The sequence below is a fragment of the Zea mays genome, chromosome 8, assembly GCF_902167145.1.
Source record: "Zea mays cultivar B73 chromosome 8, Zm-B73-REFERENCE-NAM-5.0, whole genome shotgun sequence".
Classification (NCBI taxonomy): Eukaryota; Viridiplantae; Streptophyta; class Magnoliopsida; order Poales; family Poaceae; genus Zea; species Zea mays.
In genome coordinates, this window is record NC_050103.1 from 60684669 (window position 1) to 60828847 (window position 144179).

The 144179-nt window shown below is 45.6% G+C and overlaps 1 protein-coding gene across 1 annotated transcript; it reads left to right on the top strand.

The window, feature by feature from the left end:
* Positions 1-66731: 66731 nt before the first annotated feature.
* LOC109941775 (uncharacterized) lies at positions 66732-67700 on the top strand. The gene is made up of 5 exons (XM_020542990.1): positions 66732-66990; positions 67077-67161; positions 67238-67362; positions 67454-67525; positions 67624-67700. Exons 1-5 carry the CDS (start codon positions 66732-66734, stop codon positions 67698-67700), a joined length of 618 nt encoding a protein of 205 aa, XP_020398579.1.
* Positions 67701-144179: the final 76479 nt, after the last annotated feature.

Below are 144179 nucleotides of genomic sequence, written 5' to 3' on the forward strand. Positions count from 1 at the left end.
CGGGGTGGGTGCCACCACCTCTGGGGTGGCCAGCACAACAGTACTCGTGGATGCATGCACAGCCTCCTCCTCACCATGGATCACAGGTGACGTTCCATGTTTAGTTTTATGCAAATATTGACCAAACACAGCAATGTATAGGTATAGGGATAGCAAAATACAACCTTATTTGAATGATTGATGAATTGCAGGGTTCAGCGTCACATGCTCATGGATCGGAGGGTGGTGTCAACGTCCAAGACTTCCTCGTCCATGGTGCTAGAGGGAGTGGCCACCTTCCTGGTGGCGGAGGAGAGAGTGGCCAAAACTCCCACAACCCGCCGGAGTGAGGAGTGACTAGTGAGTAGTGAGTAGTGAGTGTGTTTTGTGAATTGTGTATTTGAATGGACAATGGACTTATTTGAATGGACTATGGACTATTTATGTATATGTGAATGTGTTTTGTGAATTATGTATTTTGCTTGTGAATCTGTATATGTGAATTGTGATATTGTGTATTTTGCTGTCAATTATTAATAGGTGCAGAAAAATCTGTTTTGGGGGGGGGAACCATCAATTTTCGTCGGCCTCGGTGGTGGCCGACGAAAATATGTTCCCAGGCTATTTTCGTCGGCCTCGGTGGTGGCCGACGAAAATATGTTCCCAGGATATTTTCGTCGGCCACCACCCAGGCCGACGAAAATAGCCTGGGCACGTATTTTCGTCGGCCACCACCGGGCCCACGAAAATAGTCAGTCGACCATTTACTTTCGTCGGCTTGGGAAAGCCGATGAAAATAGGTATTTTTCGTCGGTACCGACGAAAATAGGTGCCTATTTCGTCGAACTTATTTTCGGCGGCTATTTTCGTCGGCCTGCCGAAGAAAATATTCTATTTTCGTCGGTTTAGGCTTATTTTTGTGGGTTTTTGGCCCACGAAAATTTAGGCGTTTCCTGTAGTGTGTCCCTCTTCTTCTCGTCCGTGTCTGCATGATATCCGGCATACTGGCATATGTCATTAAAGGCCTGAGCATACTGTAACACTATCCGGTTTCCCTGAGTGAGTGCCAGAAACTCGTTGAGCTTTCGGTCCATAATGTCTGCTGGTATATGGTGCCCCCTGAAAGCTGCCTTGAACTCTCTCCGTTCCACCTCTCGGTCCTCTGGCTGCATAGCAAGAAAATGGTCCAACCATGTCCGCGCGGGTCCGTGAAGCTGCTGGGTGGCGAACCTGACCTTAGTGACCTCTGAACAAACTCCATGGAGTAGCGGAAATTTGGATTCCACTACTCTCAACCATACATCCACATCAAGTGGGTCCTCTGCCCTGGTGAACAATGGTGGCTGGGTACTGAGGAACTCCTGGTAGGTGGCTGCCGCGGGGTGATGCTGATGATCACCACCACCATAGTGCTAAGGTGGTTGATGACGCTGAGCTAGCTATCTCAAGATCTCATTCTGCTGAGCCATCAGCTCCTGCAGAGTAGGAGGCGGTGGCGGTGGTGGAGGAACGCGCTCATTTTGACCACGACGCGCTCTCCCGGCCATCTGAAAAATCATGTATATTCTCAATATCACATTTTTGAGGTTCAAGGTTCAATCGTGGTGAAAGAATCAAAAGGCGAACCCAATACATATATCGCATAATTATAAAAGATTCCACATTATCCAAACTTTTCCTTTAAATTAAAACTGACAGCATTCACCAACCATGCCTCCAAAAGAGTTTACCACGATTACATTAATAGCCCAAAAGACTCAACTCTATCTAGCCTAGTACCCCAAGGGTGCAAAAGCTAAGCTAGCTTCGAGGAGTTCTACCATCACAAACTTCTAACTCTATCCCTGCGAACTAGTGAGCAAACGAGGCAACACTCGACTCGGGGGAAGGGGGTCTCCCTGAGCCAGCAGTGTCCAAACTGGAGGCAGGCTCCTCTCCTCCCTCGATGTCAACATCCTCGTTGGCCTCCATGTCCTGGATCTCCTGGTGATGCATATCCAGGTGCTGGTTAGCCTCTGCAAGTTGCTGCTGGGTGTTGATCAACTGATCCTCGAGAACCTCGATGGTGTTCTCCCTCGTTCCCACTAGTTCCTCAAGCTCTTGGATCTCATTTGACATTTGCTCCACCTGCAAGTCCTTTTCCACCATCTCAGTGGACAAGTCAACCACAAGCTCCTCTCTGTTATCCAAAGTGATCATTGTCGCCTCCAACAATGCCATCAGATGGGACATTGCCTCTCCACGCATCACTTGCAGACGATACAGGGCATTCATGCAACGCACCGTCAAGTGAGCAGTCTGACCTGGGTAGATAGCCCAGATGTCCTTGGCATGCTCCACTCGGTCCTTCCACATTGGGTCGTCCTCCTTCTCAATGGGGAACAAGCCAATGGGGTGAGTGGACAGCTCCAAGGGGTGGAATCCGCAGAAAGTGGTGAGTCCGTGAAGAGCAATCGCCTCGATCGTATCCTCAGCCCATTATCCGAAGGACTCAGAGTCTAGCGAACGCCAGCCTGGCTGCAGGGGATGAGGCTCCAGGGTCATCCTCACCCTACAACGGGGCACTCGGTGCTTCTCGAACTGCTGCACCGCGTACTAGGGAGGCGTCGTGTAACCAGCTCCCTGAAGCACTTCCCACAAAATACGGTGGAAACCCTCTCGTGCAAGCCCGTCAGTGTGGGACTATGCATTCCCTTCGTCCGAGGATCCGTGAGAAGTCATTTGTGTACGGTTAAGCGTAAGTAAAAGAAAAAATATAAAATAAAAGGGGATCAACTCAGCCTCTTATAACTTATGACAATGGTACGGGGGTACTTAGTTTGTCATCATTGTGTATTAAAGTTCATACTCAATTATTAGATAGTTTAATTAAGGATGCATGCATGCTTGTCCTAAACGACCTCACATCAACTTAGAGAGAATAGGAAGGAACTCCCATCCCTTGTAGTAGCCTGTAGGGCTTACTTAATTTGCCACCTAGCTACCCCTCTATCATCCTAAGGCTTCACGTCCTAGGTCTATCCTGATCGTCCTATGATCTATCCAACATTTGTTTCTACCAAGTTTTATTTTGGAAAAAGATGGTATTTATAGTTTATTGATTTCTCTGTGGTGGTACGAGCTCCGATACCAACTGTGGCGGAACTGACCGAATTATTCCAACTTAAGTGCCTAAGTCCCGCCTGAGAGGCTAGACCACACTTAAATGGGAATAACCCGTCAATCCCTCGGATCTAGTCCGACGAGGCCACTGTGAGGATCAAGTACCACAATCTCACTCGATGGTGAGTCACAGAGCAAATACAATAAAGCATAAAACCATACATTAAGGAGTATTAAATTCATTACATCATCATCGGAGTTGTTGCAAAAGTAGTCATCATTGTTCGAATTGTAGGGGAATAAAACTAACGGTAAATAAACAGAGAGATGGGGAAGCATGTCCCATCACTCATCATGATCCTCCTCAGCCGAGGTAGGATCCCACTCGACTGTCCAACCTGGTGGCAAGATGGACGGCCAAGTCACTCCAGCAACCATGTCCTCCAGAGAACCTGTAAAAATTATGCCACAAGCAAGGCTGAGTATACTAATACTCAGCTAGACTTACCCGGTGTGAGGAGTCTACTCCTCTACCTCTAGACATGCAGTTGTTTGGCTGGGGGTTTGGTTGCCAAAAGCACTAGCTGAGTTTATAAATCAAGTTTTAGCTTTGTCAAGTTTAAGTGTGACTCTCTTAAGACTAAATGTGTACTATCTACTCATTCATGGTATCAAACATATTTAGCAACCAACATTTTGTGTCAACTCATCACATTTCCAGTTGTTACTCAATGCAGTACAATGGATCAAGCAGTCTCATTAGCTGCGAGAAGCAGACGATTCGAATCGAGTTTTTTTATCCTTGCAAGGTAAACCTAAACACACGACGTGGCGAGGCACTCTGTCCCCACACACATCAACCGTCCCCATCGATTCCCCGTCAGCAGAGAGGGGCTCACCGCCTTGGCGTACAATGCCTCACTGACCCCGACTGCCGTCGTGCAGCGACCACACTTGTACCCACCATAACCGGAACGGGAGACCACGTCTCAGGTCGCGTGAGGAGGGCAATCTACTGCCAGGTTCAATCAAGTACTAGGCTTACCGATTTACCATATTTCTCGGCATATGTTTAGTACGTTCAAATGCTTGACACAGGTATCCGCACGTTAATCCTTATTCCAATTTCATCTCGTAGACATCGCAACCCCCATGGGTCCGAGTCCACAGACCCTTATCATTCTGTTATCAAGGTGGATACAAAAATTTTTCCTGACCTCGCGCGAGTGCTAGAAAAATCACTCGACTTCTACCGAGATCCCTATTTAGCAAAGCAGCTACTCGACCTAGCATACTAGTATCCATCTCAACAAGGATTCCTGAGTTCATGCAACTAGGGTTTCAACCAACTCCTACACTTAAGTGCACAATACAAGCCTACAAATATTAAGTGTAGTAAAATATCATATAGAACAGGTTATGCATAAAACCGGGGCTTGCCTTCCAAAGCTGGGGCAGGCAGATCCTCTGGTGCAGGCTCTGGTGCTGGATCCGGGGCTACCTACTGAGCAGCTCCTTGCTCCGGCACGAGGACGTACTCTTCGTCAGCGAGGTTGCAATCTATCGAATGCAATGAATAAGAATATGTATGCCATGATTATGCAGGATTTAGTAAACATTATTCTAAGTGAAAGAAAAACTAAGTTAGTTAGTAACTTAGGGTTTCTTGGTCATACGTGGCTCTTAGTGGTGTATGCTTATCTATTTTAGGTTTGGGTTTTGCCCAGGGATAAGCATAGTGAAATGAACTTGGATTTCCCTTAGATGTTTTAGTAGACAATTGAGGGATTTGGCTGGTTGGGTTAAAATGACATTACTCTCCATTATTAATTTCCTTTTTCATTTTCTATTTATGAATTCTAGGGTGGGGTTGAACTACAACAGTGGTTCAACCTATTCCAAAAATCCTGAAAATTTTACAGTGGGTTACTGTTGGTCATTGTGGTTTGTCCTATAAATTTGAGGTGAAAACCAATTCAGATACTACTTGTGCAAAATTAACAAGAATAAGTCCTTAAAGAGCATTTTACACTATAGCTGTGATTTAATTGAGGTTTCTGTACCAAATTGTATTTTTGCCCAATTACATAGGTGATATTAGGCCTCTGTGTTAAAAATCATAGAAAAAGGCCTACTGGATATTTAGTTGTGGATTTCTAAAGTTTTATGTCAAAAAGGCACTTACTATTATCTTGTTATTTGAAAAATGTCAAACAACAGATTTCATAGTTTTCCAATGTTCTGAATAACAAAACATTAGTTATCCCAAGGGTTGGGGTGTTTTCTCCTTGGGGTTATTTTCTAGGGTTTTTTCTAAGTTTTCCTTGTTTTCCTAAAATAAAAGGTATCCCATTTATTTTGTACTAAACAAGGGTATAATAAATTTTTCTAGTGAATTCTACTGAATACGCAAACTAACAAAAATGTGGGTGCTCCCTAGTTCTTTATTTAAACCTCCATTAATATTTTCTCTAACTTTAGGCTAAAAAGAATTTAAATGGGAAACTCTACCTTAACTTGGTGTACAGAGGGGTTTATTATTTTTAAACAGGTTAGGAAGTGCTTAAGTACTTCTCTAAATTTTCTTAACCTCAGCCTAACAGTGTAACTATTTTTCCTTCTATTATTTAGCTTTTGGCCAAATCAATATTTAAATCATAACTTTAAGGTTTTCAGTAGCACTTAGGGGTTTTATATTTTTCCTAAGTGGTTTACATTATTTAGGATCTGGCAAAATTGGTTTGACTCGATTTGGTTGAATAAAACTGAAGTTATGAATTTTACAAGTTCTATTTGCATTTAAATTAGAAATATTAAAAGGTTTCCTGGAAAAAACAGTTTACACCGAGGACCCTAGGTTTAATCCAAATCAGCCCACTCAAATCTACCCCTGCGCCACTATTCCCCTAAGTCACTGAAAGTTCAAAAATCCCTCCGACCTTTCCTTCTTCTTCCCCGAGGTCCTTCCCCTAATGCAAACAGTACCCGCGGGAAAGAAAAGGGCGGCGCGGCTTACCAGTGGTGAGAGAGGGCCGGCGAGGGGCGGGGTTGGCTTCTGGAGGTCCTGGCGGTCACAGCGGTGTACGGCTCGACGACGATGGTGGCCGGAATCGGCCGGTCCACGTGCTCTGGCGGGTGATCTCGTCGGCGGCGGGTGTTCCGGCTGAACCACGGCGATCTAGTTCAATCAAATGGCACGATGAGCTCCACGGGGTGACGTAGAGGCGATGTGCACAAGGAATCGAAGAATGGGGCAGAGATTTACCCGGTCTACGTTCACCAGTGATCGGGTGAAGTCCGGCGACCGTGGACTGGCTTCTCTGGCGAAGCAAAGTCCGATTCCTTGCTCGGGGAGCTTCAACGAGGCATGCACGGTCTCTTCCAAGGGTCGGGCGTGGCTGGGAAATGCTCTGTTGGCCGGTCTACGGTGGCAGGAGCTCGGGTGGCCGCGGGCACGCCGTGCGCGGGGCAAACGCCGGTGGTTTCGGGCTCCGGTGAGCTCGAGCGTGCGCAGAGGAGTACGGTCGACGCTTGAGGGTTATTTATAGGCGCGGGCGCGAGCAGGGGACACGAGCGCCGCTCAGCGCGGCGCGGGGCACGCGGGGTCGGGCATGGGCGTGCTCTGGCGCGCTCAGAGTGCGTCGAACACGTGGAAGTGTTCATCTGCCCGTGTTCAACAGCTCGCAGAGATCGCTTGCGTGCGAATCTTGGCAAAAATCTGGCGCAGGTCTCTTCCTGGCACATAGGGCTACCTCTTATGTGTGAGTCCCCATGGCAGATATGCCCTAGGTAGAGAGATATGCGGACGCCAAAACTGGCTTGTCCCTCTGCCCACCTCGCGACAAAAGCCATGCCAACTCATGTCAAATGTCTAGGGCTCGGTCTCAGCTTTTTCTAGTGGGTGCCCTAGGTGGTATGCCACATTTTTGGTATACAACTTAGGTGGTTTTGGTGCCATCCAATAAGTGAACACGATGGATCTTTAGATTAGATGTAGAATTTGACTTAGAGGGAATTAGAGAGCTCTAGCTCTCTCTCTCTACTTAAGGAATGGATTTGGGGTTCCTTAAGGGGTCTTTTTGCAATGTTTCCTCTCTATATATGTAGATTTATATGTTGCTTAAACTTTGGCCCAAGGTTAAATCATGATTTGCACATTTGCTTAACCTCCCCCCCCCTCCAACCAAGGTTTTAGGAGTTAGGGGCTTAAGAGGGGTCTAGGGTTTAATCCTCTTTTGCCCAAGGTGATATTTGCACAAGGCTTGGGTAATGCTTTTGGTCATTAACATTCTTGGCTAATACATGGTCCCTAGGGTTTTATGCTCTTCTTCTCAAGTTTCTTCCACATGTGATCACAGTCATTAGTGCATGGAGGTGCCATGGCCATGGTAACACCTGGGGTGTTACAGAGTCGAGCGACTGACTGCGTAGTTGTGCCATGGAGGTAGGGAGCAAGTGCGTGCTAGTCGCCACATCGCTACGTTGTTAGGAGAAGTAGAACGTCTGCAGCGGGAGTTGGTAGAGCGTGAGCAGGCTATCGACTAGGCTATGAGTTCGCGATCCATAGCCTAGGACTGTGAGGCGACTGCCCGAGCCCGGGTGGAAGAGCTGAGTCTAGCCTTGGAAAACCTGCAAGTGTATAACAACATCCTACACGAGGAAGTGCATGTGTTATATGATTAGTTACATCCAAATGTACTACCCAAAGTTGCCGAGATGAATGCTGGCGCAGTGGGAGCAGGTGAACGAGGACCCTATGGAGAGCTAGACATTTTTGGAGCCCCTCCTTCTATGAATATCACGGATGATCGCCCTCCGTAAGCTAGTAGCAGGCCTGGAACGACAAAGGACGATGATGACTAGAGTAGTATAGTAGTGGGTTGTTTCTTTTGCTTAGACTTAATAAGGAAAGTGTGTTTGTATGGACTAAGTATGTGTAATAAGTAAGAGCTTGGAATAATGTAACAAAGGATGTGTAACCTTATTGTATAATAATAAAGTATGTTTTCTTCTAGACATGCCATCAAGGACGCATGGGCATGATGGGGCAGGGACTTCTTGGGGTAGTGGAGAGGAGACCCCAATCCCACCACCAATGCCTCCAACTCTGGCAGAGGCCATTGCTACCCTGCTAAATGCTACTGCTGACAATACCCGGTTTCTCGGGGAGATGGCACAGGAAATCAGATCCACCAACAAGGAGGCCGAGGCTAGAATTAGGCTCCTAGAGATGCTACTTATATGGAGTTCTCGAAAACTCGTCCCCCTGTTTTCATTAAAGCGGAGGAACCTCTGAAGGCAGATGAGTTGATCCGTGTGATGGAACAAAAATTTGGACTGATCCGTTGCACACATACTCAGAAGCCCTTGTTTGCTGCCCAACAACTGCGAGGCCCCACTAGTACATGGTGGGCAAACTTCGTAGCAATTCATCTAGAAGGTCATCTCGTCACTTGGGCAGAGTTTAAACAAGCATTCCGGGAGCATTACATTCCAGATGGTATTCTGCAAATGAAGCTCAGAGATTTTGTTTGTCTAAAGCAAGGAATTGACTCTGTAATGCAATACCTTGCCAAGTTTAATCATCTGTCTCAATATGCCATAGAACAAGTCGACATAGACTTAATGAAGAAAAACTGCTTCATGAGGGACTTGAGCGACAGGCTGTAGCGAAAGATGGCTACCTATTTGGATCTTACCTTCAACATGGTCGTAAGCACGACGATATCAGTGGAGGTGAAGAATTTAGGCCAAGGAAAGATAAAAAGGTTTGGACATGAAGCAGGTGAGGGATCCTCCCAGGGATCCGAGAAGCGGTCAAGGCTAGTGATCTATTCCTTCAGCCCAAATACTGCTTTTCCTTGCACACCCTTCTACCCTTTTAAGCAGTCGGTTTTCATTTGTCCGGCTGCTGCACTTCCTCAAACCACTCAGTCGGGTGCCTCTGGCACTCATTTTCTAGCTTTACCTGGCTCGTCTATTACCTGTTTGAACTGTGAAAGCCAGGCCATTTCATCAAGGATTGCCCTTATCCTAAGGAGAACAAGCAGAACTTCCAAAAGAATTATGGAAATACTTCTCAAGGCAAGGGTAATATGGCAAACAACTAGGCAGGCAAAACTGAGAAGAGGTCTGGATAGGTTTACTATACCCAGCTGGCCACTACACCAGAAGGAGAACCCGTGTTGATGGGTACGTTTTCTATCGTCAATCATCCCGCAGTTATTCTTTTTGATTCAGGTGCATCGCACACTTTCATAAGCAAGACTTTTGTTGAGAAACATAGCATCTTCACTGAAGAATCAAAGAAGGGTATAGTGATACAGTCACCCGGGGGTCGACTGTTGTAACACCCTAAATTTGGGGGTATAAAATTTCTTCTCTAATATCCATCAAATTCAGGTGTTACCTTCTTGTTCCTCTTTCTTTTCGCTTCTTTATTCATTTCCTTCCAAACAATAGGGAATTTTACTTCAAAATATAGTTGTTAATAAATCCCTAAGGGAAATAATGATTGGTGCCTCATATTGGAATATATTTGTTTTAGTATGATGTTATGCTTTGGAGTGTATCCATTTAATATGTGGTTTTTTTGTATATAAATTTGATATGTATAATAAAGAAAAAACAGGGAGAAGGAAGCCCAATACCCCCTAGACGGCCCAGACCTCCTTCTCCCCTCCCCCTCCCGCAGCCCATTCCAGTGCGCCCCTTCCGCGCGGCCTGCCCAGCCCAACTCCCTCTCGGCGGCCCAGGCGCCCCCGCCACCATGCCCTGCGCTCGTGGCCCACCTCCAACCCCCACAGGCAGCCCGGCCCAGCTCTCCCATTCGCGCGGCCCACCTGGCGCCCCACCTTCCGGCCCGCTCCCCTTGGCCCGCTCGGCCAGGCAAGCACCGCGGCCGCAGTCACCCGCTCCCAGCGCGCGTGTGGACAGGGGCGCAATTCTGTCCAGCCACCACCACTGCCCCGGGCCCACCGGTCAATGCCACATCTGCCCACTATTCCTCTTCCCCAACCACCCATCCATTCCTATCGGCGCCCACGACGCAAAAATCCACCCAAGAGCTTGAAACTCCCCCATTCTTCTCTCCCCACCTCGCCACACGCCCGCCCACGTCTCGTACCACTCCCCCTCTTTCCCTCACTGAGTACCCGCCTTGCCTTCGTGTCCTTGCCGTGTTCCCCAGCCTGGCTAGCCACCTTGTGGTCGCGGCTGCGGCCTTCCCCCTACGCGCACCAAAGCCAAGCGCGGCCGGCGCGCTGTCGCGGTCGAGCCCGAGCCGCTCGCCCCTGCGCTGGATGGCGCGTCCAGTCGCTCCCTCCCCTCGCCACTGGTGCAGCCCGCCTTCGCTATGCGCTGCTCTAGCAAGCGCCCACCGCGCCCCTGTGGCCTTTCCCCCTGTAGGAGCCCGCGGTCGAGCCCTGCCCCACCGCGCCACCCATCTACGTCGAGCTCACGTCGGTGCTTCGTGACTCTTGTACTACAACCCGCCTCGGCCCTGCGTCGCGGCATGCTGCTGCCGTTCAGCCAGCCTGTGGTCGAGCTCCCCTACGCGCGTCGTCCATTTGCCGGCCAGCCGCGTGCGCAACAGCAGTGTCGCCGTCGTGTTCTGCGTCAGCACTTCGTCGTGTTCTGCGTCCATGCCTCAACGTCGTGCGTCTGCGCCCCACCGTTCGCTGTTGTCTGAGGTGAGCCCATCGAGGTGAAGCTCATCTACCCCTAGCTGTCTACCCCCTCTCTCGTCTACCCTGCGCGTGCACGTTCGCGAAGCCCCTCGCCCCACCGGCTCGTCGCGCAGCCACCACCATGCCACCCTCGCCGTGCGTGAGTGTTGGTGTTGCACGTCTAGCACATTCCCTATTTGCCATGTTGGCGCGTGTCGTCACCATTCGCGTGTGGTCGCGCGTGTCATCGCACGTCGTTTACACGTGTGGCACACGCTGCCTCACGCGTTGTCGTGCACGTTATTAATTGTTTCTTGTTAACTGCTCGTGTTAATTAAGTAATTCTTGTTCAATTATCGACTAATAAAATAACTGTTCAATCAAAAATAAATTTGTAATCTTAGTTATTATGCTCTGAAAATATCTGTTAATGTAATTGTGCTAATTCAATGTATTTTAGTTTATGTTTGGCGGGATGTCGATTAGTGCTTCTGCATATCACGGTCGTTCTAAAATAATTATTTAGTCGCCATGGATTCTATGTAACAACTTATAGATGTCGAGTTTATAATGTGTTTTTTGTTCGAGTTACGATTTGGGTTAAAACTGAACGAGATATTTCTCTGAAAAACTTCCCGTAAACTATTTATGCTAATTAAAATTAACTTAGAAATATAGTTTTACGTGTTTGATCATAATTCAGTAGTATTCGTGTGTCGCGCACTGTTGTGCGCGTTGTTTCGCTTACGTGCAGCGTGTCGTCGGGGTCCCGACGACATCCAGTCTACCCCTAGACGACGTTCGTCTACCCGTAGACGACGCCCGTCTACCCCCCTCCAGAACCCATTCGTCTACCCCGCGTGTTAGTAGCATTATTTTGTCGCGACACAGGCTGTCGTTAATTATTTAGTTAGTTGATAATTATTAAAATAGAAATCTAGTTAAGCCTAACTTACACTTTTAATTGGCGCTTTGAAAATACCGATTAACATGATTAATGCCATCTCAAATGTTTTGTGAAATAATATTTATTTAGTATAAACGCGATGATTATTAGTAATTCTCGCGTGCCGTAGGTGCTGTCTGCGTGCTGTTCATGCGTGATGGGCTCGTAGTCGTGTGCTGATTCGTGCATCATTCGCGTTGTTCGCACGCGCTGTTTTGTGTGTCGTCAGCGCGTTATGTCGTGCGTGTCTGCGCGCCATTCTACACCCTGTCGGGTTGTTTCGTGTATCGTAAGTTCGCCTCACGTAGAATCTCTCGTGTAAATTAAGTTACTTATTTAACTGATAGTTGTTAGTGTAGTAGATTAATCAAAACTAAATAATAGAAATAATTTATATTTGATATTGTCGAATTAAATGTTATAGTTAATACTTGTTTAACGTTAATGCGCTAACTTCTCAACCGTAGCTTCGAGTTCGACGTTTCTTTCCCTCGTGTGACCGTAGAATCGTGCTCTATTTTATGCTGCATGTTTTTATAACATTTTATCTTGTATGGTGTAATGTTCTTATGCATATTTATATGTTTGTTTGCTTGTGCCTGTTCTTCTTCGTTTCGCGTTGCGATTAGATCGTCATTCGTTTCCAAGCTTCGAGGAATCGAAGATCAAGCGTTGGCGACCAAGTGATCTAGCTCTTCGAGTTCTACGAGAATGAAGACTCTGAGCATCTGTTTGGTGAAGGCAAGTATCCTCTGACCCATTATATCCTATCTACTTATAATTTACAGTCCCGCATTACTTAATTGAAATATAAGGATTTACTAGCTTTGTATGTACCTTGTCCTTGATTACCTTTTAGGTTACTATGGTTAGCTTCATGCTATTGCTTTACTTTAATCAATGAACATGATGTGAACACATATGATACGATGTTGTCATTATGATTATGATGTTGGGCTGGTGACACTTTAGGGGGCTCGAGCGGTTTATCGAGTACCTCTCTATAAGGACTGATTCGTTGGATGACCGCCCGGGAAAATAGTACAACCATGAGGGTGGTATGGGATGCCCTTGGCCAAGTATTTAGTGAAGTCTTATGTTGGGTGCTGGTTTTGGTCATTGGGGAACGGAGGCATCTATTATGGCTCCTATAATCTCGCTCAGGGATTTTGGTACGGGCATCGTCCCATGGCTTTCCCGGAGGGCAGAGGTGTAGGTTTGGTAAGCCAGATGGTCTCTATGGAAATGGTGGCATATGTTATGGCTCCTATAATCTCGCTCAGGGATTTTGGTACGAGCATCGTCCCATGGCTTTCCCTGAGGGCGGAGGTGTAGGTTTGGTACGTCGGATGGTCACTATGCAATGGTCATTTCCAACATTCACATAGTGAGGACCCTAGGGAAAAGCCACATAGTGAGACCCTGCTAGGTCACCTTGGTAGTGATCAATGGAGAGTCATGATCTCCGGGCAGAACGGGAATCATGGCTCATGGGTAAAGTGTGCAACCTCTGCAGAGTGTTATGAAGCTGATATATCAGCCGTGCTCGTGGTTATGAGCGGCCAAGGGAGCTCCATTGATTAGAGACACATTGATTAGAGATACTTTGATCAGAGATGGTTGGTTTACAGGTGGTGATGAGGAGGATGGTTTTGAATATGATTATGGTAATGGTAAGTGGTATTCTTTCCGTTTAGAAAGGGTACTTTTGGGTTAACAACTTGGGTTAATGTTAAAACCCGGCTCTCTACTAGTAATAATAACCTGACCAACTAAAAGCAACTGCTTGACTTAACCCCACATAAAGCTAGTCCACTACAGCCAAACGAGACATTTGTTGAGTACGTTGATGTGTACTCACCCTTGCTTTCACAAAACACTAGGTTGCCTTTGGTGCAATCTATGCTCAGGTAAAGAAGAATGTGTCGAGGTGGATCTCCAGGAATTCCAGGACGTCGACGAGATTGAGGATTAGGCTAGCGACCTCCCCAGTCAGCTGCCTTTGGTGGGTTTCTTTACATTGGCTATGTTTTGATTCTGTGTACTTTGATTTATATTATGTAAATGGCTCTGGTCTGTAATATTATTACTTACTCTTAATTGTAATTCGAAGCATTGTGCTATGATGAGTCATTTATGTAATCGCTGTGTACGTGAATTACTGATCCTGGCACGTACATGGTTCACATTCGGTTTACCTTCAAAACCGGGTGTGACAACTGTACACCAAAGAGATAGTGTCTCAAATAGTGGTAGAAATGGTTGGACATAAGTTTCCCACCGATATGATAGTTATGAAGGGATAGTGTATAGATGTAATTTTGGGCATGAATTGGTTAGCCAAATATGAAGCACTCATCAACACTAGTCAACAACTGTTCAGTTGAATCGTGGTCCATGAGAAGCTAGATTGCTAATTCCTCTATTTGCTCCGGTCAAAGCAACTAGAAGAGCTTTTGAAGCTATAGTACAAGAAGTACACAATATTCTAGTAGTGTGTAAATTTTCAGACGTATTTTCTGAAGATTTGCCTGGATTATCTCCCGAGAGGGATGTAGAGTTTTTCATTGAGTTAAAACCTAGTACGACTCCTATATAAAGAAGGTCATACCGCATGCCTCCTAATGAATTGGTAGAATTGAAGACACAACTGCAAGACCTGTTGGAGAAAGGGTTTATTAGGCCAAGTTCCTCGCCATGGGGTTGTTTGGCCATTTTTGTGAAGAAGAAAGACCAAACTCTACGAATGTGTGTGGACTATCGGCCCCTTAATGAAGTCACAATCAAGAACACGTACCCCCTTCCTTGGATCGATCTTTTGTTCAATCAGCTCATTGGAGCCCAGGTATTCTCTAAGATTGACCTTAGATCAGGTTATCATCAAATAAGGATTTGCCCGGAGGATATATCTAAGACTACTTTTACTACTTTGTATGGGCTATTTGAGTACCTAGTTATGTCCTTTGGATTGACCAATGCTCTAGCTCATTTCACATATCTTATGAATTCGGTGTTTATGCCAAAATAGGACAAGTTCGTAGTGGTTTTCATTGATAATATCTTGATCTACTCCAAGAATAGAGAGGAGTATGCAGAGCATCTGTGGATTATGTTAACGCGCTTAAGGGAACATCAACTTTATGTTATGTTCAGTAAATGCACGTTTTGGCTGGAGGAAATCCAATTCTTGGGGCATGTCTTATCAGCTAAAGGAATTGCGGTTGACCCCCATAAGGTCAAGGATATTTTGGAATGGAAATCTCCTACTAGAGTCCATCAACTTAGAATCTTTCTTGGACTAGCTGGTTATTACTGTAGGTTTATTCCAAATTTTTTTAAGATAGTAAAGAAAATTACTGAGCTACTAAAGAGTGATGTTAAGTTTAATTGGTCTTCCAAGTGTAATGAGGATTTTGAGCAGCTGAAGAAGCTATTGACTACTGCACCGATGTTGGTTCAACCAGACATTGAGAAGTCGTTTGACGTATACTGTGATGCATCGGACATTGGCCTTGGATGTGTTTTGATGCAAGAAGGTCGAGTTATAGCTTATGCCTCCGACAGCTACGCCGACATGATGAGCATTACCCGACGCATGATTTGGAATTAACAACCGTAGTTCATGCCTTAAAATCTAGCGTCATTATCTTCTAGGGAATGTATGTCATTTATAGACTGATCATAAGAGTCTGAAATATATTTTTACCGAGTTAGAATTGAATATGTGACAAAGAAGGTGACTCGAGCTAATAAAGCATTATGATTTAGAGATTCACTACCACCCTGGAAAGGCTAATGAAGTGCCGATGCTTTAAGTCGCAAGGCATCTTGTCACTGCCTTACTGCACGGTTGTGTGACACTACCTTATGCTAGGAAATGAAAAGATAAAATTTGGGGATAGTTCAACAAGGAACTTTGACGCATCTAAAGCTTGAGACTGTTCTTCAATAGAAGATTGTTGATGCTCAAAGAATTGATAGGGGCATGAAGCATATTCAAGAGAAAATGGAAGCCAATAAAGCCACTTGTTTTAGGAAGGATGACCAAGGAGTGTTATTGTTTAAAGACCGTATAATGGTGCCTAACGATGCTGAGCTCGGCCAACAGATCTTGGATGAAGCCCATCTTAGCCGGTATTCTATCCACCCCGGAAGTACTAAGATGTACCAGGATTTGAAACAACATTATTGGTGGACTAAAATGAAGATAAAAATTGCTCTCTAAGTGGCAAAGTGTGACACCTGTCAGCGAGTAAAAGCTTTGCACATGAAGACTGCTGGACCCCTATAGTCGTTACCTGTCCCAACTTGGAAGTGGGATGGCATAAGTATGGATTTTATTGTTGGATTACACAGAACATCCAAGGGATATGATTCTATTTGGGTTATAGTGGATCAACTTACAAAGGCATCTCATTTTCTTCTAGTCAAAACTTATTACCCAATCCTTACCTATGCTCAACTATATGTTGCTCGTATTTTGAGTTTGCATGGGGTACCAAAAACGATAGTGCCAGGCCGAGGACCGCAATTTGTATCCAAGTTTTGGGAAGAGCTACACAAGTATTTGGGTACTAAGTTGCTCCATAGTTCAGCCTATCATCCCCAGACAAGCGGATAAAAAGAGAGGGTAAATCAAATACTGGAAGATACATTACGAGCTTATGTTCTAGAATTTCCACATAAATGGGATGACAGCTTACCTCTGGCAGAATTCTCCTACCATAACAGATATCAAGAGAGTATCAAGATGGCACCATTTGAAGCTCTATATGGTCGACGGTGTAGAACACCTTTAAAAACTAGTCAGAACCAGGAGAGCGGTGGTTCTTTAGACCTGATTTGGTCAAGGAAATGGAAGAAAAGGTTCAATGTATATAGCACAATTTGAGAGAAGTTCAAGCATGACAGAAGAATTATGGTGATAAATGGCGCCGACCATTGATCTTTCAAGTTCGAGATCATGTATACTTGAAAGTATCGCCAATGAAGGGAGTTAATCATTTTGGATTCAAAGGAAAGTTGGCACTTCGACACATTGGTCCATTTCCTATTCTTGAATGATGTGAACATGTTGCATATAGACTTCAACTACTAGACTCTTTATCTGCAATACACAATGTGTTCCACGTATCACAACTAAAGAAGTGCCTTGGAGTACCCGACCAAACCATGAATATATCAGAAGTTAACTTAGAACCAGACCTAACTTATTCGGAATATCCCATCCGAGTTTCGGATCAAAAGGATCGAGTCACTCGAAAAAGGACACTCAAGTTCTATAAAGTGCAATAGAACCAACATACAGAAGAAGAGGCCACTTGGGAATCTGAATATTTCTTAGAAAAGCATTTTCCTAAGTTTCTAACTTCTTGTAACCCTTGAAGTTTTGTACACTTTATTATAAAGTTAGATAAGACCCACCCACCCACCCACCCCCCTTGTAAGAGAAAATAGGAAATAAAGTTGTGACACATTTCCTTTTCCATTACTTACCCATGAGCTTTAAATCTCGAGACGAGATTCTTTTACGGGGGAGAGGATGTAACACCTCTGGTGCTACGAGAACTAAAACTTTGGCATGGCATCATATGCACTGACATTACATTGTTTGTGATAGACCTAGAATGCATTCACTAGGTTATAATTACAATGAAACATGTGATGTGATGCTTGTTGAGTGTATGATCTGGTAAGGGTGTTCCTTAAGTTAGGTAGGGATGAATCTCTCCAAGGGCTAGTAACATGTGACCTCTTGTTGTAAGAATAAAGGAGTGGTCTTGCTAAGTTTGGTAGACATGTTTTAAGAAATAATGATTTGGAGAGGTTAAGCAATTGAAAGTACATTAGGACACCCAAAACCCTAGTTTGGAATCTAGAACCCTAATTAGTGCCTTATAGGGTGATTTCAAATTCTAATCACTTTTCCAAAAGTGTATATACCTAAGTGATAAAGTAATAAAAACTAAGAAACTTTTATATTGGGAAATTTCCAAGTTTTGTGAAGAAACTTGGAGTAAATTGCAAAATTTCACAAGCTCCTCAATTCTTGAACCCTGAAAAATAGTATTGTTGGGGCCCGCTTCTTCGCCGAAGGTCCTCTAAGAAGAAACACCTTCGAAAGATTAGAGTATAAGCAAACACAGCGCGAAGGTACACGCTGAAGCTACTATCCAGGGGGCTTCGGCATAGTGACACGCCTTGAGACGAAGGGCTGCACCGACTTAAAGAGGAAAAGACCGATCAGTCCATGATAGTTTGTGTCATGATTGTAACTAGTTATCAAGGACATAAATGTAATTTTGACCGGGCTACGTCCCGTGCATATAAATAGGTGAACAGTACCCTGTACTGTTCATGCTGAGTTATATTCGCTCGTGTGTCACGCTTGGATTATTGCCTTCCGTCAAACCGAAGGTATAAATGTAATTCAATATTGTTCACGTTCATTCATGATGATATAATTAAGAGATATTAATGATGTCATATGATTATTCATGTTATCTTTCATGTTTCATAAGCTTCTTCTTTCATTAATATATATATAACGATGATGAAGGTACGTCCTTCATGACCTTCGTCTAAAGATCATTATATCCTAAGGGAGATAATGCTTCGAAGGACGAAGGGCATTAACCATTAACATTTTGTGTTGCCTTGTTCTTAACTCATAGCAGTTGAGAACGAGTCCCCAACATTGGCGCCCACCTCCGGTGAACTCACTTCCACAATTGAGTTGATGGCTTCGTTCAGCAACCATGTTGTAGCACCTTCGGCTACAAAGCTGGTGCTCCCAATCACGGGTGGTTCAAGTGCAGAACCAGCAAACAAGAAACAGAAGAAGGAAGCGCAGAGAAGAGTGCAGCATGTTGGGGTGCAAGGACCCTTCGTCAGGTCCAAGTGGTCTCACATCCTAATTACCTTCTCCTAGGAGGACCTTCAGCTAAAGGACTATCCTCACAATGATGCTATGGTCATATCCTGTGTCATCAAGGGATTTCTGGTCCATAATGTTCTGGTTGATACAGGCAGTGCAGCGGACATTATATTTGCAAAGGCCTTCAAGCAAATGCAAGAACCAGAGGACAAGATTCATGATTCTACACACCCTCTCTATGGCTTGGAGGAAGGTAGATTGTCGCACTTGGTAAAATCACAATGTCAGTTCCCTTCGGCTACGTCTACAACACAAGGACTGAACATGTTATCTTTGACATTGTCGACATGGAGTACCCCTATAATGCAATCATTGGTCGAGGGACACTTAATGCCTTCGAAGCAATACTTCATCCAGCATATTTATGCATGAAGATACCTTCGGAACAAGGGCCCATTGCTGTCCATGGGAGTTAAGAAGCTGTCAGAAGGGCTGAAGGGAACTGGACAGATTCAAAGGCAATCCATAACATAGATGGAGTTGAAGTCTGTCAGCAGTATAAATACAAAAGAGAGAAGGCTGCTTCGGCGGATCAGCCGAAGCCTATGCTTCTATGTGAAGATATAGCAGAACAAAGGGTACTGCTGGGGTCTCAGTTATCTGATTAGCAAGAGAAGGTTTTGCTAAGATTTTTATTCAACAACAAAGATGTCTTTGCTTGGTCAGCCAATGATCTCTATGGTGTCAACAGAGATGTTATTGAACATTCACTCAATGTGGATCCATCCATCAGGCCAAGAAAACAAAGGCTTCAGAAGATGTCTGAAGATAAAGCTAAAGGTGCTCGGAATGAAGTGAAGAGAATTCTTAGTGCCGGTGTCATCAGAGAGGTGAAATACCAAGAATGGCTAGCCAACACTGTTATGGTGAAGAAGGCCAATGGTAAATGGAGAATGTGTATTGATTTCACAGATCTCAATAAGGCATGCCCAAAGGACGAATTCCCATTGCCAAGGATAGACTCCCTTGTGGATGCAGCAGCTTCTTTGGAACTTGTGAGTTTATTGGATTGTTATTCAGGCTAACATCAAATTTGGATGAAGAAGGAAGATGAGCCAAAGACCAGCTTCATAACTCCTAGTGGCGCCTATTGCTACCTCCGGATGCCTGAGGGGCTCAAGAATGCAGGAGGAAGCTTCAGCAAAATGACAGCCAAGGTCCTTTATTCTCAAATAGGCAGGAATGTGCTGACATATGTTGATGATATCATAGTAAAGAGCACGAAGCAAGAGAATCACATTGCTGACCTACAAGAAACATTTGCCAATTTCAGACAAGCTGGTTTGAAATTAAATCCAGAAAAGTGTGTTTTTGGAGTGAAGAAGGGCAAGTTCCTTGGCTGCCTGGTATCAACGAAGGGAATCGAAGCCAATCCAAATAAGATCGAAGCAATTCTTCGGATGGAGCCGCCAAGTACAAAGAAGGGGGCCCAACGGCTGATAGGTAGACTGGCATCATTAAACAGATTCATATCCAAATCAGTAGAAAGAAATCTGCCATTCTTTGAAATACTGATGTCAGCCGAAGTTTTTCAATGGGTCCGGCTGAGCAAAAAGCTTTCGAAGAGTTGAAGCAATACTTGATCGATCTAACAACACTAACTCTACCTTCGCCAGGGGCTCCATTGCTTTTATATGTGGCAACTTCGCACTCTGCAGTTAGTGTGGCACTGGTACAGCTGAAGCTAGATGGCCAAATCAAAAAGCAGGCTCCAGTGTATTTCGTCTTTGAAGTTTTAAGTTTATCAAAGAAAAACTATACAGAATTGGAGAAGGTGTTGCATGTTGTGTTAATGGCCTCCAGGAAGCTTCGGCATTATTTTCAAGCATATCACACAATTGTTCCTTCATCACAGCCTCTAAAGAACATAATGAGGAACAGAGAAGCTACTGGAAGAATTGGAAAATGGGTTGCGGAGCTTAATGAATTCAGTATTGACTATGTACATAGATCATCAATTCAGTCCCAGGCGTTAGCAGACTTCATTGTTGATTGGACGCTAGAGGCTCAGGAAGAAGAAACAAATAAAGACGCCGAAGCTTGGACAGTGTTCAGCGATGGTTCCTGGGGAACCTTCGACGCAGGAGCGGCTGCTGTCCTAGTTGCGCCTTCTAAAGTCAGAACATGTTATGCAGCAAGGATTGACTTCAGTTGTACAAATAATATTGCTGAATACAAAGCATTTCTGTTGGGCCTTCGAAAGTTAAAGGCAATGGGAATAAGAAGGGACATCCTTAAAACTGGCTCTCAAGTCATTTCTGCTCATGTAGACAAAAGTAGTAAGGCGAGAAATCCGAAGCTCGAAAAATATCTGGATACAGTTCGAAGGCTAGAGGCTTCTTTCGAAGGTTTTTTCGTCAAGAATATTCCAAGAGGAGAAAATGAGCATGTAGATCTGTTAGCCAAATCAGCGGCACAGGGGCTCCCTCTACCTTTGGAAGTATTCTTCAAGACAATAAAAGCACCTTCGGTTGAACTTATGGAGAGAGCATTGCTTACAATTTCCCCTGTACATAGTGAAGATTGGAGGACTGAAATTATATCTTTCCTCCAAGGTAATTGTCTTTCGGATGATGAAGCTTATAATAAGAGAATGGAAGCAAGGACAAGACCATATGTGATGATAGAAGGGGAATTATACAAACATGGAGTATGTTCTCCACTCCTCAAGTGTTTATCTAGAACCAAAGGTATAGAATTAATGAAGGAGATACATGCAGGCTTCTGTGGATCTCATATTGGGTCTAGGCACTTGCTGGGATAACTGTTTAGACAAGGATTTTATTGGCCGATGGTAGCTTCGGATGCAGCAGAGTTAGTTCAAAAGTGCGAGAATTGTCAAAAATGTGCAAGAGATCAGAAGCAACCTTCATCTCTCACGCAGCTGATACAGCCCACTTAGCCATTACAAAGATGGGGTCTGGATTTGTTAGGTCCACTTCCACCGACATAAGGTAATTTGAAGTATGTTGTGGTGGCTATAGAATATTTTTCTAAGTGGATTGAAGCAAAGACTTTGGCTACAATAACTTCGGCCACAGTCCAAAAATTCTTCTGGCAGAATATTGTTTGTCGCTTCGGCGTGCCAAAGGCCATAACTGTGGACAATGGAACACAGTTTGATGCTGAAACGTTCAAAGATTTATGTGACCAAATTGGCACGATGATCCATTTTGCATCAGTGAGGCACCTAGAATCAAACGGATTGGTAGAAAGAGCAAATGGCATTATAATGACAGGAATAATGAAGCTAATCTTCAATCAGCCCAGAGGAAAGTGGCCATATGAGTTGATTAAAGTGGTCTGGAGTCACAATACAACCACGTCAAGATCAACAGGATTTACACCTTTTAAACTATTGTTTGGTAACGAAGCTATAACTCCAGAAGAAGCTAAAGCAGGATCAATAAGAATAGTAGCTTCGGCAGAAGACGAAACTGATTATGACGTAGCAAAAGATACTATAGAGGGGACCAGACTTCAGGCTGTAGAGAACATCAATAAATATCAAGCCGAAACAATAAAATGGCATGACAGAAAAGTTCGATCAAAAAATATCAAGCCAGAGCATTTGGTGCTTCGGAGAGTAGCCAATCCAGACACAGTAGGCAAGTTGCAGCTGATGTGGGAAGGACCTTTTCTGGTGGTATCTTCGTCGAGGCCCGGTTCTTACAGATTGAAGGATATGGACGGCAACGACATACCCAGGTCTTGGAATGCGGGTGAGCTTTGGCGATATTATGTGTAATTTGATGTAATCTTTTTCATTTTTTTTATGGCACCTTTTTCCTTTCCAAAGGGGGAGAAAGGTTTTTAATGGGGTCATAACTTGTAATTTTTCCTTTCTTATTTAGCTCCACGAGAGCCAAATCCCCCAAAAGGATGTAAAATGTAAAATCTGAGCATGAACCATTGAGTGCAGAGAGAAAAAAAAGAGGAAAAACAGGGAGAAGCTCAAAAGTCGTCCCCAAGGGGATGCAGAGCATGACGAAGCTACAAAAAGTCGTTCCAAAGGGAGCGCAACGTAAGTTTTCTGCTCAAAAGTCGTTCCTAAGGGAATGCAGAGCCAAATACCGCCAAAATATAAGGCGAAGAAGTTCAAAAGTCGTTCCTAAGGGGATGCAGAACTTATACCACCGAAATAGAAGGTGAAGAAGCTCAAAAGACGTTCCTAAGGGGATGCAGAGCTTAAGACTCAAAAGACGTTCCTAAGGGGATGTAGAGTTTGGGTGTGGCTTCGTGTGCGTGTGTTTGGACATTCATTTGCATATTACATTACATCATTCATTGCGTTCATACACATTCATGTAGACATTCGTAGGATCATCATCATCATAACATAGAGTACAAACAGATGCTTCGGCTTTGATGACAATGCTTCGATGAGCATAAAGAACCAAAGATACGCTTCGTTGTGTACGAAAAGAAGGGAAGGTGTTTTTCGCCTTCGGCTCAAAAGATACAAGTTTCGTCCATATCAAAGCAATTCACAGATAGATGAAAAGGTAAAAATATATTACAAGGTATGGACAAAGTTACAGAGTAATGTTTGATTCTTAAATTACAATATCTTTTACAAAGATAATTCAAATGTCTCTAAAGCTTTGTGCAGCAGCTTCATCAATCTTCGTTGAGCTTCAGATTATTTATCTTCGGCATCGTCATCCTGTGCACAACAAAGCAGTATAAGGTAAAAAATAATTACAAGAGAAGGTAAGCAACAGGTACAAGTTTTATACCGGCTTAAGATGACTTCGTGCTTCGTCACCATCTAAGTCCCGCCCACCCTTCGTCCAAATTTGTGTTATAAATCTATTCCCAATACTTTGGGCTAGGCTAGGGATATCAGCTAGGTCTGCTGGTGATAGACTGAAGTTCGGTCTGTTTACAGTCTTTCCGTGCGTGCAACCAGCCTTCATAAAAGCTACAGCTGTGCCGCGAGAAGCCAGTAGGGCACAGAAGTCGCCATAAGAGCCTCAACTTCGCTTTGAATATGCTCGAAGGTGCTAGGCAAGTCTTCAACCGAAGGTTCAAATTTTTCAGAGCTGGCTCCCACTGAGTTGAAGACCTGTCGTAGCCGTTGCACGCAGCGGTTGCCGAAGTTTAAGCAAACATTCCGAAGCTCTTTTAGGCCCCGTTTGTTTGGTTGGATTTCAATTCCATTTTGATAATTATAATTCAGACAAAACTAATTAAGTTCATATATTTATATATATAATATATTTGTATATTGTACTAAATCATATGAGAGAGATAGTTATATAATACATTTATGTTATAGCTAATCAAATAGATGATTATGCTATATGTTGTACATCGGAAAAATAGCATGTAAATCAATAGAATCAATTTCCATCTCTCACCCCATGAATTTGAGATAGGCTTATATGGTAACTTTGAAAAGTGGTGGAATGTCACATTCTAAAAAAATAGCCTATTCTATTAGTAAGATTCCAATTCCTCAAAATGAAAGGAAACAAATGGGACCTTAGGGATTTTTGCAGATTTGAGTTTTTTTCGACTTCGGCTTCAAGCCTTGCATCAAAATTTTTCTTTTCTTGTTCGAACTTTTCTGATCTTTGGAGGATTTCATCGTTTAATCTAGCAACTTTGGCTTGGGCTTCTGTCAACGAACCCTCCATTGTCTGAAGAAGGAAGTCTTTTTTTTCTAGAGAAGCTTCATGATCTTTGATTTTCTTTTCCAAACCCTCGATTATAATCTCATTCTTTTTATCTTCGAAGTCTTGTTGCATTCTCAAGGCTTTGCTTAGCAGCATACTCTGTGCAAAATAACCTTCATCAGAAATCTTTGCTTTATCACAAAGATTAAAAAGCTGAGGAAAAAACTTTACCTTAAAATTGGAATAGAATCAACTACCGATGATATGTTGTCGTCGGTAGCTGCTAATGTCAGCTTCAAGCTTCGGAAAACCAACACACTTTGACAGAGTGCTGATAATCATCGCCCCAGTACGGTCTCGAATGCATCCTAAGGCTTCTTCATTGATTCCTCCAAAGAGCATGGCTCCTGGTTGGTAGCCACAGGATATAGCATACTCCTGCAGCTCCTCCTTCTCTGCCTTGGACAATTCTTGACCAATTAGATTCTAAAAGCTGAAGCCTTGTTCTTCCGAAGTGTCTTCTGCAATTTCTTTCGCTTTCTTAGGCACTGCGGCCAGGACTTCTTCTGTAGCCGCAGCAGTCTCCTCTGCGGCCATATCTAGGAGCACTTTATCAATATCAGATAACGTACTCCCCAGATTGGTAGCTTTGGCGGTCGCAGCTTCGGTGGCCGCAGCTTCAGCAGAAGTATCTGCATCGGCAGCTGGTGTCATCTTTGATGCTGAGGTCGGCGGTGGCGTTCCCTCAATAGCTTGCATAACAGTAAAAATTCTTCGCTTTTTAGGCCCAACCGCCTTTTTCGTTGCCGAAGGCTCCTCCTTCTTCTGTAAAAGATTCGTCAGTTGCGGCCCCAGAGGACTTAGCATCTTGATAGGTAAGGATTCAGTCATTACCTTTAAAATTTCTTCTGCTTCGGCAGCAGAAGGCGTTGAAGGAGTTTCCTCTTCCATCTCAGCCACCTTCGGCTCTAGAGTTGCAGTTTTCCTCTTCTTCGAAGTCGCCACCTTCGGCTCGGGACTGGTTTTTCTCTTCTTTAGAGATTTTTCGTCTTCTTTCACCATTCTAACAGCCTGCCTGCTCAGAACACTGACAACTCTTTTTCTCTTTGTCCCTTCGGCACCCTTGCTGAGTCGTTCATAATCAGGGTATTCAAAATTTAAAGCATCCATTACCCGATTCAACCTTCGTTTTGGTCGGGTGCCGAAGGCTGCAGTCATTAATTGATCTTTTTTTGGTATAATTGCCCAAAATTTCATTGCACATAGTCTCAATCATCTTCAGCCATTCTTGGCAAGGCTCTTTGAACTGTTTCTCAAATTTGAAGCGATAGGGCAATCGAACAAGTTCATTCTTCTTCTTTGTTCCTTTTAGCTTCGGCATACTCCATTCACTCAACGTTGGAGATACCCTGTTGGCCAGGTATTTTTGCACTAGATCCCTGGTGCTGATATGTTCAGCCACCACTCTGAATTCTTATATGGCCAGCTGGCATGGTGACCCTGGCTTCATGTTGCACAAGGGTCTGGTCATCCTGAAGCTTAAAGACAGTGGGCTCATGACCATCGTCTTCAGTTTCTCCCTCTTATTCTCATCGGCCTTGATATAAAACCACTCACTCTTCCAGTCGGTTGGCCACTTGGTGCGATAGCTGAGGACCGGAGCCTTCGTATCCTTGCGACACACGAAGTAATAACAACCAAAATTTTCATGTAGTCCGTCTTCTCTGGCCTTCGTTTAGTAATACAACTCATGCACTCGGCAGAAAGCTTCAGCATTTGGGTCCATCCCTTAGCTTTGAAGGGCCTAGATGAAGATGCTGAGTCTAACGATAACGTTAGAGGTCGGCTGATGAAGATAGATTTCATAATTATCCAAAACTTCTCCAATCATTTCATTCAGCGGAAACTGTAATCCTGCTCTGAAAAAGCTTTTGAAAACTACTACTTCGTCATCCTTCGGTGTTGGAGTGGTTTCTTCTCCTGCAAAGCGAATGAGCTTCTTTTTAGCATCTCCAAAGTAGCCCAGTTTCATCATCATGGGCACGTCGGCTTCAAACACAGTAGATTTCTCAAAATCCAAGTGGCTGGGTTTTGATGGATCAGAATGCTAAAATCTTCCTCTTCTTCATCAGCATTCTCTTCTTCAATATCAACCTGCTCAGCTTCGGTGGCAGAAGTACCTTCGTCAAGAATCCCCTCTGTCACGACTAAGCCCGATTGTCTCATGACTTCGGAAATTGGGGCTATCTCGGTAGCTTCAGTCTCCTCTCCTTCACGAGTCACCCTCGCAGTCGAGCGTACTCTGGCCATCTGATGGACCTTTAGTGGTTTTTACGAAGCTGATGTTTTTTATAGTTTTTGATGAAGCTATCTCTTTTGACGAAGCTAATTCAAAGTGACGGTTCGCTCGAGAATGCAGTGGAAAAGCTTCGGCTATGGTTAAATTTTTCAACAACACAACAGTGCAATGGCAATGAATGATGTGGTAACTTCACACCTACACGTCTGTTTATATAGTGCTGCAGGTGGGAAGGTGAATCGCCAAGTCGCCTGCACCCGCCGAACAGTCACTCGCACCCGCTGATCGGTGGACCACTACCCGCTGCGTGGTGGGCCACCTCGCGCCCGAAATATTTTAATCGTTTCTCGGCAATGAGCTCAGGGAAGGTGTTTTTCGGACCTTCGGCATTCTGAAGCCTTGAAGATTTTTCACGGATCAAGCTTGTTATGAAAAACGATCTAGCACCACGAAGGGCTACTGTTGGGGGCCTGCTTCTTCGCTCAAGGTCCTCTAAGAAGAAACACCTTCGAAAGATCAGCGCATAAGCAAACACATTGTGAAGGTACACGCCGAAGCTACTATCCAGGGAGCTTCGGCATAGTGACACGTCTTGAGACGAAGGGCTGCACCGACTTAAAGAGGAAAAGACCAATCAGTCATGATAATTTGTGTCATAATTGTAACTAGTTATCAAGGACATAAATGTAATTTTGATCGGGCTGCGTCCCGTGCCTATAAATAGGTGAACAGTACCCCCGTACTGTTCACGCTGAGTTGTATTCGCTCGTTTGTCATGCTTGGATTATTGCCTTCCGTCAAACCGAAGGTATAAATGTAATTCAATATTGTTCACATTCATTCATGATGATATAATTAAGAGATATTAATGATGTCATATGATTATTCATGTTATCTTTTATGTTTCATATGCTTCTTCTTTCATTAATATATATATAACGATGATGATGATATGTCCTTCATGACCTTGGTCTAAAGATCATTATATCCTAAGGGAGATAATGCTTCGAAGGACGAAGGGCATTAACCATTAACATTTTGTGTTGCCTTGTTCTTAACTCATAGCATTTGAGAACAAGTCCCCAACAAGTGCTATTGAGCCAACTTTAGGGTCTTGCATCTCTTAATCCATAAGGGATTTGCTAAAAGTCATTATGGAAAATTTGTAGATCTACTTTAGTAGTACGAATTTGATTAAGTGACCTAGCCCAAGAACTACATGGAACTTGGAGTAAACCACCCTGGAAGTAGGGTTGTTGGTCATGTGGTATTCTGAACCTGGACTAACAGTGACTTTGGTCCATCTTTGGAGCCAAATTGTGACTAATCCAGTGAAGTTAAGACCCAGATCATTGTGACAAAGTTAAAGACCATATATAGGAGAACAACTTTGCTGAAGTCAGATGGGTATGTTACTATTGGGAATGGAAGTAGTTAGCCCTCAAACTCGCTCTGTCAGACAGTTGAATGGGTATTTGCATGGTACAATAACTGAAAAAGGTTTCAGGTTCAGTGAACCTCGCCACTGGTGTCGTGCACCGTGATCCGCACTGGGCGCCGTGATTCGCGCACGGCTATGGATGACGACTCCACAGTAAGTAAAAAGATCACTGGAGGGACGAAAATATCGCGAGGAGGGGATTGGGTTGAGCCCTATGCGCTGTACCCACTTGCACAGCGACACGGCCATCATCGTGGTGGTCGCCATCTTCCGCTGTTGAGCCACGACGAGGTCATTTCATCACGCATCTGTAACCGTGGCAAGCAGCCAGTTACTGCCTGGGACCATTAACCCATCGTGCGCCACGGTGAACTTGCCCAGTCAAAAAAATCTTGCCTCCACCGTAATCACCTTCTCCCCAAATTTGCCAAGCACATGATCGGTTCCTTTAAATTGAGCACTTTGTTAGCTCCGTCTCTCTATTATGCGCCCAACCCACCCTCAGCCAGCCCCTCTTGTGTACCCTAGCTCTCAGTCATTAGAATTCCCCAAGCACGGTCATCGGCACCACCGAGTTGATCCCGTCGTGGCTAGCCCTTCTTAGGTTAGTTCTTCTCCCTCTGGTCCTCGTTTTAGTACCTCTCTGACCTCTAGATGCTTACGGTCTTGACCAATTGAACGCTATCGCAGTATAGTCCTGTGAACGTCATGTTGCCGCCTAGGAACGCCGCTGTGTACACCCCTCACGTCGGCCTGCTCTTCCATGCCTTCTCCATCCAAATTCGTGCAAGCACCATAACCCTGGTGGGCCACTGATACTGTCCGAGTCAGTTGATTGAACTCTACTATGTTATCAGGCTCGGAATGGGCTCACCGAACATCGGTGTCCGCCATTGTTGCGGACAGGGGCATTCTAAGATCGGACCATTCCGTTTTTCTTTGACAATATGAGCGGTTAGCCTCGGGCATGAGGCCCGTGTACTCACAACCATCAGAACCAGTCGCCGACGGTGAGCCCCGTGGCCCGAGCTAGGTGTTCGACTGGTGTGTCCTCGGGGGTTTGAATGTGTGAAGAAATAGAACTAGAAGGGCTTCTATGAAGATGTCAGTGACTCTAGGAAACAGTGTCTCGGACTCTTAACTAAATATTTGAATAGCCATGGGTTCTTGCGCAAAGTCTCTAAAGCGGGCGCGGGGGCAGGTGCATTCCCCTGTTCGTGGGCCAGTTTGGGCTCAACTCAGCCTAATCCTATTCATAATTTTCTCTTTTCTTTTTACTGGTAGCTTGTGAAATCCTGTAAAAATAGTTGAAAGTGATAAAAACATGGAACCAATTTTACTAGACTTCTAAAACCAGATAGTATTTAACAAAAATAAGTCCAAAATTTTTATTTCAAACCATAAATTATGTAGAATTTAAAGGTGCTTAAGGAGAGCCTCTTAGAATTTTAGAAATAGTTTAATAGTCCCAAAAAATAAAACTTTTTGGGTGGGCTTAATATGTTTGTTTTTAACCTTGAGTGAATTTTGAACTTGTTTGGACTCTGTTTGACCAGGAAATCAATAATAAGTCCAAAGAATTAAGCCCTTTTAATACCAAGTGAGCTTAGGGGTAGTTTTGCAAGTAAAATTTGCAAATCATGAACTTGCTACAACTTGGTAGCCTAAGAAGATTAGTTGAGTTAATCTTAAAGGATTATCTGGCTAGGAAGTCTTGATGGTTGATAAACATCGTGAAGAAAAGTTGTATTCAAGACACTGCTTTCAATCTTCTTGTTATAAACTTGCATATCCATGACATAGCATAACCATTCATATACGTATTATTTTGTATAGAGCACAAAGAAGAGTCTATGGTAGAATAAGAAGTTGTTCCTCCAATTGAAAATCCTCCCATGGAGAATAACTTTTACTTTGACATCTGTGGTGAAGAAGCAGTTACTTCTACGACACAAGGCAAGCCCGGGTGCATTTACCTTTTTTCTTGTATTTAAAAGTTTTATCACCTTTGAATGATGCATTAGGTAATAGGAATTGTGTGATAAACTATTGATGCATTTCCCTCCTTGTGAAATTGAGTTTCGTTCCTTGATACCTAATTTTCTCAAACAAGTTTTAATAATGCTTAGCCTTGCTTAGAAATAAACAAAATGTTTTGTTTTAAAAAAAGGTGATGCTTCACACTGGAATGGGGATTTCTACAAAGAAAAACTTATGATGGTGGATCCATCACAGCCGTGATGGATGCAACATCTGAAAAGAGTACCTCTAACATGTACAAAGCTGTAGGTTATAAATTATAAGATGAGACCAGACGGGTGACTTGCACGAGAAGGAAGTCTCTATGTAGTGTCTCCATTTGAGTGAGTTAAGGACCGAGCCGATGTAAGCTTGATGATTGAGGACCTTATAACTGGCTACATGCCTCATTATGGGTAAGCTTTCCCTCGGACCGACAAATACCAGAATTGCTCGCCCGCACTGGGCGTGAGAGATGGTGAGATAGTGTGTACCCTCCATGGCAAGAGGCTGGACGGTTAAATAACTGTACTCTCGGGTAGCGGGAAGTCGTTCTGGTCTTGAGAAACCCTGGTGCGAGTTGACATATGCAAGGATTAAGTGCTACATATGTCGTGTGGTTAGAGATCCCCGCTCGGTATTAATTGATTCGGATCACCGTTACTTCTCGGACATGAAGACTTGGTCACTGACCTACATTGTAGTGACAAGTAAATTCAAAGCTTGAGAAAAGATTGCTAGTGCAGGCCAAGCATTTGATCTAGATTAGGAAAGGAATATAGATTCAGGAAAGTACTTAACTTGACAAGTAAAAAGAATTCATAAGGACTAACTTTAGTAAGCTTTGAGCAAACTGAGTCGTTGGTTCTTGCTATACCTTACCTTGACTACTAAAGGCCAGCATATTCTTGAGAGTCTTTTCTTGGGTAAAACTTGCGAAAGTACACTCCGTACTCAGGGTTTTCAAACTCATATTGTTGTAGGCGAAGAGACTGCAGAGTTTTGCTGCTTCTGTTTCAAGATCGTTCCGAAGCAGGAGGATGAAAACTGAGTAAAACTTAAGGAAGATGTCTACCTTCCTGTGATGTAACAAGTAGAAGCACTCATACCCTTATATTATAATAATCACTCTTTCTATATTGTACATGTTAATGTAAATTATGTTAATGTAAATCTTTCCGCTTTTACTCCGATGTTGTGTAATGCTTGTGATATGGGATGTACGCTCTTGAGAAATGTTGAAGAAGAGGCAGGAATCAGGTCCTATCGAGCTATTGGGTGCATCTGGGTGACTGTCTAAAGTATTTGGAAAAAGAACAGTTGTAGGTGGGCATAATATTTTGTAAGGTTCCGTTACATCAAACAATCAAACATTAAGAAAAAGGGCTAAGAAATTAGGGTTCGTCACTTGCAAGAGAGAAGTCACGACCACAAAGGCGCCTAAGAACGACGACTACTAAGAACGGCGTCCTACATGGGAGCGGAAGTTGTGGATAGAGAGATTTGCTGTCATATAACCAGACATGGGAAAGATCGAGAACATGAGGAGAGGAGGATGGAAACCTAATCGCCAGAGCGAAGGCGTTCTTAGTTGCTAGGAGGGAGGGTGTGCCCTCACCCTTTCTTTTTTTATCTTGCCTGTTCTTTTGCGTGTTTTGTGACCTACCGGTATACCTGTACATGTGGGCCGGCCTGGCCCGGCACAGGCCCACAAAGGCACGGCACACAAAAGCACATATCTAATTATGGGCCATGCCTTGTCAGCACGTGTGCCCTGTCATCGGCACACGGCACGGCCCACAATTATTTATTTGTGCCAGGTCGGCCCAAGTAGCCCAAAATGCCTTAATATGCCAGACCAGTCCATATACATACAAAGTAATAAAAAAACAAAAAAGTATAGAATATATATGACTAAAATAAAACTAAGATGTTTTGTGGGTGCATATTAAAAACCTTTGGTCAGAAAGAAAAAAATATTACAACTAGCTTAGAAATAATATTCAGTTTCTGTTCAGCTATGTACTATGCAGTCATACAAAATACATATACAATGATCATCATCACTATTTACTATCTCCATCTAAGTATTGGTTCTCCGAAGGCCTATTGAAGCTCTAAATTCTCCAAATTGTGCTGGTCATGTAGGCTTTAACGAGACTTAGTTAAATACTAAGTCTATATTTAGTGGACCTCGATGGACCTTAGTTAAATGTGTCGTGTCAGGCCGGTCCATGGGCTTGACTTGAGGCCCAGGCACGACCCACATATTGGGTCGTGCCGACCCAGACCCACAATTAGATTGGACTGTGTCAGATCTGTTCCGTACCAAAAATTGTGTGCTTTGGACCTATTATGCACGGCACAAATGTAAAACCCATGGGAGTACGTGAGAGTGAGGTAAAAAAGAAAAGCAAACCCGGTGCCTTCCAAAACGTATCTAATGGATCATGTTTAAAGGCGACGTGGCCGTTTATATGCTTTCTGTTTGAGATCCGACGGCTGACAAAAAAAGTGACGTGCCAAGCTCCCTGCACGACCTGATGCACAGCTTTTACTATAGAAAATTCATGGACTGGGTTTCACTTCTCGGCCAAGGTATTCACATGCCATCGTGCGTGCAATTCTTTCCTTGCACCAACCGCATGGTGATATACATATACTATTCCTAATTCCAACCATATATACACGATAGCAAGCCAACCGAACCTTAACCTCTCGCGACGATGTACGTAACTTAGCTAGCTAGTACTCTAAAAAAAATTGCTTTCAATTGAGGCAAGACGCCTAGTCTCTGGTAGGTAGCTATGAGGCTCTTGGGCAGGTGTCCTGTACTACGTATAGAGATAGCAATGAGTATCAGCGACCCGATATTTAATAGATATTTACTTTATTAGGATATGTATATGAGTTAAATATTCTATCCATGAGTATTTTTATTAGACAAAAACACTTACCCAATGGGTAAATGGGTATTAGAACGTTTTGCCCTCTCGCGTACATGTTAATCCATGGGTATAAAATACCCAGTATAAAAGCGTGAACTTAGACTTCGATCGTCCATCTATTTTGACTATTTAACAACCTTTTAGATGATAATGTCATAAAAGGCTTAATAACTATTTGATGACCATATAATGCAACATGTAATATGTTATTGTCACACCCGGATTTAAGGTCAACCCGGGTGTGTCTCATATATGTGCGAATCAAAGATCCATATGTACAATGACCCAGTGTACAGAGACGAATGTCACAATCTTTATTATATAACAAAAATATCATACAAAATAACTAATAATAAATAAATCGAACTAAGATAAATATGTCCTCGGCGCTAACAGTTGACTGGGAGACGACAACTAGATCTCATCGAACTCATCGTAGTAGTCCTCCTCCGGCGGTACCTGCTCTTCACCTGTGAGGGGTTTATAGCAACAGTGACCTCACATACGTTCATCACTCAGAAAGTGTGGGGAATAATGTGCATGAGCTCACTTACGATGGGGCTCATATATAGTGTAAGGCTGATCAACAAATAATGGTTAACGCAGAGCACTACTTTTAAAAAGTTGGTCAAATTTTCATTAGCAGTTACTAAGTATAAGTGTATACCAACCCAATTAAATAAAAGATCACATTCAATAATAAATCACACAATGCAATGCAAATGATAGATTAAGTTTAATTTCATAAGTTACTCATGTGAGGGTCCGAGCCGATCTTGACCATGAGAACGGCTGATATACCAGTTTTACACTCTACATTGGTTGTGCATCTTTACCCACAAGCCTATATTAAGGCTGCAAGGGGTAGCCTGCCTATATCTGGTTCTGCCTCGCGCGAATCTCGACCGTCCATCTATACCAATCTCACTCGTCCATCTGATCTGCCAACCGGCCTCTACCCCTCCGCGCACAGCAAGCCCCACCCCCACCCACCCGCAAACCCTGAACAAGCTGTCGTCTTCCGCGAAGAGGAAGCCCCACCCCCCACCCACCCGCAAACCCCGACCAAGCTGCCATCTTCCGCGATGCTCGCGCCCCCTGCTCCGTCGCGCTGCTCCCCTTGCTCCGCCTCCCCCTCCGTACACGGCCCTGCCTCCCGCTGGCACGCCGCGGGAGCTCCGCGCACGCTATCTCCCCTGCCCCGCCTCCCCCTCGCACTGGTATGCCACGGTGATTCCGCGCACGCCGCAATCTCTGCCGCGCCCAACAGTCCGCACGCGCCTTCTGCGCCCAATCCCTCTCTTTCCACGCACCCGCAAACCCCGACCAAGCCGGCCTACCCGGCAAGCAAATAGCCATCTTCCGCGATGCTCGCGCCCCCTGCTCCGCCGCCCCTGCAACCCACGCGCCCTCATCCCTCGCACCCAACAACCTCCACCATCCATGACCCACCATATTTATTTTATAAGTCGGACACAACGTTGAGGCCATTGGCAGAGAGGATAGGCAATATGTCACCCCACTGTTCTGCTAGCCACAGGTCTGTGTCCGCCTCTCTTCCCGAGTTTCTTGTTAGATATTAGATGCGCTGTTTGTTTATTGTTAGAGATGACAGTTCCATCTCACTCAATAGTCTCTTCGCGGAAGGAGTTCATCCAAGCTCAGTGGGTGCAAGCCTGCAAGGTGAGACACTGATGATACTTATTGCTGTTGTTTTCTATATGTATTGTCAGTTGGGTCAGTTGCTCTGCCATATTCGATAATTGTTTGCTTAGTGTCTAATATCCCACTGCAAACTAATTACGCATGTTTGCTTGTATTAAGTGATTTGTTTTTTGTACTTCCTCAATTGTCGATGTGTAGCTTTATGTAGCCCTATGGCTGAAATATTCATCTATACAATTTAGTATACATGATGATTCACCTTTGTAGATTGCATGATGTTATTTATGGTGATGATTCTGCTTGTTTCACTTGGAGTGTTCTAGAATTAGTTGATGCTGTTGTGTATCCTTCAATTCTAGAACCAATCAAGGAAACTATTTTGAGGGTTCACAGTGTGAAGGTAGAATTTCAGTTATTCCCTAAAATTTAGTTTCTTCTCAGCCAGTTCTATATCTTTTAAATGCGCAGTTATGTGAATCTTCCTAGGTCAATCTTCTTAGAGATGCTTTCAAAGGACAATTTTGTTTTTTATGTATCCATAATTAAGAGATCAACCAGTTTTGTTTTTTATGTATCCCCTACATCCTACCAGGGGTTGTGAGTAGTCTAGAATCTTACCCCAAAGAGCATCTTGTAAGGTAGTTAAGCGTGAGATAGTGTGTTCTATTTTTTGGATCTGCCATTAAATACATACTGCTCAACTTAACCACTAATTTTTTAATAAAACAGGGCATTCTGAATTCGAAAAATAGAATACTATCTAATCAATCATTGTCATTTTTCAAGAGTTCCCATCAATTAACATAATGGGTTCTAATGAAGTCATGAACTAGTGTCGGAATTTGGTGTCAATGAAGCCATTTTGTCTATTTTGACAACATATGGTGAGTGAATTATTGGTGCTGCCTTGTCAAAAATGGAGCTGCAACATAACATTTGCACAGTTAATTGGAAATTCTTTGTTAAGCAGTAATTTAACTATATTAGTGTGCCAAATTCATATATTTTACCGAAACCCAGTAGTTTATATATGGATGTATACAAATCAACTATGTAATTCAAATAGGCCACGAAACAAGGAACTCCAAAAGTATGCAGACTTGTGAATATAGGGGTTTAGAAAGTCGACAAACACATTTCGAGATTGAGTAGTGGTTCACCTTGGAGCCGTCGGCCTATAGCTGCGAAATGGTGGGGAAGATGCCGAGCAACAAATCCGTAGAAGACCAATATCTGGGCCACAATGAGCGAAACAGACAGGATCGATGACTTGGCATCATGGATAATATGAGCCTCTCACCAGAGAATAATTTTTGTAGACATCGAGCGAACTATGTCACATGGCAGATAACATGAAGCGATTGGTGCCACGAGATAAAAAAATAAGATTCCTGTGCACAGCAAGGACAATCAACTCAACTTTTGTCTGAAACTGGACTTCATCAGTAACATCAGGATCTTTTAATCTCTTCACTGCCACTAAAGTTCCATTTCTCAAACAGCCTTTATATACAATTCCAAAACCACCTTGACCTAATATATTCTTGGAATTAAAATTGTTCATTGCACTTTGCAGATCGTGAAATGCGAAATGCTTCACATGGCCCAATTCGAATTCTAGATCTTGATCTACACATAAAAAAGTCAGATCATGTATATTTAACTTGCAAAGAGCTAATACTGCGAAGGCTTAGATAATTACCAGCTGAAGCAAAAGGCAAGCACCATCTGCAATAACTTAGCCAATACACGAACACCAAAACTAATATTGTGGAACAGGTGACACTTAGAGAAATTGCCTGTGACGGAACCCCCCCAAGTCATTAGGCCCACCTACAGTTGTCCTTGTCCAACGGACCATGGACAACCCTATAGATGCACATAATCACTCGACAAGTTCGGTATTTGTATCGCTTTCCTCGCCTAAGAGCGTTTCACCCGTCACGCAGATATTACAACACATCAGAGGAACGAATAAGCGGAAGCGAATTATAATAACTTAATGTACATTCATCAAAATATAAAGAGAGCGTTGTAGTTATTACAAACCAGGGTATATGAGTGCATTAGTATTATTATTACAAACCTGGGAGGCAAAAACCCCTCCTGCATAAAAGTATATTGTTTTACAAATGGGAGGCCAACATCCTCCTGTGGCTTCACTGTTGAGGTTCTTCTTTAGGCACCACCTTAGAGCAAAAACAACAGAAGTCTGTTGTTTCCTCACCTACAACAACATAGGTTTGAAAAGCCTGAGTACGGAGTGTACTTTCGCAAGTCTTACCCGTCAAAACAAAAGACTCTCAAGGATATGCTGGCTTAAGGGAATCAAGGTGAGGCTGATCAAGTAGCAAAGACTCTGTTTGCAAAAATGCTTACTCAAAGTGGATCCTTAAAAATCCAGTTTTATTAGCAAGTTAAGTCATTACCTGAATCCAGAGTTCCTTCTACCCTAGTTCAAGCACATGGCCTATACTAGCCATCCTTTTATCAACCCCTTCTTGTTTACTGGAATGTTACATGTAGGGCAGTGACCAAGTCTTCATGTCCAAAAAGTAACGGTGATCCAAATCGATTAATACCCAGCTGGGGATCTCCAATCACACGACATATGTAGCACTTAACCCTTGCATATGTCAACTCGCCACCGGGGTTCTTAAGACCAGACCGGGTTGACGCCAACCGAGAGCACAGATACAGCACTGTCCAGCCTCTTGCCACAGCTGGTACACGCTACTCTCGCCATCTCTCCACTCCCATTGCATGTTGGCCTTTTTGGTATTAGTCTGCTCGAGGCAAAGCTTACCCATGATGAGACATGTGAGCAATTAAAAGGTCCTCAATCAGCAAGCCTACATCGACACAGTCCTTAATCGACTCAGACGGAGACACTACACCGAGACTCTCTTCTCGTGCAAGTCACCCGCCCGGTCTCAGCTTTATTATTTAAACCCCAAAGTTTGGTACCTGGTAGAGGTACATCTTTTCTGATGTTGAACTCATCATGGCCATGATGGATCCACCATCAAGTTTTATTTTTGAAAACATCCCATCCACTGTGAAGCATCACCTTTTGTTTTAAAACAAAACATTTGCTTTTCTAAAGCAGAACTAAGCATCAAAAAACCTTTTAATAAAATAGGTAATCAAGGAATGGTAAATAGTTCCATGGAAAGAAATGCAGCATTTGGTTTAACACCCAACTCATATCACCTAATGCATCATTCAAGTGATAAAGAGTTTAAAACAGCAAGGAGGTGGCAAATGCAACGGGGCTTGCCTTGTTTTGTAGGAGAGTCGGGCTCTGTTCCACAAATATCAAAATAGAAATAGTTCCCGACAGGTGGATTTTCTGTCGATGGAGTAGTCTCTTCCTCTTCAACAGTCACTTCTTCTTCGTTTTCTATATATAACCATATATAACCATGAATGCTCATGTAATGCTTATGAAAATGCAATAATAGAAAAGATGTATCAAGTTGTATCTTGAATACAACTTTCCTTCATGGTGCACTAGGGTAACTATAGTTTTTCTAGGTCAGTACCTTAGTAGGGTTAGACATTTTTACCCTAAGGAGCTAGGGTTTGGGTTTAGGAATCAAACAATGTCCAAAGCAAGTCAAACTTCACTCATAGGATCTAAATATCATATTAAGCTTATCCAAAAAGTTTCGTGATTTTTGGAGTCATTAAATAATTCCTAAAATTCCAAGAGACTAGGTTATGGTCTTCTTAAATATTACATAATTCCTTGTTGGGACTAAAAATCTTGGAACTATTTTTATTAAATACTAGAGAAATTTAGGAGCCCAACAAAATTGGTCTCATATTTTATCAATTTTCAAAACTTTTCTATGGATTTCCTAAGTCTGGTAGAAAAAGGAAAGGCATAAACAGTAACGGGCTCAATTTAGCCCGAGCCAGCCCACGACAGGTAGAACGCGCTCGCACGCTCGCCCGCGCGGTTTATTTTGCGCAGAGAACCCTGGCTTTTTAAACAATCAGTAAAGAATACGGGGCACTGTTTCCTTGTCTCACTGACATATGCACATAAGTCCCTGCACTTTTGTTTCTTCGCAGACCCAAGTCCCCGATGCTGAAATTTGGTGAACACGCACTCCGGCGATCCTATACCGGCCAAAATAAGCAATGACCAGACCCCTAAGTCGGCTGACATCTAATTCAACCCCTAACGATCATTACCCCTCAATCAATTGCAGAATTCCGGATTGGGAATTCACTGTCCACGGCAACGGTGGAAACTGAGAACACACCGATGTGTTCTGGGCTACCCAGGGCGATCTAATTCAATCGGATGGTGCTGTGAGCAATAGGGGACCTGAGGGAGGCTAGAACATCCCACAGAAGAGCACGAGCTAACATGTAGACGTCTGGCCACAACCGATTTGGGGAGAAAGAGGAATTAGAGAGCTATGGTGGCTAATCAGAGGCAGGAGCGGGTGCTCTGGCTTCGTGATTACCTAGCGGAGCTCACGGCATGCTCAATTTATAGGGCCCAAGGGTGGTGGCTCTTGAATTTGGAATGGCGCGCTGGCGACCGAAGAGGAAGAAGGTCACTGGTGGCTCAATCGTGGCGTTCACCGGTGCAGCGGTTCAGAGATTGTAATCCTAGGTGTGCCACGGTTACTACCGCGCAGTAACGAGTCACATCGTGGCATAACTGAGGTCACCGAAGTCTCCACAACGACACCGGCGGTCCGGCCACGTCGCACGGCTACAGGCGCGGTTGATAAGCTTCACCCCGCGACCCAATCCGCTCCCCTTTTGATCTTTTCACCCTCCCGGCACTATCCTGCCCGAGTCTAGCACGAATCGCCGCGATCAGCGCGAATCCTTGCGCAAAGGTCACCGACGGCGAGGGGACTGAACCTGAATATCTTTTGCGCACTGTTCCATCAGAACACCATTCAGAATACCTGACAGAGCTTATTTGGGGGTGATTTGCTCCAAATTTCGAGTAGAAAGTTGACCATTCATTTGTATCAAAGTTGTAGCTCTATAATCCAGCTACAAATCGACTATAGAGACCTGGCTCATTTACTTACTCCTTCGAGCTTGAATTGAGTTCAAAGTTTAGCAGATCTCACTGTCAGACCAACATCAGACTCTGAGTTGACTGACAGTCAGACTTTAGGGCTAGTTATCTCCAAATTTTGTATGACACCAAGGATTAATTACTTAAGCAAAGTTATGCTCCTACAGTATCTCTATAATCTTGATGTTTTGACCTAGGGCAAATTCTTTATGAACTGAGAGATATAGGGTTCCAAAGTTGACCCTATGCACTGAATTTCAGACTTAGGCATATATGGTGTCATGGGGTACTTTTTGCAAATAAGTCCAAACTTCATCATTTGGCTTGGAAATCCTCAAAAGTGAAGAGTACTTGATTCGTAATGTTCTAGCACTTTGATATTTGCACTTGGGTCCAAAAGTGCACAAAATTTACACTTGACCCCCTAGGGTTCCAATTTAGGGTTTTCCAAGGGTCTTTTCAGGGTTTTTAGCACTTTAGGGTTTTGGTGTCACTAAAGTCCATCAATTTTAAGACCTTATGAGTATTTCTCATGGTTTTTGAGGTTTTGTCCTATTTGGACTTCACTTACCTCCCTAAGCCCTAACTCAGGGTTGATTACCCTACCCTAGGGTTAACCACACTTTAAGCCACATCATTACAACTTGTTTGAAATTTTTACCTAGTGAATACACTCTAGGTGTAACAACCACATGATATGCCAATGCTCATGATGTTATGCTCAAGTTTTAGTAATAGTAACACCAGAGGTGTTACATTGCGAGAGCTAATTGATGGTGGTTCTTGGCCTTTTGGACCTGTCTCGACATTGTCCCTGCCATTAATGTACAGTTAAGTTCCGGTTTCTAAAGAATAGATATGTAAAAGATATGCCATCTGGGAAAGTAATTACCATTAGTCATTGCTATCACATCTGAACAACCATGTATAACTGAGGAATTGCAATGGAACCGATTTCCTGCAAGACTGAAACAAAGTAAAAAAAAGTTATCTTCAGTGAAATGTCAAAACTATCAGAAAAAATGTGTGTGGTCAGTCTCAGCTTAAGCAATGCAACAAGAAAACTTCAGTGTCAGAAAGGTGGGGAGCAAATAATCATTCATTGCAACTGAGAGAGGATTTTGGATGAGAAAATGGAGTAAAGCAGTACTCTATCCATTTAAGAAGTACATGGCCTATAGAATTTGTAAACTTACTTAGACATATACAACACATATGCAGATTACCCTTTCTCTCCTTTATTTATTCTCACTCCCTTTCTTCATCATCTTCTAATAAACAACCCACAAATCATTCCATACATTATTCCCTATAGAAATTAACAACATGGATACAATGGTCAATTCCTTTAACTTGTATATTGTGGAATCTGCGTCATAGTTATTCCATATGAAGAACAAGCAACCGTTTTTTAGAGGTCATGAAAAATCCATACAAACGCAAGTGATTCATGTGCACAGCAAGTCCAATCAACTCAACTTCTGTCTGAAACTGGACTTCACCGGTAACATCAGGATCTTTTAATCTCTTCACTGCCACTAAAGTTCCATTTCTCAAACAGCCTTTATACACAATTCCAAAACCTCCTTGACCTAATATATTCTTGGAATTAAAATTTTCCGTTGCACTTTGCAGATCGTGAAATGCGAAATGCTTCACATGGCCCAATTTGAATTCTAGATCTTGATCTACAGATAAATAAAGTCAGATTGTGTATATTTACGTAGAATGAAGAACGGGTAGACTGTTAGATCAAACAGAAATAATAATGCACTAACGTACAAACTATAGACTGTAGTGGCTAGAGATTGTTTATATATAGATCGATGCTGGTAGCTTTCCAGTTGCCACTACACTTTTCTTCTCTTTTCTCTCTGCAAGCAGGGGAATAATCAGATCGGCGGTGCATTTAGGCGGTCTGCATTCTTTGGATTAGGATATATGCGGGCACTATTACATTACATGAGGGTATATATCAGCACTATTGCATTCTTTGGATTATGAAACCTTATTTTCGCTATCAGCCTGAGAAGACAGTTTATTGATCATCAGTTTATGTTTGTTCTTGCCTATTATAACATTTGGCTGGAGACACCTGAATTAAAATTTCAATGGTAGATTTAGCCTTGTTTTCCTATAAAAGAAAGAGGTACTGATATGTGGTTATGCCACAACTTATTAATGCTAAAGTGGGGATTTACTAGAACATTTTTTTCTTATGGTTAGGTTCATTATATAGGATAGCATTTCGAGGCCATATAAATCAGTAAACACAAAAAAGAAGTGGGGACAACATTCTCAGAACTTTACTTCTATCACTTCTCCTTTGCATCAGTGGAAAGTTGACAATTATATGGTTGGATGCATTTTTGGCCTCTGAAATACAGTTGCTGAATGTTCTTCAGTAAGCAGAATTAGTTGTAACATCTGTCATATGCTAATCTAGACATGTTCTTGCAATTGCATAACCCATTAAAGAAAATGCCCATAACTGAACAAAGTCCCAGAAGTGCACGTGTGAACGAATAACCCCTTGATTTACAGCCAACCATCTATTCCATGGAATAATACAAGATTAGAATGATCGAGTATTCCAAATTACTATTTATTAACAATGATAAACACAATTGTTTTATCATATATTAAAAAATAAAATCAAATTCACAAGCCTCTAACTTACTATCTGTAGATATTTACATACATATCTAATATCACATCCTGGTAGTCTATAGATCACTGTTACTTTAAGTACCTGAATTTCATCAATAACAACACATTGATAGTTAGTTGTCATATCAGCCATCTCAACTGTCACTGAGCTATGTTTTGCGCCTCCGCCATCTGATCCGCCAAGAACTACCATCCCCGTCCCCAACCCGAACCTAAGTCCATTTTTCATTTATCATTTATTAAAAAATAAAATCAAATTCACAAGCCTCTAACTTACTATTTGTAGTTATTTACATACATATTTAATATCACATCCTGGTAGTCTACATATCAGTGTTACTTTAAGTACCTGAATTTCATCAATAACAGCACATTGATAGTTAGTTGTCATATCAGCCATCTCAACTGTCACTGAGCTATGTTTTGCACCTTCAATTTCATTCCTTTCTTGTCCAGTAATAAGGTTACAAGGGACATTGTTGGGGGCCTTCATCTTCCGAAGGTCCTCAAAAACACGACTAACATGTTTTCCGTAGATAATATATTCACAGGGACCTTTGGCTTTGGGATGAAGCTGTATACGACATGAAAAGCGTGGACTGGGAGAAGGATGAACCGGTTCCGAAGCTATGTGTAATGAAGCTTCGGCCCAGCGGTGGAAAATAAAACCGACTTAAAGGGGAAAAGGTTATCTAGTCCTCGATAGATTATCCCTATGTCAATAGTAAATGTCAAGGGCGTGGATGTAATTTTACACAGGCTGCATCATGTGCCTATAAATAGATGAACAGTAACACCGTACCGTTCACACTGACTTGTATTTACTCGCACGTCGCATCTGATTTCTTACCTTTTGTTAAGCCAAAGGTACAAATGTAATTTACTGTTATCAATTTTTGTCCAGGATTAGTTAATGAGAATATAAATAATCCGATGACTTAATGTGATTATTCATGTTATTTTCTATGTTCCTTATGTTTCTACTTTCATTATTACATACTGAGATGATAAAGTTATGTCCTTCATAACCTTCGTCTGTAGATCATTATATCCTAAGGGAGATAATGCTTCGAAGGACGAAGGTCTTTGACCATTAACATATCGTGTTGCCTTGTTCTTAACTCATAGCATTTGAGAACAAGTCCACAACATTGGCGCCCACCTCCGGTGAATTCATTCGACCACCTTCGACAAGCTATGACCTTCGTCATGCCGCCGAAGAAAGCTTCAGGGCTAGGGGCTGCACTGCAGCCACTGGACGTCAATCAAGAAACACTACATGAAGCTAGAAGCCAAAAAAGGAAGGCTACAAGTCCAACGCCTCAGGAGGAGGAGCTAGACCAAGAAATAAGGGACCTCGAAGCCATCCATCAGCAGGTCCAGAGGAAGTAGGAGAAGATGCTTCGTCTTTCCGATCTACAGAAGAAGATCGATGAGGCTGCTGAGGAAATGCGTCATCTCACTCAAGATGACCAGGACCGAAGACCTCAACGCAGAGAGCTTCGTCAAGAAAATCCCTACGATGATGATGAATGGTATGATAATTTTGCTTTTGATGATGTTTCTCCTCTGCCAGCATAACTGCAGGCTACCCCATGGCCTCCATCATACAAGCCACCCCAGCTCCCCATGTATGACGGGCACTTAGATCCGAAGCAGTTTCTGATGAGCTATGAAGCAATCATATCTTCATATGGGGCAACACTACAGTCATGGCGAAATCCTTCGTCATGGCAGTCAATAATGTCGCACAAACCTGGTACTCCTTTCTTCGGCCAGGAACAATCACATCATGGCAGAAGCTGAAGGACATGCTGATCACCAGTTTCCAAGGGTTCCAGACGAAGCCGGTCACTGCTCAAGCTTTGTTCCAGTGCATACAAGACCACGAAGAATTCCTCCAGGCGTATGTTCGAAGGTTCTTGCGTCTGAGAGCACAAGCGCCCATAGTGCCCAATGAAATTGTCATTGAGGCCATGATCAAAGGGCTTCGGCCAGGACCTACGACTCAATACTTTGCCAGGAAACCCCCTCAGACTCTGGAGAAGCTGCTTCAGAAGATGGATGACTACATCAGGGCCGATAATGATTTCCGCCAGAGAAGGGAAGAAGCTTATAGGTTTTCTGAGATGACTAGGGGCTTCGGAGGAAGAATCCACCCTAGGCATGTCAGATCAATCCACAACTCCAGTCAGAGTGATGACAGAGGAAGCTAGTTTCAGAGGCCACAGCATAGCTCACAATCTTCAGGGCAACAGCAAAGCTCTTTCAGGCCACCAGCTCCAAGGGGCAGAGGCAGCAAGGGCTTCGGAGGAAGATATGGGGATCAGCCCAGGAAACTCTATTGCTTATTCAGTGGTGAAGACAAGGGCCACAATAAAAGGACATGCCAGGTGACCATTCAGAAGCAAAAAGAGATTACCGAAGCAGAAGCGCGGCAAAATCAGCCGAAGCAGGTTTTACATACTGCTTCGTGCTACTCTCCCTATATACTAGAATACGTGGGTAATCAACCTGTAGCATATGTGGCTTCGGCAAGTCATTCACAAGCTTCCTGGCCCCAGCTCCCACTACCACCACCATTGCCACCTACTCATACCCGAAGCCAACAGCAGAAGGGCACCAGCACGCCCAACAGCAGCGCGACTTCAGGGAGGAGTCCGAAGCTCGTACAATCAATAGCACTGTACCAGAATCGAAGCATATATACTGAGGAATATCCTACTTTTGATGTGCTTTTATCTTTTACGCCATTTTATTTTTGTGAGAAACAAGTAATGAAGAACTTAATTTCAATTTCTTGTAATAATTGTGCATGCACCAGAGTGAAAATATATTTTTCTCATGGATTTACGAAGCTCGAAAGACGTGCCTAAGAAAGCAGAGCAAAATTATGATCCGAAGCAAAAAAAATTGTTCCTAAGGGAGTGCAGCGTAAGTTTTCTGCTCAAAAGTCGTTACTAAGGGAATGCAGAGCCAAATACCATCGAAATATAAGGTGAAGAAGCTCAAAAGTCGTTCCTAAGGGAGCGCAGCGTAAGTTTTCTGCTCAAAAGTCGTTCCTAAGGGAATGTAGAGCCAAATACCACCGAAATATAATGTGAAGAAGCTCAAAAGTCGTTCCTAAGGGGATGCAGAGCTTAAATGCCACCAAAATAGAAGGTGAAGAAGCTCAAAAGTCGTTCCTAAGTGGATGCAGAGCTTAAAGACTCAAAAGACGTTCCTAAGGGGATGCAGAGTCTTGTGTATTTTAGTGTGGGCGTGTGGGTGTGTGTCTTCGACATCGTCATCATTTTGCATCATATCATTTCGCATAACATTACATCATACATCATATCGCATAAACGGCACAAAAATTGAATACGAAGCAAAACTTCGGCAAATGCTTTGTCAAAATGAAAATGTGCTTCGGGAAATACAGTTTTATCAAACTTGCCATATAAGGGATGTTTCTTTACGAAGCATGAAAAGAAGGGAAGGTGATTTTTCGCCGAAGGCTAAAAAACGGTATGTGTGCAAATTTCACGCATCGTAAAGAAATATATTACAGTAATTTACATGTCCCATCAATTGTTCCATACATCAAATATTACAAAGAATTCTTACAATAAAGTTACAAAGTATTGTTACAACAAAGTCTACTCTTCTCTAAGGACCTTTTCTGCAGCTTCATTTAATAACTTGTCGACAACTTCGTCGATAATAGAGATTGCAATGCTTATAACATCCAGTGCTTCCTTCATCTCCGGATCAGCCAGGGGGTTGTACGGCTCTGGCAGCGGTGATAGCTCAGCTGTAGAAGGTAAACTATTAGTTCGAAGCCACAAAGTAAGTACCAAAGTTAAAATTCAAAAACAATACCTATGCGCCTTTCCCGTTCAGCAGCCTCTTCAGTTCGCCTGGCTTCTTCTCGGGCGTCATGGGTGTCTTTTTCATTCTTTTTTATAATCTCGTTGGCCAATTCTCGGCCACCGTTTACCCAAACATCAGAATAAAACTTTCCGCCCACTAAAGTTGCTTCGGCTGAAGGGTCCTTCGTGTCGTCTATGGAGAAGGCGGCTTCGCCCTGAGCTGCAGCTTTCACGTGATCGCATCCAGCCTTCTCTAGAATAGCTGCAATTCCCGGGACACTCGAGAAAGCGCAAATATCTCTGCGATCGTTCAAAATTTCCTCAAAAGCTTTGGCTTCCCCGCGTATCCACTCAATGACGCCTTCAGGGTCGCCTCGAACGAAGTTCTCCTCAGAGGAGTAAGCACCTACCTTTGCAAAGCTATTTTTCAAATTTTTCACGCAATCCAAGGATTTTTCGAAGCATCTTTCCTTGGATTCCCGGTGCTCCTCAATATTTTTCTCTAGCCTGGCCTTCCACCATTCACTTATTTCTTGGTTGGCCTTTGCGACCTCACAATTTTCTTTGGCTTCGACAAGTTGTTTCCGAAGGTTTTCAACCTAAACTTTTTGGGCTTCGGCCTGAGCATTGTATTTAGCTTCGTCTTACTTCATTTTACTCACCAATGAAATTCAAATCTTGTCTTTCTCCAAACCTTCGTTTCTCAGCTCAATTACCTATGAGCGAAGGTTGCTGAGAGCTATTGTGTAGCTTTCGTCTTCGGCGTTCTTTTGTGCCCTCAAGGCATTGCTAAGAATTAACTCCTACAAGAAAAAGAAAGAATTAAGCATGACAATGAAATACTTCATTTCCAACTTTAAAGTTAACAAATTCTGTACCTTTATACTGTTGTATGCAAGGCTATCAGCAAGATCATCCTTCAACATGACCGAAAGGCCTTCCACAAGCTAGCTTCGGAAATCCCATGCTTTTGGCTATTTCCCGACAAACGGATATTTCTTTGTTGTCCGGGAGACAGTATAGGAAATCATCTTCATCAGTGCCATTGAACACTAAGGCCCCCTTTGGATATTTTAGTTTCTGGGCGTAGTGCCTGGCTTCTAAGATTTCTTCTGTGGATAATTTTTTTCCCCGAAGTATGTCAAAAAATGTAATCAACATCTTCGACCGGAGCTTCGAGGGCAGGAGATTTAGCTTTTTCTATCATGTCCTGCCCTGCTGCTCTGCCTATATCTGGAGTTTGCTGCTCAGCTTTATCCTCAGGCGCGGTAGGCTTCGTCTCAATGGGCACTGAAGGCCCAGCTTCGGCTTCGGCTTGGGCTGTGATAGCTTCGGCAACTTTCTTAATAGGAGTAGGGGTCAAGGCTTTTGTGGTCGACATGACAGCATCTAGCACGCTGGCCATCCTCCTTCTCTTGGGAGTTGTGGCAGGAGCCTTTGACATCTTCGGCAATTCTGCCTCTACCGGTGGGCTCAAAATTTTTGGCATCATCATTGTTTTTTCCAATTCTGGCTCTCTGGCCGTATCATCCTTGGCTTCGGCTGGCCTGACTGTAAGCACCTTTGGCACTACAATCGATTCTTTAGCGCTCCAAACTATGGGAGCAGCTTGTTTAGCTTTGGCAGTTGAAGAGGTCCCTTCACCAAATTCAGGCACTACGGCTGGTTCAATATATCGCGGCCGCTGGGTCAGAACTTCCATTTCTTGCCCTTCGGCATAACAGTGGTGGCCAAAGCGGCAGTTTTTCTCTTCTTTTTTTAGCCTTCGCAATGGGTAGTGATAATCAGGGTATATGAAGCCAATTGCATCAAACACCCTGTTCAATCTTTTCTTGCCCCGACCCTCGAAGGCTGCGGACAAGGCATCATCTTCGGCTCTGGAATATCTCCCAAGCACCTCGTCACTAATAGCCTAATTACTTTTCAGCCAATCATCATTTGGCTCGTCAAACTGGTCCCTGGATCTGAAGGTATACTTTAATCAAACTAGTCCACCTTCGCTAGACTCAACAGTAGTCTCCTTCGGCATATCCCAGCTCTCCACAAGTGGCCACACTCTGTAGGCTATGTGCTCTTGAATTATGTCCCTTGTGCTAATAAAAGCACAAACAATGCTAAAAGCCTTCTGAAATGCTTCGATGTCACTTTCAATAGCCACCTTCGGCCTTCGGAGGCCGAAGCGAGACCAGATGGGGCGCTGGATAATTTCCTTAATATCCTCCCTTTCAATCAGATTATTTTTAACATAAAACCATTCCTCCATCCAGGCTCCGGGCCACCTCTTCCGAAATGTTGGAACTGGGTAGCTTGCATTGGGGCGAGCAATAAATCCATAACAAAAGTTGTTATGATATTGTTCTTTGCCAGTAGCCTTTGTTTCATACAAAAGTTCGTGGATGTTGCAGAAACACTTTACGCTCGGTTCTAGCCCTTGACTTCTTACAGCCCAAACGAACATTCCCATCCTAATTATAGCTTCGGGAGTTATCTGATGAAGAAAGATCTGGAATATCTTTAATACTTAAACCACAAATTTACTCAACGGAAACCGAAGGCCCGCCTTCAAAAAGCTTCGGTAAACAACAACTTCATTTTCCTCAAGCGCAGGAGCGGTGTTGTCTCCTCCAACCCTCACAATAGACATGTCGCGAAAGTATCTTCCTCTTATGGCGTCAATATGACTTTGTTTAATGGTCGATTTCCCGAAGATAGTATGGCTTGGCCGCCAGGGCTGGTCCTCAGAATCTTCATCCCCGCTTTCCACATCATAATCATCGCTGTCGTCGGAGTCGTCAGACAAATCTGCCATTATTTCCCTTGTGATTTTTTCTGTGTTTGTCTTTGCCATAGATTCGTAAAACCCAGCAATAAAAGGATCCATAACTTTCTTCTCCTCGTATACCTTCTCTTCCTCAGTCATCTTCTTCTCCTCAGTCATCTTCTCCCCAGACATGGAGCAAGCACTGGTCTTTAAACCGAAGCTCGAAAATCAGGCGAGAGCTGGTAAGCAAGAGTTAAAAATTTGAGGAAATAACACAAACAACAGAAATAACGCATCAAATGTTGCCGCTGTGGGTTCCTATTTATACACCTAGCGCTTTGCAACTTAGCGGGCCCCGCTTGCCATTGACTATCGCTATTCTAGCGAAGGGAAGGTGTTTTTTCGGACCTTCGGCTTAAGGCCTTCGTCCATGTCGCATTCTAAATTCGTTGTTACAAGAGCAAATTAATACTGCGAGGGGCTACTGTTGGGGGCCTTCATCTTCCGAAGGTCCTCAAAAACACGACTAACATATTTTCCGAGGATAATATATTCACAGGGACCTTTGGCTTTGGGATGAAGCTGTATACGACATGAAAAGAGCGGACCGGGAGAAGGATGAACCGGTTCCGAAGCTATATGTAATGAAGCTTCGACCCAGCGGTGGAAAATGAAACCGACTTAAAGGGGAAAAGGTTGTCTAGTCCTCGATAGATTATCTCTAAGTCAATAGTAAATGTCAAGGGCGTGGATGTAATTTTACACAGGCTGCGTTATGTGCCTATAAATAGATGAACAGTAACACCGTACCGTTCACGCTGACCTGTATTCACTCACACGTCGCATCTGATTTCTTACCTTCTGTTAAGCCAAAGGTACAAATGTAATTTACTCAATATTTTTCCATGATTAGTTAATGAAAATATAAATAATCCGATGACATAATGTGATTATTCATGTTATTTTCCATGTTCCTTATGTTTCTACTTTCATTATTATATACTGAGATGATGAAGATATGTCCTTCATAATCTTCGTCTGTAGATCATTATATTCTATGAGAGATAATGCTTCGAAGGACGAAGGTCTTTGACCATTAACATATCGTGTTGCCTTGTTCTTAACTCATATCATTTGAGAACAAGTCCACAACAGACATTAACTTTATTTAACCTTTGGGCTACCTCTCTTGCTAACAATCTCAGAGGTCCACAGTACACACCTACAAAATTTGAAGAGAACTCAGCAACCATGATAACAGTACGTTCTTCAGTACGGGATGGTCAAAATAGTACCTGAAGAGCTTGCTTCTAGCCTCTTGAGAGCACTATAAGTGGGTGTTTGGTTTCTAGGGACTAATGTTTAGTCCCTTCATTTTGTTCCATTTTAGTATATAAATTGATAAATATAGAAACTAAAATAGAGTTTTAGTTTCTATATTTGATAATTTGTAACTAAAGTGGAATAAAATGTAGGGACTAAAAATTAGTCCCTAGAAACCAAACACCCCCTAAGTTTTCCCACTATTTGTAGGGCCAACATGTAAAAACACATTACGCTTCTTTTCTCGGGCTTTCGGGTACCACATATGAGGATGCCTGTTGTCCAAAGTAGCACACAGCTTAATTGAAGTTTACATGGGAAAAAAAATGAGAAGATAGTATGCTCATATGTGGTACCCGTAACCCAAGATGTTAGAATGAGGACGGTTCCCCTGATCCATATCAGTCAATTCCTCATTGGTTTCATGTGGCAAAGAAACCTATGAGGATGGTCACTCCTATGCCCCAGGGAGTCATGAGATGACCTGCCAAGGCCCTCCATGACGTATCTGTTGCTTGTCTCGTAGCCAGGTTCAGTGTACATCCTGTATGGATGGTGGTCCTGGCACGCAAGGCTGAGGAAGGATATTTGGTTCTGGTTATCCTCTAGGACGTCTGCATCATATGGTATTACAGTACTTTGTGGAACTTGATTGTTTGGTGGAACAACCTGGTGTATCAAGACTAGGTTTAGTAACCATGGGTCCTTTTTAGTAATGTAAGATTGCCCATGTATGGTTGTGGTAACCACGTTTCATCAATTCTATGTCTCCTTGGTTCAGTTTTTCCTACCGAAGCGTCTAGAATTTAGGCTGCAAGTATTCTACTATTCTACATGCTCTCGTAATAGTCCATTTGGTTCTATTAAGTTTTGAGATCTTGACAGGAACTAATTATGAAACCTTATTTTCACTATCAGCCTGAGAAGACAGTTTATTAATCATCAGTTTATGTTTGTTCTTGCCTATTATAACATTTGGCTGGAGACACCTGAATTAAAATTTCAATGGTAGATTTAGCCATGTTTTCCTATAAAAGAAAGAGGTATTGATATGTGGTTATGCCACAACTTATTAATGCTAAAGTGGGGATTTAATAGAACATTTTTTTTCTTATGGTTAGGTTAATTATATCGGATAGCATTTTGAGGCCATATAAATCAGTAAACACAAAAAAGGAGTGGGGACATCATTCTCAGAATTTTACTTCTTTCACTTCTCCTTTGCATCAGTAGAAAGTTGACAATTATATGGTTGGATGCATTTTTGGCCTCTGAAATACAGTTGCTGAATGTTCTTCAGTAAGCAGAATTAGTTGTAACATCTGTCATATACTAACCTAGACATGTTCTTGCAATTGCATAACCCATTAAAGAAAATGCCCATATTTTGGAAACCTGACGCTGTTATCCATTTTAGCAATTAAACCAAAACATGACCTTCTCCCTACTATTGTCAATTAGGGCTGGAAGGAGACTGAGCTTGTGCCACTTGGTTATCAAATCGATCTTTGTGCTTAGTCTCTTGTACTGCCATGAGTGCGAGTCACCTGCAGTATGCAGATCACAACGAAGTGCTAGCTTCTACATGACCATCTATTCCACGATACCCATACTATGTCCCCTTTGGAGATATCTGGCATCCATGATATCTGGCCGCAGCTTGATGTCATTTGTTTGCTTCATGCAACCAATCGATCAATGTATTAAAAAATGTCATGTGTAAAGAAGTTTGTCTTTCCTTTATCCATTCTGTGAGCTGTAAGCCTACACTTAAGCGTATGTAGCTACCAAGTTATGTACCTTTGTCGTTGGCTTTTGCTGAAATGGAGACAAACTGCAGTTGTAGTTTGGTGTGCTTGTATGAGTTAGTCTTCCTTGGGGTTCTTTGGTATTTTTTTCAAAATAACTTCCATGAGGTCATTAGGGGAATAGAATAGGGTGGTACTGGATTTATAAGTTTTTAGGTATTGGGATCTATATGGGTGTAATCCAAATCATGCTAAAAGGGAGGAAAGACCATGTAGTTCTGCGTGGCAAGTCTTTAGTAAATAAACAGGTAGACTCTTTGCTTTCATGTGATAGGTCGGGTGCATGATTTCCCCATTCGCACGGCACAACGTTGCTCTCCGGCCTACCAATGCTCCTAGCTCATCTTTCTACCAATGCCAGATGTGGCGTCACAGCTCATGTGCTTCCAATGCGTCACGGCTCACGGCTCCTGGAAGTGCCACGTCTGCCATAAGCTCAATCAACCTGCTGCGCCACCACTTGGATTGTCATGTAGGTGAACACCTTGCCACAACACATACGTAATACACACTTTAGAAAACCCTTGGTCGAGGAGAACACCCCCGAACCCTTTGAGAACGACAGCTAGATTGAGGGAGCGTAAGGGGGTGGTTGGGGGCCTTGCCCACGACTTAGCAAGAGTGAAGGGTTTTCTTTAATTTTTGCTCGATTAGATTAATACATCCCATTCCTTATGTAGAGAGGCTTAATTGACCCCTAAGAAAATATCCTAACCAAAACAATCTAACTTATCTTTTTCCTTATAATCCCACCATTTTTTATTTGTCGTGTTTTAGTTCAAAAATGAACTAGCGAGCGACAAATATTCGAGAACGGACTTATCTCTTTTCTAACAAACCAAACCAATCTAATCTTCCCAGCATTGTTCACAAGATATTGTTTATGCGTTATAGTGCCACGTGGGCCCCTGGACCGGCTCCACTTTTCATAACACTACTCCACCCTTCCAAGACAGCTCATCCTTGACTTGTACATCCTGTATGGATGGTGGAACAACCTAGTGTATCCAGGTGCTGATGGTTGGCCATAAGACCCAGGTGCTGAAGGAGCAATAAATGTTCTCCTCCCTGCCGTTGCGAGAAGTTGCTACGCTCTTGGGGGTTGTTGTAACCTTGACCTTGACCAGCTGGATTTACATGCCCTTGGTACTGACTTTGACTTCGAAAATCAGGTGGTCCATTGTAGCCTGAATTGTCTGTGTAATCATTCCTTCCAAAACCTCTACCATCCTGACCACCTTGTGCATAATTCTGCTGTGGGGCATAGCCTCTTCCATCTTGCTACAAGCGGTATGTCTGGTAGTTTCCTTGCTGTGGCGGGTTGTTTTGGTAACCACCTTGTGGTGGAGGATGGTTGTTCTGGTAATTTACATGCTGTGGGGGGCCATCCTAGTAATTTCCTCGGTAGTTACGGTTCCTGTCAGTTCTTGATGGTTTGCTATAATGAACAGGTGGTGGTCTTGCATTTCATATGCTTCCTCTAATGTAAATTTGATTTTTTGAATAATTTCCCAACATGTCGACAATTAGAGGCTCTCCCACTCTTGGATCCACTGAAGCATTTCAGAGGTTCTCTATTCTACTATCAAAGGTTAGCATGACTGTTTCTGCACATCTCCTACTCCCCCTTTGCTTAGTATAATGTTCATTTTAATCTGTAATCCATTAATGGTTGATAAGTGTAAGAACATGAATAGAATGGAAGAAAACAAGATAAATTTAATATGCGCTTCTATAGCAGCAAGATGATCATGATGCATATGTTCCTCTGTTTTTTACAGACTACAACAATGTAGAGCATGTGGCTAGATAATATAACAGAATTCACACCTAACAACTTGGTCTTGGTTCGTTTTCATCATCATGAAAGTAGCCTCTTGCTTTTCATATGCTTCCTCTAATGTAACTTTGATTTTTTGAATAAAAACAAACGTAATGGTTGATAAGTGTAAGAACATGAATAGTATGAAAGAAAACAAGATAAATTTAAAATTATTATTATTAATATATGGCATAGGAAGTACAACAATGCCGAGCTTGTGTGTATTGGAGGGTTTTTATTGGGGTATAAAGTTTATATGCATTATTTCGGTATATATCGGTTGATGCTAATTTTTAGATAAAAATGATAGTGGGGAGGCTTAGATGGTAGTATACTTTGAGTTCGGTGCACTTGCATCCGTTCACAATTCTCTTTGTCATTTGCTTCTCTTCATGTTCTTTTCTGAATCTACCATTCAACACAAAGGCAAACACCCTTTACTGCTTCTCTTCATGTTCTTTTCCAGATACATCGGTTGCTCTATGAGACAACCACTCACATTTTTTAAGAAGCCTTGGTAGTTATCTGTAGCAGTATCATAGTACCTCTCACGTCAACAGACCTGAACAAAGATACAACAACCTAGGGAGACTGTCTACAGAAGCTCACTTGAAATCATTACCTCGATGACGACATTAGGACTGATTAGATTAAATGGCTTTAGAAAGTAAACGACATGATAATTGATCAGAAACTCGCTGGCCACATGATAATTAATGAGAATAAAATACTTTAGAAAGTAATAACTTTTTTGAGCTTCTGAGTACATATTTTCATGAACTAGTAGACAACAACATAATATTGAACCGTGAAAGTATAACATGTGTTCCATTTAAATTTAAAATTTAAATTCTGTTAAAGGATTGTTGGGGTGAAGGCAAAGACGCCACCCTTCGCTCGAGGCCTTCGCTGCAGTCGCTGGTCCGACGGAGACAAAACGGGCAAGGACACCCTTCGCCTGATTCGGCACCAGGCGAAGGCCTGCGACGTCGTCATCCCACCGTGCGGCCTCGTCCAACTCAGAGGCCCACGTGTGATCCGGCCCATTGTAACGGGCCCTGCGTGGCCGCCGCGTGTTACGGGCCTAATTTGTAAAGGCATTCCTGTAATTACAGTCTGTGACCCCGCTTTATGGGAATATTCTGGGGATAACCTAGGTGGCTGAGGGCACATGCGTCCTTAACACAAGGCGATGGGCACTCAGACACCTATAAATACCCCCGCACAGTGCCCGTGAGAGGGCAGATTAACAGAACTATTGCCATCTCGCGCGAGAACCCTGTTGACGTCATTGTTCACCCTTGTTGGATCCCCTTGCGACTGAGAGCAAGTTCCAACATTTGGCGCCCACCGTTCGTGCTACGAGAAAACCACCCGCGATGGCACCCAAGAGAGCTAACCCGAAGGCTGAAGAGGTTGCGAAGGCAGCACTGCTTGCCGCAAGAAAGGGCAAGGCCCTCGCCCTCACCCAATCCACCCACCAAGAGGCCACTGAAGACAACGTTCCCCGCACCTGCGAAGACGACACTCTCCGCACCTGCGGCCCTGAAGGACAATCGCAGCCACCCCCAGGCTTCGCCCCACTGGAGGGCGCGGACCTCACCGAGGATGGTGAAGTCCTCGGCGTCTCAGCGGAAGAACAGCTACAGCTGCGCGCCCTGCGCCTCAAGAACCGCAATCTCCAGAGGCAGAAAGAGATACTGGAGGCCAAGCGCCAGCGTGTGTCCGCACTAGCCAAAGTGTGGCAAATGATACGGGACGAAGAGCAGAAAGCCCAAGACCTCGAGCGGGAGATCGCGCTGATGCAGCGCGAAGGCCACCTTGGCCTGCAGCAAGGGCCACCCCTCCAGCAGCGCGCACAACTGGAAGACACGCGCGAAGGCCACCTCAGCTTGCAGCATGGGCCACCCCTGCAACACCGCGCACAACCGGAAGACCCGCGTTTCCCCCAGCGCGACCACACCTTCCAGCACGCCGCGCCATTCCAAGGGGTCAACTATCTCGACGAGCGAAGTCCCCTGGCGCCACACCTGCAGGTGACGCCTTGGCCAACTAATTTCCGAGCAGGGACCTATCCCAAGTACAACGGCAGCACCGACCCGGCGCAATACATAATGAGTTATCAGGTCGTCGTTGCATCTTTCGGAGGGGACGACGCCACAATGGCGAAGTCTTTCATCATCGCCCTAGAGGGCCCAGCTCTCACCTGGTTCACCAGATTGCCTCCGCTGTCCATTGATTCCTGGAGAAGCCTCAGGGACAAGTTCCTGCTCAACTTCCAAGGGTACCGCCCAGACACCGACGCATTGGCCGAACTCTCGCTCTGCAAGCAGCTGGAAAGGGAGACTCTGCGGGAATATTACCGCAAGTTTCTAGCACTCAAGTCACAACTGCCCTCAGTTGACGACCAGATCGCCATTCACTACGCAATCAGTGGCCTTCGCGCCGGCGTCCTTTACAGTCATTGCATCAGGGACCCGCCCAAGAACCTTCAGGAGCTATATCAATTATTTGAAAAATACGCCAAATCCGAAGAGCTCCACCAGCGCAAGGTTGAGTCCCAGAGAAAGCCCAAAGATGCTCCACAGTCCAGCCGCACATGGACAAGGACTCCGCAGCCAGACTCTGGCCGAGAAGGCCGCAACCAGCAGCAGGTGCACAACATCGTCAACCAGCACCCCGCTGGTGATGCCCCTCGCCGCCAGGAGTATCCCCCCAGGGCCGCGGAGGTGGAGCCCGCGGTAGAGGCCGGGGACGCGCGCAGCCGCCGCGCCGATTCTACTATCTCTTCCACGGCGAAGACTGCGCCCACCAAACCAAAGATTGCCCAGAAACGAAGGCCACCAAAGATAGGATGGCACGGGCGCAGCCAGCCGACAACCCCAGAGTTGTCGCACACACTTACCAGCAACCCCCTCCACCATATATCCACGCCCCCGCCCCGCATCCATCGCACCACGCTTACCAACACCATCCGGAAGTACAAATCGTACCTCCCCCACCCCCACCACCACACCAGCAGCATCAAAACATCCCCCATGCTCCAAAGCAGGAAGACTTCACCGATCAGCCATATCGCGCAGTCATTCACATGATAACTGGGGGGTCCAGCACTGACTTCGACACAAAGCGGCAGAAGCGGGACCACTACCACAGCATCAACCACGTCGCCGTCACCGGCCCAGTCGTGCAGACAAAGTGGTCCCACATACCGTTAACCTTCGACGCACGAGACGTCGACCTACGCAGCGCCCCCCACTGCGACGCCATGGTTATCAATTGCAGCGTGGCAGGCTGGGACCTGCACAAAGTCCTAGTTGACAATGGCAGTCAGGCGGACATCATCTTCCTCCACGCCTTCGATCGCATGGGCATAAGCCACAGCCTGCTCAAGCCTTCGGACAACCCGTTGTATGGCTTCGGCGGCAAGGGCACCTTTCCTGTCGGTAAAATAGAGCTGCCTCTCTCCTTCGGTGTAGCACCCAATGCCCGAAGTGAGCAAATAACCTTTGATATCGTGGACATGGTATATCCATACAATGCCATCATGGGCCGGGGCTCCATCAATAAGTTCGAAGCAGCCATTCACGGACTGTACCTATGTATGAAGATACCAGGCCCGTTAGGCGTCATTACGGTCTTCGGCAATCAACAGACTGCGCGCAACATAGAGTGGGACTTCGTGCCCGGTCAGAGAAACGTGCACTGCCTCACGGCACAGCACGAGGTCCCCGCGCCCGCCAGCCCAACCAATAAGCAGCACGACAAGGCACAGCTGCAGAGCAACGACGGGACCAAGACTGTCCCCCTCGATCAGGCCACGCCCAAGCAGACAGTCACTATCAGCGAAGACCTAACTTCGCATGAAGAGGAGAAACTCCTCTGCTGCCTAACCAAGAATAAGGATGTCTTCGCCTGGTCTGCCCTCGATCTGGTCAGAGTCAGCCGATCCATAATTGAGCATAGCTTGGGAATTGACCCTTCGGTGCGACCCAAAAAACAGAGACTTCGCAAAATGTCCGACGAAAAGACAGAGGTCGCCAAGGCGGAGGTGCACCGCCTCCTGGAAGCCAAATTCATCGAGCCGGTGGCTTATCCCACGTGGCTCTCCAATGTTGTAATGGTACAGAAAAAAGCGGGAAGTGGCGAATGTGCATCGACTTCACCAGTCTCAACAAGGCCTGCCCAAAGGACAATTTCCCGTTGCCACGGATCGACAAAATAGTCGATAGCGCGACCGGATGCGAGGTCATGTCTCTCCTCGACTGCTTCTCCGGTTACCACCAGATATACATGAAAGAGGAAGACAAGGCTAGCACCAGCTTTATAACGCCCTTCGGCACATATTGCTTCATCAGAATGCCGGAGGGACTCAAGAACGCCGGGTCCACCTTCTCCAGACTTACCAAAACAGTGCTCGAAGGCCAGGTCGGTAGAAATATATTCACATATGTGGACGACATTGTCGTCGCCAGCAAGAGCAAGGAGGACCATCTCGCCGACCTCGCCGAGACATTCGCGAACATGCGAGACGCACGACTCCGCCTAAACCCAGAAAAGTGCGTCTTCGGCGTTCGCCAAGGCAAAATATTGGGCTACCTGGTATCACACCGCGGCATCGAGGCCAACCCAACCAAGATTCAGGCCATCATAAACATGACGCCTCCGCAGTCCGCCAGAGAGGTCCAACGCCTGACAGGCAGGTTGGCCACTCTCAACAGATTCATCTCCAGGTCCGCCGAGCGAAGTCTTCCCTTCCTCAAAACACTCCGTGGTGCAAAAGACTTCGCCTGGGGACCAGAGCAGGCGGCGGCCTTCGCCTCATTAAAACAGTACCTGACAGAGTTGGCCGTCCTCACAAGCCCCGACTCCTCGCTCCCCCTGTTGCTTTACGTCGCGGCTTCGCCGCATGCGGTCAGCGCGGCACTAGTGCAGGAGCAGACAGTTGAGGGCGTGGTCAGGCAGTGCCCTGTTTACTATGTCTCCGAAGTGCTGACACCGTCCAAGTGCAACATGACAGAGCTGGAGAAGATTGCCTACGCAGTCGTTATGTCTTAGCGCAAATTGCGCCATTACTTCGAAGCATTCAAGGTCCGAGTCACCTCAGACAGGGGACTCGGCGAATTGTTCAGAAACCCGGAGGCATCGGTGAGGATTGCCAAGTGGGTGGCCGAACTCTCCAGCTACCACATCAGCTTCGAGCCCAGGACAGCCATCAAGTCACAAGTCCTGGTAGACTTCGTCGTCGACTGGACTGGGCCATCGACACAGCCAGACCAGTCCGCAGAAAAGGTTTGGACGATCCATTGCGACGACGCATGGTGCCATGCGGGGGCGGGCGCCGCTGCAGTCATCACATCACCAGTCGGTGTCAAGCACAGATATGCAGCACGCCTCAGCTTCAATCTGGAATCCGACAGATGCACAAATAATATAGCAGAATACGAAGCAGTCATCCTCGGCCTCCGCAAGCTAAGGGCCCTCGGAGTCACCACCTGCATCATCAAAACAGACTCTAAGGTAGTTGCCGACCAAGTCGAGAAAGACTATGCAGCAAAGGACCCCGCGCTTATGCAATACATCGCGGCCATCCGAAGCCTCGAGTGACAATTCAAGGGATTCACCTTGCAGCATGTCGATCGGGCCAAGAACGAAGAAGCCGACGCATTGGCCAAGGCCGCCGCCAGGGGCGAGTCCTTGCCCTCCGATGTGTTCTTTCATATCATCGGCACGCCAGCCGTCCGGAGCCCCGAAGGGCTCCAAATAACTAATGACAACGAGGGCCACCGCATAGTCAACCTTATCATGACCGAAGACTGGCGGGCACCAATAACCCTGTTCCTGCAGGGGTACTATCATCCAGCCGACATCAGTGAGGCCAAGCGCCTCAGACATCGAAGCCGAGACTTCGCACTGATTGAAGGCCAACTCTACAAGAAAGGGGTCAGTCAGCCAATGCTTAAGTGCGTCACCGAAACCGAAGGCATCCAGATCCTACGCGAAGTCCACAGTGGCACGTGCGGCTCGCACGCAGGGCCAAGGGCCCTAGCTGCTAAGGTGATCCGCCAAGGCTTTTACTGGCCCGCAATGATCTGCGCCGCAAATCGGGTCACAAGGTCCTGCGAAGCCTGCCAGAAGTTTTCCCCTCGGTCAGGCAGCCCCTCGCAGTATACAAAGCTGATCGCCCACACATGGCCTCTCCAGCGCTGGGGCCTGGACATTGTCGGGCCCCTGCCCACCGCTCAGGGGAACCTTAAGTTCGCCTTCGTCGCTGTCGAGTACTTCACCAAATGGATCAAGGCAAGGGTTGTTTCCACAATAACATCAAAAACTGCCCAGAAATTCTTTTGGCAAAACATCGTTTGCCGCTTCGGAGTACCGTCCGAACTAACAGTTGACAATGGCAAGCAGTTTGACAGCCAAGACTTCAAGGATTTTTGCTTCTCCATTGGCACCAAGCTTGCCTTCGCCTCAGTCTATCATCCGCAGTCCAACGGAGTTGTGGAACGCGCCAATGGGAAAATCTTCACAGCTGTCAAAAAGATGCTCCTCGATGAAAAAAGGGCAGATGGACCGATTTGTTACCCGAGGCAGTCTGGGCACTAAACACGACTGAGTGCAGGGCGACCGGGTTTACTCCTTTCCACCTTCTATACGGATCGGAGGCCATGACCCCACAAGAAATAAAACATGGGTCCCCGCGAACAGTTCCGTCAGCCGTCCCCGACGTGGACGAGCCAACTTCAAAGGATCTCATTGACGGAGACCGAGTCTTCGCTCTACAGGCCCTAAACAAATACCAAGCTCAGACAAAAGCATGGCGCGACCACGCAGTCATCCCGAGGGAATTTAGCGAAGGGGACCTCGTACTCGTCCGAAAGGTTCGGACCGAGTCCAGGGGCAAGCTGGAGCCCAAGTGGGAAGGCCCCTTTATAGTCAAGACGAAAGCTTCCCCCAGCGCTTACAGGCTCACAACGCCAAACGGCGAAGACCTGGAGCACTCCTGGAACATCGACAACCTCCGCAAATTTTTTGTTTGACTCATCAGGGCTGATTCGCCCTTGTAATTCGCAAAAACAATCTTATTCTGGTCCGCACTCTTTTCCTCCCGGGGGGTGAGGTTTTTAACGAGGCGGAGCCATGTAATATATGTCTGAAAAATCCCCCGCAAAAGCATGCGTCGAAAAAAGACCGCGACGACGGTCTTCGACATTCGACCAATACGAGGTCACCGTGAGGCTAAGCGCTAGCCACCCTCGCGTGCGACAAATCCGCGCAGAAGTCGCCTAAGGGTGCAGCCGGACTAGCACAACAAGTGCGAAAAAACCGAAGTCTACCGCGAAGACTATCCGCGCAGAAGTCGCCTAAGGGTGCAGTCGGACTAGCACAACAAGTGCGAAAAAACTGAAGTCTACCGCGAAGACTATCCGCGCAGAAGTCGCCTAAGGGTGCAGCCGGACTAGCACAACAAGTGCGAAAAAACCGAAGTCTACCGAAGACTATCCGCGCAGAAGTCGCCTAAGGGTGCAGCTGGACTAGCACAACAAGTGCAAAAAAACCGAAGTCTACCGCGAAGACTATCCGCGCAGAAGTCGCCTAAGGGTGCAGCCGGACTAGCACAACAAGTGCAAAGAAACCGAAGTCTACCGCGTAGACTATCCGCGCAGAAGACGCCCAAGGGTGTAGCCGAACTAGTACAACAAAAGCAAAAACGACAACACCAAACTGTCCACGCCAAGACCGACTATACGCGCACCAGCACAGCATAACAAAACACACCAGACCAAGTACACAACGCCTTCGCAGGCATAGACAAACGAGGGCACACAACCACATCATACAAGCCTTTACACATATACAAGTGAGGGCACCACACTCTACATCGGCTCAACCTTATGAATAATTCCCATCTCCCTATAATTAAATAAAATTATCCTAAGCTCCTCACCCGCAAAAAGACTTCGCAGTTCCCCTTCACCTGTACTCACGGCGGCCGGCAAAGACAACAGTTCCTGCCGGCCAGCCCTGCTCACACGAAGCCGACCTCCCTCCGCCCCACTAACTCTACGCTTCGCAACCGCCCTTCGCCGCCGGCGCCCGGTGCTAGGTCCAGGCACATCTTCGGCGTCCGCGGCGTGCGGTGAAGCCTCCGCCGCAGCCACATCCAAGGCCGCAAAGTAGTCCAAGTCCTCCTCCGACGACTCCTCAGTCCACTCAACCGAGCTCCCAGAGTCAGCAAAATCAGAAAACTCAGATGCAGACCCATCACATTCATTACCACCATCCACGGTCGAAGCCGCCAAAAATTTAGTAGTGGCGGTTGCGTGCGCAGGCCCAAAATCTTGAACCTGCGCAGCAACCAAAATTCAGCAACATATCCAAAATTACCTAACTATCTACACCCACTACGCCACCTGCGGAGCCTCCGCCGTTGCCTCCGCCGTCGCCTCCGCTGTCGCCTCCGCCGCCACCGTCGCAGGATCTTCAGCACTCGGCGCAGCAACTGCGGGGGCATCAGGCGCGCCTTCGGCGGTCTCTAGGGGCAGGTCTCCGCCGGCCGCAGCGGATGCGGAGGTATCCGGTGCGCCTTCTGCGGTCTCCGGGGGTGGCTCCAGGGCGGCCCCGGACACGGCCTACGTCGGGGTCGGCTTCGGGTCAGGCAGCACGCTGTTCAACGCCCCGAAGTCATCCACTCTCTCGCCACGCGCCGCCTAAGACACAACACACAAATTCAGCGAACCCACACATAGCCCACATCCAGCAAACGCCAAATAAACGCCAAACGTTACCTGAGCCCTCGCCGTCTCGGCCCGCTCCCTGACCACCTCGTAACCATGCGGACCCCACATCCGGTCATAGACGGCACCGGCAGATTCCTTCACTACGGGGTCTTCAACCTTGTAGATATCTCGCTCAAAGTCTTCATCAGCCTGGTCGAAGACCTCGAAGTGCCGGCACCCTTCGCGGGAGAGCGTGTTCATCGCCCCCTCGCAGGTGACCAGGGAGGCATACGACATGAACCCCTCCACGATAGTGGGGAGCGCCTGCAACTCCTCCTGTACCCACTCCAGGCAGCGAAGTCCAGACTCTCGGTCCGGCACTTTGAAGTCACCGGTCCGCGCGCCCAGCTTATGGTACGAGTCCATAAGCTGTTTGCGCGTCCGCTCGGCCTCCGCGTGCGTCGCGGCCTCAACCCTCTCCACGCGGCTCTCCAGGGCGATGAGCCGCTCCTGCAGCTGCTCGGCGCGCTCCCTGGCAAGATTGCCCTCCGCCCGCGCCAGATTGGCCTCCACCTGCGCAGCCTGCGCCTTGGCGAGGGCCTCGTTGGTCTCCCTCCTCTCCCCCGCCAATTGGCGTCGGAGGTCAGCCTTCTCCCCCTCCAGCGCGGCCACCTTGTCCGCCAGCTTGCGGCACTTACTGTCGGCGGCCGATTTTTCATGGACGGCGTCCGCATGTTGCGTCCGAAGTCTCTCGACTTCGGCAGACACAACCGCCGTGAGGGCCCCCGACGCCGTGCGGTTGGCGAAGTCAGCCACCTGCAGAACACACGTAAGACCGCGGCCCCAACAAGCCGACCAAAAAAAACGAAGTCCAGCTCAGCAGACCTGACTTAGCGCCTCCGTCACCTCCTTCAGCCGGCGGGACGCAGCGCCCGCCTCATCCCTGACGGCCGCGAGTGCCGACATCTCGCCTCCGGCGCTAAGAGCCCCGCCCTTCACCTTCGGCACTACGGTAGCTGCCGCGGTCGCCGCAGCAGGCGCAACTATAGCAAGTTGGCCTTCGTCCGACCCTGCGACGCATCAACGAATTAAAAAAAAGGAACCAAGCCAACGGCTTACCACCAAGATAGTCGTGCACACTAATATCGGTGGCGAAGTTGGCGACGTGCTTGCCGGACGACGGCAACGCTCGGGCCGCCTTCGCGACCTCCGCCACTCTGCTGGACGGCGGCACAACCTTCGCCGATTTGGAGCCTCCGGCGCCTGCTGCTGCCTCCGGCGCCTTGCTAGATGCAGGGACGCCCGACTTTGCCGCCAACGGCGGCTTGCCTCCGCCGGGGGCCGCAGCCTTCGCAGCCCCCCGCTGCCTCTTCGGCCTGGCTTCATGAAGCCTGACAACCGCCTGGCGCTTTTGTGCAGCTCCCTGGCGATCCTTGTCCATCACTGCTGACACAACAACAGTAATATTCCGCCCGTAAGGAAAAACTCTCCATTCACGAACCATGCGAGATGTAAAAGAGTCTTCGCCGGCCGCACGGGGGATAGGAACATTCCTAGGCCAACAACCCCCGGTAACCCTCAACATCCGAGCCGAAGACTCCCAGAGCTCGGGCGAAGACATCCTTCCCCCCGGGGCCGCGCATGTCCTCATCAACTCTCTAGCAAAACCATCAGAAACCCCAAGTCCTCCCATAGCAGTACCTAATTTCCTCTTTTTAGAGGATGGGGCGGCCGCCGGCACAGGGTCATCTCTAGTCTCCACCACCGGTTTCTTCCCACAGCGGTCCACATCGTCTTGACCAGGATAGCCGTCATACGACAATTGATTCAATTCAAAAACCCTGTTCAAACGGTCATTCGACCCGCGGATATCCCAGCTGCGCTGGCCCTCTGTCCTCGGCACGTAACGACCAACGAGCCGCACCGCCCCATCCTCCGCCTCACGCACAAAGGCGGCCGGATCGCGGCTTTGCAGGTTCAGCGCGAAGGCGGGACTTCGCACCACCCTTCCACCATGGAAAGGCATCTGGCGAGGGCACACTTCGCCCAACGCCCAGCCATGCGCCAAGGGCCATACCTCGTACGCCACAAATTCTTCAACCAAATCGCGCCCACTGCTCAGGCCGGCGGCGCACTGAAGGGCTCCTTCGTTCGCATCTTCCTCCGCCACCTCAAAGGGCGGGTATGCTGAGTAAAAATGAGAACACATCTCGGACACGGGGAGTCCCTCATGGCCTTCGACGGTACCCTCAGCGACGTAAAACCAGAACTCATTCCAGTTGCCCCACTTGTTGCGGGCGCAAGGAACCAACTCGACTACCTGCATCGTGGTCTTGCCGGTCTTCGGCGTAAACGTGCAGGACCCAAACTGAGCGACTTCATCTCCAATCATCCTCTTCTGCCAGTGCAGGCAATAGTACTTCGCAAAGACTTCGACTGATGGCTGTCCGCCGTACGAAGTCGTCGCCCAGACATACTTCGACAGAGCCACCATGGCGTTCGGTGTCAGCTGATGTATCTGAACGTTAAACCTGCGCAGGACTTCGCCAACAAATCGGTGCGCAGGCAGGCGGAGACCGGCGGCGAAGAACGCCTCGAACACAACCAACTCTCCCTCAGGCTCGGGGACTTCCTCCGTCCCCGGGACACGAGCAACTCCGCCACCGAAGTAACCCAGCCGCTGCATATCCTGCACGCGGACCGACGACATCCGCGACACGCCAAAATCCATAGAATCGCCGGCGCGCAACTCTTCCGCCATCAAACAACTCAGCGTCTCCTCAGACGAGGCGTCCGCCGGCGGCGAGGCGCCGGCCGGGGGCATAGCGGCAGCGGAAGAAGAGGAGGTCGGCATCGCTACGTACCGTCGGCGGCGACGGGCGGTCTACTTCACTCGAGCCAGATTTCCGGCAAACAAGAGCACGGCGGGCAGATGAGCAGCAAGACGGTGGAAAAGGCGGCTAGGGTTTTCACGGAGCGTGGAAAGTGAAGTTCAAAAAGCGCCGACCCCGCCCCCTTTTATAGACAGGGCGCGGCTCTTCGGGAAACCCGTAATCCAACAGGGCGCGGCGCTTCGGGAAACCCGCTATCCAACAGTACGGTGTCAATCAACGGTCATGTCAAAAACCCCCGTGGAACCACTTCGAGCGAGGGCAGCGTCTCCGCCATCTAGCGACGTCTTCGACACCAGGTGACTTTGTCGAACTGGTCCCTCGGAGGGCAAATGTTGGGGCGAAGGCAAAGACGCCACCCTTCGCTCGAGGCCTTCGCTGCAGTCGCTGGTCCGACGGAGACAAAACGGGCAAGGACACCCCTCGCCTGATTCGGCACCAGGCGAAGGCCTACGACGTCGTCATCCCACCGTGCGGCCTCGTCCAGCTCAGAGGCCCACGTGTGATCCGGCCCATTGTAACGGGCCCTGCGTGGCCGCCGCGTGTTACGGGCCTAATTTGTAAAGGCATTCCTGTAATTACAGTCTGTAACCCCGCTTTATGGGAATATTCTGGGGATAACCTAGGTGGCTGAGGGCACATGCGTCCTTAACACAAGGCGCTGGGCACTCAGACACCTATAAATACCCCCGCACAGTGCCCGTGAGAGGGCAGATTAACAGAGCTATTGTCATCTCGCGCGAGAACCCTGTTGACGTCATTGTTCACCCTTGTTGGATCCCCTTGCGACTGAGAGCAAGTTCCAACAAGGATACAAGGTTTTGATGGAACCGGCCGTTTTGAATCATGAAAGAGCCACAACAGACCACCTAAAAAGGATGTCTATGTAAGTTATATAAATATTTACACAAGATTTGTCTATCAAAGCTATGACTGTTATTTAGTCCCATGTTTAATATAGCTTCAGGTTGTTCGACGACTACCGTGATAAAGATTTTTATGGGCTACCCCGGAAATACAGTATTGTCGCACGGGTAGAAGTTAAATTCCCGACTGAACCACGTTATCGTGACAGACAACATTTCATTTTATCTGACATCAATGTAAGACAATAATTCTTTAAGTTTCATTTACAAATTTACCCGACCTTCATAACATCGCCTCTTCTCCTATTGAAATACTATTAGGGAGCCAAGATCGAGGCCATGACATCTTGGTATGAGACCGTCAAACACTTCAACAATTTGCTCCATGAAAAGCATGTTTACAAAATGCATAACATAAAGTTTGGTCTTCATCCGGGTGAATTTAATTTTCGACATCTAAATGGTCCCATGGAATTGTATCTCAACCAACAAACTATCGTGGAGCCATACACTGTTCCAATTCAAATGCCGCCATTCCCAAAACATATATTCTTGAACCTTGCTGATATTGCCGAGTTGCCAAATAGGACTTTAGTTGGTAAGAATATTTCGATCTCTTCAATTTATGAAAACATCGTTTACACAAAATTTAGTATTAATCCATTTGAATTGTTATTTTTGTAGATATTATGGCTATTGTAGTCCACTTGGATACGATTCATCGCACAATGTGGGGTCCATTCAGAAAGATTGTTATAATGGATGTTAAGTATATTCCATTAATTATGGATATGATGTCAAATCTATATATTACTAACCTATTCTTACCAAAATCAATGTCCTAGGTGGTCTTTACATATCATTAAAGTTTGGGGTGACTTACTAAACGAAAATGCACTCCGTTGGGCGTTGGCTAAGGAGGATTATGGCATAATAATTGGGACTATGTTTAGGCGGTTCAGAAGACAAGGTACAACATGTGTTTACACCATGCAAACACATCCGTCACTAAGTTTTGCTTTATAATGATTCGTAACGGAGATTTAAATGTGTAATTCTAGAGTGCCTCGAGTCTTCGGATCATATCGCAATACACTTCAATCTGTTCCATCACAACACCCATTATTTTGAACGTAAGTATATTCTAAAAAATAGTTATATTTAAATCGTGATTGTTCTCATTATATCATGAACTACGTGTAGATGTGATTAATTGTGGCAATCATTGCAGCAATTCAAAAAGCTTTGGTGGCGCGAAACAACTGTCAGTTTGCTGTTACATTTCTTGAAGAACAAAGGCGTAGATAGATTCTAAAATTTTGCAAACCTGTATTATAATCCAACTTTAATTGATCTGACACATAAATTATAGAGGCAAACTGACTTAACACAACTTTCCATTAATAGAAAGTATCAGTCCTTCTCTAGTCCCTTCCATACAGAGTGACAAAATGGCTAAAGGAGCAGACGTTGAGATGCAACACCAGACAACCCAGAATGTCACCACTAATGGTAATTACAATCTCATTCCACTATTGGTTCCCTAAATATTCTTAGTGACGAAAATTATGTGAACCAATAGAAGATGATGGAGGTGTGCTCTTTGCAGAGGATGACGATGAGGCTGTTTTTGACGATGATGATGAAGAAGAAGGATACTTATTCTCTAGGCCAGGTACTTGCTTAATGTTTTAAATAGGCTTTTAAAATTCCTAAAGTTGTACGTCTTACCTATTATTCTTCAAAAACCAATTTAGATGGTGAATCTGGAGAGGATATCGGGATTGATGAAACCCAAGATGCCTTTACTGTTACTCCTGACATACCGGACCCGTACGACAAGGTGTACAATAACATGTCTGAAGAAACACATTAGTTGAACACTGTTGCCGACTACAACTACTGTAAAGCGAAGAAGTTTCAGTATGAACCTCTTGGGTTTTGTTGTCGTAGTGGACAGGTTGATCTAGCCCCATTAGAGGCACCATCCCAGCTTAGGAGGCTGTGGGAGTGTGCAGATGTTGATGCAAGGCACTTTCGTGATAACATTCGCTTTTTCAACGGCCATTTCTCGTTCACTTCTATGTATATTGTTGCCTTCACAGTACGACTACAAACATGGATTGTGGTGTCTACACATTTCGTGCACATGGCACTATGTACCACAACATAAGGTCGTTCGGTAGGCAAGCTGGATCAGAACATAAACACCTTGAACTTTACTTCTATGATTGTGATCCTAGCCTCGAGCATAGATATCGTAAATGTCATCAAGATCAACTTGATAAAGACAAGTTAGTTATTAAACAGTTGGTTGACATACTTAGGGGAAACCCATATTCTAAGCACCTTAGGAGTATGGGGCACATTGATAACGTTGAAGACTACCATATCACATTGAACCTTGACCAAATGCTAGACCAGAAGTTATATAATGCACCCATCACTTTGGAGGTCGCTGCAGTTTGGATTGAGGGGAGTGAACGTCGAGGTCAATTCAGTAATAGTGTTATGCTGCATGGGAAGGATTGGTCAAGCCACGACATCCGTTCATATCATGGATGCTATGATGCGCTATCGTACCCATTGTTCTTTCCTAAAGGTGAACATGGATGGCATGCGAATATTCCTAAGTCCAATGTTTCCATGGACGAAGTAGACACGTACCATGAGCAACATAGGACAAGGGATGCATATGATGATGAAACAGGTTAGTTGTTTGTTTGTGATTGTTATATAATCCTCTATTAATTATGTTTTTGTGTACACTAATTACTAAACCTTGTGGCTGCAGAACGACCCAGCCATCTATGTGTGTCTGTACGTGACTATTACTGCTACAAATTCTAAATTCGCCCAGGTATATTCAATCCAATACTTCATGGGAAACGACTTTTCCAGCAGTTCGCGGTCGACACCTACATCAAGATTGAGAGCTCTCGCTTGGATTTCATATGTAAAAACCAATCCAGATTAAGGGAAGATCTATACAAGGGTTTGGTAGATAGCTTGCATTAAGGTGAGAACAGAGTAGACGAAATTGGAAAGCGAACTGTGCTACCTACATCATTTATCGGTGGTCCTCGTGACATGAGACGTCGGTATATGGATGCTATGGCCCTTGTGCAAAAGTTTGGGAAACCAGACATATTCCTCACTATGACGTGCAACCCCACTTGGGATGAAATAACAAGGGAGCTTCTCCCTATGCAGTCACCCCAAGATCGTCCAGACCTTGTTGTTCGCATATTCCGTGCGAAACTAGAGGAACTGAAGAAGAGATTGACTAAGCAACATATTCTTGGAAAGATATGGGCTTACGTCTATGTCGTGGAGTTTCAGAAGCGAGGTTTGCCTCATGCCCATTTTGTACTCATCATGCAAAGAAAGTACAAGCTAACCTGCCCTGAGCAGTATGATCTCCTAATCTCTGCTGAGATCCCTGACAAGAAAAAGTACCCACAACTGTACAAGATGGTTATAAAGCATATGATGAATGGACCGTGTGGGTTGCTAAATCCTAAATGCCCATGCACTAAGGTTCGTGCTTCATGCAAAAACCATTATCCTAGAGCTTTTAGCAATGCAACGTTGCAAGGAAAGGATTCATACCCTATTTATAGGCGTCGTGACGATGGCTGTAAGGAAAAGGTCCGAGGGTGCGAGTTGGACAATAGATGGGTTGTCCCTTATAATCCTCACCTCCTTCGTCTCTTCAACTGTGACATCAATGTTGAGGCATGCGGTAGCATCAAGGATGTCAAATACCTATTCAAATACATATACAGAGGCCATGATCGTGCGTCTGTGGCTGTCCGAGAAGCAAACAAGGATGATGGTGATGTTGATGAGATCAAACAGTATAGAGATGCTAGGTGGGTGACCCCTCCAGAAGCCCTAAGTCAAATCTCTCCACTAGTGATGCAACTGGAACTCCATCTTAAAAACATGCACATGGTGTCATTTCATGAGCGTGCTAAAGTAAATCATGTTGTCCAGCGTCCAGGTGCTGATAGGTCAATGCTTACGGCGTATTTTGAGGCAAATAGACAACACGAGGAGGCTCGGGGTATCGTTTATCGTGACTTCCCAGAGTGGTACACTTTGCAGCAGGGCAAGGTGTGGTAAAAGAGGAAACAAAATACGGGTGGACAAGTTGGTAGAATAGTCTCTGCTCATCCATCTGAGGGGGAGCGCTTCTATCTTCGTGTTCTCTTAAATCATGTGACTGGTTGTAGCACCCCAAAAATTCAAATCTTGAATTTTTCCCAAACTCGCTCTAAATTCAAATTGAATTTTAAATTTCATTTCAAAATGTTTGTTTGCGAGTTGATATCAACAAATAACATATAGTGGTCTATATTCTCCTCAAAATATCCTAACAAGTGACCCCCCTCAAATTCTTCCAGAAATAATGCTCAAATATTCCACCGATATTTCTCCAAATATTTTCCTCCTGAGAAATACCTTCAGAATCATTTTTAAAGTCCCTACAAATATTTTCTTCATAATTTTCCTCATGCTCATACGTATACATACGCCTCCGGTGTCATACAGTGAGCTCTACAAGCTAATTTCACTTATACATGACTAATACATGCTTATCTCCCACTAATCCTCGCATCCTCCCACTAATCCCCGCCTCCTCCCCCTAACCCCCACCTAGCCTATAAATAGAGGGGCAAGGGCCTCCACTCAAGCCACCCCAAGCCATTTCATGGCAACTCTCTCCCCCCCACTCACACTACCACACAAGCACAAGGATCGTTCGGTCGTTCATTCGATCGTTCGTCCACCTGTTCTTAGTTTGTTCGTTCGTTCGTCCGATCGTTCATGGTTTGTTCGTCCTTTCGTCCGATCGTTCGATCATTCATTCGTCCGTTCGTTCGTCCAAATAATCTTTGTTTAGCCGTTATGTTGCCGAAATTCCGATCGTTCGTTCGTTCGTTCATAGTCCCTATTCATCATTCATCGTTCGTTTATCATCCCTATTCATCGTTCATCGTTCGTTCATAGTCCCTATTCATCGTTCATAGTCCCTATTCATCGTTCATCATTCGTTCATCATCACTATTCATCGTTCATCATTCGTTCATCATCCCTATTCATCGTTCATCGTTCGTTCATAGTCCCTATTCATCGTTCATAGTCCCTATTCATCGTTCGTTCATAGTCCCTATTCATCGTTCATAGTCCCTATTCATCGTTCATCGCTCGTTCATAGTCCCTATTCATCGTTCATAGTCCATATTCATCGTTCGTTCATAGTCACTATTCATTGTTCATCGTTCGTTCATATGACTATTCACCATTACTATTCATCGTTACTATTTCATCGTTGCTATTCGTCATTACTATTCATCGTTACTATTTATCATCGTTACTATTCATCGATGTTGTTTATCGTTACTATTCATCGATCATCCGATCGCCCAAATATTCAACTGCTCATCCATCATGCTGTCCAGCTCACCTAAGACCTGCCAGACCAATATTCCAGTCATACAAACCATGTTGACTGTGATTTTCCTTTCAATGAGAACTTTCCATCTGGTCACCCATCCCAGATTTCTCCAAGTTGAGCACGCTTAACTTTGAGATTCTTTCAAACCAGGCTTCCAAACTTAGATTCCAATAATTCTTGTTTCTAAGTTCTTATCAAATTATTCCCTATCCAACCATTTCATCCCTTAAGCATGGTTCATATTCTAGAAAACTCCAAAAATACTCTTGTCCCATATTCTGCGTATAATTTCCGTGTTCAGACTAAGTCAGATGATTCATTCGCCACTATTCTCACCAACAGCGAACTCTACTATACTAAACCACAAGTACCCAGCTATAAATACACCCAGCTACCCTCTCCCTCTCCACAAACTAAACACCCTCATACAAGGCAAACACCCCACCCACTTAGTTACCCCACTTTGTCGGCTACACGCATAGTGTCGCTTCGCCTCCAATCGACCCTCCTGGTAAGCACCTCCACTCCACCACCAGTAATATCACAACACCACATGACACAGATTCTGCTCAAGACTATATGTAACGCCCTGAATTTGGGGGGTTGAATTTTTTCTTCTTTTCCCTCACCAAATTCAGGCGTTACCCTTTCCTTTTCCCTTTTCCCCTCGCTAAACCTTAATCTTTTCCAAAGTTATAGCGGGATTCGGCCTGAGATCCCATGTAAAGCAACACCCCAAAATGCTTTATTTTGTTTGTTGCACCATGCCGAACTATGCATTTATTTTTGGTTGGTTGAAATTGTGGGAATCATTCACCTAAAATTAAGAAAAAGGAAAATCTTTTCTTTTCTCTCTCCTTCCTCTCCTCCCCCTTTTGGCCCAGCCGCCCCCCCTTGGCGCGCGCGGCCCAGCCGGCCTTTCCCTCCCCCCTTCCCGCGTGGGCCCCGCGGCGGCCCAGGTGGCCCCCGGCCCAGCTGGCCATCCGGCCCAGCCGGCCTCACGCGCGCCCCCCCGCTTTGGGCCCATGGCGGCCCAACCGCCCCCTTCCCCCCCCCCAAAAATCCCCTTCCCGCGGGCCCCGCCTGTCATACCCCTCCCCTTCCCCAACTCCCTCTCCCTAACCCTAACCGCCGCCGCCGCCCCTCCCCAGCGCCGCCCCCGCCTCGGTGAGGCTCTCTCTCCCCCTCCCCTCTTCTCCCTCCCCCTTTCGCGCTCGCCGGCGTCCCGCCCGACCCCGGCCGCGCCCGGCCTCGCCCCGGCGAGCCCGCCCCCTGCTCGCCACCCCCGGTCGTCCCGCGCCCGCCCCGCCCCGCCCCGCCCCGCCGCGCCTCGGCTCGGCCGCGCCCGCCCCGGCGAGCCCGCCCCATCCGCTCGGCGCCCCGGCGAACCCGCCCCCACCCCTCCCCGCGCTCGGCCCCGCTCCGGCGAGCCACCTCGGCCCCCGGCGCCCCGCCCCTCCCCGCGCCCGGCTCGGCCGTCCCCCGGCGAGCCCGCGCCCGCCCCCGCCTCGGCGAGCCGCCTCCGCCCCCGTCCCGCGTCCGGCTGCCCCGCCCCGACCCCGCCAGGTCCCGGCGAGCCGCCCCCCGCCGCGCCCGGCCCCGGCTCGGCCGTCCCGCGCCGGCCCCGCCTCGTCGCGCCCCGGCGAGCCCGCCCTCGCGCCCGGCTCGGCCGCCCCCCCGCGCGAGCCCCGCCCGTCCCCGACCATGGCGCCCGCGCCCGACTCGGCCGCCCCCGCCGCGCCCGTCCCCGGTGAGCCCCGCGCCTCGGCTCGGCCGCCCCCGCCCCGCCCTGGCTCGGCCGCGCGTCCTCGCCCCGGCATGGTGGCCGGCCGTGTCCTCGCCCGCCCGTGCCTCGCCCGCCGTGGTCCGCGGCGTCCTCGCTCGCCCGTGCTCGCTTACCCCGGCGTGCTTGCCCGCTCGCCCCGCCGTGCCTTGCTCACGTCGTGACGGCCCCGGCGCGGCCTCGAGCTCGGCCCAGCGTGCCTATGGCGCGCGGCCCCGACGTGCGCACAGCTAGTTCGCGGCGCGTGTGTGCGGCCTCGCGCGCGTGCCCGCATAATGCGCAATGCCTTGGCACGGCCGTCGTGCCTTCGTCTACTCCCCCAGACATCCCCGTCTACCCCCTCCCGTATCCTATGCGCGCTAATCACGTTGTTTATATTAATAAGATAGGAGTCTCAATTTGGAAATTGGTTACGTTAGTTAATTTGTATAGCTAATCATCTATCTCATTCAATGTTAACCTACTAAAAGTGGTCACGTTTCTATTAGTGCATGTAGCTAATCCTTATTATTGGAGCTAAGTAGAACTAGAGCACTTAACGTCTAGTTATTCTTCTACCCGTAATGCGCCTCGAGCATAAGCTTAAACCCCTGCGAGACCCTCCCCCGTCTCTTTCTAACCATGGTAAATGCAATATCACATGTCATATTCTATGCACATTTAATCTACGTGTTCTCTTGTATGGTGTACTGTTTGTTTCCTAATTTGGATGGATGTATGTATGTTTGCACCCGCATAGAGAACGATCTGGTTGAAGAGCCCGAGGAACTCGTAGGAGAAGCCCCTGAGCAGCAGTCGGTTGGTGGAGGCAAGTGTCCCTTGACCTATCTCTGTCCTATTCATTCTTTAATTCACCTCCCGCATTACACATTTATGCCTAAGGATTGACTAGTTTTGTTATCCATGTCCTTGTTTACCTATTTGGGTTGGATTATTATTGTTTAGCTTTATGCTATTGCTCAACTATAATCAATGAACATGATGAGATTATTTATGATACGCTGTTTTCCCTTCTCTTATTATGATGTTATACTTGTGGCCTTTAAGGGGGCTCGAGCGGTTTCTCGAGTGCCTCTAAGTAAGGACCTGTTCTTTGGATGACCGCCCGGGAAAACAGTGCAACCATGAGGGTGGAATGGGGTGCCCTTAGCTGAATAATTAGAGGATCCGGGATGTAGATCACTTAGCCGTCGTGCCGTCAATGGGGCTCGGTGTATGTGGCTCGCTCTGCCAAGTTTGGGTTCGCCCCTTGGGGAGGAGTGCGGTGCATTTAGGAAACCTAACGGGTGGCTACAGCCCCGGGGAATCTTTGTAAAGGCTACGTAGTGATGCCCTGCTGGGTCACCTTGGTAGTGATCAATGGAGAGTCATAATCTCCGGGCAGAAAGGGAATCACGGCTTGTGGGTAAAGTGCACAACCTCTGCAGAGTGTTTGAAAACTGGTATATCAGCCGTGCTCGCGGTTATGAGCGGCCAAGGGAGCTCCAGTGATTAGTGGTACTTGATCAGAGACACTTTGGTTTACAGGTGGCAATGAGACTGATGGTTTTGGTTATGACTATGGTGCTGATAAGTGGTATTCTTTCCGTTTGGAAGGGGTACATCGGGCTAATAACTTGGGTTAATGCTAAAACCTGGCTTTCTACTAGTGAATAATAATCTGACCAACTAAAAGCAACTGCTTGACTTATCCTCACATAAAGCTAGTCCACTACAGCCAAACATGATACTTGCTGAGTATGTTGATGTGTACTCACCCTTGCTCTACACACCAAACCCCCCCTTCCCCAGGTTGTCCGCATTGCAACCACTGCTCAGGCGAAGATGAAGTCGTGGAAGGAGACTTCCAGGAGTTCCAAGACTACGACGAGTTCTAGGTGTGGGTTAGCGGCAACCCCCAGTCGGCTGCCTGTGAAGGCCGCGTTTATCTACGTTTCGTTTTCGCACTTTGATTTATTGTAAAGACTATGTGGATGTCTCAGACATATGATGTAATCGACTATTATTCCCCTTTTTAATACTATTTGAGCACTGTGTGGTGATGTCCATGTTATGTAACTGCTGTGTACGTGAATTGCTGATCCTGGCACGTACATGGTTCACATTCGGTTTACCTTCTAAAACCAGGTGTGACATAAGTGGTATCAAAGCCATGCTGACTGTAGGACCGCTAACCTAGAGTAGAATGGTCGTTCTAAGGACTATAGACCTCTGTCCCTGTCTTGACTTTGATATCCCTTCAAAAGTTGGTCATACCGACCAAACCTATGTTCTACTATATATTATACCTTGCTGAAAATTATGTTTTATTCTAATCCTTCATTTATTTATGGTTCATTACTTGCTGGTCATATTAATTATGTTCTCACTCTTTTGCTTGCGGTGTCTTTTGTAGATGGCTCGTCTTAGACACACTGCACGAAAGTCCGTCATCCCCTTCTTAACCTCCCACCTTGCTGAGCGTCCGCTTCGCCGTCCCGTGGCCGGACAGTCCAGCCACTTGAAGAGACTGCACCACCGCCTACATGAGGAGCAGGAACGTCGACGACAGGAGCAGCAGGGCTCTTCCTTCTCGCTCCAGTAGGAGATAGAGTCTGTGAGGAGCTGCTCCCCCGTGCTTCCCCTGGAGGCGCCCCCTGCACCACCACTGGGCGCCCCAGCCTCTGGAGTAGCTGCTGGAGGAGACCCAGACGACGGAGGTGGCGACGACAGCTCGAGCCACGACACCGACTTCTCTGCTGACCAGGAGCCAAAAGGATGGGTTGCTCGACCCATCACTCGTGACGCTGCTCGCGGGTGTCACTTCCACGATGCGCTCGACACCCTGCTACATCGGGCACTTAACCGGCGTACTTGGTCTATCGAGTATCGCTGTGTGGTCTACCAGCATAATCGCGGGGTCTACCCGGACCGCTGGGAGGCAACCTGCTTGGTGCGCCGTCCGGAGAACAGTCTCCAGGGTGCTGAGGTCTGCTCAGAGCACTATTCCATCTCTGAGCGGGACTCAGCTGAGGCGGCCATACAAGATGTCGCACGGCGTGCGCTTTCGCACTACTGCTCGGTTCTCGGTGGGGTAGCCGACGGTCTCAACCTGAAGTATTACCCTCGCCGTCCATCTGGCAGCACAGGAGGCATGATTGTCTCACCTATTGGTGAGGACAATCCTAGGTTGAGCAGCACAGTCAACCTAGCCGTCGTGCTAAACACGGAGCTGGACCATGCACTAGACGAGCTGAGTAGGGCTCATGCTGAGATCGCCCTGCTGCGGGCTGAGCGCGCGGAGCGTCGTCACCTAGATGATGGTTCCCCCGCTCCTGTCGGGACTCAGCACCCGTACCGCTCACCTCGGCGTGGACGCCAGTCTTATGGCAATCCCGACTCCAAGACCAAGATAAATCTAGAACCATAGCTCGTTAGAGTTGGATCTTGTAATTAATACAAAATATATACGTAGAAGCTACAGTCTTAGCGTTAGTCTCGCTCTTGGTTAGTCTTAGTTAGACAGGGTAGTTTGCTATATCCTGTGCATTTATGTTTGTCATGATGAACTATGTTTGAGTTGGATCTTTGTAATGACTGTCACCAGAGTGTGGGCATCCCCTGCATTTTGGTTTACCTGTTATACGTTAAAGGAGTTAGTTATATAGTTGGGAAGCCTTTTATTCCACTTTCCTCTTTATCTGAGAAGCTGTGTGGTCTGTGTTGGAGATCAGTGAAGATGCTCATCTGTTCAGTGCTGTTGAAGAATTCTATACTCTTTTCTTATGCTGCAAGATTTGCCAGATCAGTTCTGATGTGTGGTTGCATTCTGCAGATGTTAGAGAACAGGCGCAGAGGAGGAAGGCGTGCTCAGCAGGAGCGAGCCGCTCAGCAGGATGAGGTGCCCCAGCAACAGCACCTGCCGCCCCCGCCCTCGATGTCCATCGAGAAGATGTTTCTGATGCAGACTCAGGCAGTTCAAGCCATCGGTCAGACTCTGGCCGCCATTCAGCAGCAGCCACAACAACAGCAGCAGGCACCACCTCAGCCTCAGATGCTTCAGATGCCCAGAGATAGGCATGCTGAATTCATGAGAGGTCATCCCCCAACGTTCGCTCATTCTTCTGACCCCATGGATGCTGAAGACTGGCTGCGCACTGTGGAGTGGGAGTTGCATACCGCTCAGTGTGACGTCAGGGAGAAAGTCTTGTATGGTCCCCGTCTGTTGAGAGGAGCAGCTCAGTCATGGTGGGAGTCTTATCTCGCCACCCATGCCAACCCCGACGCCATCACCTGGGAAGAGTTCAGAGGTAGCTTTCGTCAGTACCATGTTCCTGCAGGTCTGATGACAGTGAAGAAGGAGGAGTTCCTGACCCTCAAGCAAGGGTCATCGTCTGTCAGTGAGTCCCGGGACAGGTTTCTGCAGTTGTCCCGCTATGCTCCTGAAGATGTCAACACCGACGCCAAGCGACAGTACCGTTTCCTGAGGGGCTTGGTTGACCCTCTTCAGTATCAGCTGATGAATCATACCTTCCCGACGTTCCAGCACCTGATTGACAGAGCAATCATGATAGAGAGGAAGCGTAAGGAGATGGAGGATTGTAAGCGCAAGATCAGTGGACCTCAGCCTGGAAGCAGCAATCGTCCTCGTTTCTCAGGCAATCAACCTCAGCAGTTCAGGCAGAACCAGCGTCCCCCTCAGCAGCATCAGCAGTTCCAAAGGCAGTATCCTCAGCACCAGTATCAGAATCGTCAGAGCAATCAGTCAGGAGGTCAGTTCCAGAGGCAGAATCAGCAAGCACCTCGTCTTCCTGCCCCAGCAAACCAGCAGAACAATCAGGCAGCACCAGCTCAAGTTGGAAACAAGGCATGCTTCCACTGTGGAGAGCAAGGCCATTGGGTGATGCAATGTTCGAAGAAGGCAGCCCAGCAGCAGTCAGGCCCCAACGCCCCAGCGAAGCAGAACGTGACTCAGCCTGGAGCAGGCAACCGCTCTCAGCTGCATTATAATCATGGGAGACTGAACCACTTGGAGGCTGAAGCAGTTCAGGAGACCCCCGGCATGATAGTAGGTATGTTCCCAGTCGACTCCCATATTGCAGAAGTGTTATTTGATACTGGAGCAACGCATTCTTTCATTACAGCATCATGGGTAGAAGCACATAATCTTCCAATTACTACCATGTCAACCCCCATTCAAATTGACTCAGCTGGTGGTAGAATCCGAGCCGATAGCATATGTTTGAATATAAGTGTGGAAATAAGGGGGATAGCGTTTCCCGCCAACCTCATAGTAATGGGTACTCAGGGAATAGATGTCATCCTAGGGATGAATTGGCTAGATAAGTACCAGGCAGTCATCAGTTGTGATACAAGGACAATCAAGTTGGTGTCCCCACTAGGAGAGGAAGTGGTGACCGAGTTAGTCCCGCCTGAGCCAAAGGAAGGAAGTTGTTATCAGATGGCTGTCGATAGCAGTGAAGCAGACCCAATTGAGAGCATCAAGATTGTGTCTGAGTTTCCAGATGTGTTTCCCAAGGACTTACCGGGCATGCCAGCAGAGCGGAAAGTTGAGTTTGCCATAGAGCTTCTTCCTGGAACTGCCCCCATCTTTAAGAGAGCTTACAGAATATCCGGACCAGAGTTGGTTGAACTTAAGAAGCAGATTGATGAGCTGTCAGAGAAAGGTTACATCCGGCCAAGCACCTCGCCTTGGGCCGCCCCTGTCCTGTTTGTGGAAAAGAAAGATGGCACCAAAAGGATGTGTATCGATTACCGAGCTTTGAATGAAGTCACGATCAAGAACAAGTACCCCTTGCCCAGAATAGAAGATCTGTTTGACCAGTTGAGAGGAGCCAATGTGTTCTCCAAGATTGATCTGAGGTCAGGTTATCATCAGCTCAGAATCCGACCTTCGGACATTCCGAAGACGGCATTCATTACCAAGTCTGGGTTGTATGAGTTCACCATAGATGTCTTTTGGTTTGACCAATGCGCCAGCCTTCTTTATGAACTTGATGAACAGTGTATTCATGGATTATCTTGACAAGTTTGTGGTGGTATTCATCGACGACATTCTGATTTATTCTCATAGCGAAGAAGAGCATGCAAGTCATTTGAGGATGGTATTGCAGAGATTGCGAGAGCACCAGTTGTATGCCAAGTTGAGCAAGTGCGAGTTCTGGATCAGTGAAGTCCTGTTCTTGGGTCACATAATCAACAAAGAAGGATTGGCTGTGGATCCGAAGAAAGTGGCAGACATTCTGAACTGGAAAGCGCCAACAGATGCTCGAGGAATCAAGAGTTTCATTGGAATGGCCGGATATTATCGGCGATTCATTGAAGGGTTTTCGAAGATTGCGAAACCAATGACAGCGTTGCTAGGCAACAAGGTCGAGTTCAAGTGGACCCAGAAATGTCAAGAGGCTTTTGAAGCGCTGAAAGAGAAGTTGACTACAACGCCTGTTTTAGTCTAGCCTGATGTGCATAAGCCCTTCTTGGTGTATTGTGATGCTTGCTACACAGGTTTGGGATGTGTGTTGATGCAAGAGGGAAGAGTTGTGGCTTACTCGTCCTGACAGCTGAAAGTTCATGAGAAGAATTACCCAATCCATGACCTAGAGTTGGCAGCAGTGGTTCATGCACTGAAGAAATGGAGGCATTATCTGTATGGACAGAAATGTGATGTTTACACAGACCACAAGAGTCTGAAGTACATATTCACTCAGTCAGAGTTGAACATGAGGCAGCGAAGATGGTTAGAGTTGATCAAAGACTATGAGTTGGAGATTCATTACCATCCAGGCAAAGCGAACATAGTGGCAGATGCTTTGAGCAGAAAGAGTCAGATCAATCTGATGGTCGCTCGTCCGATGCCTTATGAGTTGGCCAAAGAGTTTGACAGGTTGAGTCTTGGATTTCTAAATAATTCGCGAGGAGTCACAGTTGAGTTGGAACCTACCCTGGAGCGGGAAATCAAAGAAGCACAGAAGAATGATGAGAAGATCAGTGAGATCCGGCGACTGATTCTAGATGGCAGAGGCAAAGATTTTTGGGAAGATGCAGAAGGTGTGATATGGTTCAAAGACCGCTTGTGCGTTCCCAATGTCCAATCCATTCGGGAGTTGATCCTCAAGGAAGCTCATGAGACAGCCTATTCGATTCACCCTGGTAGTGAGAAGATGTATCAAGATCTGAAGAAGAAATTCTGGTGGTACGGAATGAAGAGGGAAATCGCAGAGCATGTGGCAATGTGTGATAGTTGTCGACGGATCAAGGCAGAGCACCAGAGACTAGCTGGATTGTTGCAACCGTTGCAAATTCCTCAGTGGAAATAGTATGAAATCGGTATGGACTTCATAGTCGGATTGCCTCGCACTCGAGCCGGCTACGATTCCATTTGGGTAGTAGTGGACCGCTTGACCAAGTCAGCCCACTTCATACCTGTCAAGACCAACTACAGCAGTGCAGTATTGGCAGAGTTGTATATGTCTCGGATCGTTTGCCTTTATGGTGTGCCAAAGAAGATAGTGTCAGACAGAGGAACGCAGTTCACCTCTCATTTCTGGCAGCAGTTGCATGAAGCCTTGGGCACGCATCTGAATTTCAGTTCAGCCTATCATCCGCAGACAGATGGTCAGACCGAAAGAACCAATCAAATTCTGGAAGACATGTTGAGAGCCTGTGCGTTGCAAGATCAGTCCGGATGGGATTAGAGATTGCCTTATGCAGAGTTTTCCTATAACAACAGTTACCAGGCCAGTTTGAAGATGTCACCATTTCAGGCGCTCTATGGAAGGAGTTGTAGAACTCCATTGCAATGGGATCAGCCTGGAGAAAAGCAGGTGTTTGGGCCAGACATTCTGCTTGAAGCCGAAGAGAACATCAAGATGGTCCGAGAGAATCTGAAGATAGCACAGTCAAGATAGCGAAGTTATGCAGACACAAGAAGAAGAGAGCTGAGTTTCGAAGTTGGAGATTTTGTCTATCTGAAAGTGTCACTGATCAGAGGAGTCAGAAGGTTCGGAGTCAAAGGCAAGCTAGCACCCCGCTACATTGGCCCGTACCAAATTCTCTCAAGGCGTGGAGAAGTGGCCTATCAGCTCAGTCTGCCAGAGAATTTGTCTGCTGTGCATGATGTCTTTCATGTGTCTCAATTGAAGAAGTGCTTGCGTGTGCCAGAAGAGCAATTGCCAGTTGAAGGTCTTGAAGTCCAGGAGGACTTGACCTACGTTGAGAAGCCAATGCAAATCCTTGAGATCGCAGACAGAGTCACCCAAAGGAAGACCATCAGAATGTGCAAAGTCAGATGGAATCACCACTCTGAGGAAGAAGCAACCTGGGAGCGTGAAGATGATCTAATGGATAAATACCCAGAGCTCTTTGCTAGCCAACCCTGAATCTCGAGGGCGAGATTCTTTTAAGGGGGATAGGTTTGTAACGCCCTGAATTTGGGGGGTAGAATTTTTTCTTCTTTTCCCTCACCAAATTCAGGCGTTACCCTTTCCTTTTCCCTTTTCCCCTCGCTAAACCTTGATCTTTTCCAAAGTTATAGCGGGATTCGGCCTGAGATCCCATGTAAAGCAACACCCCAAAATGCTTTATTTTGTTTGCTGCACCATGCCGAACTATGCATTTATTTTTGGTTGGTTGAAATTGTGGGAATCATTCACCTAAAATTAAAGAAAAAGGAAAATATTTTCTTTTCTCTCTCCTTCCTCTCCTCCCCCTTTTGGCCCAGCCCCCCCCTTGGCGCGCGCGGCCCAGCCGGCCTTTCCCTCCCCCCTTCCCGCGTGGGCCCCGCGGCGGCCCAGCCGGCCCCCGGCCCAGCTGGCCATCCAGCCCAGCCGGCCTCACGCGCCCCCCCCTCTTTGGGCCCATGGCGGCCCAACCGCCCCCTTCCCCCTTCCCCCCAAAAAATCCCCTTCCCGCGGGCCCCGCCTGTCATACCCCTCCCCTTCCCCAACTCCCTCTCCCTAACCCTAACCGCCGCCGCCTCCCCTCCCCTAGCGCCGCCGCCGCCGCCCCTCGCCTCGGTGAGGCTCTCCCTCCCCCTCCCCTCTTCTCCCTCCCCCCTTCCGCGCCCGCCCGGCCGCCCTGCGCCTGGTCCCGCGCTCGCCGGCGTCCCGCTCGACCCCGGCTGCGCCCGGCCTCGCCCCGGCGAGCTCGCCCCCCCTGCTCGCCGCCCCCGGCCGTCCCGCGCCGGCCCCGCCCCGTCCGCTCGGCGCCCCGGCGAACCCGCCCCCACCCCTCCCCGCGCTCGGGCCTGCTCTGGTGAGCCACCTCGGCCCCCGGCGCCCCGCCCCTCCCCGCGCCCGGCTCGGCCGCCCCCCGGTGAGCCCGCGCCCGCCCTCGCCTCGGCGAGCCGCCTCCGCCCCCGTCCCGCGTCCGGCCGCCCCGCCCCGACCCCGCCCGGTCCCGGCGAGCCGCCCCCCGCCGCGCCCGGCCCCGGCTCGACCGTCCCGCGCCGACCCCGCCTTGCCGCGCCCCCGGCGAGCCGGCCCCCGCGCCCGGCTCGGCCCCCCCCCCCCCCCGCGCGAGCCCCGCCCGTCCCCGGCCATGGCGCCCGCGCCCGGCTCGGCCGCCCTCGCCGCGCCCGGCTCGGCCGCCCCCGCCGCGCCCGTCCCCGGCGAGCCCCGCGCCCCGGCTCGGCCGCCCCCGCCACGCCCCGGCTCGGCCACGCCGTCACCGCCCCGGCGTGGTGGCCGGTCGTGTCCTCGCCCGCCCATGCCTGGCCCGCCGTGGTCCACGGCGTCCTCGCTCGCCCGTGCTCGCTTGCCCCGGCGTGCTTGCCCGCTCGCCCCGCCGTGCCTTGCTCGCGTCGTGACGGCCCCGGCGCGGCCTCGAGCTCGGCCCAGCGTGCCTATGGCGCGCAGCCTTGAGCTCGGCTAGCGCGCGGCCCCGACGTGCGCACAGCTAGTACGCGGCGCGTGCGTGCGGCCTCGCGCGCATGCCCGCGTAATGCGCAGTGCCTTGGCACAGCCGTCGTTCCTTCGTCTACCCCCCAGACGTCCCCGTCTACCCCCCGTATCCTATGCGCGCTAATCACGTTGTTTATATTAATAAGATAGGAGTCTCAATTTGGAAATTGGTTACGTTAGTTAATTTGTATAGCTAATCATCTATCTCATTCAATGTTAACCTACTAAAAGTGGTCACGTTTCTATTAGTGCATGTAGCTAATCCTTATTATTGGAGCTAAGTAGAACTAGAGCACGTAACGTCTAGTTATTCTTCTACCCGTAATGCGCCTCGAGCATAAGCTTAAACCCCTGCGAGACCCTCCCCCGTCTCTTTCTAACCATGGTAAATGCAATATCACATGTCATATTCTATGCACATTTAATCTACGTGTTCTCTTGTATGGTGTACTGTTCTTTTCCTAATTTGAATGGATGGATGTATGTATGTTTGCACCCGCATAGAGAACGATCTGGTTGAAGAGCCCGAGGAACTCGCAGGATAAGCCCCTGAGCAGCAGTCGGTTGGTGGAGGCAAGTGTCCCTTGACCTATCTCTGTCCTATTCATTCTTTAATTCACCTCCCGCATTACACATTTATGCCTAAGGATTGACTAGTTTTGTTATCCATGTCCTTGTTTACCTATTTGGGTTGGATTATTATTGTTTAGCTTTATGCTATTGCTCAACTATAATCAATGAACATGATGAGATTATTTATGATACGCTGTTTTCCCTTCTCTTATTATGATGTTATACTTGTGGCCTTTAAGGGGGCTCGAGCGGTTTCTCGAGTGCCTCTCCGTAAGGACCTGTTCTTTGGATGACCGCCCGAGAAAACAGTGCAACCATGAGGGTGGAATGGGGTGCCCTTAGCTGAATAATTAGAGGATCCGGGATGTAGATCACTTAGCCGTCGTGCTGTCAATGGGGCTCGGTGTATGCGGCTCGCTCTGCCAAGTTTGGGTTCGCCCCTTGGGGAGGAGTGCGGTGCATTTAGGAAACCTAACGGGTGGCTACAGCCCCGGGGATTCTTTGTAAAGGCTACGTAGTGATGCCCTACTGGGTCACCTTGGTAGTGATCAATGGAGAGTCATGATCTCCGGGCAGAAAGGGAATCACGGCTTGTGGGTAAAGTGCACAACCTCTGTAGAGTGTTTGAAAACTGATATATCAGCCGTGCTCGCGGTTATGAGCGGCCAAGGGAGCTCCAGTGATTAGTGGTACTTGATCAGAGACACTTTGGTTTACAGGTGGCAATGAGACTGATGGTTTTGGTTATGACTATGGTGCTGATAAGTGGTATTCTTTCCGTTTGGAAGGGGTACATCGGGCTAATAACTTGGGTTAATGCTAAAACCTGGCTTTCTACTAGTGAATAATAATCTGACCAACTAAAAGCAACTGCTTGACTTATCCCCACATAAAGCTAGTCCACTACAGCCAAACAGGATACTTGCTGAGTATGTTGATGTGTACTCACCCTTGCTCTACACACCAAACCCCCCCCTTCCTCAGGTTGTCCGCATTGCAACCACTGCTCAGGCGAAGATGAAGCCGTGGAAGGAGACTTCCAGGAGTTCCAAGACTACGACGAGTTCTAGGTGTGGGTTAGCGGCAACCCCCAGTCGGCTGCCTGTGAAGGCCGCGTTTATCTACGTTTCGTTTTCGCACTTTGATTTATTGTAAAGACTATGTGGATGTCTCAGACATATGATGTAATCGACTATTATTCCCCATTTTAATACTATTTGAGCACTGTGTGATGATGTCCATGTTATGTAACTGCTGTGTACGTGAATTGCTGATCCTAGCACGTACATGGTTCGCATTCGGTTTACCTTCTAAAACCGGGTGTGACACTATACCCATCCATATATCGCCATTCTGACCAATATACTAAATATTTGTTGATATACTTGTTGGATTTTATGTTTGCTTGTTCATGTTGCATAGTTATCGGAGCGTTCGTGCCATGTCGTGAATGGCAGTTCTGCAAGTCTACGCCAGGCGGTGGAGCCAGAAGCCAGTTCCGCAGCTCTCACCCTTTCGCTGGTTAAGCACGACAAGCTCACTGGATCCCTTTGATGCATAAATTACCTATGCTTTTTCAACCACAACCCTCAGCCTGTTATTTTATGCATGATATGATTTTGCTGCTAAGAGACAAGTTATTATGGCCACCCAGCCATAAAACTTTGCCGCAATCAATCTTTATACTCCTTGACATCTTTGTTACAAATGATTTGAGAAAAGGTGTGAGTTTTCAAAAGAAAATGTTTTTCAAAATGGGTATGATGAAGGGTTGTCACCCTTATCACCCTTGAGTGGGATAATCAGGGACTCCCTGGTTTTGTGGAGGGCCTAAGGTGATGGCTCAGCCGGGTTAGGTGTGAGCATGAAGGATTGTCCCTCTCACCTAAGGACCGGTTTGTCATCACTCCTACCTATACTCTTATCAAGTACAACCACTCGAGATTGTATGAGCAGTCGCTTGATCTGAACTTGCATGGTCCGAACCCCAAGATTATGATGGCTGGGGAGCACTAGGAGGAAAAGGAAGGGGAATGTTTTGTCCGGTTTGGACATGGTGGTGGCGTTTCTCCTTCCGGTATAATCTCTAAGGTAAGGACGTGCAAGGAAGGAGAGAGTTTTGGCATTCGGATCTCACGATGGTATAATCGTTAGTGGGTAAACTGTACACCTCTTCACAGAGTTAAAAACCTATTCGAATAGTCTGCGTCCACGGATATGGATGAGTCATGGCATGGATTTGACACTTAGTGTTTTGTTTTCTGAAAATGCTTTTGAAAAGTGGTTTTAAAAGGTCTGGCGGTTGAGCCGTGAGCTACGGTGGACGGGAAGTCCAGTAGCTATTTCTGAAAATGAAAACCAGTGGGAAACTGCTAAGATACCTGGATGGTTTAGTCCAGGGGATTTTGTTCTATATTGAAAAACTTCCTGCTCCTTTGGGAGAGGATGTGCTTTGACAAATATAAAATGTTACAAAATAACCCTGCATCAAATATTGCTCTTTCTACAAAATATCCTGAGCTCCACATACTCCATGCATTATATCTGATTTCCCCATTCTGTGGGTGATGGTGGGCTGTTGGGTACGTAAGTACTCACCCTTGCTTATTTGTTGTTTTTTAGAGAAGGAGATCGCTGATCGGGTAAGAGTTACGCATGTTCCCAACCTTGCATGTGGCTGTTGGACCGCTGATTTGCTTCGCTACGTATATCAGGCTGCTTCAGCCCCACTCTAATGATATGTCCCGAGTTGTGGACCAACTCTTAAAGTTGATCGCCACCTTTACAGGTTTGTCTCGTTTAAGCAGATCTAGAACTATCTGATGTATAAATGTGTTTAATAGCCTCCTGGGACTAGTAATTGTATCACATTTGAGCCCCAGAGGATTGAGACGCTTCAGGTGGTATCAGAACTGTAAGGTTAGCTGCAGGACGTAACCCTTATGCTTGATCCAAAAGTTTTTGTGTCAAAACTATTTTCTTTAAAAAAATCTTGCTCTCATCCCTCCATTTCAAAATTGTTTCCCCCTTTCCTTCTCTCAGAAGTCAGATGGAGGTTCGCTGCCAAACTAGCTTTTGCTAGAATGAAGATGGTTTCCCCAAGTTGTTGAGAGCATGCACAGTTCACCTCGGAATCATGAGCCAGCTAGAGTATGATGATCGTGAATTCATCGAGCATGGCACAAAGAAGTGTGTCATGTCTGTATACATTGGATCCAGTCCGCACCATGTGAAATGGAGTGTCACTGCTGCAGGGCACAGATTTAAAGACACCTGCCAAGTCATCGCTCGTAAGGCATTGAGGGCCCTGTGTCAGATTTATGAAGAAGAAGTGGCCGACACTCCACTCAGATTCTTTCCACCCTTTCAGAGAGACAGTCCTATTTGTATGGCTAGGATGCGTGCATTGGAAGGGCAGCAGCTGCTTGAGGACGACCCCACAGTCGTATACCTCACTGCATACCTACTCACCCTGGATGCACAATATGATTTCTTGGATCGGCACCACCGTCAAATGATTGCCCGAGCAGAAGATGCAGAGAAGCGCAACCATAAGCTCCATGTGGATCTCACCACAGCTTAAGCCCGTGCAACTACTTGGAAAGTCGAAGTCATTGCTGTTGAAGCCCTGAAGCAAGCCAAGGATGAGCATGTCCAGAAGTTGATGGAGGCCTACTTGGTAACCCGCAACCAACGTAGAGCCCTGCGGATCCAAGAGCCCGCTTCATCCAACCCAGTTCAGCCCATGAGAACTGAAGATCCCGAGATTCTTGAAGGTCACCCGGTCTCTATCAAAGGAGAGAAGAAGGCTTGGGAACTCCTGGAAGGAGCCATAGTCTTGGAAGGAATTCCAGTCTCCCCTAAGGCTATGGATAAGCAAGAGCACCCCGAATCCTCCCAAGATCCCCCGCCAGAGTTGTTTGAGCCCCTCACCATGAGGAAGATTCCAGCACCCTCCCTTGAGATCAAAGAAGAAGGTCTGTAGCAAGCTTGTGGAGGACCAGATCATCCAAGCATATAAGTTTCTGGATGAGAAGTGGTCACCCAAGTTTTGTTGATGAAGCACCCGAAGACCAATCAAGAAAGGAATCCATGTGGGAGTTTGCAAGAGAAAGGGTTGCGTGTTGGCATCGATGCTTCTTCAATAAGCTAGCTAGCAAGCGAAAGCTAGAAGCCTGAAGATTATCTTTGAGTAGCCAGAATCAGCGTTTGCAATCGCAACCGGATGCTCCTCAAAGGCCAGATTTTGTTGAAGCTCCATCTCCTCGAAGAGTCTGCAAAGTGAAGATATGTAGTTGAAGTAAAGCTATACCCATAACCCTTCTAAGTCGAATCTCGAGGACGAGATTCATTTTAAGTGGGGTAGATCTGTAGCACCCCAAAAATTTAAATTTTGAATTTTTCCCAAACTCGCTCTAAATTCAAAATTAATTTTAAATTTCATTTCAAAATGTTTGTTTGCGAGTTGATATCAACAAATAAAATATAGTGGTCTATATTCTCCTCAAAATATCCTACAAATATTTCCCCAGTGATCCCCCTCAAATTCATTCTAGAAATACTGCCCAAATATTCCACCAATATTTCTCCAAATATTTTCCTCCTGAGAAATACCTTTAGAATCATTTTTAAAGTCCCTACAAATATTTTGTTCATAATTTTCCTCATGCTCATACATATACATACGCCTCCAGTGTCATACAGTGACCTCTACAAGCTAATTTCACTTATACATGACTAATACATGCTTATCTCTCATTAATCCTCGCATCCTCCCACTAATCCTGGCCTCCTCCCCCTAATCTCCCTACCTAGCCTATAAATAGAGGGGCAAGGGCCTCCCCTCAAGCCACCCCAATCCATTTCATGGCAACTCTCCCCCCCAACTGACACTCCCACACAAGCACAAGGATTGTTCGGTTGTTCATTCGATCGTTCGTCCACCTGTGCTTAGTTTGTTCGTTCGTCCGTCCGATCGTTCATGGTTCATTCATCCGATCGTTCGATCGTTCGTCCGTTCGTTCGTCCAAATAATCTTTGTTCAGTCGTTATGCTGCCAAAATTCCAATCGTTCATCCGATCATTCGATCGTTCGTTCGTTCATAGTCCCTATTCATCATTCATCGTTCGTTCATCATCCATATTCATCGTTCATCGTTCGTTCATAGTCCCTATTCACCGTTCATCGTTTGTTCATCATCCCTATTCATCATTTGTTCATTATCCCTATTCATCGTTCATAGTCCCTATTCATTGTTCGTTCATAGTCCCTATTCATTATTCATAGTCACTATTCATTGTTCATCGTTCCTTCATAGTCCCTATTCATCATTCATCGTTCGTTCATAGTCCCTATTCATCGTTCACCGTTCGTTCATAGTCACTATTCACCGTTCATCGGTCGTTCATACGCTATTTACAATTACTATTTATCGTTACTATTGGGCGTTACTATTCATCATTACTATTCATCGATGCTATTTATCGTTACTATTCATTATTACTATTCATCGATCATACGATCACGCAAATATTCAACTGCTCATCCGCCATGCTGTCCAGCACACCTAAGACCTGCCAGACCAATATTCCAGTCATACGAACTCTGTTGACTGTGATTTTCCTTCCAGTGAGAACTTTCCATCTGGTCACCCATCCCAGATTTCTCCAAGTTGAGCACGCTTAACTTTGAGATTCTTTCGAACCAGGCTTCCAAACTCAGATTCCAATAATTCTTGTTTCTAAATTCTTATCAAATTATTCCCTATCCAACCATGTCATCCCTTAAGCATGGTTCATATTCCAGAAAGCTCCAAAAATACTCCTGTCCCATATTCTGCCTATAATTTCCGTGTTCAGACTAAGTCAGATGATTCATTCGCCTCTATTCTCACCAACAATGAACTCTACTGTACTAAACCACAAGTACCCAGCTATAAATACACCCATCTACCCTCTCCCTCTCCACACACTCAACACCCTCAGCCAAGGCAAACACCCCACCCACTCAGTTACCCCACTTTGACGGCTACACGCATAGTGTCGCTTCGCCTCCAATCGACCCTCCCGGTAAGCACCTCCACTCCACCACCAGTAATATCACAACGCCACATGACACAAATTCTACTCAAGACTCTACCCATCCATATATGGCCATTCTGACCACTATACCAAATATTTGTTGTTATACTTGCTGGTTTGTATGTTTCCTTGTTCATGTTGCATAGTTATCGGAGCGTTCGTGCTGTCTCGTGAAGGCCAGTTCTGCAAGTCTACGCCAGGCGGTGGAGCGAGAAGCCAGTTCCGCGAGCTCTCACCCTTTCGCTGGTTAAGCACGACAATCTCACTGGAACCCTTTGATGCATAAATTACCTATGCTTTTTCAACCACAACACTCAGCCTGTTATTTTATGCATGATATCATTTTGCTGCTAAGAGACAAGTTATTATGGCCACCCAGCCTTAGAACTTTGCCGCCATCAATCTTTATTCTCCTTGACATCTTTGTTACAAATGATTTGAGAAAAGGTGTGAGTTTTTAAAAGAAAATGTTTTTCAAAATGGGTATGATGAAGGGTTGTCACCCTTACCACCCTTGAGTTTAGGGAGGGCCTAAGGTGATCGCTCAGCCGGGTTAGGTGTGAGCATGAAGGATTGTCCCTCTCGCATAAGGACCGGTTTGTCATCACTCCTACCTATACTCTTATCAAGTACAACACTCGAGACTGTATGGGCAGTTACTTGATCTGAACTTTCACGGTCCAAACCCTAGGATTATGACGGCAAGGGAGCACCGGGAGGAAAAGGAAGGGGAATGTTTTGTCCGGTTTGGACATGGTGGTGGCCTTGTCCCTTCCGGTATAATCGCTCAGGTAAGGACGTGCAAGGAAGGAGAGAGTTTTGGCATTCGGATGTCACGAAGGTGATATTGCAGAAACTGGACTAGTGGGTAAAGTGTACACCTCTGCGTAGAGTAAAAAACCTATTCGAATAGTCCGCGTCCACGGATATGGATGAGTCATGGCATGGATTTGACAATTAGTGTTTTGTTTTCCAAAAATGCTTTTGAAAAGTGGTTTTAAAAGGTCCGGCGGTTGAGCCGTGAGTTATGGTGGACGGCAAGTCCAGTAGCTGTTTTTGAAAATGAAAACTAGTGGGAAACTCTGAGATACCTAGATGGTTTAGTCCAGGGAATTTTGTTCTATATTGAAAAACTTCCTACTCCTTTGGGAGAGGATGTGCTTTGACAAATATAAAATGTTTTACAAATAACCCTGCATCAAAATATTGCTCTTTCTACAAAATATCCTGAGCTCCACATACTCCATGCATTATATCTAATTTCCCCATTCTGTGGGTGAAGGTGGGCTGCTGGGTACGTAAGTACTCACCCTTGCTTATTTGTTGTTTTTCAGAGAAGGAGATCGCTGATCGGGTAAGAGTTACACATGTTCCCAACCTTGCATGTGATTGTTGGACCGCTGATTTGCTTCGCTGCGTATATCGGGCTGCTTCAGCCCCACTCTGATGATATGTCCCGAGTTGTGGACCAACTCTTAAAGTTGATCGCCACCTTTATAGGTTTGTCTCGTTTAAGCAGATCTGGAACTATCTGATGTATAAATGTGTTTACTAGCCTCTTGGGACTAATAATTGTATCACATTTGAGTCCCAGAGGATTGGGACGCTTCACTGGTGCTACCTCCTATGCGGATCTAAGGACAGTAGATAGTGACACACTACCATCTTTTCGTGAGGCGGCATAGAGAAGGGGATTGCTTGAAGCAGACGACACAGTAGATGAGTGTCTCAATGAAGCTGCTTTTTATCAAATGCCATCAGCACTACGAAGGTTATTTGCAACAATACGGGTTTACCGTGAGCCGAACGATGTGGCAGAATAGTGGCAGAGACACCTTGACGCAATGTCAGAGGACTATCACCGTACTACTCAGAGCAAAACTCGTGTGCAACAGATGGTCTTCATTGACATTAGAAACATGTTGCAGTCAATGGGGAAAGACATAAATACATTCCCTCTCCCTGCTATCATTGATAGATATGACGATTCACATGGTACTGATAGAGAGATTTACGAGGAGCAAATTATCGAGCCGACGACAGAAGATCTTGCTTTGAAAGAAACCCTAAACGAGGAGCAGAGGTCTGCCTATGATAAGATCCTATCTGTCGTTGACACTGATAAGGGTGGAGTGTTGTTTGTGGATGGGCCTAGTAGGACTGGAAAGACTGATCTGTATAAGGCAATGCTTGCGTCGTTACACAGTCAGGACAAGATTACAGTTGCAACAACTACATCTGGTGTTGCGGCTTCCATAATGCCTGGGGGTGGGATCGCCCATTCGCGCTTCAAGATACCACTTACTATTGATGATGGTGCGATGTGTAGCTTCACAAAACAAAGTGGGACAACAAAGTTGCTACAAAAAGCATCACTCATTATTTGGGACGAGGCATCAATGTGTGGCAGAACCACCCGAATTATTCCAGCTTAAGTGCCTAAGTCACGCCTCAGGGGCCGCAACACACTTAAATCGGAATAACCCGTCAGTCCTTCAGATCTAGTCTGATAGAGCCACTTAACCAGGATCAAATTCCACAATCTCACTCGAAGGTGAGTCACAGAAGAAATACAATAAAACAGGAAACCTCAAATTAAGTACTGAATTATTACATAAATCGGAGTTTTTGAGTAGCAAATAAAGTTCACAAAATAAAGTGCAGAGGATAATCGATGTCATCGGTATCGAGGAATTGGGCAAGGCCTAGCCCACTACTCCTCGTGCTCCTCTCTTGCCGGAGCGACATCCCACTCGACCGTCCAACCCGGTGGCAGGGTGGTAGGCCAAGTCACACCATCAACCATTTCCTGAATGGTACCTGCAAAAATTGTGCCACAAGCAAGGCTGAGTATACTAATACTCAGCTAGACTTAACCGGTGTGAGGAGTCTACTCCTCTACCTCTAGACTATGCAGCTGTTTGGCTGAGGGGTTTAGTTTGCCAAAAGCACTAGCTGTTTCTAAAATTAAGTTTTAGCTTTTCAAATTCTATCATCATTAACTTAGCTAGATTGCTCCTTCTAAGCATACATGGTAACAATCAATTAGTTCAATCAACAAGTTATCTCATGTAACCACATTTCACTTCTTACTCGATGCAGTACAAGGAATCAAGCAGTCTCATTAGCTGCGAGAAGCAGACGATTCGAATCGAGTTTTAACCTTGCAAGGTAAACCTAAACACAGGGCATGTCAGGGTACTCCGACCCCACACATGACAACCGTCCCCATCGATTCCCCGTTCGCGTCCAGGCCTCACCGCCTTGGCATACAATGCTCCACTGACCCCGGCTGCCGCCGTGCAGTGACCGCACTTGTACCCACCATAGCTAGCATGGGAGACCCAGTCTCAGGTCGCATGAGGGATAAAGTCCACGCCCGGCTTCACTCAGGTACTAGGTTTACCGGTTACCATTTTTCCCGGCATGTGCTTAGTACGTTCAAAAGCTTGACTCAGGTATCCACACATTAATCCTTAATTCATTTTTCCCGTCTCATGGACAAGGCATCCTCCCTGGATCCAAGTCCATAGACTAACATATATCCCATTATCAAGATGAATACAATCAATTCCTGACCTCGCGCGAGTGCTAGAAAAATCACTCGACTTCTACCGAGATCCTGATTAGCAAGCAGCTACTCGACCTAGCATACTAGTATTCATCTCAAAAAGGAATCCTAAGTTCATGCAAACTAGAGGTTTCAAGCAACTCCTACACTTAAGTGCACATTGCAATCCTACAAGCATTAAGTGTAGTAAAGTAGCATATAATAATACGGTTATGCATAAAAATTGGGGCTTGCCTTCAATTGCTGGGGCTGCGGGGAGATCCTCAATAGCAGCCTCTGAAGCCTGCTCCTGGTCTTCCTCTTGGACAGGTCCTTGCTCGGGGATGAGCACGTACTCTCCGTCGGCAAGATTACAATCTAATGAATGCAATGCGTAAGATATATGCATGATATGATATGTGCTTTTAGAAATTACAACTTTAAAGGTGTATGATCTACTTGAGCTTAAACCAGTTAACTTTACTTATGCAAGACCCTTTAGGGGTATACTTGGTAAATTGGGTTAAACTTAGCTAAGGTAAGTGGTAGATTAAATTTTTTTTGGGGTTCCACTGAATTCCTTTTAAGTCTTAGGGAGAATTGATAAGTTCTCAAGTTAGACTTATTGGGGTGAGGTTTATTTCTTTTTCCCTTTTCTTTTATTCTCTTTAAGGTTTTGGGGTAGGTTTGAACTACAAGTTGCTTTTATAGAATTCTAAAAATTCTGCAAAAATTACAGTGGCTGGGTACTGGTGTATGTTTCTCTGTCTCAAAATTTAGGAATCAGAAAGTGAATAGTTTTCTCTGGACAAAATGATTAAATTCTAGGGCAGAAGGGGTGCTTTGAACTACAACTATTATTTAACAGTGGGTAATTCTCTAAAACTCATTTTTGCTGGCTTTTAGGTGTTATAACATGACTTGATACAAATTTTTAGTCATTAATACCTTTTAATTATTTTTTTGTGGTTTTCTCAAGTTTCTAGCCAAATGGGTGCTTTCTACTACCACTATATTTGAAAAACAACAAACAACAGAGTTCTTATTTTTCTTGGTTATTATTTTGTGCAAGAGCAATCATTCTGAAGTTTGGCATCTTTTTGCTTAAGGGAAGGGGTGGTATGCATTATTTGAATTAAGTGGCCTCTCTTTTAAATTATTAGCAATAGGTATGAGTTTGCTTCTTTTTCATGGGTTTGAATTTTTCTCTGGTAGTTCATCACATTATGGTCTTAGCAAAATTTTGGTTGCCCATTATTGCATCATTAGGGGTTATTCAAGAATTATTTGGAAAATGCCTTACTAACACTTTATATTTATTTTCCTTACTTACATTATTTCCTTACTTAATAATTAGTTGGGCTGAGGTGCTCTTTATTTTTGTAGTGGGGCTCTGGTGGTTGTCAGTCCACTGGATTTTTATTAATCATTTTGGTTATAGTTTTGCCACTCTAATAATTGATTTTCAGTCTATATAAGGCTAAATAAATCATTTTAATTTAAAACTGGTCCAAATTAATGGTCTTTGTTTTTTTCCTAGGTTCTTTGTTACATAAGTAAACTAGGAAAAATAATCTTAATCATTGTTCAATAATTTCCAATGCCTTTCTGATTTTCTCTAAGTTTTGGACAAATTAGCTTTAAATGAATAACTACATCATAAATTCTAATGCTGGGGTTCCTACTATTTTTAAACAGTGTCTAAATGAGGTTTAAACATCTACAAATTTTCTTAAGTTCAGCACAGAAGAAAAACTAATTTTCCTTAATTAAACAAAGTTTGGTGGGTTTCTGTTTTTAATTTTAAACTCTAAAATTTAGAACAGAAAACATAGGGTTTATCATTTTTAAATGATGGTTCATAATATTCAGGAGCTAGCAAAATTGGTTTGACAATGTTTTATGAAGAATTCATTAAGTTATGGATTTTCTAAGTTCTCTGGTTATTTTAAAAAGATTAACAGAAATGATTTAATGGAAGTCCACTTTGCACTGGGTCCCTGGCGGGTTTTTAAGTTTTCCTCGCGAATCAGTCCTCAAGCTACTATTCACATGAGTCACTGACGTTACAGAAAACCCCTCGGGTTTTACAAATCCTAACCCGAGGTCCTTCTTCTACCTCAAACAGTAACCGCGGCGGAAGAAAGGGCAGAGGGGCATACCGGCGGCGAGATTGCTCCGGTGAAGTGGCCGAGGACGTAGGGGAGGTCTCGAGGATCACAACGGTGTGCGGGTCGCCGTCGGAGATGGCCGGAGTCGGTCGGTCCACGCGCGCAGGCGGGGATGCTCGTCGGCGGCGAGGAGTCCGGCCTGGTCACGGCGAGGTAGACCAATTGGATGGGTCAGAGAGGTTCACGGGATGCCAGAGAAGATATGGGTGCAAGGAACTGGTCGGAGACTCACTGGATAGCTCGGTCCACGCGCGGCGGCGGAAGACCGAAGTCCGGTGAGGTCGATCTCGGGCCTCCGGTGAAGTCCGGCCGGGTCCGAGGGCATGGCAAGCTTCACGGGCTACTGGTGGAGCTAGCCGAAGCATTGGCTTGCCCAGAGGATGGCTGGAGTGGGCTGGCCACGATGGCCGAAGCTCTGGCGGCAATGGCGGGCGGAATTGAGCTCGCCGGAGCTAAGGGAAAGTGGCTGGCAGGTGAGGGTGAGTGCGGGGCGAAGTGGGGCGCGCCTGGGAAGGCTTTATAGGCACGACGCGGTGCACGGGCGGTCGTGGACCGGCGAGCGCGCGCGGGCGTGCACTGGGAGGCGCGGTGCGCGAACGGGCGTGAACCGGGGGTGTCAGCCACGGTCGAACACGTGTTCCCGTTGCCTCTGCCCCTGTTCAAGCGCCGATTGGGAGCAAATCTTCGTGAATTTGGGCAAGATCGCTGTGAAGGATTTGTTCACCTGACCAAGCTTTGTCTTTTGTGTATGGACGTTGCGCGGTTTTAGGCTAGGGACAGGGAGTTGTAGCGTCACCAAGGTGCCAGTGTTAGAACGTCTGGTCCCGAGGTCAAACTACGCCAAAACCGTGTCAAATGAATTTGGTTTGAGTTCAAACTTTTCCAGGATGTGTTCAAGGGAATTTGGCACAACTTTGATATTTGGATCTCCTGGCTTTGAGTCTCGAAAAACAGAGAACGCAGATGATCTTTGGGAAGAGGTCTGAAATTCAGAAATTCAGAAATCTGAATTTCTCCAAGGGTTCATAGTTCAAGGGCTGATTTGGGGATTTATTTGAGTTATTTTGGCTAAGCTTTCTCAACCTTTCTTGTTGCTCATTAAATATACTTTAATTTTTATAATTGGCTCAAGTCAAAATTTTAAACTTTTCATCCCCTTTTTCTTAATTTCTTGGATTTTGCTTAAAGGGCTTACTTAGGGTTTTCATTAGGGTTGCACCTTCTTACTCTTTTTTTTAAAAGACTCAATTGTTTTGATCATGATACTTTGAAGTATATACTTGGTGGATTCTTTATTACTTAAGTTATTTTGATGCTCATGCTTACTTTGGTTCTCATGAAATAATGGTTCTAGGTTTGGCATTTGAGAGAAACCCTAGGTGACACTGGGGTGTCACAGCCTTCCCCCCTTAAAGGAATCTCGTCCCGAGATTCAGGCCAGAGTCCTCCCAGGGTGAAGCGAAGGGTGAGACTTATGGGAAATGGGTGAGTGTTGCTATTATTAAGGTAAGACTGCTCTTCGAATGTCATTCTCTTTGCAACTTCAGAAGGAAGTTCTTTTAAGTTTTACCTCATAGTTACTCCATTCTGAATTAAGATCATATTTTTTGGAAATTAGATTCGAAGGGAAGGAGGAGGGGTTGGGGGTGATTACGTACTAGCTTCCTTAGGTAGGCAATCAGGGAAGTTGGATCTCAAGAATTCCTCGGTTTCCCAAGTAGCTTCCTCCTCTGAGTGATTACTCCACTGGACCTTGTACATCTTGATCGATTTAGCCCGAGTTGATCTTTCTTTGCAATCCAAAATCTTGGAGGGGTACTCTTGGTACAATAGATCTGGCTCTATCTCCAATTCTGGCTCTGCTACAATCTCGGTCGGCAATCGAACACACTTCTTCAGCTGAGATACATGGAATACACTGTGAATGGCAGACATCTTTGAAGGTAACTTCAGCTTGTATGCCACGGGTCCACATGCTTCTATGATCTCATAAGGTCCAATGTAACGAGGGGCTAGCTTGCCTTTGATCCCAAACCTCTGCACTCCCTTGGTGGGTGATACCTTGAGGTATACAAAACTTCCCACCTTGAACTGGAGAGGTTTCCTTCTTTTATCATGATAACTCTTCTGCCTGGCCTGAGCAGCTTCTAGGTTCTTCCTGATTAGCTTGACCTTCCTTTCGGCTTCAGTCACTAAATCAGGTCCAAAAACATCTCTTTCACCAGGTTGAGACCAATTGAGTGGTGTCCTGCACCTTCTTCCATAGAGAGCTTCAAAAGGTGCCATCTTTAGGCTGGATTGATAACTATTGTTATAAGCAAACTCTGCCAAGGAGAGGTGCTTATCCCAGTTCTTGCCACAATCGATTGCACAAGCTCTCAGCATATCCTCCAGAATTTGGTTTACCCTTTCCGTCTGACCATCAGTCTGTGGGTGGTAAGCTGAACACCTGATTAGCTTGGTTCCCAAAGACTCTTGCAATTGTTCCCAAAATCTAGCAACAAATTGGGCTCCTCGGTCAGAAACAATGGTCCGAGGTAATCCGTGCAAACACACGATCCGATCAATATACAATTCTGCATAATTCTGAGCCTTATCAGTGGTGTGCACAGGAAGAAAATGTGCCACTTTCGTCAATCGGTCCACAATAACCCAAATCGAATCATGATGATGAGAGGTGTTGGGCAGACCCACAATGAAATCCATGCTGATGTCATCCCACTTCCATGAAGGTATGGACAGTGGTTGCAAGGCGCCAGCTGACTTCAAGTGGCTTGCCTTTATCCTCTGACAGGTGTCACATTCTGATACATACTGGGCTATCTCTCTCTTCATTCTGGTCCACCAGTACAAAGGCTTCAGATCATGGTACATCTTGGTGCTTCCCGGATGCATAGAGAATTTGGAGAGATGAGCCTCATCCAAAATTTTCCTCTTGAGGTCCGGGTCTTTAGGAATCACCAATCTGCTTTTAAACCATAACACACCTTTTTCATCCTGGCGGAAACAATTATACTTCTCAACCTTCTGATGGAGATTCTTCTTGATAATCTGCACTCCCTTGTCACTGAGCTGGGCCATGATAATCTGGTCTTGCAAAGCTGGCTCAACAGAAATGTGAGACAAAGAACCAGAAGGAATCACTTTAATTTGCATCTTGCTCAACTCATCACACAAGGTGGTAATGCGAGAATCCATCAGAATACAATTGCATTGCAACTTCCGACTCAAGGCATCTGCTACCACATTAGCTTTTCCTAGGTGATAATGTACCTCCAGGTCATAATCCTTGATCAGCTCTAGCCATCTTCTCTGCCTCATGTTGAGATCAACCTGAGTAAAAATGTACTTAAGGCTCTTATGATCAGTGAAGATGTTGCAGTGGGTTCCCATTAGATAGTGCATCCACATCTTTAATGCATGAACCACTGCTGCTAACTCGAGGTCATGAGTGGGATAGTTTTGCTCATGAGGCCTGAGTGCTCTTGAGGCATAGGAAATGACTCGGTTGTCTTGCATCAAGACACAACCTAGCCCGGTGCCAGAGGCATCGCAGTATACATCAAAAGGCTTGTTGCTGTCGGGTTGCGCCAATACTGGTGCTGTGGTCAGATGCTGCCTTAATGCATGGAAGGCATCTTCGCACTTCTGACTCAACACAAATTTGACTTCTTTCTTCAGCAACTCAGTAATAGGCTTCGCAATTCGAGAGAAATCCGGAATAAATCTTCGGTAATAACCAGCTAATCCCAGAAAACTCCGAATCTGGCGAACAGTCGTGGGTGGCTTCCAGTTCATCACCTCTTGCACTTTATCAGGATCAACAGCTATTCCGGCCTGAGAGATAGTGTGACCCAAGAATTTGATTTCCTTTAGCCAAAAATCACACTTGGATAACTTGGCATAAAGGTGGTGCTCTCGCAGACATTGAAGCACTACATGCAAATGCCCGACATGTTCTTCTTCGTTCTTTGAGTACACCAAAATATCATCGATGAAAACCACAATGAACTTGTCCAATTCCGGCATAAAAACAGAATTCATCAGATACATGAAATATGCTGGTGCATTTGTCAGCCCGAATGACATCACCAAGAATTCATATAGCCCATATCTGGTTGAGAATGCCGTCTTCGGAATATCACTTGCTCGTATCTTGATTTGATGGTAGCCAGAGCGAAGGTCTATCTTGGAAAACACCTTGGCCCCGACCAACTGGTCAAAAAGAACATCAATACGAGGCAAAGGATACTTGTTCTTGATTGTTACCGCATTAAGAGGGCGGTAATCTATACACAGCCTCAAGCTTTCACCCTTCTTCTTCACAAATAGTGCTGGACACCCCCAAGGCGAAGTGCTTGGGCGAATAAATCCCTTATCCAGCAACTCTTGCAATTGCTTCTTCAACTCTGCCAACTCAGCGGGTGGCATTCGGTAGGGCCTCTTGTAAATTGGGGCCGTTCCCGGTTGCAACTCGATGGCGAATTCAATATCCCGGTCTGGTGGCATTCCTGGCAATTCATCAGGGAAGACATCTGCATACTCACAGACCACTGGGATCTTCTTCAGGGGTAGCTCCATCATAGAGAAAGCACATGACTGAGTAGAACCCTGACTAGGCAGAATTAAAGTGAAATTCCCGCAGAACGGAGAATTAACTTCCACGGTACGACTGGCTACATCAAGCACAACTTGGTGCAAGGTCATCCAATTAGCTCCCAGAATAATGTCCACATTTTCCAATCCCAACACAAGAAGAGTGGTTTTGACAATGTGGCTTCCCAGTTGAATAGGCACACTTTGGTTTAATTGATTAGTTGCAATTTTACCCCCAGGTGTGACTATCATGAATGACCCTTTTGAGTGAGAGAATGACAATTTACATTTAGCACTGAACTTTTGGCTAATGAAACTATGAGATGCACCGGAATCAAACATAATTAAAGCAGGTTGATTATAAGCTGAAAAGATACCGGTCATGATAGGAGCTCCTTCAGGTACTTCCTCCAGAGTAGTGAAGTTGAGCTTCCCTTGCCTGACTTGCACCTTCTGCTTTCTTCCCTTGTCTTGATTTGGTGCTGGCATCTGCCTCTGCTGGTTCCTGGGGCAATTCTTGGCATAGTGGCCCACATTGCCACAAGTGAAACACTTGTTCCCATTGCCCTGGCGGAACTGCTGCTGCTGCGGAGGCTGATTGTTCCTTGTGGCGGGAGCTCGATAGCAGTTGGGTGCCGGCTGCTGCTGCTGCTGAGGTGGCCTGATCACCCATCTGCCTGCCTGCTGCTGAAAACCCCTGCTCTGATTGTGAGAAACAATCTGGAACCTCTGAGCCTAAGCGGATGGTGCTGCCATTGGTGCCTTCCTCTTCTTCTCTGCCCGGTGAGCAACAATGCAATCCTCCTGGGAGATGGCCATGTTGACCAATTCATTGAAGCTATCAGCCCGGACAGTGTTGAGTCGTTCCCGCAGCTTGGTATTGAGACCCCTGCGGAAGCGATCCCTCATCTTTTCATCAGAATCAGCATGATACCCTGCATACTGGCATAAGTCGTTGAAGGCTTGCGCATACTGCAGTACCGTGCGGGTTCCTTGATTAAGGGCCAGAAATTCATTCAACTTCCGATCAAGAATGCCAGCTGGGATGTGGTGTCCTCTGAAGGCAGTCTTGAATTCCTCCCAAGATACCTCACGATCAGCAGGGAGCATAGCACGGAAGTGGTCCCACCAAGTCCGAGCAGGGCCGCGAAGCTGCTGTGCGGCGAAGCGAGCCTTGGCTTCATCAGGGCAGTCTCCTGTGAGGAGGGGAAACTTGGACTCGACGATGCGAAGCCACACGTCGGCGTCCAACGGATCCTCTGCCTTGGTGAACAAGGGTGGCTGCGTGCTCAGAAACTCCTGGTAAGTTGCCATTGCCAGAGGTCGCTGATGCTGGCCTCCACCATGCTGCTGAGGGTGGGGCTGGCGCTGCAAGAGCTGTCGCAGAATCTCATTCTGCTGGGCCATCAGCTCCTGCACTGTGGGAGCTGGAGGAGGTGGCGGGGGAACCTGCTCGTTATGCCCGCGACGCTGCCTAGCTGCCATCTGAAAACAGAGATTGCCGCCACTGTTATCCCAACTCACGGTTTCGAACGACAAAATATCATCTCATATGGAAGGAAAAATGCCATAATCATAATATTAGGTTCGAAATGAAGATAACATGGTGACAAAGATCCCACAGATTTCAAAAGTTTACAGGGTTACATCAATCAGGGGAAAGTACCCATAAGCCTAGTCCAAATGTGATATTACTAAGCTCGCATAGGTTTCTATCCACCTAAAAGCGTCGAAGTGACTGCTTAACCCTGAGCGGTGGAAGCGACACTGGATACGGGTGAAGGAGGCATCGCGGAGGTAGTCCCATTGGCACCAGGGGCTGGTCCTAGCTCCTCGGGAGCCTCTTCTCCCTCGCTTCCTGCTTCATTGGCCTCCATCTCCAGGTGGTGCATGTCCAAGTGGTCATTTGCTTCTTCGAGTTCCCTTTGCACATCGTGAAGCTGGTTCTCCAAGACATCAATAGTGTTGTCTCGGATTTCCACCTGCTGCTCCAAAGTGGTGATGCGCTGGCCCAGCCTCTCTACCTGCAGATCCTTCTCCACCAACTCCGTGGATAGGTCGACCACAAAATCTTCCCGACTATCGAGAGTGAGCTTGGCAGTTTGAGCGGTGTTAGCAAGGAGTGTCATAGCATCGCTCTGAAGGGCCTGAAGGCGGTACAGCGCACTCATGCACTGAACAGTGACCCTCCCAACCAAGTCAGGATACATTGCCCACACATCCTTTACATGGCTCACGCGGTTACACCACATGGGATCATCCTTCTTCTCAGCAGAGAAGAGTCCCAAGGGGTGCATCACCATCTCCAGGGGATGGTAGCCACAGAAAGTCGTCAGAGTCTTCATGGCTGCTGCCTCAACGGTGTCATCCGTCCTGAGTCCAATCGTCTCAGAATCAAGAGAACGCCAACCCGGCTGAAGGGGATGAGCCTCCAAAGTCAGCCAGACCCGACAACGAGGTACCCGATGCTCCTCATACAACTGCACCGTGTACAAAGGGGGCGTAGGGTAACCAGCGGAGTTAAGCACTTCCACAAGATGGAAGGAAAGCCATCGCGAGAAAGGAAGTCAGAACTGAAACGAGAGTCTCCTCCACTGGCGGGGGTGGGTGAATTCATCTGCGGAAGGGAATCAAGATAAAGATTATGGTGGAAGGAAAAAGAAAAAGGGAACCCAGATGGTTTTAAAGAAAGTGGGTTAGCTCAAATTTTAATTCCTCTTTGTGTTTTATAATGCATGCATGCTGGAAGAAACATTGCCTCTCAAAAGAAATTAGGGTGCTTTTTAGGGCATCCTTAAAAATATAAGTATTGGCCCACGGGGCCTAATTAGTTAGCCACCTATTTCTCCCTCTATGCCTAAGGCCTTTCGTCCTAGGTCTAGCGATCTAGTCCAGACGATCCATAGCAATTTCTAGGCAAGTTTTAGATTTTGAAAATTGGTATTCATGGTTTATTGTCCTTCTTTGTGGTGGAATTTGCTCCGATACCAGCTATGGCAGAACCACCCGAATTATTCCAGCTTAAGTGCCTAAGTCACGCCTCAGGGGCCGCAACACACTTAAATCGGAATAACCCGTCAGTCCTTCAGATCTAGTCTGATAGAGCCACTTAACCAGGATCAAATTCCACAATCTCACTCGAAGGTGAGTCACAGAAGAAATACAATAAAACAGGAAACCTCAAATTAAGTATTGAATTATTACATAAATCGGAGTTTTTGAGTAGCAAATAAAGTTCACAAAATAAAGTGCAGCAGATAATCGATGTCGTCGGTATCGAGGAATTGGGCAAGGCCTAGCCCACTACTCCTCGTGCTCCTCTCCTGCCGGAGCGACATCCCACTCGACCGTCCAACCCGGTGGCAGGGTGGTAGGCCAAGTCACACCATCAACCATTTCCTGAATGGTACCTGCAAAAATTGTGCCACAAGCAAGGCTGAGTATACTAATACTCAGCTAGACTTAACCGGTGTGAGGAGTCTACTCCTCTACCTCTAGCCTATGCAGCTGTTTGGCTGAGGGGTTTAGTTTGCCAAAAGCACTAGCTGTTTCTAAAATTAAGTTTTAGCTTTTCAAATTCTATCATCATTAACTTAGCTAGATTGGTCCTTCTAAGCATACATGGTAACAATCAATTAGTTCAATCAACAAGTTATCTCATGTAACCACATTTCACTTCTTACTCGATGCAGTACAAGGAATCAAGCAGTCTCATTAGCTGCGAGAAGCAGACGATTCGAATCGAGTTTTAACCTTGCAAGGTAAACCTAAACACACGGCATGTCAGGGTACTCCGACCCCACACATGACAACCGTCCCCATCGATTCCCCGTTCGCGTCCAGGCCTCACCGCCTTGGCATACAATGCTCCACTGACCCCGGCTGCCGCCGTGCAGTGACCGCACTTGTACCCACCATAGCTAGCATGGGAGACCCAGTCTCAGGTCGCATGAGGGATAAAGTCCGCGCCCGGCTTCACTCAGGTACTAGGTTTACCGGTTACCATTTTTCCCGGCATGTAGTTAGTACGTTCAAAAGCTTGACTCAGGTATCCACACATTAATCCTTAATTCATTTTTCCCGTCTCATGGACAAGGCATCCTCCCTGGATCCAAGTCCATAGACTAACATATATCCCATTATCAAGATGAATACAATCAATTCCTGACCTCGCGCGAGTGCTAGAAAAATCACTCGACTTCTACCGAGATCCTGATTAGCAAGCAGCTACTCGACCTAGCATACTAGTATTCATCTCAAAAAGGAATCCTAAGTTCATGCAAACTAGAGGTTTCAAGCAACTCCTACATTTAAGTGCACATTGCAATCCTACAAGCATTAAGTGTAGTAAAGTAGCATATAATAATACGGTTATGCATAAAAACCGGGGCTTGCCTTCAATTGCTGGGGCTGCGGGGAGATCCTCAATAGCAGCCTCTGAAGCCTGCTCCTGGTCTTCCTCTTGGACAGGTCCTTGCTCGGGGATGAGCACGTACTCTCCGTCGGCAAGATTACAATCTAATGAATGCAATGCGTAAGATATATGCATGATATGATATGTGCTTTTAGAAATTACAACTTTAAAGGTGTATGATCTACTTGAGCTTAAACCAGTTAACTTTACTTATGCAAGACCCTTTAGGGGTATACTTGGTAAATTGGGTTAAACTTAGCTAAGGTAAGTGGTAGATTAAATTTTTTTGGGGTTCCACTGAATTCCTTTTAAGTCTTAGGGAGAATTGATAAGTTCTCAAGTTAGACTTATTGGGGTGAGGTTTATTTCTTTTTCCCTTTTCTTTTATTCTCTTTAAGGTTTTGGGGTAGGTTTGAACTACAAGTTGCTTTTATAGAATTCTAAAAATTCTGCAAAAATTACAGTGGCTGGGTACTGGTGTATGTTTTTCTGTCTCAAAATTTGGGAATCAGAAAGTGAATAGTTTTCTCTGGACAAAATGATTAAATTGTAGGGCAGAAGGGGTGCTTTGAACTACAACTATTATTTAACAGTGGGTAATTCTCTAAAACTCATTTTTTCTGGCTTTTAGGTGTTATAACATGAATTGATACAAATTTCTAGTCATTAATACCTTTTAATTATTTTTCTGTGCTTTTCTCAAGTTTCTAGCCAAATGGGTGCTTTCTACTACCACTATATTTGAAAAACAACAAACAACAGAGTTCTTATTTTTCTTGGTTATTATTTTGTGCAAGAGCAATCATTCTGAAGTTTGGCATCTTTTTGCTTAAGGGAAGGGGTGGTATGCATTATTTGAATTAAGTGGCATCTCTTTTAAATTATTAGCAATAGGTATGAGTTTGCTTCTTTTTCATGGGTTTGCATTTTTCTCTGGTAGTTCATCACATTATGGTCTTAGAAAAATTTTGGTTGCCCATTATTGCATCATTAGGGGTTATTCAAGAATTATTTGGAAAATGCCTTACTAACACTTTATATTTATTTTCCTTACTTAAAAAGTTGGGCTGAGGTGCTCTTTATTTTTGTAGTGGGGCTCTGATGGTTGTCAGTCCACTGGATTTTTATTAATCATTTTGGTTATAGTTTTGCCACTCTAATAATTGATTTTTAGTCTATATAAGGCTAAATAAATCATTTTAATTTAAAACTCGTCCAAATTAATGGTCTCTGTATTTTTCCTAGGTTCTCTGTTACATAAGTAAACTAGGAAAAATAATCTTAATCATTGTTCAATAATTTCCAATGCCTTTCTGATTTTCTCTAAGTTTTGGACAAATTAGCTTTAAATGAATAACTACATCATAAATTCTAATGCTGGGGTTCCTACTATTTTTAAACAGTGTCTAAATGAGGTTTAAACATCAACAAATTTTCTTAAGTTCAGCACAGAAGAAAAACTAATTTTCCTTAATTAAACAAAGTTTGGTGGGTTTCTGTTTTTAATTTTAAACTCTAAAATTTAGAACAGAAAACATAGGGTTTATCATTTTTAAATGATGGTTCATAATATTCAAGAGCTAGCAAAATTGGTTTGACAATGTTTTATGAAGAATTCATCAAGGTATGGATTTTCTAAGTTCTCTGGTTATTTTAAAAAGATTAACAGAAATGATTTAATGGAAATCCACTTTGCACTGGGGTCCCTAGCGGGTTTTTAAGTTTTCCTCGCGAATCAGTCCTCAAGCTACTATTCACATGAGTCACTGACGTTACAGAAAACCCCTCGGGTTTTACAAATCCTAACCCGAGGTCCTTCTTCTACCTCAAACAGTAACTGCGGCGGAAGAAAGGGCGGAGGGGCTTACCGGCGGCGAGATTGCTCCGGTGAAGTGGTCGAGGACGTAGGGGAGGTCTCGGGGATCACAACGGTGTGCGGGTCGCCGTCGGAGATGGCCGGAGTCGGTCGGTCCACGCGCGCAGGCGGGGATGCTCGTCGGCGGCGAGGAGTCCGGCCTGGTCACGGCGAGGTAGACCAATTGGATGGGTCAGAGAGGTTCACGGGATGCCAGAGAAGATATGGGTGCAAGGAATTGGTTGGAGACTCACTGGATAGCTCGGTCCACGCGCGGCGGCGGAAGACCGAAGTCCAGTGAGGTCGATCTCGGGCCTCCGGTGAAGTCCGACCGGGTCCGAGGGCTTGGCAAGCTTCACGGGCTACTGGCGGAGCTAGCCGAAGCACTGGCTTGCCCAGAGGATGGCTAGAGTGGGCTGGCCACGATGGCCGAAGCTCTGGCGGCAATGGCGGGCGGAATTGAGCTCGCCGGAGCTAAGGGAAAGTGGCTGGCAGGTGAGGGTGAGTGCGGGGCGAAGTGGGGCGTGCCTGGGAAGGCTTTATAGGCACGGCGCGGTGCACGGGCGGTCGTGGACCGGCGAGCGCGCGCGGGCGTGCACTGGGAGGCGCGGTGCGCGAACGGGCGTGAACCGGGGGTGTCAGCCACGGTCGAACACGTGTTCCCGTTGCCTCTGCCCCTGTTCAAGCGGCGATTGGGAGCAAATCTTCGCGAATTTGGGCAAGATCGCTGTGAAGGATTTGTTCACCTGACCAAGCTTTGTCTTTTGTGTATGGACGTCGCGCGGTTTTAGGCTAGGGACAGGGAGTTGTAGCGTCACCAAGGTGCCAGTGTCAGAACGTCTGGTCCCGAGGTCAAACTGCGCCAAAACCATGTCAAATGAATTTGGTTTGAGTTCAAACTTTTCCAGGATGTGTTCAAGGGAATTTGGCACAACTTTGATATTTGGATCTCCTGGCTTTGAGTCTCGAAAAATAGAGAACGCAGATGATCTTTGGGAAGAGGTCTGAAATTCAGAAATTCAGAAATCTGAATTTCTCCAAGGGTTCATAGTTCAAGGGCTGATTTGGGGATTTATTTGAGTTATTTTGGCTAAGCTTTCTCAACCTTTCTTGTTGCTCATTAAATATACTTTAATTTTTATAATTGGCTCAAGTCAAAATTTTAAACTTTTCATCCCCTTTTTCTTAATTTCTTGGATTTTGCTTAAAGGGCTTACTTAGGGTTTTCATTAGGGTTGCACCTTCTTACTCTTTTTTTTAAAGACTCAATTGTTTTGATCATGATACTTTGAAGTATATACTTGGTGGATTCTTTATTACTTAAGTTATTTTGATGCTCATGCTTACTTTGGTTCACATGAAATAATGGTTCTAGGTTTGGCATTTGAGAGAAACCCTAGGTGACACTGGGGTGTCACACAATGACTAAGAGACAAGGAATTGAGGCGCTAGACAATAGCATGCGTGATATAATGGGACGACCTGGGCTACCCTTTGGTGGGAAAACTGTTGTTTTCGGGGGAGATTTTAGACAAGTACTCCCTGTTGTACGTAAGGGGTCAAGGGCTCATATAGTTGATTCCTCGCTACAGAGTTCTTACCTCTGGGAATCCATGTGCCACCTAAAGCTTGTTCGCAACATGAGGGCACATAGCGACCCATGGTTTGCAGAATATTTGTTGCACGTCGGTGGTGGGACTGAGGAAGCGAACAACGATGGTGATGTTCGTTTACCAGATGAGATATGTGTGCCATATACTGGTGATGACCGTGACCTTGACAGACTGATAGATGACATTTACCCTAATTGAAATGAAAATATGTCTAACACAAGAAACATCGCTTCAAGAGCAATATTGACTACTCGAAACGACTGGGTGGATACAATAAATATGAGGATGATCGGCCGTTTCCAAGGGGAGAAGATGATGTACCATAGCTTTGACACCGCGGTGGATGATCCCAATAACTACTATCCTTCGGAATTTCTAAACACGCTGACTCCTAACGAACTACCCTTGCACATTCTGAAGCACAAAGTTGGATGCCCAATCATGTTGCTTAGGAATATAGACCCTGCTAACGGACTTTGCAACGACACACGACTGGTGGTTCGTGGTTTCCAGAAAACGGTATTGATGCTGAAATTGTCCTTGGTCAGAATGCTAGAATGCGGATTATCTTGCCTCGTATACCCCTGTGCCCCTCTGATGACGAGATTTTCCCTTTCCATTTTAAGGAAGCAGTTTCTGGTAAGACTAAGTTTTGCCATGACCATAAACAAGTCCCAGGGTCAGATGATTCCTAATGTTGGTGTGTACTTGCCGGAACCAGTGTTCTCTCATGGCCAGCTTTATGTTGCTCTATCAAGGGGCACTGCTCGATCGAACGTGAAGATACTTGCCATTCCATTCACTGATGAGAAGAACAAGAAGGGGGTACAAAAGAACTCAACAATGAATGGCGCAACATACACAAAAATATAGTTTATAAGGAGGTCCTTACGCCATAGCTGACATTGATGAATGCATGGCAATTACCAACTTGTAATGCATTTGGGTATTTTGTTTTTAGGTGAACATTTATTTTTTCCTTTCAGATATTGAAGAATATGTCATTAGCACAGCTCTCTTCATGGTTGGTCTGGAATGGGCAATGAATCAAAGCAGGAGTAGGAATGTCCTGCTTCTAAGTTTCAGTTTAGAAATGTTTTTTTGGTGGTGTTGTAGAATTATGAACTCGGAATAGTGTTTTTTTGTTTGGCTTTGTTGTAGAATTCTGAATCGAGTCGGAGTCAGATAAACTCTTGCTGATCAAAATCCACAATTGTTGAACAAAAAGATGGGATTTGTCTGCTTTGCTTTGGATTTGTCATGTTTTGTTCAATTGAATTCTATACCATATATTGTATTTTTTAATGTTCTGGGCAGCTAGGAATGTTTCTGAAGATATTGGAGCTCAGCTTGTTCTTGGCTTATGTTGCTCTTTATGCCGAACCTACCTTTAGACTGCTCATGGTGGATTATGTCAGATCTAAAATGATTTTGATCCATATTTTATATTTAAATAAATTAAATACATTTTAGGCTTATGTTAAATTGTATGAAACTATCACTTCTCAGCGGACAGTACATTACTACCCGACACTTCTAAATATTAGGCTTATGTTCTCACCAATGCATTTACGGTTGGTTAAATTGATGGACCTAATAAGTTACCTAGCTCTGTTTGTCCCATATATAACTTGTTTCACCAGGTTACATATTATTTAATAGATATATTTGCTAATGCAATACTTGGTTATTTGGTAACATTGATACCAGATTGAGATATGTTTTAGCTTGTTATAGTATAGACATTTTTAATTACGTACCAAGTAAAACATAGTAACAATGATTGTAGGTTTTTGTCTAGCGAGGATGGAATCTCAAGAGAAAAATATTGTACTTCCTATCCCCTAAGGAGATAATACACTGTCAATAGATGAATCTCTACTTGTGTGTTTGTCTCATAACAAGCCAAAAAAATCGGTGTCAACTGCAATAGTTCCGAAAGGTATTATAACTTCCATAACATTGTATGGATCAATTTGTATTTTTTGATTGCAAGTGATCTCCGTTTCATCTCACGACTGTTTTGTTCCTAGATTATATTTGCACGCAGGGTGATCTTGCACTCATTGATTGGATTAAACAAATCCCATGCGAGCCAAGGGTAGAAGTCGTGCTTATTGATGATGCCTTTGTGGAAAGGAAGTGGATTGAATGCCTATTTCAACCGGGCGCATATCTAGGTGATGAGGTAATATATGCTTAGTTTTTCATTTAGTGACCCTAGTATGTTTAATTTTTTTACTCACCCTAGTAATTTTAACCATAACTTACACACTTTCAAGTGATAGACTATTACATAAATTTAATAAAAGCTCAAGAACATCTAAAGTGCCGATATGGAGGTCGTGTCCATATAGAAAGTGCTTTCCAGTTCAACTTTCAAAAGTGAGACGATGATGTTGAAACTAAAATAGATGAGCTCTATCCAATTAAAGATATGGCACAAATATGTAGTGTCGAACGAAGCGTTTTACTTTATCCAAACCATGACATGGTAACATGAGTTTGCAATTAAACGGTTAGTGTTTACATGTATTTTATTTTTTATGCAATATTTATAATTGTTTTGTAGGTGTTTCTTCCGATAAACATCCGAGGAACGCACTGGTATCTTGTCGTCATCAATGCAAGAAATATGGAGATACAAGTGCTCGATTCACTTGGTACTTCATCCGACCGCAATTACCTCACTGACTCCGTGAGTTTGCACAAACCAAACAATTAGTAATCCCTTATTAACTTATATCCCAGCCTCCGATTCTATGTTTACAATTTATAAAGATTAAAGGACTCCAAAGACAAATTGATATGGTATAAACCCTAAACCCTAAACCCTAAACCCTAAACCCTAAACCCTAAACCCTAAACCCTAAAACCCTAAACCCTAAAACCCTAAACCCTAAACCCTAAACCCTAAACCCTAAACCCTAAACCCTAAACCCTAAACCCGAGCGCAAGGAGTTAAAAGATCATAGGTGGCCAGACCTCCAGGTTGCTTCTTGGCCGCTAAGAGAAATAGAAATGGGATATGCAAAGCAGACAGATGGGTACACCATAAATTCTTCTTTAGCAGCTACTAAGTATAAGTGTATACCAACCCAATTAAATAAAAGATCACATTTAACAATAAACCACACAATGCAATGAAAATGACCGATTAAGTTTAATTTCATAAGTTACTCATGTGAGGGTCCGAGCCGATCTTGACCATGAGAACGACTGATATACCCATTTTACACTCTATATTGGTTGTGCATCTTTACCCACGAGCCTTGATACCTATCTACCACAGATCATGATTCCGATACACAAGGTAGCACTACGAGGCCTTTCTAAAGTTTCACTAGAGGAGAGAACCTGCTACGGCTTCTGAGCCAAAGGCGATATAGGAATCCCTCGTCTGAAAAGCTATACAGACAGTCTGACCCAAGGACCTCCCTCCACACTGCTTGCCCATTTCAGGAAAGGAATAACTCACACTAGCTTTCCTAATTAATTAGCGAAGGGCATCCCATTCCACCCTTGTGGTAGCACTATTTTCTCGGGTGGTCGCTCCATGTTCCAATTAACCAAAATAATCTTATCATAACCAATAAATAATCCATTGACAGTAATAAGCATGATCATGAATAATATGTATGATAACACCCAAAAACACATAGAGCAATAGCAGATACTACCCAATAGTTCAGTAGTGAGCAAGGTATAGGGTAGACTAAACTAGGGTAATGTATTAGGTCCCATCAAGTTAACCTGAACATGTCACAGTAATTATGGAGACATTAATAGGGAAAGAAGAGTGATCAAGAGCACAACTTGCCTTTTGTGAGCTCATGCTGAGAACCTTCAACTTGCGGTGCTTCGGGTTCCTTGGTCACTTGCTCGTTTATTCACGAAAATACAAACAAACATGGTATGGACACAAATTAACATCACAACAAACAAGAAAATAAATTGCATAATATTATTCTGCGCGTCGCTATGAGATAGTAGGTTCAAGAACTACTAAATTCGAAGTTAAAACGAAAAATATATGGGTTTTATAAGATCCCTAGATTTATTTCTATACTATAAATCAATTTTCCACGGTTTACTCAATTTTTTTGTTCATCTATTTTCCTATCAATATGGACTATGGGTACTATTTGGAAAAACACACGGGTCGGTTTATAAAAACTAGGACTTGTTTGTAATGATTCTAATATAATAGTGGATGCTAGGTTAGTTTGTATTTTTCTCGGGGGGCTTATAAGCAAAACTGCCACGGCTGCCCACACATGGTGCCAGCGGACCATGGATCTATCCATCGACTGTCAAGATTAGATGCCCACTTTACCGAACCGGTACGTTATACGGACCGTCGGATCGAACCGACGACCACAGTTTAATGAATACGCGATCTATTCTTACCTGTCCGATCTTAGATGAACAACAGATGCCACCTTGACCGAAGCATTACCTTGGTTATGATCTCGATCGTCCCACTAGTACACAGAGCCTCTAAAGTGGCGGTTCTAGAGACGTTTGCACTGGTGTTTTTCAGTGCCGCCAGTGCTAGGGGCCAGTGGAAATCGCCATTTCCACTGGCGGTTATTCAAGAATCGCCAGTGGAAATAGCATTTCCACTGGCGGTTTTCTTAAGAAACCGCCAGTGAAAATAGCATTTCCACTGGCGGTTTATTAAGAAAACCGCCAGTGGAAATGCTATTTCCACTGGCGGTTTGTTTTATTTAGCCGCCAGTGGAAAGGTTTCCCGCCTTTTTTTTTAAATTTTCGTACTGAAATTTATATATTTACACACACAAACATATATATATATATATATATATATATATATATATATTGATAAACATGTAGTATTGATATTAAAAGCAATATGGAATTAAATTCTATCATACATTTATATACATCAAAGTCTTGTTTACAACCATGTATGCATCACACATTATATACATCAAAGTTTTCACTTAAGCTCTAATAACTATCTCGGCTAAGAGATAGTCTACTAATTTCTGTTAGTATTATAAACTCTGGCAAAGCTAATGTTCTGGAAGCATCGTGATATTTCCCTTCTGCGGGAATGACCTCTTTCAATATGAATGTGCACAGGTCCTCAACTATGCCATACAATGCACCTTCAGTCAAGTTCTCCGGGCTTCCTTGTTGAAATTGCTATAAAGGAAGTTTATAAACATTATCTATTTATACTCAATAATAACACATTTGCATCTTTAATGACATAAATACATACGTGACTATTACTAATAATACCTTGTCAGGGTTCGTGATGTATCGTCCGTTCATTCTCATGAACTCGCACACGTAGAACCCACATAGGACCGATCCGGGTGGTTGCTTGTGGCACTACATAACAGGAGTTTGGTTATTTAGTTGCAACATTGTCCTATGTACGTACATGTATGATATGTATTCATAAATTCACATACTTACCGGCCAGTTATAATGGATGTCTAGTGGCACACCTTTTTTGGATGTGTCGTACTTTCAACCTCGTAGCTTATAAAACCTAAATGCCCTGTGATCTCAAATAGAATCACCATGTTATTCTACAATTCTCATCGATATAAGTATGCATGCATAGAAAAGGCTTACAGCTCTAAGAGGCCGAGGAATTTTGAATAGGCCGAAGGCTCGGTGTGCAAGGAGTCGAGCACCAGCACCTTTCCAACCTTAGGATAAATGAAGAAGCATATCCAGTGGTCCCTGTACGAATCAAACTTGTGATACATGTGTATTGAAATTATTAATTTTATTTATGCAAAATCACACTTACTTAAAGTTGTACGGGGCCACTATGGATTCCGTGTCTTGAAATTGAAGCATTGTGTGTCCTTTGTAGGTGGCGTATCTTGCTTCGAAATCCTTCTTCAGATCCTGGATACGCACCTCAATTTCTTCGTCCGTTAGCCCCTGTAATGCTTCGTTGCCTTTTCCGATTCTATAAGTGTGGTTATCCTCGCATATCTTTATTGGGTTGGGATACCCAACCCTTTTACTCGCACTAGCATTGGGATTGGTACCATAAAGGATCTCCTGCTGATCATGTTGCATTCTGCAACGCACACGTGCATGTCAGATATTGAAAATTTATACAACTCACTAATAATAACACATATATGTGGAGTATGAGTGACACTTACAATGCAAATATGGATACAAGTTGCACGTCGAGTCTCTGAAGGTTCATCATTAACCACATGCAACAACGGCTTTTTTATTTGAACCAATAAAAGCATGGGCTGGTATATTAACACTGATGGTGTCGATGCCAACTGAAGATGCCCGCATGTACCAATCATGCAACCTTTTAATATTAGCCGGGACCTTCCTTAGTTTCTCAAAAGTGAGTAGTGGTCTGCCCATCACATATTTTTTAGGCACGTTTTTATAATCTGCCTTAGTTGGCTTCTTTATCTTTGCGGCCATTGCCTCAGCCTTTTTTGCGGACTCCTCGAGATCGGCCAAATCAACAGTGTCTGATGTGAGGCTCCGTCCAACCCCTTTCAAAAAACGAGCTGTGCCAGCAGTGGATTTACTCTTCTTTTTCTTCTCGAACGGGGACACTAATTTTGGTATAGAAACTTTAGATTTCTTTGATGGTCGTGGAGATGGTTGTGGAGAAGGTGGATCCCTGAAGGGCGATGTATGTGGCGGAGATGGTGGGCCACCATGAGGATGAGGAGAAGGAGGGTCAGAAAGAGGATGAGGAGCAGCATGTGAAGTTTGAGGAGGTGATGATGGATGTACAATAGGAACAACAATTTGAGAAGGCGGAGACGGTTGGGCCTGCGATGAATTTGACCAATCAACCAATTCGACATCCCTTCGAGGCCAAAGGATAAAATTCTTGATAGCTTGTCCAAGTGTCTCGATACCTTCGGGCCCAGGGATGTCTAGCATGTCGTCCTCGTATCCTTGGGCGACTGTCGTCACTTCTACCCTGCAATATTCTTCTGGAATGTCGTTTCCATGGAACTTGTGTCCTGGGATCGCAAGGCCTGTGGCTACTTTCTTTGTACACTGATTGTTAATACCATATCTTATAACTAGTGTGCATGCCACAGGCCTTGTGATGTCATCAATTAGATAGCGGACCTTATTTCCCGTTGACGCGACAGAGCTTGGGATGGTCGTACCCTCGGTGGAAGCCAGCGTTTGAGCTGCTAGAATTATTTGCATCTGTGGAGTGGTCATCTGTTGAACAGGCATCGCACTCGCCATCGCCAATTGCTGCATCAATTCTAGAGGAGGATTCAATAGCATTTCAGACATCAGGCCTTTGAACTCTTTCTTGGCCTCCTCCTTAAAATAATTCGCCATCTCTTCCTTGTATCGATCACGTTTCTTGTACAAACCTTCCCATTGTGGTCCGAATCCTTCCTTCCATCCTTCCTTAGATGAGATTCCTCGTACACGACCAGGATGCTCAGGGTTACCGTGACCAGCCATTAGAATGTCTCTCCCTTTGCGGCTTAAATGTTCCTTGGCTCTGCTTAGCTGCAATTGCATATATGTTTTTTGCCGCTTCTTTGACAGTGGGATCATCAAAAGATACACCAGACTCAGTTTCCCTTGGTTTTCTAGCACGGATCCAATTAGCTGTCCTTTCACCAAGTTGCTCGGACAGCGTCGGCAACCCTGCAGCCTTCTTCTCGGCGTCTTCTTGTCTCCATTTAGGAACCTGACGCTTGTAACCACCTGTGCCAAGGTGGTGGCGGTATTTGTTCTTCTTAGATAGTTCCGAATTTGCCTCACTTAGCGATATGAAATCAGGGCTGCTCCTTTGCTCTAGAAATACTGCCCACTGACCTGCTGAGATTTTATATTTTTTCGTCGGGTCTAGGTCTTTCTTTGCAAACTTTGTATTCATCTCAGACCTCCAGTTTCGGAAATTGATTGCAAACTGCTTCATCGTGTATTTTTTCACGAGTTCTTCTGAACCCCCAGGCAAAACGAACCTCGTTATTAGCTTATTCCACATTTGATTCTTGACATCATCTGATACATCTCTCCACTGTTGGATTGTGATGTCAAGATTATCTCTAACTAAGAACCCAAGTGCATTCCGGAACTTAGGCAGTGCCTCTTCTGGAGCTAGGGGCTGACCATTCGGGCTCACGTCTGCGATTTTATATGTCTTGTCAGGAAACTTGTTTAGCCCCCTGTCACCTCTGTTCCGATCGCTCTGCTTCCTTTTCCTTGACCTCTCGGTGGTTGTCTCGGTCGATTCCGGTGTGCCTTGGGTCGGTTCCGGTGCGCCTTGGGTCAGTTCTGGTGCGCCTTGGGTCGGTTCTGGTGCATCTTGGGTCGGTTCCGGTGCGTCTTGGTATCGTGCCGTAGCTTTTTCGAGCATCACACGAAATTGAGACAAGACCTCCTTTTCATGTAATAAAATGCACAAGAAATCATGCATGTGTAATAGACATTGTGAAATCAACTAATTAATTAGGTACACACACGAAATTAAGGATGTGTAATTTACCTCATGGTCTTGTGGATCATAAGTAGGGTCACGTTGCAACTCACGCGCAGCGGCCCTATCTATCCTAGTGGTAGGAAAAGGGTCGCTAGGCGTTTCATATCCTTCACTGCTGGATTCTTCTTGAGCAACACTCTTGTCCATGTGGTCGGGCCCTAATCCTTGGTCCTTGGTTGGAGAACTCATTGAGCTATATATATATACAAATACATATTAACACATATTAACATAAGCAATAATTAAATTCATATTAACAAATACCCTAACCCTTAACCACTAACACTAACCCTAAGCCCTAACCCTAACCCCTAATATTGTGATACGGATATTATCGAGTTACGTATAGAGAGGGAGAGTCGTATAGGACGTAGAGAGAGAGAGATGGAGAGTCGTATAGAACGTATAGAGAGGGAGAGAGGGAGAGTCGTATAGAACGTAGAGAGAGATGGAGAGTCGTATAGAACGTATAGAGAGGGAGAGAGGAGGAGTCGTATAGGACGTAGAGAGAGAGAGAGATGGAGAGTCGTATAGAACGTATAGAGAGGGAGAGAGGAGGAGTCGTATAGGACGTAGAGAGAGAGATGGAGAGTCGTATAGAACGTATAGAGAGAGAGAGAGAGGAGGAGTCGTATTGGACGTAGAGAGGGAGAGATGGAGAGTTGTATAGAACGTATAGGAGGAGTCGTATAGGACGTAGAGAGAGAGATGGAGAGTCGTAGGAAATGGTGTTGTTAATGAAGCTTTGATTTTTTTTGGAGGAGTCGACCATGACATATAGGAGGAGTCGTATAGAATGTATAGGAGGAGTCGACCATGACATCTGGTAGAGCTCACATAACTCTATAAAGCTAAATGGAAAAAAACTGAATTGCTCCATGACAGAAGTGAAGTGAAGTGAATCTAGTATACTAGAGAGTGGAAGCCAAAAAAACATGTTTTCCGCTGCTTTCAACCTGCTTCCCACACTCCAATTCCTCAGGAATCACTTCACGCATAATTTGTCAGACGATTTTGGTCAACTAGATTCACTTCTATTTGAGAATCATTTTGAATCACTCTACTAGAGAATTAGCTCTTGGAGCCAGAGAATCATAGAGCAGATCTATCAAACCTCCCTCCCTCTCCCTCTCTTTCCTCTCTCTTCCCTTTCCCTCTCTCTCCTCTCTCTCTCTCCCTCTCCCTCTCTTTCCTCTCTCTTCCCTCCCTCCCTCTCCCTCTCTTTCCTCTCTCTTCCCTTTCCCTCTCTCTCCTCTCTCTCTCTTCCTCTCCCTCCACTCTCTTTCCTATATATACACTCCTTCTCCCTCCTCTCTCTTCTCTCTCTCTCTCCCTCCCTCCACTCTCTTTCCTCTCTCTTCCCTTTCCCTCTCTCCTCTCCTCTCTCTTCCCTCTCCCTCCTCTCTCTTCCCTCTCCCTCTCTCCTCTCCCTCTCTCTCACTCTCTGCAGAGACGCGTGCAGGCTAGGGTTTAAACTCTTCCCTCTCTCTTCCCTCTCACTCTCTCACTCTTCCTAGGCCTAGGGTTTACACGCGCGGCGGCGGCGCGTGCACGGCGGCGGCGGCGTGCCCGAGCGATCATAGTCGAAGAAGGGAGAGAGAGAGAGGAGAACGTACCTACGGCGCGGGGACGACGACGTGGACGACGGTGGCGCACGACGGAGAAGATCGCCGGGGCGAAATTTCGGCAGTCTGACGGCAGGAAGTGTAAAAGACTGGGCGCCAAAGACTTAGCTAAATTTTCGGCCTCGCGCGCGCTCCTTTATATAGGAGATATTTCTACTGGCGGTTGACAATGACAACCGCCAGTAGAAATCTACTGGCGGTTGTCATCGAGAACCGCCAGTAGAAATGCCTAGCACAGACTGTGGAGGCCATTTCTACTTGCGGTTGTCATCGAGAACCGCCAGTAGAAATGCCTTCCACAGACTGTGGAGGCCATTTCTACTGGCGGTTTTCGTTGTGAACCGCCAGTAGTAATATTTTTAGTATATTATTTTTTATGATATATTCATATATTAAGTAAGCTCCCCTCTCTCTCTCCTCTCTCTCTCTCTCCTCTCTCTCCTCTCCCTAGCTCCTCTCTCTCCCCTCTCCCTCCTCTCTCTCCCTCCTCTCTCTTCCCTCTCTCTCCCTCCTCTATCTCTCCCTCTCTCTCTCCTCTCTCTCTCCTCTCTCTCCTTTCTCTCTTCTCTCTTTCTCCTATCTCTCTCTCCTCTCTCTCCCTCTCTCTCTCTCCTCTCTAGAAAGTCACTAGAATGCCCGTTCTTGCAGTGTTTAAATACTACGTCGTCTCCTGGCTTCGCGTCTCTCGTCACCATTGGTGTGAAGTTCTTTCACAAGTATCAGATCTGGTAAACATCTTTCCAAGTTCTTTCACAACATGTTCTTTGAAGATGCTTGTTTCTTACTGCCTGATATATATATATATATATATATATTAGTTGAATAGTCCTCCCTGCTTTTATTTTACCTCGTGTTCTAGGTGATAAACCATGACCGGGAAAAAGACCACGACTTCCTCTGACGGCGGCACTCCAAAGAAAGCCAAGGTGGTGGTGGAGGATGAGGAAGAGGCGGGGTTGGAGGATGAGGAAGAGGCGACTGTGACACTATCCGTGGAGAAGGACGCGCTGAAGAACGGACATTCTGGATGTGCAAAGTGCTGCATCTACATGGACGGTAAGTGTTGGACCTGCTCCGAGCGCATTGGCAACAATAGCTCTCTCTCCCTCTCCCTCTCCTCTCTAGAAATTCACTAGAAAGTTGTGTAAAATTACATGCTTCGGTTTGTCGCTAACAATAATCAATTACATGACATGTCCTAACAATAATCAATTACATGACAACTATATAATCTAGGGAGCTATTGTTCTGCCTTGTCCATCGTGGCGTACCCAGGGCATCGAATTGCGTGGGATGCTTCGCTCAACGTTTCTTATCTTGGTTGGATGGTCTATGAAAAGAGACATGTCATTGAACTGGTTAAAATCCTCTAAATCAGATACACCATCAACTCCTATAGCTTGTTGTTTTCCAGGAAAAACTACATGCTTCAGTTTGTCGGTGCTTTTCTTCTCATTGTTAGAAATGATCTGTTCAGCATAGAAGACCTGTGAAGCACGATTAGCAAGGATCCATGGGTCATCTTTGTAACCTACCTTACTTAGATCAAGAACTCTAACCCCATAGTTGTCTACCGTGACATGTTTGTCTTCAACCCATTGACATTGGAAAACCGAGATCTGAAATGTACCATAGTATAGTTCCCATATGTCATCAATAAAGCCAAAATATGTAATAATCTCACCAGCATCGAACACCACTGTTTTGTGACATGCTCTTTTTGTCCTTGGACTTGGTACAAAATGTGAATCCACTAATGTCATAGGTTTGCACCTTCTTCCAAAAAATGAAGACCAAAACCTCCCCCTTGTATTTTGTGAAATCTGGACCTCCAAAATCGCCTCCAATGGAAGTTAGCTGCGAGCTACAGCTCCCGTCGGGGGGAGGAAGAGTGGTATTTATAACAGATAGTTCACTGGCGGTTGGCTTGAAAAACCGCCAGTGGAAACCTATTTCCACTGGCGGTTCTCTTAACACAACCGCCAGTGGAAATAGGATATTTCCACTGGCGGTTCTGTTACACCAACCGCCAGTGGAAACTAGATTTTCACTGGCGGTTCTGTTACACCATCCGATTTCCACTGGCGGTTGTGTTAAGATAACCGCCAGTGGAAATAGGTTTCCACTGGTGGTTCCCAAGCCGGGCCCACCTGGTTTTTTTACTAGCGCGCGGTAACTGAAACCGCCAATGATAATTTATGGGTGCCGTAGGCTTTGAGCTCTTTTCTACTAGTGTTCAAGGCTAGATGAACGACCCAAACCTCTCCTTCCTTTCTCCTGATGACTAGGCTCGACGGCATCCGTGCGGCACATGGCGGAGGATCACTAATGCCATACAAAGCCTTAATCCACTTTTAATTAAATTAAATTTATTTAATAGACACTAATTACATGTTAATCTATCATTAGCTCGGGAGAAACAGCCAATTCCTACGTATCTCGGGAGCTAGGCCCAAAAGGAATCTTTGCATCCCGCGAGCTAGGATGAAGAGGCTGCTCAGCCAACCAAATAAAAGAAAGTTGTATCTCATGAACCTGGCCAGACCATATGCAGGCAACCAAACGAACATTAATTACACCGGTCTAGATACCTCAAACCCCATAACCTGAGCAGACCGGTGCGTAGTAATGTAGAGGCTTTCTCGAATACAAGGGAAGTGATTTCACTAGTGTGATGGTGTCGTGGTTCGTTAAACCGGTTCCTGCTCCCCTTGACCGTGCCCTCGTCAGAGCTAGCACTACAGTAAAAGAGGAAACGTTCGACGACCACGTTATGTCCGACGGCGCCCTAGGCAACCGTCGGACATAAGGTTATGTCCGACGGCCAAGGGCTGCCGTCGAAAATAATAGTAAACAGCCGACGGCTGTCAGACTGGCCGTCGGACATAAGCTTATGTCCGACGGCCCGTCTCACAGCCGTCGGACATAACCGTATGTCCGACGGCCTCCTAGGGCACCGTCGGAAATAAGGAATTTTAACCGACGCCCCGAGCCCGCATCGTTTCATTCTACCGCGCGCAGCCCATGCAGCCAAGTCGCCGCCGCTGCAAGGTTGCTCCACCACCGCCCAAGCACAGCCCGTGCCCGACGACCTCCCCTCCCGCCCCGACGCGCAGCCCGAGCACGACACCACCGAAGCCACCCCGACGCAGCCCGACGCCACCGGAGCCGCCCCGACGCAGCCCGCGACCGCCGGAGCCTCTGCCCCCGTCCCCGACGCCACCGGCGCCCGCCCCGACCCCGCCGGAGCTCGCTTCACCGGCTCATCGTCCGGCAAAGTGAGCAATTTTAAAATTTTTAGTATAATTTTGTGCATAAATATATATTGTTTGCTAGTAGCAATATTTAGTTTTGTTATGTCCGACGGCTTAATTTAATTATGCAATTAAATTAGTTTGTTTTAATTTATTTATTAGTGGCTATATAATTTAAACTTTTAATTTCCGAGGGTAATTATTAAGCCCTCGGAAATAAGGTTGTTTTATTTGATTTAGGGTCCCGTGAAATGATTTTTTGTAGTGCTATTGTATTAGTTTGGTTAATTAGTGGCTATTGTATTAGTGTGGTTAATTAGTAATCATAACTAATTAAGTTAACGTCTCGTATCTAGTATGGAGGAGAATCGTTGATGGATGTATGAAGGTTGGAAGAAAAGAGGTGCTCTATCAAGTGAGTGGGTTGCCAAGACTGATGCTTTTCTCGACCATGCTTTTGCTCGGTCAGAGACTGGAACCGATGTTAGGTGCCCTTGTAGCAAGTGTCGGAACATTAATTTCCTTGACAGGAGGACTATGTCGATACATATTTGCAAGAACGGTTATATGCCAGGCTATGAGGTGTGGGTGCACCACGGTGAGGACCCACCTCCTCGTATTGTATCGGAAGTTCAGTCACATGAAGAGGAGGACTACGATAGGATGGAAGAGATGCTTGACGATGTACGCCATGAGCTTCTAACCGTCGATTCGGAGAACCCCGGTCAACCCACCGAGTTTGAGGATCCAGCTACACCTGAGGTTCAGAAGTTCTTCGAGCTCCTTAAAGCTGTCGAAGAGCCGTTGCATGAGCACACAAAAGTGATCGTTCTTTTATTTGTGACTCGACTTATGGCTATTAAGTCTAAGTTTGCATTCTCAAACAACTGTTACAAGGAGCTTTTGAACTTGATCAGTGATGTACTTCCGGAGAATCACAAGATGCCAAAGGACATGTATCAGTCTAAAAAGTTGTTATCTAGGCTCGGTATGGACTACGAAAAAATCGATGTCTGTGAAAATAATTGTATGCTTTTCTGGAAGGAGACCGCAGGTGAGAAGAAGTGTACTTTATGTGGTGAGCGTAGATTTGTTGAGGTTGAAAACGACGATGGTTTGACCATGACTACGAAGATTGCACGTAAACAGCTTCGTTACATGCCTCTTATACCTCGGTTGAAACGTTTGTTCATCTCCAAGAATACAGCCAGACACATGAGGTGGCACAAAGAAGGGGTACGTGAGAATCCAAATGTCATGGTGCACCCAGCTGATACAGATGCATGGAAGGCACTAGATGCTTTTGATTCCAGCTTTGCTGATGAAGTGCGGAATGTCCGCTTCGGTTTGGCAACAGATGTTCTCGCCATTCAATCTAACTGCAACGTCCTACTCATGTTGGCCCGTCATTGCTGTTCCATACAACCTTCCACCAGCTCTTTGCATGAAATATGAATTTATTTTCTTGTGTCGTGTAATACCTGGTCTGGATCATCCTGGAACAAAGATCGATGTGATGATGAGACCCCTGATTGAAGAATTGAAAATTTTGTGGGAAGGAGTCGAGGCGTACGATTGTTACAAGAAACAGAAGTTCAACCTGAGAGCCGCGTTTTTATGGTCTATTCATGATTTTATGGCTTATGGTATCTTTGCTGGATGGAGTTGTCATGGGATTTTGACATGTCCGATATGCGTTGAAGACACTTTATGCTTTCGACTAAAGTTTGGTGGAAAGATATGTTACTTCGATTGCCATAGATGTTTTTTGCCAGAGGATCACCCGTTCAGGTTCGATAGGAACGCTTTTAAAAAGGACACAATTGTGACGAGGGGACCACCCAAGCGTCTAAGTGGTCCAGAGATTCTCGTGAGACTTAATGATTTGAAACTAAACGAGCATGGAAATCGTTTTGAAGGTTATGGAACCGAGCATAATTGGACTCACAAATGTGGTCTATGGGAACTCCCTTATATGAAAGCCTTGATTCTAATGCATAACATTGATGTCGTGCACCAGGAACAAAATATGGGTGAAAGCATTATCAGCACTTGCATGAATATCACTGAGAAAACAAAAGACAACCCTAAGGCAAGGAAAGACTTGGCCTTAATCTGTAGAAGACCAACTATGGAGATAGGAGAGAATCAGAAGAAGCCACGTGCTCCTTTCAGTATTAAACCTAAAAGGAAGAAACAATTGATGAAATGGTTGAAAAACTTAAAGTTCCCAGATGGTTACACCGCGGTCTTTAGAAGGTCTGTGAATTTGAAGACGAGCAAGTTTTCTGGGTTGAAGAGTCATGACTACCACATAATAATGGAAAGACTCCTTCCTGTTATGTTTTGTGGTTTTGTAAAAAATGATGTCTGGAAAGCATTAGCGGAGCTAAGCTACTTTTATAGACATCTTTGTGCCAAAGAAACAAAGAAAGAGATGATGGAGAAGCTTGAGCAACAAATACCGATTTTGGTATGCAAACTTGAAAAAATATTTCCACCAGGTTTCTTCAATCCGATGCAACATCTACTTGTTCACCTACCATACGAAGCTAAGGTAGGAGGTCCTGTGCAATATAGATGGATGTATCACATCGAAAGGACACTAAAGAAGCTACGTGCAATGGTTGGTAATAAGAGACGAGTTGAAGGGTGCATCGCTGAAGAATTCAAATACAAAGAGATAGCATCGTTCACGGGCCTGTACTTTGCAGAGGAACACAATGTCAATGCCCATACGTTGCGGTATCATGTCGACGAGCCCCCTATTAGTGATATTGAAATTTTTCAATGGAGGGGCAAAACTGTAGGACCCAGCACAACATACTGTTTCACCAACGACGAATGGAAGACTGCTTTACTCTACATGTATAACAACATGGAAGAGATGAGTCATTTTCTCCTGTAAGTGTAAACTTTATTTTAGTAATTGCCGCTAGAATTTTTGTTATGATACTAAAAGGTTTGTTTCCTTGTACTAACAGGGAATTTGATTCTCAAAATTGCATCTCTGGCTGTGAACGTGACCAGATTCGTCGAGAGGGAAAAGATGGGGGACTTAATTTCTTGTGTTGGTTTCGAGATTATGTAGATAAAAATGACAATATACACCCGGACCTTCGACAATTATCCCTAGGAGCAGTAACTGGCAGACGTTATGGTCAATATGATGTCAATGGTTTTAGATTCCGTTCCACAAGGTTCGAAGATGATCATCCTCTAGCAGCCACGACAAACTCTGGAGTTGTAACTAGAGCTGTCGATGATGAAGGGAAGGTGACTAATTATTATGGAGTCATTAATGATATAATCGAGTACAAGTTTTTTGGAGATAAACAACTCAAAGTGGTGTTCTTCGATTGTGATTGGTTTTCTCCAAATACAACACGAGAAAATCAATATGGCATGGTGGAAGTCAAACACAACGATAGATTAAAAGGCCACGACACTGTAATCCTTGCCCACCAATGCGAGCAGGTGTATTATATGACATATCCATCTAAGAAAAACGGTTTGGTTGATTGGAGGGTAGTGTACAAAGTTAATCCTCGTGAATGACTATATGCTCCTGGTGATGCTGGTTATGTTGAAAGTCAAATCGAGTAGGAAGTGGGGGATGCTGAGATTTTCCAAGACGAAGAACTTACAAGCACGTTTAATGTGCATACTGAAATGTTGGAAGAATCTTTATTAGGCGATCAAAATGATGTAGAGGTTCATCCAAAAAGAAAAGGAGTGACGAGAAAGAAGAAAGCTACTTGGCATCCATTAAATCGACGAAAGCAACTAGATCCTGATTTTGATTACGATTACGATTGACGAGTATGGATCATGATTTTATTGCATATTTTATGATTTTATTGCATATTTTATTATTTTATTGTCAATTTATGTACTAACTTGTTTTTGTTAAAATAGGATGTCAAAGAAAATGAAGTCTTTTGCTCGTAGTTTGCTTGGGACGAGGAGTAGCTCGAGGAGCAGCTCGAGGGGTGAGGATTCAGTTTTTCAGGGCACATGTTCTACCATGAGCAGACGGAGAGCGCTGGCAGAACATTTGCCTCCACAAGATGTAAGTTAGTTGTTAAATTACATTATTTGAGTTACTTAATATTGTATGATGTAAGTTATTTGTTTCATAGGATGCTGAAATTGAGGAACCAGTGGTAGAGGATCATGCAAGAGATGATGTTGAAGATGATGGTGGAGATAATGTGGGAGATGATGTTGGAGACGACGCTGGTGGGGATTCTGGGGCTGGGGATTCTGGAGCTGGTGGAGATTCCGCAGCTGGGTCTGGAACTTCTCGAGTTAGGAGAACGAGGAAGCTGCATTTTGTTGGACCACCTCCAGAGCTTCCACCCGAATCTCGGATTTTGATAAAGCCTAGTGGAAAGTGAGTGACATATCTTTGCTTAAATGTTATTGAAAGTTATGTTTTAATTTCTACATTGTTTTCTGTTTGCAGGACTTGGATCGACGACTCGTTCACAGGCACAGGACAGTATAGGCAGGTGAACATGGTCCTTGGTAAACTTGTTCGTCTGCACTAGCCTGGTCTTGTGACTTTGCCTACTGGCGAGTCTGTCCCCGCCACCACTTGGGAGCATTATCGCTATGGTGTCTGTAGAACGTTTGGCAACACACATGCACTAGTTTGGGATGCATTCTGGGTATGAATTGTTTATACTATTTTAGTTATTCCATATATGTTTGCTTTTATGATAACACTATTTTTTGCAGAAACGTTACAAGTTGTCGGACGATGGATCATATGATATGAACGCTCGTTACGTGTTTGAGTATAACGCGAACGATGTCGTTGCAGATGCAATGTACTATGCACGAATTCAGGCTATAAAGGCATGGTACAGAGCAAATGCTGATGATCGACTGATGCCAAATACCAAGGCCAAGTGGTCATCAATTTACTTGACAGAGGAGCAATACCTAGAGGTAAACAGGTTGTTGCCTCTCATATCGCACGAAGCCATGTATTTGCTTGCTTTATTTAAAAAATTTCATGTAGGTGTCGGTGCCGTGGATGGCCACCCGATCAGACGGTTATCAGACATTGTGCAGATGGTGGGCTTCCCCTGAGTTTTGTGCCATTTCCGAAAGGAATAGGGGAAACCGTGGGACTGAGTCGTTCCACAACTACGGCGGTGATGGTCATGTGCGCTTGGCTAAGCGAATGGTAAGTCACAGTTTGTCGTAACTTTGAATCACATAGAAATGTGTCATTATAACTTTTATGTACAGGAAGTCAAATCCGGCCGTACGCCCACGGATGTGGAGGTGTATATGCAAGGGCATAGGGGTTCTGATCCTCAGAATTCTGATGCGTTATGCACTCAGACGGCCACCGACCGTATAGTGAGTTTTTGATACTCTATTATGTGTTTGATATTGTTTGCAAGGGCATAGGGGTTATGCACTTATATTTGATATTGTTTGCCTCCAGGCTTCGTATGGGCAGGAGATGGTTCAACGCCATGGGGAGGAGTACGATTGGAGGAGCCAGCCAATCGACCCTCAGGCAGCATATGCTAGCGCAGGAGGACAAGCCCATGGACGATGAGATTATTTGATTTGGTTTTCAAAATTGTCATCATATGCTTGCGATTCAACTGAGCCATAAGTTACTATACTAAGTGCATGGTTCACTCTTATAGGTTGGGTATTTTTGATTCTACGATTGATTCCAGAGAGCTGAGACGCCGTGGACGACAATCCACATCGTCGTCTTCACAGTCGTCCCGTTCACGATCATCCGCCCATGAGATAGAGCTTGCAGTGTTGAGTCAACAGGCAGAGTACCATCAATCAGTCTTGAGGGAACAATTGGAGTACCAGAGGCAACAATCTGAATACCAGAGACAACAAGCCGAGTACCAGAAGAAGATGGAACGAGTATTATGTAAGCCTCCAGGCCCAAAATCAAGCTCTTCTCTCGGTAAGTTGAAGTAACATTTTGTAGCTTATTTTGCAAAACACATGATGTGTATCTTATTTGCTCAACAATGACTTGTATATAATTTGTAGCAACTAGCCCAACAAGCGGGCGTCCCGATGCCGACATATGGGATGCCGCCTCCGGACTTTGCACTGCCAATGCCAATGTTGGCGCCTCCACCTCCGCCTCCGTCACAATTCCCTATGGTATGTACACATATGCGTGTGTGACATGTTCATAGATGTCTTATGTGTTTAAATGAACAACTGAGTGGTTACTATTTCATGTGCTTGTGTTATAGGGATTTCAGACACCACCCGCTTAAGTTGCCGCACCTGGAGATGGGTCTGATCAAGACGACAAAACACATTCGTGGGTGAACAACCTTTTCAACACGCAGAGTCTAGCCGGAGGAGGTGGCGATGGATATGAGTGATAATGATGTAAAACACTTGTTGCAACCTTTCATGTGAAAGACTATCCGTCGAACAATGTCAGTTTGGATTTTGGACAACTATGTTGATGTAAACACTTGTTGCAACCATTTGGAACTATATGTCGTTATGTTAAATTTGTGAATGTGAATACTTATGTGAGTATATTTGTGAATGTGTATACTTATGTGAGTATATTTGTGATTGTGAATGTGTATATGTGCATGAAATCTGTTTTGTATTTGCAAATGTCAGATTTTTTAAAATTCAGAATTTTGTGCAATTTCTGGAATATGTTATGTCCGACGGCCTAGAGTAAGCCGTCGGACATAAGGATTTGCTATGTCCGACGGCTTAGGAAACCGTCGGAGATAATGGTTGGTTATGTCCGACGGCTCGAGCTAGGCCGTCGGACATAACCGAAGTGGGTCCCACAGGCGACGGGTAAAACGGTTGTGCACCCTTACCTCCGACGGTCAGATGCGGCCGTCGGAGATACGTTATGTCCGACGGCGGTCGTCGGACATAACACTATTTCCGATGAGTTACGTCCGGCGGCTAGAAACCGTCGGACATAAGCGGATACCGTCGGACATAGCTTAAGTCCGACGACTTAAGGCTTATGTCCGACGGCTTGGGCCGTCGGAAGTTACTTCGTTTCCTGTAGTGTAGGCTCTGGAGCCCCTCCAGTGGCTAATCTAGGCACTACGGTGCTACACGTAGCTAGAGACAACATGAAGTGGATAGAGGGTCTCACCAGCGCGGCCACAATGTTGAAGGCGTATATCATCCACACACGGCGGATTGACGAAGTCTGGCGAGCAACTAACTGCCGATGAAGATGAAATAGCTCGGGGTAGCACCTTGGGTAAACTCCTCACAAATCGGAGATGTTCCCGGACAAACATCGACCGGAGGAAGGCGACGAGCGTCGGGTCTAGCTACTGTGGTTACTCCTCTCCCCTTGATTTCTTCCTAGGCATGCACTCTTAATGGCTTGTGAATCTCTCTCTCCTCTCGGTGGTAGCTTTGTTTCCTTGCACATATGTAGACCAGCTGGCGTAAGGCAAGGACCGAAGGGGGCGCAGGACACGCCTATATGGCTATATGGTCGCGGGCGGAGGATTTGTGCGATGAACGGATTCCTGCGGATGCGGAGGGCTGTTATGCGCGAGCGAGTCTGATTTGTTACAGGGGGAAGAATTTGCTGACTAACATGGGCCGCTAGTCGTTGACAGAGACACAAGACTAGGCTGGCGTGTGTGCCCTAGTGCTAGGGAACGCGCACAACACGCGTGAGTGTGGTGACACTTCCCCGTGGGGCCTGCCTATCGGCGCTGACGTGCGCGAGTCTGGGCTGGGGTGCGGGCTATGCTAGGCCGGCAGGATGCAGAGGGCCAACTGGGCCGAGGGTAGTTGGCCCAGCTGGGGTCCTCCATTTTTTTCTGTTTTCTTTTCTTTCTTTTTTTCTATTTTCAATTCCCTATTTCCAGTTTCAAATTTAAACTTAGTTTTGAATTTCAAAATCAGTTAAATGCACAGTTCAAAGATTCAACATGATGTATCTTTATTTATTTCAGTGTTATTTTAGTTATTCTATTTAATTTCAAATCTTTGACATGGTAGTTTTATATACATGGTAAATAAATATGAAAAAGGAAAGAAAGGACTCTCATACTTATGTAGCTATAGAAAACTCCTTTATTTCTTATGCAGCTTGGGTGTTACAATTTCCAACCCCTTAAAAGAGACTTGACCTCGAGATTAGGATGGAGTAGGAAAAAGATGGGGAAATTCAGCTTGCAGTTCATCCTCTCTCTCCCAGGTAGCTTTATCTTCCGCATGATGACTCCACTACACCTTGCACATTTTGACAACTTTGTTTCTGGTGACTCGGGTCAGGGTATCGATGATCTTGATAGGGTACTCCGTGTAGCTTAGATCACCCTGCAGTCTGAGTTCTTCCATTGGTAGTTTCTCTTCTAGGACTTGCAGACCCTTTTCAACTGGGATACATGAAACACATCATGCACATCAGCTAGGTGACTAGGTAACTCCAGCTGGTAAGCTACCTACCCAACTCACTTTAGGATCATAAAGCGAGGCGACAACTTCCCCTTGATTTTAAATCTTCTCATACCCCGAATTGGTGACACTTTTAGGTAGACGTTATCCCCTTCCTCAAACTCCAACTGTCTTCTTCGGGAGTCAACATAAATTTTCTGCCTTGACTTTGCTATCCTCAAGTTCTCCCTGATTATTCGAACTTGTACCTCTGCTTCTTGGATAATTTCTAGCCCAAAGAACTGCCTTTCACCAATCTGATCCCAATACAACAGGTTCTACACTTTTGAAAGGAAAATGTGCTTTTGGGCCATTTCTAAGTGTTTCGATGATTAAGTGAACAACACATCACCTTGATCTAACATGCCTACTGTGAGTATGAGCACATGTATAAAGAAGTACAAATTGAGAGATATATGAGTACATTGCAAATCCTATTGAAATGGAGAAACAATCGAAACTTCTCAAGTCCAAACAAATTCGAACAGAGAAGTTTGGCTAAGTTTAGCCAAACATGCACTAGCCTGGGGTGCACCGGACAGTTTTTGGTGCCCAGGCTGGCCAAGCCGGTGAACAGACCGCTCTCGGGAATTCGTCGAGGCGCCGTGGCTATAATTCACTGGATTGTCTGGTGTGCACCGGACTGTCCGGTGAGTCAGCCGCGTGCCTGGTGAAAGGGAAATGTGCCCTTGGGCCATTTCTATATTGTTTTGGTGATTACATGCTCAACACATTTTGTTTACACTAACATAAGAAATGAGCATAGGTACATTAAGAAAATTGAGCTCAAAAGAGGACATAGTGCAAATCTATATGGACCAAGTAAAAAGGTAAGCTCTAGACACTTAGTAAATTATCTTGTGTGATAATCATATTTGTCTAAGTGCCAGGGACTTTATGAAGTCAAGTCAAAAGGAGCAAAAGAGAACAAGAAAGAAATAGGAAAAAGTGTGCTGGACTAAAGAGCACCGGACGGTCTGGTGCAAATCACCGGACAGTCCGGTGTGCACCGAACAGTCTGGTGCACTGTCCGGCCAACTACTTGCTCTCAGGAATTCTAGCTTGTGTCCACTATAAATCACCGGACCATCTGTGCGGAGCGCCAGACAGTTCGGTGTGCCAGCCGCCAATGGCTTGCTGCCAAGTTGGATGAGGGACAACGGTCAAGTGGAGCAATAAACAGTCTGGTGCCCCACTGGACGGTCCGGTGCCCCAAAACAGGAAACCAACCAATCACGCGATTCTCTACCCTCGCACAATTGACTATCCGGTGTGCACCGGACAGTCCAGTGCACCCGCCGACAGAAGGCAACCAAAGCCTACCAAATGGAGCTCCAATGGCTCCTAGGTCCCTTGGGGCTATAAAAAGGAGCCCTTGGTGCATGGAGCACTACACCAAGCACCCATTGAACATCCTACAACGCCGAGACTTCACAATCACACCATTGTTTCATTGAGATAGAGATTTGAGCGCTTCTTTGAGCTGTGACTCCGTTGTGTTGTTTTCGTGTGCTCTTTTCTTGACTTGTGTGTGTATTATTGCTGTAACTTAAGTTCTCATGTGTGTTTCTACTTCCCCTTACTCTTGTGTTCATTGGAGATCAAATTATGTAAGGCGTGAGAGACTCCAATTTGTGGAGATTCCTCACAACGGGATATTCTTGAGATAAAGAGAGAATCGTGGTATTCAAGTTGATCTTTGGATCACTTGAAAGGGGTTGAGTGGAACCCTCGTCTATTGGGAGGCCACAACGTGAGATAAAAATCGTAGTGTCACTTGTCTCTATTTTATTGCAATTCTTCTCTCTCACTTCACTTATATAATTGCTATAAGTATAATACACACCTTGTGAAAGCAATTAGGTGAAGAAGTCTTCTCCTAGCACTCTCTTCATTCAAACTTGGTTGTTGATATATCTAATCTAATATTAGACCAAGTTTTCTTTGTGGAGCTATTTTTTACAGGATCGCCTATTCACCCCCTCTAGGTGCTCTCAATGAATTTTCAAGGGATGCCTACACCATTGGTAGACATCCCTTTATTAAGGATGGGCTTGGTTTCCAAAAGGGAACCAAGAACTTAACAAGCCAAAGGGCTTCAAATCTCATCAAGGGGAAAGGGAAGGCACCATTGGCTAGTAGTTCGCATTCTTTTTATGACAAGAACCATTCCTATTTGTATGCTAATGTTAAGAATTCCTCTGATCTTGCTCATCATGATGGTTGTTATGATCATGCTGTTTTTCATGTACATCATGATGTTGTCTATAATTCTCATGACATGTTTGCATCTTCAAGTTCTTTGCATGTTCATGGAGGGACTAGACCTAGGCACCATGTTCATCATGTTGTTTCTAATGCACTTAGAAATACATCTAATGCCCAACTATGCTTTATCAGACTTATGATGCTTCATATGTGCTAATTTGTAAAAATGATAAAGTAGTTGCTAGAAATTTGGGGCGTAAGTGCAAGAGAGACAAGACTTGCATTTGGGTTCCAAAGTCTTATGTAACTAACCTTGTAGGACCCAACAAGAGTTGGGTACCTTAATCCCAAGCTTAAACTACCTTGTAGGTTTATGCATCTGGAGGCACAAGCTAGATTATTGACAGCAGATGCACAAACCACATGACGGAGGAGAAGATGTTCACATCCTACGTCAAGACCAAGGATTCCCAAGATACGATTATCTTTGGAGATGTGAATCAAAGGTTTGGGAAAAATAGCCATCACTACCGATCATTCAATTTGCAGTGTATTCCTAGTAGAATCGCTTGGTGACAATTTGCTTTCTATAAGTCAATTATGTAATATGGGCTATAATTGCTTGTTTACAAATATTGATGTATCTGTCTTTAGAAGAAGTGATGGTTCATTACCTTTTAAAGGTGTATTAGACGACAAGCTTTATTTAGTTGATTTCACTAAAGAGAATGCTGATCTAGATGCATTTTTAATCTCTAAGACTAACTTGGGTTGGCTCTGGCATCACCGTCTAGCACATGTTGGAATGAAGAACCTTCATAAGCTTCTAAAGGGAGAGCATGTGTTAGCACTAACCGATGTCTGTTTTGAGAAAGATAGACCTTGTGCAGCATGCCACGCAACGAAGCAGGTGGGAACTACTCATCCAAGCAAGAATTTGATGACAACATCAAGACCACTGGAACTTCTCCATATGGATCTCTTCGGGCCTGTTGCTTATCTTAGCATGGGGGGAAGTAAGTATGGTCTTGTAATTGTTGATGATTTTTCCCACTTCACTTGGCTATTCTTTTTGCAGGATAAATCAGAAATCCAAAGTACAGTGAAGCGCTTCCTAAGGAGAGCCCAAAATGAGTTTGAGCCCAAGGTGAAGAAAATCAGGAGCGACGATGGATCTGAGTTCAAGAATCTTCAAGTGGAAGAATATCTTGAGGAGGAAGGCATCAAGCATGAGTTATCTGCTCCCTACACACCACAACAAAATGGTGTAGTAGAGAGGAAGAACATGACACTAATTGACATGGTAAGGACGATGATGGGTGAATACAAGACACTGGAGCGGTTTTGGTCGGAAGCCGTGAATACGACTTGCCATGCCATAAATGATCTCTATCTTCATTGCCTCCTCAAGAAGACGTCATATGAACCTCTAACCTGTAACAAACCCAATGTTTCATACTTTCATGTATTTAGGAGCAAGTGCTACATTTTGGTTAAGAGTGGTAGACATTCAAAGTTTGCTCCCAAAGCTGTAGAAGGGTTTTTGCTAGGTTACGATTCAAATACAAAGGCATATAGGGTCTTCATCAAATCTTCGGGTTTGGTTGAAGTTACTAGTGACGTTGTATTTGATGAGACTAACGGCTCTCCAAGAGAGCAAGTTGATCTTGATGATATAGATGAAGATGAAGTTCCAACGGCTGCAATTAGAACCATGTGAATAGGTGATGTGCGACCTCAGGAACTACAAGAATAGGATCAACCATCCTCCTCAACAATGGTGCAACCCCAACTCGAGATGAAGAACAGGTACCTCAAGAAGAAGGCACTAATCAAGGGGGAGCACAGGAAGAAAAGGACAAGGAGGAAGAAGTACCACAGGCACCTCAAACTCAAGTCCGGGCCACCATCCAAAGGAATCATCCAGTGGATCAGATTCTGGGTGACATCAGCAAGGGAGTAACTACTCATTCATGATTAGCTAATTTTTGTGAGCATTACTCGTTTGTTTCTTCTATTGAGTTTTTCAGGGTAGAAGAAGCCTTGCAGGATCCGGGCTGGGTGTTGGCCATACAGAAAGAACTCAACAACTTCAAGAGAAGTGAAGTGTGGAGCCTGGTGCCACGTCCGAAGCAAAATGTTGTGGGAACCAAGTGGGTGTTCCGCAACAAGCAAGATGAGTACGGGGTGGTGAAAAGAAACAAGGCTCGACTTGTGGCAAAAGGTTATGCTCAAGTCGTAGGTTTAGATTTTGAGGAGACTTTTTGTAACACCCTAGGTGTTACTTAGGGTTTCCCCCTCAGTACCTCCATCTGTGACCTATTATCACAAGTGGTTTGTTTGAGAAAAAGGCACCAAACTTGAGGGGCCAAGCCCTAACTAGGTTTCATCACCCTAAGAGATCATACCTTAACCATATCAAGCTTAGGGAAGAGGGTGAAGTGCTGAAACCCTAAAGTCCCCTCTTTAGGACATTAGAGCACTAAAGAAAAACTCAGCAAAAGGACTAAGTAAATCACATTGTCATGACTTGGGCTAATTATAAAAGTTGTAGTACACTTAATAACCTACAAAAGATAGTAAGAGAGTTGTCCCAAAAATGTTTTGCAAAACCCTCAAACAAGTCACTCAAGTGGGAACTCCAAATGAAAATAAGAATTTCAGTTTTCTGAAATTCAGCCCCATCACAAAGATCAAACGTGTTCACCATGTTCCAAAACTCAAAACCACTTGGCCCAATTGACAAAATGGTGCCAAAATACCCCTAGAACACCCTGGCGACGTTTGAAGTCGAACCAAATCCATTTGACACAATATGGCATGATTTCCTTCTCGGGATGGAGCAGGCAGATAGACCCACCATAAGGACACGACTACTCCTTGCACAGACCAAGAAACGCCTCGGCCCCCACACAAAACCGATAGAAGGAAGTCAGGGGAAGAGATCTTACAATAGGAGCTTGCCCAAATTCGCTGAGATTTGGAGCCAATGGGCGATTGAAATGACAACACTGCATTGTGCCACGTTCTCGACGCCATGCCTGAAGGGCTAAGCGTGCACTGGCCGTCCCCGGGCACCCCGAGCGCCCATCAGACCGACCGCTCGACTGTGCCCTTGCGTGCCAATATAACCCTCCCCGAGTGCATAGCCATCCACTCTGCACCCCGCCTCACTCCCGCGCTGCAAGTTCGCAACTCCGGAGAGCTCAATGCGCCTTGCCAGAGCTGCCCGAGTCTTGGCCACCGTGGCCAGCCCGCTCCAGCCACCCCACTTCCCATCCAAGCTCGCTAGAGGCTCACTCGCATCTTCCTGGAGCTCGTAGCCTCGCTTTATTGAACGCTACCTTGCTGGGAAGGCACCGCCACCACCCGCCACTCACTGCCAGCCGCCGAAGCATGAGGACCGGTCACTCCAAGCCTCCACCGCCCAATCCAAGCCCAGGGACAGCTTCGCCAAGGCCCCGCCAAGCTCCCCGAGGGTTGCCGCTAGACTCTACTGCACCAGGCCCTAGGATTGAAGCTCGCAGACGACCTACACCCACCTGTGCCTGTGGACCAGCTTGCTCCGCTCGCCGCCGGTCGATCACCATCGCCCTCAAGTTTGCCTGACCGACCCGAAGCTCCACAACCCGACCCCGACACGCCACTGCGCCATGTGAGCCGCAATTTCTCGTCGTACTCTGAGCACTATTTCGGCGAGGGGAGGAGGGAGCACGGGTTGAGGACCTTAGAAACCTGAGGGTCTTTTTGCACTATCAGCGACTCAGGTGAATAGGAGCCCGAGGGCATAAGTTAAAGAGAGAGCAGGGGAAAAAGCTAGGGGGGCTGAGAGCAAAACGACGTTTCTTTTCCTGTTAATTGGAAATTACTTTTTAAATCTACAGCAAGCTTCAAAAATTCATAACATAATGAATACTTACCCAAAATTCATGAAACCAATTTTGTTAAACTTTGTGTACTAAGAGCTTTCAGCCAAAAAATATAAAATCACCTTTGTACAATAGCTTGTTATAAGGTTTTGATTTAAATAAGCAAACTGCCTAAACCAAGAAAAAGGTGACAAAAATAGAAAAGCTCTTATGCAGGAGTCAAGAAAATTTGTGGAGCTACTTATCAAGTAATAGCAATGTTTAAAAATGCTAAACACCACAGTCCACAAAGTGAAGCATGGTTTATTCACCAAAACATATTTTGCCAAAAACTTAGAAAAATGATAAAAAGGAACTAAAGGTAGCAGCCAGAGAGCCACACTATTTTTTCTGGCATGCCTAAGTGATAAAGTTCAAGGGAAAAATATATGGAACCCTAGTCCAGTAATGTTCTGGAATTTGTGATTTAATTTAAGTAAGATAATGATTAAAAAATAATAGGACATATGCACTAATGTTAAGAAAAATTTAGTAGTCACTTGACAACTGTTGTACCACTACAAAATTATTAACCATGTCAGAATACCAAAGTAAGTGGGTTAAACAAATGAAATTAGGCTTTTGCCAATACCTTTAGAAAATAAAAAAGAGGGACGAAAAGTAGAAAACAGTAAGCAACCTTATTTTTCCCTAAACATTTGAGATATGTGCTATGGGGAAAAATATAAAAATGAGATAGTTACACAGTAGAATATGCCCCACCCCTGCCCCATGAGAAAGTTTATAAAACTTTAAGAAATCATACAACCCATCCCCTATGAGTAAAAATGACCAACTTTGGGAATGATTGCTCTTGCACAAAGAAGAAACTAGAAAAATTAGGAAATTTGTTGTTTGACATTTTTCAAAAGGAGTGCTAGTAGAAAGCACCTACTAAGCCCCAAACTTTAGAAAATCACCATTAAATAACCATTAAGTTTCTTTGTCTACAATCTAGCACAGAAGCATGGTATTACCCATAAACATCATCATAAATAAGCTATAGGGTAGAAGCCACTTCTACACAAGGGTTGTAGTTCAAAGTGCCCTCTCTGCCCTAAACCTTGTCATTTTTGTGCAGGGTTAACCACTTCTGCTTTACACCCCAAATTTTTAGAGAAGCTTAATTATGTCAGTAAGAAGCCACTGTAATTGTTATAGAAGTTTTAGAAACTTATAGAACAAAAGCATAGTTCAACCTACCCCGTAAAAGCCTTTAAAAACAGAGGGTGAAAGTAGCTTTTAATTTCTAGCATGCACACGGGATAGATACATATATATGTTGCATTCATGCTCATGCATTTGCATTTATTAGATTGTAATCTCGTGGACGGAGAGTACGTTTTGATCCAAGAGCAAGAGGCACATCAAGAAGAAGCCTGGGAACCAGCTCTCGAGCTCGTCACTGAAGAACCTTCCGCCACACCCCCATTTGATGGGAAGCCCTGGTTTATGCATAACCGTTATATATGCTATTTTACTGCACTTAATGTTTGTAGGCTTGTATCGTGCACTCAAGTGTAGGAATTGCTTGAAACCCTAGTTTCCATTGAGATGAATACTAGTATGCTAGGTCGAGCAGCTGCTATGATAATCAAGGATCTCGGTAGAAGTCGAGTGATTTTTCGAGCACTCGCGCGAGGTCAGGAATTGATTGTATTCATCTTGATAACGGGATCTATGACGGTCTATGGGCATGGATCCTGGGTGGATGCCTTGTGTATGAGACGGGAATGGACTTAAGGATTAATGTGCGGATACCTGAGTCAAGCATTTGAACGTACTAGACACATGTCGGAAAATATGGTAACCGATAAGCCTAGTACCTGATTGAACCTGCCCATAGACTTTCCTCCTCATTGGACCTGAGACGGAGTCTCCCATGCTAGCTATGGTGGGTACAAGTGCGGCCATTGCACGACGATGGCCGTGGTCAATGGAGCATTGTATGCCAAGGCCGTGAGCCCTGATCTATTGACGGGGGATCAATGGGGACGGCTAATATGTGTGGGGACGGAGTGCCCCTACATGTCGTGTGTTTAGGTTTACCATGCAACGTTAAAACTCGATTCGAAACGTCTGCTTCTCGCAGCTAATGAGACTGCTTGACCCCTTGTACTACATCGAGTAATAAGTGAAATGAGGCTTTTTGAGATAATATGTTGATTGCACTAAATGATTGTTACCATGTATGCTTAGAAATGAGCAAACCTAGTGTAAAAACGATGTGATAGAACTTGAAAGCTAAAACTTGTTTTAGACTCTGCTAGTGCTTTTGGCAAACCAAACCCCCTTAGCCAAACAACTTCATGGTCTAGAGGTAGAGGAGTAGACTGCTCACATTAGGTAAGTCTAGCTGAGTATTAGTATACTCAGCCTTGCTTGTGGCATCATTTTACAGGTTCACTGCAAGACATGGTTGATGGTGTGACTTGGCTAGCCACCCTACCACCGGGTTGGACGATCGAGTGAGATGCCGCCTCAACAAGAGAGGACCAGGAGAAGTAGTGGGCCAGGCCTTTCCCTATTCCTCGTTATCGACGTTATTTACTATACGCTGCAATATTAAGAACACTATTATCTTTTGTCAAACTTCGTTTTATGTAATAACTTAAGTACTTTAACTTGTGGTTTCATGTTTGTTGCATTCTCTCTGAGTCTCACCATGGTGTGAGCTGATGGTACTCGATCCTTGGTATGTGGCTCTATCGGACTAGATCCGAGCAACTGATGTGTTATTCCAATTTAAGTGTGTTGCTACCTTCAAGGCGTGACTCGGGCACTTAAGCTGGAATAATCTGGGCGGTTCTGCCACAGCTGGTATCGGAGCAATTACCATTACACAGAATTCAATAAGTCATGAATATGAATCTTTCAAAAATAAAACTTGCTTAGAATCTAGTGTTGGATCGTCAGGACTAGAATGCTAGATCTAGGGCGAAAGGCCTTAAGAATAGTGGGGTAGATAGGTGGCTATATAAGTAGGCCATATAGGCCGACACTATGATAGAAGGGATGCCCTAGGAACACCCCTATGATTGATGAGAGGGCGTTCATTCAAGCATGCATGCATTGTAGTAAAGCAGGACTACAAGGAAAAAGTGATTAATTAAAAGTTGAAGGGAATATGTTGACTCATGACCCCTAAAAACCTAAGTTAAGAATAGGTAACATGGAAGTAAGTTAAATTAGATTACCCAATTAACCATAATCTTTTAACTTAAGCACACTTTTCTCCTTACCGATACCTTAGCACTCACACTTTCCCCTCTTACACAGATGGCTTCACCTACCCCCGCCGATGGAGGAGACACCCGCTTCAGCTTCGACTACCTTTCCTAAGAGGGCTTTCCCTCTATCTTGTGGGAGGTACTCTACACCGCCGGATGCCCCACACCTCCTCTGTGCATGGTGCAGCTATACGAGGAGCACCGGGTGCCACGCTGTAGGGTTTGGCTAACCCTGTAGTTTCACCCTCTACAGCCTGGGTGGTGTTTACTTGATTCCGAAACTGTCGGATTCAGGGCGGATGACACCACTGAGGCCATGGCACTGAAGGCCTTGACGACCTTCTGTGGATACCACCCGCTGGAGATGCTGATGCACCCACTTGGCCTCTTCCCCGCTGAGAATAGGGATGATCCAATGTGGTGCAACCGAGTGAGCCACGCTAAGGATGTGTGGGCCATGCATCCTGACCAAGTGGGGAGAATCACCATCCAGTGCATGAGCGCACTGTACCGCCTACAGGCCCTGCAAAGCGATGCCATGACGCACCTCACTGGGCTCGCTCAGACTGCAAAGACCACCCTTGATGATAGGGTGGTCTTTGTGGTCAATCTATCTTCAGAGTTGGTGGACAAGGATCTACAGATTGAATGATGAGCAACTGCATCCAAGAGTTGGAGCAGCAGGTGGAAATCCGGGACAACGCCATTGAGGTCCTGGAAAATTAGCTCCATGATGTGTAAGAGGAGCTAGATGAGGCCAACGCTCATATAGAAATGCACCACCAAGACATGAACACAATGGAGGCAGACGGGAACAACGAGGAGGAGGATCCCGAGGAGATTGAGCTAGCTTCCAGTCTGGACACGGTCTACTCCGGAGTGCCCCCTACACCTGTGGCCAGTGCTGCCTCTGCTACTCACGGTTAGATGGGTTAGAATTAAACATGTTAGGAGGATGGGAAGACCACATGAGCTTAGCTTTGGCACCAACTATTGAACTAGGTTGTAGGATGGATGTCCTAATATGTTGTAACTCGGAAAAACCTGTATGAACAATGAAAGACGAATGAATGATTATCTTTGCTTGGTTCGATATAATTTTGTGTCATTATTCTCCTCATGCTATGAAGGCACTACTTGAAATCTTGGGCTGAAGTAACAGCGGCAAAATTCCTATTTTTCAGATGGCAGCTAGACCCCGTCGTGGGCAAAACGAGCAAGTTCCCCCACCACGATGCAGGAGTTAATGGCTCAACAGAATGAAATCATGCGGTAGCTGGTGCAACACTAGCCCTACCCTCAAAAGTTTTGTGGAGGGCAACAGCAACACCTACCGGCTGCAGCTACCTTTCAAGAGTTCTTGAGCACTCAACTGCCATTGTTCACCAAGGCGGAAGACCCACTGGATGCCAACGTGCGGCTCATGGTAGTGGAATCAAAGTTTCCTCTTCTCACGGCAGCTTGCCTTGATGCCGCAAAAGCTCGCTTCGCCGCACAGTAGCTCCGTGGACCTGAAAGGACATGGTGGGACCATTTCCTCGCCATGTTGCCCGCTGACCACGTGGTGATGTGGGAGGAATTCAAGACTGCTTTCAGGGGACATCACATTCCCGTGGTCATATTGGATCGCAAGCTAAATGAATTCTTGGCACTGACTCAGGGGACTCGCATCGTGCTACAAGAAGCCCAGGCTTTCAACGACCTGTGCCAATATGTGGGTTACCATGCAGGCTCTAATGAGAAGAAGAGGGACCACTTCCAGATGGGGCTCAACACCAAACTCCATGAGCACCTTAACGCTGTTCGGGCCAATAGCTATAATGAACTGGTCAACCTGGCCATTTCACAGGAAGACTGCATCTTAGCCCACCAGGCAAAGAAGAAGAGGAAGGCACCGATGACAGGGTCCTCGGCCCCACCTCAAAGGTTCTGAATTGTCTCCAACAATCAAAGCAGGAGATCCCAACAACAGGCAGGAAGATTGGTAATAAGGCCGGTCAGCAGCAGCAAGCCCCCAACCGTCTTCCCGCCCTCGCTCCAAGGAATAATTAGCCCCAGCGACAGCAACAGCAGTAGCAGTCCTGACAAGGAAACGGGAACAAATGTTTCACGTGTGGTGGCACTGGCCACTACACCAAGGATTGCCCACGGAGTCAACGAAGGCAGGTGCCAACTGCTAGCCAAGAGAAGGGAAAGAAGCAAAGGGTCCAAGTCAAGCAGGGGAGACTAAATTTCACCACTCTGGAGGAGCTACCCGTAGGAGCACCCGTCATGACCGGTACCTTCTCAGTTTTAAATCAACCGGCTTTAATTATTTTTTACTCTGGTGCATCACATAGCTGCATTAGTCAAAAATTCAGTGTCAAATGCCAACTGCCCTTCTACCATACCCAAGGGGCTTTTATGATAACAACATCGGGAGGCAAAATTGCAACCAATCAATTAAATCGAAATGTGCCTATCCAATTGGGGAGCAAAACCTTCAAAACCACACTCCTAATTCTGGGGCTGGAGAACATAGTTATCATCTTGGGGACTAACTGGATGACCCACATTTGGAGAGCTTACCTTGTACTTACCTAGCCAGTGGAACACCCGGTCATGTGCCTTTTCCATGATAGAGCTACCTTTGAAGAAGATACCAGTGGTCTGTCATTATACAGATATCTTTTCAGACAAGTTGCTGGGAATGCCCATAGATCGGGATATTGAGTTCGTCATAGAATTACAGCCGGGAACTGCACCTATCTCCAAGAGGCCCTACAGAATGCCACCAGCCGAGCATGCAAAATTCAAGAAACAATTGCAAGAATTGTTGGACAAGGGATTTATCTGCCCAAGTACTTCACCTTGGGGATGTCCAGCCTTGTTCATGAAGAAGAAGGACGAGAGTTTAAGATTGTGCATAGATTACCACCCACTCAACGCGGTGACTATCAAAAACAAGTATCCTTTGCCTCGTATTGATGTTCTTTTTGACCAATTGGTTGGAGCTAAGGTGTTTTCTAAAATAGATCTTAGCTCTGGCTATCACCAAATTAAGATACAGGCAAGTGATATTTCGAAGACCGCCTTCTCAACCAAATATGGGCTGTATGAGTATCTGGTGATGTCGTTCGGGTTAAAAAATGTGCCCGCATACTTCATGTACCTAATGAATTCGGTCTTAATGCCCAAGCTGGACAAGTTCCTGGTGGTCTTCACTGACGATATCTTGGTGTACTTGAAGAACGAAGCTGAGCATACCATGCCTCTATACATAGTACTCCAACGACTGCGGGACCACCGACTGTATGCCAAGTTCTCAAAGTGTGATTTTTGGCTCAAGGAAATTAAATTCTTGGGTCACACTATCTCTCAAGAAGGGATAGCGGTTGATCCAGATAAAGTACAAGAGGTCAAGGATTGGAAGCCACCCACCACTGTCCGTCAGATTCAGAGTTTTTTGTGATTGGCAGGGTATTACCGATGATTCATTCCTGATTTCTCTCGAATTGCTAAACCCATGACAGCACTATTGAAGAAGGGAGCTGTAGCATCCCAAAAATTCAAATCTTAAAATTTTCTCAAACTCGCTCTAAATTCAAAATGAATTTCAAAGTTCATTTCAAAATGTTTGTTTGCAAGATGATATCAGCAAATAAAATATAGTGGTCTATATTCTCTCCAAAATCCTCATCAAATATCATATAAATTTTTCCCTAGTGATCCCCCTCAAATTGTTTGCAGAAATACTGCCCAGATATTTCCCTAGTGATCCCCTTCAAGTTCTTTCCAGAAATATTGCCCAAATATTCCACCAATATATCTCCAAGTATTTTCCTCCTGAGAAATACCTTCCAAATCATTTTTCAAGTCCCTACAAATATTTTCTTCATAACTTTCCTCACGCTCATACCTATACGTATACCTCCAGTGTCATACGGTGAGCTCTACAAGCTAATTACACTCATATAAGACAAATTCATGCTAATTTCCCACTAATCCTCTCATCCTCCCACTAATCCTCTCATCCCTCCCCCTAATCCCCCACCATGGCTATAAATAGAGGGGCAAGGGCCTCCTCTCATCCCACCCCAAGCCATTTCATGGCAACTCTCTCCCCCCCCCCCCCCCCACACACACCCACTCCATGTTCCACACAAGCACACACTAGCACAAGGATCGTTCGTCCCCCTGTTCTTAGTTTGTTCGTTCGTTCGTCCAATCGTTCGATCGTTTGTCCGATCGTTCATGGTTCGTTCGTCCGTTCGTCCGATCGTTTGATCGTTCGTCCATTCGTTCATCCAAATAATCTTTTTCATGCCGTTATGCTGCCGAAATTCTGATCGTTCGTTCGTTCGATCATTTGATCGTTCATCGTTCCTTCATAGTTTCTATTCATCGTTCATCGTTCGTTCATAGTCCCTATTCATCGTTCTTCCAGATAATCTTTGTCGTGTCGTTATGCTGCCGAAATTTCGATCGTTCGTTCGTCTGATCATTCGATCGTTCATCCATTCATTCATAGTTCCTATTTATCGTTCATCGTTCGTTCATCGTCACTATTCATCGTTCATCGTTCGTTCATAGGACTATTCACCATCACTATTCACCATTACTATTCACTGTT

Excerpts from the sequence above, each read along its gene's own strand:
- LOC109941775 (XM_020542990.1), top strand. The coding sequence starts at position 66,732 with ATGACATCTTGGTATGAGACCGTCAAACACTTCAACAATTTGCTCCAT. Across the intron at positions 66,991-67,076 it reads GCCAAATAGGACTTTAGTTG|ATATTATGGCTATTGTAGTC; the intron begins GTAAGAATATTT and ends TTATTTTTGTAG. Across the intron at positions 67,363-67,453 it reads TAGGCGGTTCAGAAGACAAG|AGTGCCTCGAGTCTTCGGAT; the intron begins GTACAACATGTG and ends GTGTAATTCTAG.